Raw genomic sequence first — 144179 nt, 5'->3', positions numbered from 1 at the left:
GATAATAATTCAAAGTTGAATTGGAGTTTTTCCATTTTAAGGTTAGCTTCAAAAGAAAACATAAACTTTGGTTTAAAAAGGATTGGTTTTAAACTAACTAAAAATAAAGTAACGGAAATTACTTATAAAGAAAAGTGTTTCTTGGAGTTTTAGGATCACTGAGGTCAGGCTCCTAATACAAAAACAGAGTTCCGATCACTTGAATTTTTCCTCGCATTAGAGGATTAACATATAGTTATTTCTCTAACCGGTGTAGTATAGATGCTTCCCTTTTATGGATTCCAACACTAAATCCCTCTCGTTGATTCATCTTGCAAAGGCTCGTGCCTCTCACATAGCATTTACCATTCAAGGTGATCATTAACCTTGGATTTCCCTTCTCAAGCTCGCAAGAGATAACTAATGGATGTCTCCTTAGAGTCCAAAAGCTTACCAAGTGTTGGCAATTCTAGAAAATCCTACCTTCAAATCACCTCCCAAAGGCTCGCAAGAGATAAACTAGTGCATCTCAATGGACGGAGATCACTTGCCTTACCAAGTGTTAGCTCAGGTGATTTAAAGGTGTTTTAAGTTAACTAAAAAGATAGAAACCATTAACGGATCACACTTTCTCTTCATTAAAGGCTGAAACAACAAAACTTTCAATTCTTGCATTTGGCACCTTACCCAGCTACCTTAGCTCCAAGAGACAAAAAGCTTAGCCACTCATTCTCTGAGGAAACATCCTCAGAGCTTGTTTGGCTACTAAGAAAAATACAATCAAAGTGAGTAGGTAAGGCAGAGCAAAGCTCTGTATATTACTTCCTTCAAAACTATACAAAAGGTTGTCTTTGAGAACAAGCTCCCGAGATATCTCTGTAAAGAAAATTACAAACTATATATATGAGGTTATTCACCCTTTGTTCTTACTTATTAACTAAGGAATCCTATGATTGGTGGATTACAAGGAGAAAATGGGGATTTAAACAACAAATATCTAAAGAAAAAAATCTAAAAGAGTCGGTCACAAATATCTGGAAGCACTCAGGTGGATTTCGCAAGCATGCAAGATGGGCTGCGAAATTTCGCAAGCTAAAAGTCTCCATTTCGCAGCCAAAGGCTGATTTCGCAGCTGCGAAATTGGCATTCAACTTGGTGTGATTGGCTTCCAATGGCTATAACTTCTTCATTTCAACTCTGATTCGTGCACCGTTTGAAGCGTTGCATTAATGACTTCTCGAGCTTCGAAACAACATATAGTATGCATGAAATGGACTCTAGTAAGTGCTCTAAATGTATCCAACAATTTCTATCCTCTTGAATTCTTCATGTTAGATTTCTCTCTTTGCTTTACCTCCTTGCATTCATGATTTGCTTATGGCAAAGGACTATAAAGCTTTAAAGCTTAGGTTCTTCATGTAAATGAGCTTCCAATTGCTTTGCCATGGATTCTATAGAACTCTCCTCAATCTTGGATTGCTTTGGTGATCAAAATACTATCAAAAACACCAAAACTTAACATAATTTGATTAGAAACAATTGCAAAGGTACTTAATATGCTAATTGAGTTAAAAGGTAATAAATAATACTCAAAAGTGTTTAAAAGAGTTAATTACAAGCTATAAAATAGCACTTTCTGAGTAGTAATCAATTATAAACACCAATTCATGAGAAATCTACATGCAATGAATAGTAAGTCACAGACTCAAGCTTTATCTCGTAGTAATTTCGTAGGATACTAGAGTGAAATTGACTCTGTTTATTAAGGTGTCGAGTTAACTTTAGAATTTGATTATGAGAGAGCCAATATTTTCCTATGGGTCTAAGTGTTACTTGAGCTCCTAGTTCATGGTGACATGTTTTGAGGGTATTTTAGGTATGTAATTCATAAGTGTATAAGAGCATTTTGGTAAAAATGCAAGATTGCATTAGATTTTATGAATTGAATTTTTAGAATGGGCTAATTAATTAATTAGAGGTCATTAGGCTAATTAGGACTCAAGTGGACTGGATTACGTGACCCAAACCCAATTTAGGCTTAAATCACTTAAGCTTATAAGGAAAAGTATACAAACCTCCTTAGGGACTAAGACTTTAGTCTTCTTATTTTTTCAATTTTTTGAAATTCCAAATAAAGGAACCCTAACCACTCTCCAAGAAGGGGGAAGTGAGAAAGAGAGAGAAAAAAAAAAAAAAAAAAAAGCTCATAATTTTCTTGTGCCAAAAATCCTTGGAGGGAGAAATTAAGTAGAAGAGCACGGGATAGATGAGTTCTACAATGCCCATAACATCTTCATTAGATGGGATTTGATTTAGGAACATCCATATTACAAGGATTGAGATAATATGTCATCTAGGATGATCCAAATGACATGTGATCAAGATGACTATGTTCATAACAATTCTTTTAATAGAATTTGATGTTCTTTGTGAGCTAGAATAAGTCAGTTGATCACATTACAGGAGTATCTATAACTGAAGGATTTGAAAGGTAATTTTGATAAGTTGATAACACTAGGTTATTAGATTACGAACACCACCTTATAGGGTCTATATGCAATGGATAGTAGGCCATCGACTTGATCAACTTTGCTTGATTGTAATTATATAAGATATTGGAGTGCAATTGATTCTCTTTAGTAGAATGTTGAGTTAACTTTAAAATTGGATTATGAGGGAGTTAGTTTTTTCCTATGGGTCCTAATAATCCCTGCTTTTCATGGTGGCACATTTTGTTTGAGAGATTCTAGGTTTGTAATTCACAAGTGTATGAGGACATTTCGGTAAAAACACAAGTTGCACTAAATCTTGTGAATGAACTTTTTGGATTGGGCTAATTAATTAATTAAAGCCAATAAAACTAATTCATTAATTAAGATCTAAGTAGGATGGATTAGGTGACCAAACCCAATTTGGGCTTAAGTTACTTAAGTTCACATGGAAGCCTATAAATACCCCTTAAGGATTAAGATTTTAGACTTTTATCACTCGTTTTCCAAAAAGATATAGCAAACCTAGCCATCCTTAAGAGAAAGGGGGAGAAACCCACATTTCTCAAGTGCTTCAATTATTATTTAATTCGAATATTTAAAAAATAATAATAATCAACCTATGCACCCCAACTCTTGGGTGTTTTCCTTAATCAAGTTAATTTTGTTTCACATGATTATCACCTTGTAAAGAACCCATGACTTGGATTTTCTATACAACTTCTAATGCACCCAAGTCATATACAAATTCAAGTGATATAGTCATGAATACTTAAATAACCAATTAATGCATAAGGGATAATAAAAGGAACCAAAAACATAAATAAATAAGTTTATTAATGAATCTAAATTCTATTACATCATTTTGTGTTTTTTAGGGCTTTATCGTAATAAACAAAAATCTCAGCATCACTGTAAGTCCCATCCAATGTGTAACTATACACATTAATACACTTACTACTAAAAACCTATCCTGATGACTAAGACAAGCCATCCATCCAATTAGGAGGTAATGCGTTATAATCTCATATAAATTGCCTAAGTCCATGAATCGACTATGAGCAACTCATCAACTTACAAAGGAACCCATGACTTAGATTTTCCGTATTACTCCTAATGAACCTAAGTCATCTATAATGTAAGTGATGTATGCCTAAGTGAAAATAAGGACAAAGTAGTTAAAATTAACTTTTTTTACATTATGCCTTGCTTTTAAATGTTTTATTCCAACATTTGCCTGGTTTAGGAAGTTCCTCATGGGACTAGGGGTAGTTACCTTGGTTGTATTGCCAACGATCTTGTTTTGTGATAACAGTGAGATGGTGGTACAATCCAAAGAACTAAGAAACCATTGGAAAAGAAAACACATAGAGAGAAAATACTACTTGACTTGTGATTTAAATAGATGATATGACTGTGGGATAGGTTCTTTATATGGTGCCCAATATGCTTTTAGGGCTATTGAGAGATTGCTAGGATATAACCCTTAAAAGCATGACATGATATAACAACAAATGAATTTTAGTAATATTTATATTATAATTCTGGTTCTTCTTTCACTATTCCATTTATGCATTATCTCTGTTGAGCATTTAGGTTTGTATCACTTGCATTACACATAACTTGGTTGAAACATAAAGATTATAGTATTTTTTTTTTCAATCACATGAACATTACACAAATTTTCACTATTTGTTTTTATTAAACAACCAATACTCTAGAAAAATAATTAGAGATTGATTCCAATTTTTTTATATTCAAACTTCAAATTATCCTTTAAGAGTTTGTGGATGAATTTTTCTTGTTTTATCAACTCTTTTATGTATGTTTTATAATATCTCCTAGGCTTTCTTGACAATAGTTGCACTTGAAATATTTTGAAAAGTATTTTCATTCATTGCTTGATAGATGATGACAAGAGTTTATTGTCTTTTTTTCTCATATGTTTTTTTTTTTTAAAAAAAAAAATCCTTTTGATTTAGGATACAGTGGTTTCATCTTGTGGCTTTGTAACTTTCCTCTATAACCTTTCATGCATCTTGTGAACCAAGTCAAGTCTTCATCTTGATACTCCAACTATCATAATTGTCTTTATTGAGTTGGGGGTGCTTGAAACAAATACATCCTACTTGTTATCTTTTTCATGTGGCTTTGATACTAATTTGCTAGAGTAACAAGCTTGATTAAATATACAAATAATTATATAAATGTAGATAAGTAATTGAGTAGAATTAAAAATTTATTATCTTCTACCGCTCTTATTCAAATATTACATTATACTTAACAAAACAAAAACTCCTAAAAAACATATTGAAATTTGTAGGACTAAATTAAAATTAAATCAATAACTCAAAATAAAATATTTTCTTTGAATTTTAGAAACAAAATCTAATTCTAATTTTTAGAAACTTATTGAAGTTTAAGGGTGATAATTTTGACACGAAATGTTAACATGACTTAAAAACAATACAAATTTTAGTGGTTTGGATTAAGTATATTCACATCGTAATTGTCTTAACCCCTATAACTTGTTTAATAAACGAGATGTGTTCGGGTTTAACTATTCAACCCATTTAACCTAAATATTTAATCATGTTACAATAACCTATTTATTTAATCATGTCAAATTTACATATTTATGTAAATGGGATGTGTTTTGATTTAACTACTCAACCCGTTTAACCCGAATATTCCAAATGACATTTATGAGTAAACCCATTTATGGTCAACTCATATAAATTTATTAGTTTCATGTATTTAAAAATTATAAATATTAAAAAAAAATTAATTATAAGTAACATAGAATTAAAAAGTTTAAATAATTAACTAAATAAAATTTTATATATTTGATTATAAAAATTAAAAATATTTTATAATTAAAAGACTTAACAAGTGTAGAATTAAAATTATAATTTTTTTATAATATAAATAAATTAGAATTAAACTTATATAATTAAATTAATTAAGATTTATAAAAATTAAAGCAACTAAAAAGTATTATAAAATAATACATTTATAAATTTTAAATTTTAAATCAGTTAAAAAACGTGTTAATAGGTTTAACGAGTTAAAACCGTGTTAATGAGTTTTCCGTATTAATTCTTACTCAGATCAACTTAAATAATTTATCAAACAGGTTGTATTACTTGTGTAATAAATGGGTCGGCTTGTTAAGAGTAATAAACAAGCATGTGAGCCTATTATTATTGGGAGAATTGTGTTGAGAGATGAGATGAGCCTAAAAATTGACTAAAGATCCATATATTATGCACATTTAAGCTCAAGACTCAAATAAAGTGTAAAAATTAAGTCAATGAATATTATCCTTTATTAATCCCTCAAATACCCTTAACCCCTACTGTAAACCCCAAAATTTGTCTCATACCCATTCTCACTTATTTTATTTTATTTTTATTTACTATTATTTATTTATTTATAGAGCTTATTTTGATTGTGTTTATTTAAGCTCATTCCATTTTAATGTTGGCCCAACCTAGGCCCAACTTTCTATACCCATATGTGAGAACTAATCCTAGCCATTATTTTTCCTTTTTAATCTCCACCATCCATTCCAAAAGTCAAACCCTAAAGGCCATTTTTTTCTCCATTCTTCCGCCTACTCACAACCTTCATCCCTTCCCACTCTTCTTATCTTTCATTTTTCTTCTATTTTCTTTCTTTCTTTACATTTTCTTTTCTCTTCCTTCCCATTTTCATACACACGACGCTACCCCTCTCACTACCGGCGACACCACTATCGGTGGCATCAGTGCTAGTGGCGCCACTGCCAATTGGCAATCTCTTCTGGCCACACTTCTTTCTTTCTTTCTCTCTCTCTCTCTCTCTCTCTCTCTCTCTCTCTCTATATATATATATATATATATATATATATATATATATATATATTTCTGTACATCTTTTCGCTTTCATTCTCTCAGATTTTCTTATATGAAATATTGCATCCATGGTTGCCGTAAAGAGCATTCATCATTTTCTGCTTCCAGCCAAGTGACTCATGGCCGCCATGCCGCTCAACTCTATCATCATCATTTCTACCATCGTTGTTTGGTTTCAAGGTGGGATTAATGGTAAAAAGGAAATTTCCAACTTGATTTACATAGTAATTGTTTTGGGCTTGAATTCGGGTTCAGGCCTACTTTCAATATTATTTGGGCTTTGGTTTTGTTGATATTTAGATTGCATTTTAGGTTGGACCTATTTTCTTAATTGGACTTGATTTTTTTATTTGAGATGTTGGGTTTGCATATTTATTGATTTAGGTTGCTAACTTATGTGATTTGGACTTGTATATTTTGGATATTAAATTGGCCTTGATTAAAATATTTTTAATGGGTTGTGACATTTCTTGTATTTCTTTATGTTTTAGTACTGTGTTGAGAGCGGGAAGAGCAAAATGAGAGAAGTTGGGGTGGTTGAAGTAGGGTATGGGCATGGGTCGAAAGTTGGTGAAACCTAATTTGGGATAAAAAGATCACTGGCAGCTTGAAAGGAGGTGGGGGGAGATGGCTTTGAATTCTCTCGATCTCTTGGTATTTTTTTGAGTTTTTGTGTGTAGTGAGGTTGAAAGATTTTGGTTTGTATTTTTTGAGCTTTGTTTGGGGAGTTATGGAGAGTCAATGCTAATGGGATTGCACTGCACTATAAAGTTGTATGTTTATCCATATCCTCCTATTTATTTATTAATTTTTGTATATATTAGTTTTATTCTTCTTTTTAGATAAGGTTATGTTTTTTTTAAATAAAAATAAAAAAATAAAAAATAAATAAAATAAACACATTTTGGTAAATAAAACATGAAAAATTAGTTTTCTTTAAATAAAATCGGATAAACTCTTATTTATTTATTTATAAAATCTAAATCTTTAAAGACAAATAGAATCAAAGTTTTATTTATTCATTTATTTATTTTTATTTATTTATTTATTATTATTATTGTTTTTAAGTTCTAATAAAATTGAAAAACTTTCCTTTAAATCAAATAAAGATAAAATATTTTCTTCAATCAATCTATTTTTTTTTTTAATAAAACCAAATAATAATTTTGATAAATAAAAAAGGGATTAAGACATTTTTCTAAATAATTTTGTAAAAATTCTCTTTTCTATTAAATAATTTTTTATTATTAAAAAAGTTGGATTGAATTTTAACATTTTTGTAAATAAAGCTATAAAAGTATTTTTTTTTAATTAAAAATTCTTTTGCAAATAAAGTTATATATATATATATATATATATATATATATATATATATATATATATATATATATATATATATTAATAATTTGTATAAGTTACTTTTCTTACATGAAAATAAATCAAAATAATTTTTTAAATAAAATTGTAAAAATTCATTCCTTTATGGTAAAATCAAGTAAAAATAATTTTTGTTGCCAAATTGAAATTTTGTAATAAATTCTTTTGATACAATAAGTGTAAATAACTTTTTTTGAAAATTAAATACAAATGAAATTGAATCAAATTACTTGAAGAAAAATATTTTGTAAATAAATAAATTGAAATCCCTCATTCAAAATTGTTTTTAATAAAATCCTTTGAAAATTTCAAAAAACTAAATTTTTTAAAATATTTTTTTTTATTAATTCAATAAATCAATTTGCATAATTCTATTGTCATTTATTTTGTACATTCTTGTAATTTTGTTTTGTCATCATCTTTGTGTATATTGTTTCGTTTCTTCAATCTTGGTATTTATGATCAATTAATTAATTACCATAATTTCCTTAATTTGTTTAGTAGAGTTCATATGTATATGAGCTTAGAGAGGTGCTACGGCTCACTACCGTACCTTCCCAATAGGTAACCTGATCTCTAGACCCGACTTTGGTTTTTCACAGACTGTCTTTCCGATTAAGGAGTCACAACTAGGGTTTTCTTTCTTATTTTGTTTTCCCTTAAAAAAATAAAACAAAAATAAGTGGTGACTCCAAGCCTTTTTCAAAAAAATCAAATTTTTACCAAATGAATGAAAAATAAGTTGCGCCATTAAGTGGGAAATGCATGCGTGCAAAAATACGGGGTCCACAAAATGGCGACTCCACTAAGGAATGTTTAGAGGGTCAAAATTGAACTCAAGTTGAGGAAAATGTGGCGTTTGATTGGTCTATCAATTGATACCCCTCTCTATGTGTTTTTGTATGATTGGGTGTTGATTACATGTTAAGAGTTTTGATATGTTTATCCGTGATGCATGTTTAGTTATTATTGTTCATTGGAGATGTTCACATGTTGATTATATCGATTGATTCTCTTACCTGCTTTTGTATAGTGGCTCTTCTTGTTGTATGATTATCTTGCTTTCCTTGACATGTATATTATCATTTTTGTATATCTCATTCATTTTGGCATGATTGATTCTATTTGTTGTATATTATCTTGTTTGTCTCAACATATTGTCCATTCTGCTATATATCTATCTTGTTTATCCTATCTCTACCTAACTTGTGTATAGATATGAGTGATATACCTATTCTTTGCATGACTGCTCTTCTTTTGTGTGATGCATGTATTGTTTGTCTATGTGGGTCGCATTTCTATCCCCTTACCTCCAACCCTCTGGTTTCGGTCATTTCCTTCATTTCGGTTCTTACATTTGCAAGTGTGAGGCCCTGTGTGTACTTATTCCTTTGACTGAGTTAGCAGTTAGGAGTAGGGTTTAGCGACGGGCTATATCGACGTTTGAGAGCATTCTGGAGGAGTTGGACACATTAATGCCAATTGGAGTCCGATCTTCGAAGACCTATATAGCCTAAAGCTAGGTTTTATGGATATTTATGTGACCAGTGTGTTTTTTTTTTTTCTATTTTAGCTTCATAGGATTTTCGAATGTTCCCACACCACTCACTGTGCACTTTAGTTGACTACTGAGTGTTGAGAGTTTCGAGAGCTTTCACCATAGGAAGCCCCTTGGGATGTCGAGGTAGTGCATGTGTGGAGGTGATGACCACCTTGCATGGAAGCGTCCTTCTTTTTGAAGGCATGCAGAGGGTTGCGTACTGCTGGAGGGTATGATCGCTTCTGTTAAGGATCCTTTAAAGTCCACCCTTATTCTTTTTAGAGCCATCTTGACCTTATAGGTTGAGCCTTAGATCATCCGATTAGGATTTTCTCTCTTACACATGGGTGCATCTGAGGGCCTTCAGAGCCTCTTTAGTTATAGTTCGAATTCAGTACTCCCTCTTTTGATCTCTAGTAGAGAGTCCTCAAAGATCAGTGCGAGCTTGAGTTTCAATTGGACCACTCTTCTGCATTGTGTTGACTTGTTTCTTCTAGTTTAGTCTAGCATATCTCCTGTACTTTTTTCGCCTCGTGCCTTATCTCGTTTCCCCATGCTTTATAGGATTTGCTCTTTGTCTCAATTTCAGTTTTCCATCTTGAGTTACAGTTGATGATAGGCTGTTTTGCATCATTGATCAGACATATGGATCCGCAGGCCGTCATAGTTGATCAGTTCACAGCCACTATGGTTTTTGTTCAGGAGGTCATAGATAGTCTCAGTCAGAAGCCTGACAGTCAGCAGGGTATACACCTATCCCCACCTCCCAGACCATCAGTGCCACAGGCCTCGTCTTTTATGCTACATGGTCATTCTGAGGTTGCTCTACCCGTTATAACACAGACCATAGTCTCTGAGGATGTACATGCTCGCATGGATCGTCTTGAGCAGCAGATCAAACAGATCAAGGTGTTAGATAGTTCAGTCTCTTGGGACGATTATGATGGGATACCAGTGGCCAATTTACCTGCCGAGTTCAGGATACTGGATATAAACAGATATACCAGCATCGGTTGTCCTCGCATTCATCTCAGACTATATAGCAACATTATAAGGGCCTATAGAGTGGACGAGACCTAGTTGATTGTTCTATTCCCATTATCTTTGAGTGGCGCAGCTTAATATTGGTATGCATCATTAGATTCCTCTCACCGCAGGACTTGGGAAGACTTAGCTCAAGAGTTTATACCACAGTTCGCTTTTAATACTGGTGTAGATGTATCGAAGAGGGAGTTAGACACACTAAAACAGGGGTCTGATGAGTCAGTTTCTTATTTCATCTCTCATTAGAGGGAGAAGTTTGTTCAGGTTATTGATCGACCTACTGAGAGAGAGCATATATAGATAGTTGTGAGGAGATTACAACCCAAGATTGTCAAACATGTGATTGGAGTACCTTTTACAGATTTTGGATATTTGGTCATGGTCGTTTTGTAGTGTAGAGGAAGGTCTTGCGAGAGGATTATGGCCAGATTTTTTTCCCTATTGACTCTAAGGGGAAGAAGCCATCAGGAGAGCAGAGGCCAGATGTCAGTACTATTTCTCCTACCAGACAGAAGACCTTCAGACGTCACTAGTCACCCTCACATCCTGCTTGGGAAATATTATCCTTACTCCCGATATCAATATAGACAGTCGATTCCACCCCGACCTTTTGATTGGACATACTTGTATTTTACTCTCCCATGGACAGGCTATGCTACTCAATTCATAGGGAGACCTTCTACTTCCATTCTCAGAGCCAAACCTCCATAGTCTCGCACTTCTTTTGCTCCGAGGATATCACGATGCTTCTCTTAGTTAGGGATGCTGTTGGGATAGGCTCTTCAGAAGCTCATGAATGTTAGATTATTGACCCTGTTGGAGCCTAAGCCTCTCCTTCAGCCAATCCCACCACAGTTTAGGATGGACCTATATTGTTCCTACCACTAAAGACAGGGACATGACACAAATCGGTGCACTGTTCTTCGACATGCCATTCAAGATGTTATTGATTGGGATTCGATCAACTTGGATCAGTTAGGTGTGACTTCCGATCCTATGATTGCTCATTCTACTCATGTGGTTCCCCCCTCTATAGTTAGTATTCCTTTCATTGATCATGTTGATGATGACAATGTACAGATGATGAGATCAAAGGATACTGAGTCAGAGCCTACCATACTGGATGAGAGATCTCATGGAGGATACTATTGTTTTCTTTTAGACTAGAGACATGGTAGATCGGGCAGTTCTTTATGATGAGTTTGAGGTGGATGCATTAGATGTTAGTTAGATGGTTAGCATTGATTAGCTAGAGACAATCCATTTTTTTTATATATCTTTGGGGTCTTCGTCATCAGGAGTTCAGAAGAGATTCAACTTCACCTAATTCAGAGCTGATATAGTTTTCTTGCTTATTTTGATGATGTATTTGAGGGCATTGCTAGCCCGGTTATGGTAGAGTCCGACCTTATGGGCCCACCATTTTCATTAGACGTATTACTATAGTTTGTCTTTTGTTTTGACAATGTTCCTAGTTTTTTTTTACATATAGATTTGAGTATTTTTTTTTAGTATTTGTGTGGCTCTTATGATGACTTTCTTCTTGCACATCCTATTCATCTTACCTCACAGGTCATTAAGATTCATCTATTCCAGGAGATCCTCGATGGACATTCAAACCCAATTGGGATGAACCTTATTTCATTAGGGAGTTGGCCTCAGAGGGTGCTGCATGGTTAATGGATCTAGATAGAAACCGATTCTCGGAGCCAACTAATGTAGATCAGTTGAAGAAGTATTATGTTTGAGACCATGGTCGCAAGATGGGTGGTCATCATTTTGGTTAGCCATATACTTGTCATTCCTTTTTAACAAATAGACCGTTGCTAGCCCATTGAGCTTCACATGTGCATCAGAGTCTTTCTATCTTATTGCCTTGCTTACATTTCTACACCGGGATAGGAGCCTTTTGGTGTATGCATGCTTCATATAGGAGTTTCATGAGCCTTGGGCCTACAAGTGCATCTTTCTCTCATTATTTTTCCTACCATCACACTACTGCATTCCATCATATCTCATTGGTTGTGTTCTTAATCTCTTCTTCTTTATTCTATCTACTACTTGTTTTGCTTAATATTCTCTCCACCCTGAGTGGTGATCCTCCTCAGTTCATTACATAGAGGATAGTCACATTATTTCCACTACCTATCCTATGGACATTGATTCAGAGATCCTTAGTTTGAGAAAGTTATCTCGTCAGAGAGAGTTTATGGTACATTTAGCACTTGAGAGTTTGTCTATCCATTATTGATTTTATCATATTTGGAGCTTATTTTGTTCATGTTCAGGGTATTTGCGTTTGTACATATGTAAAAAAAAAAAATTAAAAAAAAAAATGAAAAAATGAAAAGGAAAATAAGCATATGTGTGTATGTCCATAGTATTCTCCATCGCTGGGTGTGTATATTGATATCTGAGGGTTACTTTATCGAGTATGTTTGTTGTTGAGAGTTCATATGTGAGCTTTCTGAGATCCTCTTTTCTTTATATTCACTTTGTCATATCCCTTTGAGAGTGAAATGAGTGACTTTCTCCTAAGGGCTCTAGGTCATTGTCATTTCCATCATTACATTTATTATTGATGTGACTTCACTCCATGATTGATTTGAGTTGTTCATCACTTTTCTTCGTATATTCATTGTTTCGCTATCATCCTCGTCATTCCTTGTGATTCATCCTATTCGCTTCACACCCTTGTTCTTTTCTTACATTAACTTATGCCAGTTTGACATTTCCTTTGCATCATCTTCACACATCTCATTAATCGGTTTAATTTGTTTCATTATCTCATTATTGATATTATATTCACATTGGGCACCCTCAGGTCCATGGCTCATGAGCTTTTCTATACATGTTTCATTTTATACATGAGGGCATGGGTTTTTTATCATTGGCTATTTGGACCTAGTTTTCATTCATTTCTGTTACCTTATCACCCTAGCCTACATTACGTCTCGTGTCTTAAGACCATTTTGAGGTCATGGGATCAGATGTCATCTTCGACAACCCCTACTTAGACAAGTGTTTGAGATTTGGTTGATATTTAGATATCATCATGCTTCTTCTTCTGGGAGACATCTCTTTGATATTTGAACCCGATTTAGTTATGGATATAAATGATTGGAATTACACATTTGATGATAGATGATCCGATGTTGTCTGATTTTTCGATCTACCATACATTTGATGCTATACTGGGACATATTTCCCTTTCGGTTGAGATTTGTAGATCTTCATGGAGTCACATGATCCTCATCACTCACAAGATGCATGTTAAGTTGATAGTCTATTGTTATCTTATCATGATACCCTAGTGGAGTCTCTCTTGGGCCATTCAGTCAAGCTCACACTTTTTTGCATTTAGATGTCATCACGCTTCTTCTTCAGGGATACGCTCCTTTGATCTATGGATATGATTTAGCTGTCGACATGGATGACTAGGATTACACACTTGGTGATGGATGATTTGGTGTCATTCGATTTTCTGATCTACCATACATTTGATGCCATACTGAGGCATATTTCCCTTTTGACTGAGATTTATAGATCTTCATGGAGTTGCATGATCATATCCACTTACGAGATACACACCGAGACGATGACCTGTTTGTTATCTTATCAGGATCCCCTAGTGAAGCCTTTCTTGGGCCATTTAGGCAGGCCCACACCTTTTGATATTTAGATGTCCTCATGCTTCTCCTTTTGAGAGACGCCTTTTGATATGTGGATTCGATTCAGTTGTGGATTTGGATGAATGGGATCACGCATTTGATGATGGATGATTTGAGGTTGTCCAATTTTCTGATCTACCACACGTTAAATGTTACACTGGTGCATACCTCCTCTTTGTTGAGATAGTCGATCTTTCATTGATTTGACAGCCTGATTTTATCCTCATTCCCTAGTAGAGCCTATCTTGAGCTAGTGAGTCATGCCTATACTTTCTTGATATCACCATGATTCCTAATGGAGTTGTGTTGATAAGATGAAGATAGTCCTCAGCGGAGTATTGTTGGGTTTATTGATAGTTTTCATCATTCCGAGTTCTTCATGTAGAGCACTTTTGAGATGGATCATCCATTTGGATTGTTGTTGAGTTGGAGATAGTTCTTAGAGCGGGCAGATCCTATATACTAGGGCATATTTCTCCCACTTCGAGGTTATCATATCCACATTAGATTTAGTTGGGCTCTATCAGAGACATATTTCTATTCTTGAGATTATCAGGCCTCTTATCATTTTGGTTGTCCTTTTGAGATTCGATTTGGAGTATTTTCCTTGGGACATTGATAGATTTATCATTTTGATTTCTTAGTGGATTATCGTTGAGTCAGAGTCATCTCTAATTACCACAGTACATCGAGGAGTATTTTGAGCCAATTAGTTGCGCGATGATGTTTATGTTTTTCAATAGAATTGATCAGTTTAGTTTTTCTCATCAGCAGATCTTCTTGGACAATATATCGATATTTCATCAGAGTGTTTAGTTCGATGTCATCTTTATCAAAGTATTTGATCAGTATCCTATTTTTCTCAGTTGGCCATCTCATATGTCATGTTGGCAGTTGCAGTTTGAGTATTGGATAGAGTTTTGGTACAGTTCATGCTTTTATGACCAAGTTCTGAGTGACAGTGATTTTTTTTAGTATTGGGCCATATTTTGGATTCATTATCAGATACATCTTTGAGACATGCAGACTTTAGACTCGTTGATGATTGACCTTTTCAAATGATAGCAAACATGGGCTCATAGCCATTGTTCAGTTGGGTATTTGTGATATAGAGATCTTTTAGTGACATTTGTGTGACATTCCATTAGCCCTACGCGCTTGCACATTTATATCACGGTCTTGTGTCAGACAGACCCGAAAACATGATTGATCCTTATGACACTAGGGCATACCCCCTTCATCGAGATCATCAGGTCTTTTGTTGACTTCATAGATGCTCGATCTGTCTATTGATCCTTATGAGTCATCACACTAGGGCATACCCTATTCATTGAGATTGTCAAATATTTGTTGACTTCATGTCTGCTCATTCCATTTGCTAATCTTTACAAGTTATCATCTTGGGTGTGTACCATTTCTCATTGAGTTCATTATCCTAGTCATTCCTTCCTTCTGATACCATTTTAGTTGAGCATCATCTGAGGCATACCCCCATCCTTGAGTCGTTTAGATCCTCATTTTTAGTGAGTTGATCACCCTTATATTGGTCATCCTATAGGGCCTGTTTGTTTAGTGTTTTCAAGAACTGTTTTCTGTTCTTGAAAACAAAAAACACCAAAAACTCGTTTGGTTGAGAGAGTCGTTTTTGTTTTTGTTATTCCCCGTGTTCTCAAAATGGCACTGTTTAGAGAACAACAAAATGTTGTTTTCCCAATTTTTTTACTGTTTACAGAACAAAATTAAACAAAAAAAAAAACCATCTGTTCTCCGTGTTTTTTTTTTCTTCCCGTTCTCATCTCTTCTCCAGCACAGTCGCGTCACCTCTTTCTTGATTTTTCCCGTTTCTCAGTTTTGATTCAAGGTTCGTGAAATTTAAATCCAATGGCACAATAGCAAAGAGACCCCTAAAACGGATCCAGAAAACACAGGGAGCAAAAGAAAAGCAATTTTTTTTGTTTTCCTTGGGGTTTTGCATGGATTTTCTTGGAAATCAAACGAGGATGAATTTTCCCAGAAATTGAATGGGCATGGATTTTCTTGGGAATCAAACGGAGGCATGGATTTTCTTGGGAATCAAACGGGGTTGCAGAAAAATAAAACTAAATAACAAGATTAGATTAGTACCTGGGAGGATTGAGAGTGGCAGAGGAAAATAGGGCCTTTTTAGGGATTCTCTTGTCTGGAGGGCAACTTCAGAAAAGGGCTTCTTGATGCCCGAGTGAGAAAAGGTCATTTCATTATTTTGAGAGAAGAGATAAAAAAAAAAACTTAACAAATCATGAGAACAATTTTATCTCAACTTAAGAATATGCTATAATTTTTAATAAAGTTAAAGATTAAATAAAAAAAATATTAATAAAAATAATTTTATTATGTTTGATTTATTTTAAAAAAATATAAAAAATATTTTTATTTTAAAATTAATAAAATAAATAATTTTTTTTAATTTAAATGAACTATATATCTAAAAAATATTTATAAATTTACAATATAAAATTACTTGAAGAAAATAATTTATTAATTAGAAAAGAAAAAAAAAACATCTTTCAAACGTGTTTTTTGTTTTATTTGTTCTAAATTTTTTTTTTATTAACTCAACCAAACATGTTTTTTTTGTTTTTGAAAACAAAAACTATTTTTCAAAATTCAGTTCCCAAACACAATTTTTAAAAAAAAAACACCAAAAATTGTTCTTAAAAACTATTCTCAAAAACTGTTTTCCAGAACAGTTTTCAAAAACAGCAACCAAACAGGCCCATAGTGATTTGACTTGGAGTTGTAGATCGCGATCTCCCCTTTTAGGTGTATAGTGTCCCTCTTCTTGAGTCGTTCATGACATCCACAACCTTGAGTTGTTCATTGCATCTAGAGCCCAGAGCTGTTCATTTTATCTTAGTTCTGAGTTTGTTATCGCTTCAGTTTCATTTGTGGCATCCTCTCGTTTTAGTTTCACTTGTGTCATATTTTTATTGTTGAGTTTCATTTGGGGCATACCCTCATCATTTAGTCATTTCGATCTTTCTTGTTAGTGAGTTGATATTTCCTTCATCTTGGTCATCCTTTAGTGACTTGAAGTCACAGACCGCGATCTTCTTTTTTGGGCATACAATGCCCGTCTTCTTGAGTCATTCATGACATCCACATCCTTGAGTTGTTCATTGCATTCATAGCCCAAAGTTGTTCATTTTATCTTAGTTCTGAGTTCGTTATCGCTTCAGTTTCATTTATGGCATCCTCTCGTTTTAGTTTCATTTGTGTCATCCTTTTATTATTGAGTTTCATTTGGGGCATACCCCCATCCTTTAGTCATTTCGATCCTTCTTGTTAGTGAGTTGATATTTTCCTCATCTTGGTCACCCATTGGTGATTTGACTTGGAGTCGTAGACCGTGATTTCCCTCTTTAGGCGTACAGTGCCCACATCTTAGAGTTGTTCATTTCATTATATCCCAGTGTTGTTCATTGCATCCATAGCCCAGAGCTGTTCATTGCACATTAGTTATGAGTTTGTTATCATTTCAGTTTTATTTAAGGCATTTTCTTGTTTTAGTTTCATTTGTGTCATCCTTTTATCGTTGAGTTTCATTTGGGGCATACCCCCATCCTTTAGTCATTTCAATCCTTCTTGTTAGTGAGTTGATATTTCCCTCATCTTGGTCACCCATTGGTGATTTGACTTGGAGCCATAGACCGCGATCTCCCCCTTTAGGGCATATAGTGCCCACATCTTAGAGTTGTTCATTTCATTATAGCCCGGTGCCGTTCATTGCATCCACAGCCCAGAGCTGTTCATTCCAGTTTAGTTCTGAGTTTGTTATCTTTTCAATTTCAATTATGGCATCTTTTCAATTTTTTAGTTTCATTAATGCTACTCGTTTCCTTTAAGTTTCATCTAGGGCATCCCCCTCCCTTGAGGCATTTAGATCCTCCCTTTTAGTGAGTTGATCACCCTCATCTTGGTCATCCTTTAGTGATTTGACTTAGAGTCGCAGACCATGATCTCCATTTTTTAGGTGTATAGTGCCTCTCTTCTTGAGTTGTTCATGACATCCATAGCCCTGAGTCGTTCATTGCATCCACAACCCCGAGTTGTTCATTTCATTATAGCCTGATGTTGTTCATTACATCCACAACCCAGAGCTGTTAATTGCAGTTTTAGTTCTGAGTTTGTTATCTTTTCAATTTAGTTGTGGCATCTTTTCATATATATTTTTTTAGTTTCATTAGCGCTACTCGTTTCCTTTGAGTTTCATTTGGGGCATCCTTCTCTCTTGAGGCATTTAGATCATCCCTTGTAGTGAGTTGATCACCCTCATCTTGGTCATCCTTTATTGATTTGACTTAGAGTCACAAACCGCAATCTCCTATTTTTGGCGTACAATGTCCTTCTTCTTGAGTTGTTCATTGCATCCACAACCTCGAGTTGTTCATTGCATCATAGGCCGGTGTTGTTCATTTCATATTCATTAGCAATGCACACCTTGTCCTCATAGCTTTGCACTCGTTGCTCTTTTCCTCACTTTGTTACATTGTGCTTATTACTTCTTTATCATGCTATTATAAGGTTTCCCCTCTTCCATGGCACATGACATAGTCTTTTCAGCTCGTAACACGTGTTTCAGTTATATTGTTGGATACTATATGCATTGTGTCCTCGTATGGTACACGTATGGTTTTTCCCTTTGTACTCATTCCTATGCTCCTTGGTGGTTCAACTGCTACTCGACTTCGACATCTATTTTTGAGTCACTTTTGGAGACTTTTATGAGGGAGTCTGGATTCATAGTGTAACTTTAAGGGCACCTTAAGAGTTTTTCGTTCTTGCCATTTCATTTTTGTAGGGTTTTAGAGCCTCTTTGTTCATTGAAAACTTCTATGAATTTCTCAATGCTTGAGGTGGGAATCCATCACCCCAAATAACAATGAATATAAATAAATCAAGGAGAAAACATACCACAGAAATTCCCCAAAAAGGTTGATCAAGAAGCTTGTAACTTTACCCTTCAACCCTATAATACTGCCCAAAAAAACAACCTTGATTTTCTTTCCTTTTTCAATCAAATCCCCTACTCTCATAATACTAAAGACCTAATGCTACTCATATATCTATATTTGGGCTTAGCAAATACCCAAATATAAAATAGCCTAATACATGGGCTCATGGGCCAGACAAACTTAGCCCAATAGTTCATTTAAGATTAAGCTTCTTGAAATTCTTGATTTTCAACGAAGAAAGAATAGAGGACATAATAGAAATTGTACCTGGATCATTCTTTAAATTAATAACATTTCATTTTGATAAAAATATGTTTCTCGAAGAGAAGTTGGAACTTTTTTGCTTTCCATTTCCTTTTTTTGTATTTCAGAGTTGAGAAGGTGATGGTGGCATAGGACAAAAGAACTGCGATTATGAGTCAATTGAATAGAATTACATTCACAAGGAATTGACATTTTTGTGCTGCTTCTACCCACTTGGACATTTGCTGAACATTCTTTTTTTTTTTTTTATACGCTCTTTGGAAACTATTTCTATAGCCTAATCATCTTTGTCATCATCCTCATCATGGTTGAAGGGTAATGGTACTGACTTGAATGCGCGGTATGCACCCACATTGTTCAAATGTTCGTTCTCCAACCTGATCATTCAACAGAAGGAATAATTATTAGAAATTGGTGACTATCTTGCAGGGTAAATATCACTCACAGTATGCATCACAAATGAATTTTCTCATATCCTGACAAGTACCTGAAGAAATTCCATATGCCACGACGGATGATCTCCAAGCTAGCAAAAATTGCAATCATGGCTTCCCTATGTAGGAAAGAGACCTGGAAATTCAACACTGTCTGTAACCAGGCAAATCTCAACAAAACATTCAGCACCTGCGTATTTCATGAGATTCGTCTCAGATTGTTAGGGTTGGATTTTAACTGAAATACTTTTTCTAAGTGCTGAGAATTTCATAATTGCCAGTACTTGCTCACCATAGCTCCAAAATATACGCTTTTGTAGGGGATGAGGAGTTTGTCTCTCAACCAGCGGTTCTTGGATTGCCTTTGCAGAAGCCCCCAGTCAACTACCAAGTCCCAGTATGTACCACAGATTGCTGCAATGACAGAGAAAATCCAGGCCATAATATTCCAGTTTATTTTCCCCCTGTCAAGGCTGTAAGCTGTCCTCACACTAATGGCAACCAGGGTCGAGAAATATTTCAGCCCATTGTATCCTTGCATCGGATCCTTCTCCTCAAACAGCCTTCGCAGGCACTGAAAAATTGAAGTATCATTCTTTCAGTAACTATTGCTAATATGAAGAGACTGATGAAGGTTTCAGAGAACCTTTTTTTTATTTTCTTTTTCTTTTTGTAAGCTACATGGCAGGGTTGATATAAATCAATGTTTTTTCATGTTCAATTTTCAATTGAAATGGCAATCTAAAGAATGCGACCAAGTTCAGTTTACAATTACTTCATTTGATAGAGCTCGTACCTGAAAGAGGCGACACCAGTATGGAATTGCAACAACAATGAAAGAGAACGCTTTGAAGACATCATTTGTGCTGCAAGTGTTCTGTCTGAGTTTGTAGTCTCCCCAACCATAGTAGCAAACATAGAACTCCAGGCTCCTAAAGGCTTGCAACTGCAACACAGACATTATTATTATTATTTTTATTATTTCAGGCAACAGAAAAGGTGTTGTATGGTCAACCCTATGGCACAAGGCATTGTATGTACCTGGCTAGTGAGTTGATCTGCCAAGAAGAAATCTGGGAGTGTGACCTGCAGAAACACATCACAGGTAAACAAACCCATGTCCTTTCAAGTTTTTTTCAACCTTTTTATGAGTACATCATAATTTTTCATTTTACCTTGTAAAGAGGAGCACAGAGACTGTGAAATAAGCATGTGAGGAAGAAGAATCGGCTTGAGCGAAGGATGATGTTAAATGGGCAGAGGAGTATGATAAGTACAAGCTACATAGAGAATGAAAGGAATCGGTATAACAGGTGTATCTGCAGAAATCAAAGGGAGCTAAAGGAATTGGGGGGGTTCAATTTAATATCTTACCACAACTAGTACCAGAGGGATAAGTTCAGTGAATGCTTTATAGTCCTTCGTTTTGGGGTCCATTTCCATGTCGAGGTTTGAGACCACACTAGCCAGGGCTAGCGTTGCCAGACAAAAGCTGAGGAGGAGAACTTCTCGGTAGCCCATCTCTGTTCCTTGCTTGAAACCAAATATGAAGGAATAATTGACTCGGTACTTCCTCCAGAAGTAAATATTAGCAGCATACATAAGCATGTGTAGGACAAAAAATCCAAACAGGCTGCACAAAATTTAAAATGACTTGTCAAACAATTGCAGATTTTATTGGGCTTTGAGAGGTTAAAAAACGAGGCTTAAGATTTAAAGATTCGTTTTTACTGGACAAGCACTGGGCCAAATGACTCGGTACCCAGCAAGCATTGGGCCGGATTTGTTTAACTAGGATTCTAGGCTGACAGCAACCTAGCCTTATATATATATATATATATATATATGATACCGTCCAACAAATTGAAAGGGACAAGATTTTTCTTTGGGTTGAGATGACCGGAGTGCAGAAGTGCCAATACAATATAATAAGCTGAAGAGTGAGCGTCCGTACCTGTAAAGGGGAAACATGGTTTCCATGTACTGGGTTGCCCCTGGTTGATCTATGAGGTTGCGAGCCCGTGCAATCAAAACAAGAGCCACTATCAGAGCTGCTGTGCATCCAGCAAAGAAACCTGAAAATTTTCCAACGAACAAAGCGAATTCAAGATGGGCTATGTAGGTGTAATCCTTTCATAAGACGTTTACAACATGTTGAAGGTTGTAAAAATTACCCATGAAAAATGTTACTCTGTGGCTTTCTCTCTTTGCTTTTGGTCTCAATATGCTCATGCCTTTACTGCGGTTTGCATTTGAGAAATGTTTGATGAATGTGGCTTCCACTCTTTCCATGAGTTTGGTTACCTGTAATACCACACGCCTAATCAACTTAACCATCACTGGAAACATTTGCGGTTCATAAGCAACTCTACTTTTTTCAAGAGAAGTGTAAAGCAAATTCTTCCTAGTGTAAATTATTAATATTTATGATCTGCACCTCATCAGAGCTACCAAGGTAGGAGCTATCCACCATTTTCAAGTAAGCTTTTGATGCATTTCTTGACGTGATCTGCAACAATGAGGCAAGAAATTAATATAAAAGTCTAATAGCCAACCCTATGCAACAAGAGAACGAAAGGAATTGGAACCGCTCTCAAATTGATTTGCACTTCTTACACACAGCCCATTGGATGACATACAAAGATCTAGAGAAACTTAAATGCTTCTATTGACATTTGAACCATTGGGAGGGAAGACATACCTTGTCGTATTTCTTCATGATCTTTGACAATGCCATGGTATTCAAGAAGCTGTTTTATTCATCGGTAAAGAGAAATATTAGACAGAAATTGATGGAAATAAGGGAGGCCTACCAAATTTAGTGATTAACACAGTTAGCATTCATTACCTGTAGCTCTTTAGAAGCCGCAGCTTGTTATAAAATACAACCAAAGCCTGCTTAAGCCGTTGTTCAACTTTCTTCAGACACTCTGTATTGAAGTTTGGCTCTGTCCACTTGGGAATATTGAGGAAGCCTTTAATGGTTGATCGAGGAGTCTCAAGAGTGTTGTTGATTTTCAAACGTTCGAGTATTTGTAACGGAGCAGGTCTAGCTGCCCTGAAGTTATTTGGCTTCTGTTTCTCAATGTTTTGGTGGATAGCATTGTCCTCCTTGGTTTGATCCTTTCCATCGCTCGATTCATCTGGTTGCCTCCTGCTGGTGGGTTCGACATCTAGTAGAAAGTCCTTGAAAACTCTTCCTGCACATTAAGCATATATATAAGGCATCCATCCCAACATCTCATTTGCATGGCCAACGAAGTTGTTTGTCGGCTATATATCAATTAGCCAAAGAGCACTACACACACAACACTTGTGGGGATTTCACATTGTTATTAGCTTCGTTAGAAATGCTTACTGCTTGCTGCTCTGGCCCCGGATGGAGCGGAGGCTGACAATGCAGCCGATGAAGCTGCAACATCAGAAGAAAGGCGAGTAATCTCATTTGACCTATCAGCCCAACCAGTTGGATTCTCCACTTTTATCCGAAAAGCAATCAAGGCATTCATTTGCTTGGTCAGCACGTCAGCCTCCTTCAAGACCTCCTCCACCTTAGACCTGTAAAACTTATTAACTTTATTGAACTCATCATCTAGCCTTCTGAAAAACACCAGCTCGTATTCTCCTCCTTCTTCCCCCGACATCAAAAACCTAGTCTCGTAGCCCTGTGAGCCATCTTGGGCCACAGAATTCACCACAATGACTTGGCTCTCCGCGTCTGGCGAGGTTAAGTTTGTGGGTTGGTTTTGTGACTTCTGTCTCTGTATTAAACCACTGAAAGCTCTGTAAAGCGATGACGTCCGCTTCACCAAGCGAGCCGGTGCCCTATCCCTTGCATGAAAACGCTGGATTTCTTTCAGCTGTGTCTTGAGATAATTGTAATCCATATATGCTGCCTGCCATTCCGGCACCATCTGTGCCGTGAACTCCTTCCCGAACTTCATCTTCTTGCTGCCCGAATAAAAGCACAGTATGAAATGCTAGCGCATCAATGTCAAGCAGCCCGTTATATAATGAAGAGTGGTTCTCTCTGAAAAGTTAATGAATGAGACAGCAGTGGGAGGGAAGGCGGATTGGAATGGCAGGCGGCAGGTTGTCGTTGAATGTGCATGGTAATTGAAAAACATTATTTTGACCCAAAAAAAGGGTAGCAGTCACAGTTGACAAGCTCAACACTCTCGGGGACTCAACCACACTCCTTTCGCTTTTTCAGATCCTTTGAATTCTAGTGCGTGAACTGATGTCTCCTCGTGAATTTATTCGTTTGTCTGCTTCTCCTCTATTAGTGCCACCAGCTACAAGCTTAGCTTCCAATCTCTTTCTTCTCATTGTTATGGCTAACATTCTTTTCCTCTGCCACAGTGGTTGGCCCCTTTATATTATTATTTTGTTCAGTGGTTGAATTATTACACATGATAGGCTCCTTATTTGGCGTGAACCGAGACAAAAAGCTATAATAATATTCATTATAATAAAAATTATGTGACCACCCACAATGATTATTATAATATATACTCCTTGCTTCATGACTTTTCTGGTTTCGAAGAGTTTTCGGGCGATTCAAATTTATTGAACCTCATGGCTTGATGCTCAATCCATTGTTTATTTATAATTTTATACACACCATAAAGTTCAAATGACATGTTTAATCTTCATGATTATAAAAATAATAATAATAATAAAAAATTGTGAAGGGTACGTGGAAAGAAAATCCATGGGTCCTAGTTCGTTTTTGTCATTTCTCTAGTGGTTAATATCTTTCAAGGAATAAGTGAAGCTTAATTAAATTTATAAAAAAATATTAATGAATTTGGCATGATAGAAAAATGGCATACTTTTTCCTCTAGGTGAACCATAAGTTTATGGATTCATACTCACCAAATAAAGGTCATTGAATACCTATATTAGAAGTAGCCTCCACGTCCATTTTGAAGAAAAGTATGCAAAATTCTATATTTCTTATATTAAGCATTTGTTTGGAATTATTTAAAAAACAATATACCATAAAAAACACATTTGATAATAAAAAAATATTTTTTATCTTTTATTATTAAGAATAAAAAACATGATGTTTTAAAAGAATATTTTTAAAATTTTTTTTATTATTTTCATTTATTTTTTAAGAGTTATTTTAAGAAATGATTTTACAAACATTCTAAATAATTAAAAATAAAAAATTAGATATAAAAATTACTTTTAAAATATATTAAAAATATTTTAGGTTTTTAAGTAGAATTTTATTTTATAAAAATTTTAAAAATATTTTAAAAACTTTTGTTCATAATTGTTTTGGAAAACATTATCAAACACCTAATATTTTCCTCATATTTTTTGAAAAAATGGATTTTGGAACGGGTGTTGATGTTGAATATGGATGGTTGACTCTCCTCTGTTTACAAAACCTGACATTACCACTGAGGTGGACTTGGTTGACAAGGACCGTTGATGGAAAGGTTATTTCAACAGCAGGGAAGGGAAAAGACTCTTTTAACCTCCACACCCATGAATAGGATGGGGGATATGAATTGCTTTATGCATTTATCATGATTTCTCCGACTTACCACTGGTAATTATCTAGCATATACACATGGGGTTTTTTTTAACTTCTACATCAACTTTAAATTTTTTTATTTAGAAAATGGTTTTGCCAAAAATATTGATAAATTTACGGTATTTTTGTTATATCGGAAACGTTGGAAAGTATCCCAAATTTCAAATTAGTAAATATTTCTTTTTGTAAAAAATATTATATAATTTTTTTTAAGTTGATATATTATTATAATGTTATATTTTCTCGTAGAATAAGAAAAATTGTTAAAATATTTGTATAAATATTCTAGGTCGAAAGGAAAAAGTTATAAGATGAAGATAGACTACATAGATTGTAGAAACTATGTGAGGTGAATAAAGATGTGAGAAAGAATATAAGATTTCTAATAAATTAAAAGAGCTCATGATTCAAGGAATAGGGAAATATGAGATGTTTCAATAACCCAAATAGTGGATTGATTTTCTCTTATCATGACTATGAGCATGGTTGGTTGAACCACGTTAAAATCTTATGTACTGTGTGTGATTATTTTATCTTTGTGTTCTCGATCTAACAATATTTGCATGAAAGTTTCCGCTTGCATAATAAGGTGTCTTTTGAAGAAACAGTTTTCATAATTTTCATATCGTCAAAAAAAAAAAATGAATTTAAAATAAAGGTGTGTTTTCAAAACATATTTTTCATAATTTTCATATCAATGATACACATTATTAAAAAATTAAATTTAAACTAAGGGTATCTCTTTAAGAGACACCTTCCACAATTCCAAAAAATTGAATTTATAGTAAATGTGTCTTTTTAAGAGACATTGAAAAAAAAATATTAGTCTAAGCTTGTTAAAAAATTGAATTTATGTTAAAAATGTGTAGACATCTTTTAGAATGACGTAAAATCAAATTTATACTAAAATTATATCTTCAAAAGTTACCTTCTACAATTTTCATATTCATTACATAATAAAAAAAAAATTAAATTTATACTAAAGGTGTCTTTTACTAGATACATTTAATATAAATTTGATTTGGTTGAATTATAGAAAGGTTTCTCTCGAAGAAACACTTTTAGTGTAAATTTAATTTTTTGGAATTATGGAATGTGACTCTTGAAAAGATACTTTTTATTTAAATTTAATTTTTTAGTGTGTATTATTGATATGAAAATTATGGAAGGTGTCTTTTGAAAAGTACTTTAATTTAAATTTAATTTTTTTTAACTTGAATTATTGATATTAAAATTGTGGAAGGTGTTTTTTTAAGAGACACTTTTCATATGGTAAAAAGTGTTATAGATTTGGAAATATTTTATAATTTGCTACATTTTAAAATTAACGCTAATACCTATATGTTTCACGAAGTTGATAACAATTTGACATGTATAATCAGTAATGGTTTATTTATTTATTTTACTATTATTATTATTTTTAAACAAAGGTTTAGTAGGTAGGTGTTAATTGAACATGAAACAAAAAAGTTCCCATTTAATATATGTTTTGCATCTTAACTCATTCAATCAACACATAACAATTAAATAATAAAATAATGTAATAAAAGTTTGGAGAGGAATAATATTATTTATATTTTAAACTATTTGTTCAAATTTTAAAGTTTTTGGTCCAATGTTAATTAATTACTTTGATATTGAAATATTGAAAAAAAAAAATTAAGAGCATGTTTGATAGTAATTTTAAGAAGCGTTTTTAATTTTTTTTTAATATTTTAAAGATATAAATTTTTAAGTTTTAGGAAAGTTAAAAATCTTTCATAAAATCATTATCAAACGAATTCTAAATTTCAGCTGTCATCGGTATTAATAAAATATACAATATGATTGTAGTGATGATATATGTTAAATATCCAAAATGAAACCTTGAATAGAAAATGAAACTAAAGTATCGCAGCTGTAATATTGAAATTTCCTTTAATTTTGTGGCTTTTTTTTATATATTAGCATTGCCTGTATTATGCTGTATATGAAGTATTACTCATCCTTCTCTTGGTTTTCATGGTAGTTGAAAGGAATTGACGAAGTGAAATGTGTGGTAGTTGCCAATATTGTTTAAGTGCTCATTCTTAAGTCTGATTGTCAATGACAAAAATTTACAAATTGTTAAAAATAAAATAAATTAGAATTTTTTTTTATTATAATCTCCTATTCATGTGTTCATGTAGGAAAATATCTCAAATTTGTATTGATATATATTTCTTTAATAGATAATATTATATAAATTATTTTATATGAAGTTTGATAAACGCAATCTAGTTGTCACCTGGATGGATCGTAAATTAGTTATTGGTTAATTTTTATATAAAATAAGGTAATATGATAATTGAAATTTAATATGAATGTAATACAATGATTTAAACAAATACAAAGTGAAGGAGTAAAAAGAAAGAGGAAAAAAGAGAGTGCAAATAGGGTTTTATAGTGGTTTAGCAATTGCCTATATTCAATATTCCTCCTAATTTCTTTGTAAACTTAGAGGTCTTCTACTAATCTAATAGTTTCTTCAACCAAAGCTCTTCAATGCTTTTATATACTTAGATTTTGAGGTTTCAAAAAACCTTTAAAATTCTCAAAGTATTCTCTTAATACTTGAAATCACTCTCTCATGCACGAAGATGTAGGGAAAGGTTTTGGGATGGTTAGATTCAAAAGCTAGTAATACTTAATGAGGTACAAGGATGGAAAGTCCTAAGCTTTGATGTTGCAATCAATGAAGTAATGCATGCAAGTGGTGAAAAAACGATTAACCACTCGATCAACCTTGTAATTAGTTGTTAGCATTTAATGCACTTTTCAAGTAACTATTGCAAGCTAATTGATAGCTTCGAGTAGTCGACCGTCTGGTCAACCACTTGATCATCTAGTCATGTGACTACTACACTACATAATGCTAAATGCACATTATGGAGCCTAGTAAAAAATATCTGTTAATCACCTCATTGACTACGTAGTTGTTCAAATAGCCACCTTCAATATAGCATTCTTGAGGGTCCCAAACAGTTTTCATTTTATGCTTTAATTCCCAAGGGTTTTAGATTCCTTTAAAGTCTAAAAGTGCTTCAAGTTCAGACAAAAAACTAATGAGTTAGGCTTGGAAAATATAGTTTTCCATTATTAAAATGAGGCCTATCTTTGAGGTGAAATTTTGCCTGATGGTGCATTTGTGAAAATTAAATGCTTGAAACTACTTTGATTAGACAAACGTCTAGCTTACAATCAAAGATACTCTTATTTACTTCTTAATTTGCACTTTCATTATTAAAGCTCTTCCTTTATCTTTGATAGGTTCAAATTCCTTCGGGTTTTTAAAGTCATTTTAAGTCTAAAAGTTCTTTAAGCAAGGCTGGGCAAAAAATAATGATTAGGCTTAGAAAATGTACGTTTTCATGATTTAAATTAAGGCGCCTATCTTTGAGAAGAAATTTTGTTGAGGGTACAATTTTTGGAAATAACATACATGAAACTACTTTGATTACTAGTAAATCTAGCTTGCAATCAAATGATATACTCTCATTTAATCATTCGTTTCTACTTTCCTTATTAAAATTCTTCCTTTATCTTTGATAGTTATTAGTTGTTCATTATGCTCCATATTCCCTACATTTGCTTAGTAAAAACCATCAAATTCCAATATTTTCTATTTTGTTATCATCAAAATTCTATTGATTGCTTTTAAAAAAACCTTAGGTTAGCAATTTCCTCCTTTTATACAATGATAAAATTAACCTAGGATTTAAATATCATATGCTTCCCCTAAGTGCATGCAATCTGAAGCAGACATAAAATAACAATTAAGAATGACAAAATGAAATTCTTCCATAAATGTATCCAAAACATATATATCATTAACAACATAAATATATCTAAATATCCATAAATAAAAAAATAAGCATACTTGAAAAGATATCCATAATAGATAATCAAGTTCAAAAGTAACTAATAGTTAACCAACATGTTAGGTGATTTGATATTCGTTTGGACTTTGGGGTGTATGCATCTAAGATCTTAGGCATAACAAAAGTAATAATAATAAAATAAAATAAAAACAAAAAACAAAACAAAACAAAATTTTGGCCCCTATAAGGTATGTTGGAAATTATACTTATGGTTTTGAATGTTCCCAAACCCAAATCATTTCATAGAAGAGATTGCAAAATCTCGTGATCTTTCACTTGATGACTTTCTCTTGTATCTTGGTACATGAGCACAATGGAATCCTTTTGTAGGGATGAAGACTAGAGCTATCTCTCTTGGAAAAACAGAATGACTAAAATTAAAAGCCCTAAACCTTAATGAGTTATTGGGATAGGACTCTTAAAAGCATGACATGATATAATAATAAAATAAGATTGATTGATATTTATATTATAATTCAAATTCGTCTTTTATTATGTTACATTTATGCATTATGTTGAGCATTTAGATCTGACATCTTTTGTATTGTATATGACTTGGGTACATTATGTTAGGATTAAACCCTTAAAAACAAGACATGATATAACAAAGTTATACTTAACTATTCCTTTGTTATACATTTGGTGTATTAACATTGATTTAGCATTCAACCCATGTTTCTTAAATTGTAACTTATGTGCATTAGAAGTTGCACAAAAAATACAAGTCATGGGTTCCTTAAAATTAGATAAGTTATCCATAATCGGTTCATGGATTTGGACAATCTCGTAGAAATTATAGTGCATTACCTCCTAATTGGAGGGATGATTTGTCTTGGCCGTTGAGATGGGTTTCCCATGGTGAATGCACTAGTGTATGTCATGCATACTAGATAGGACCTACGGTGAATCATGACGCAAGACTATCAATTGTCATGATTTACCAAGCTACTATATTGCATGAACTCTCAATATTAAAAAGATATTGAATTTGTGCCAAAATCAATATGAGACTTTAACTTATAAATAAGACCCTAAAGTAGTCATATATCCCTATAGATTAGATTACTGTTGATGATGGTTGGTGGCAATAGGTATTCTTAATAGAGGCACCATGATATCTCATGGAAGTTGAGATAGTGTGTCCCCTTGGGTGATTTAAAGAATATGTGATCATGAAATTTGTGACCACATTAATTCTTTTAGTGGAATTTGACATATGCTTCTTAGAGTTAGAGTATATCATTTGATCACATAATAAGTGAAATCTATAACTCAATGATTTGGAAGGTAATCTTGATAGTTGATAACACTACTTTGTTAAATTACGAACACTAGTTCATAGGGAGTTTGCATGCAGTGGATAATAAGTCACGGACTTGAACACGTAATGTCTTGTTGTTATTTACATAGGATACTAGAGTTTAATTGATTCGCTATAGTTGGATGTTGAATCAACTTCAAAATTGGATTTTGAGAGAACTAGTACTCCTATGGGTCCTAGTGGTCCCCACTCTGAGCTCATATACCTTGTTGGCATGAATTATGAGAGATGGATTGGCTCTACGTTCACTTTTATGCATAAGGACGTTTCGATAATTACGTAAGGTTACACATGGGCAAGTGAAAGGTCTTTATATTAGGCTAATTGATTAATGAGTAAGTCCTATTGTGTTAATTAATCAATTAGGGCCCATTTTGGGCTAGATTAAGTGACCTAAGCCCATGTAGGCTCAAGTCACTCAAGCCTAGTTAGAAACCCTATAAATACCCCATAGGGGTTAGGATTTCTATAACTTTTTGTTTTCCACCATTTAGAGAAAAAGAGAGTCATAGCCTCCACCCTCATTTCTTCCGCACTAAAAGTGTGTTAAGAACAAGATTGAGTCATCAAGTGAAAGATCATGGGTTTATGAGACTTCCAACAACTTTAGGGTTGTCTTCAATAATTGGAATTTAAGGTTTGGGAACATCCAAACCGAAAGGTTAGTACTTTAACCCTAAAATATCAATTTTTTAAAAAATTGGTATTACTTTCGTTGCTTAGGTCTAAGATGCCAATAACTGATATTAGAGCATAATGTTATAAGCATGCTTAGATATTTATTTAAGGTATGTTAACATTTTTTTTTGCAGCTTTGATATTATCTTATGGCCAAGGGACGCATGAATGTTCTTTTTTATTATTGTTTGTGATGATTGAATGTGATTTTTCTTTCTTTCTTTGTTTCTTCATAGATTGGTTGTAAAGTCCATTATAGGGACATAAGATTTCTTTTATGATTTAAAGTTTTGTTTTTTTATCTATGGAGGACTACAAGAGAAAAATTCCTCAATAGTGTCAATAAAGATTGGATCTTTATTGGAGCATCATATATGAAGATTCAAGGGTGTTAATGGCTGCGGATTCTTTCTCAACAACAAAAGTGCTTATCAAAGAAACTGACTACAAAAGTACAACAATGCAAAGGATTTACACAAAAAATATGGCCTATAAAGAAGTTTGAGCTCCCTATAGGTATTGAAACTATGGATGTGTTAACTTTGCACTTTACAATTTTTTACAATGACATTTCTAATATATTTATCACATTATTCTATTCTTATTTTGCTAACTTTCCAATTTTGATTATTTTTTCCTTTTTTTAATGTAGTTTTCAATGATGAACCAGATAATAGAGGTTTTTATCCCTGTAAGCACACTTCAACCTTTCAAAAAGGATTGGACTATTAAGGCATGTGTACTTCGACGTGGATCCATACAGGGCTACAAAAATTCTAAATGCTTGAGGAAAATATGAAAGATAATACTCATGGATGATCAGGTTAGCTAAGCTATGTATCAAACCACTTTATTATTTTAATTTTTTTTTAATGATTTTAAGCTTAAAATCAAATTAGTACAACTTTTTAAAATTAAATCTAAGTAAACTACACAAAGCTTTAAAATGACTAACCTAATGCTATAATAAAAATATTATGTGATTATTTTTACATTTTGTTAACAATTAGTGATTGGTTAATATAGTTGAAAAAAATTTATTCCCATAAACATGTCTAAATAATGTATTATTATATTATGATATGATATCATGTGGCACCATGTTATGTTGTAAAATCACATAGGTTATTATTAATTTTTTTTACTATATCGATACTTTAACTAAGAACTTAATGTAATAAATAAATAATACTTATAAATAAATATATAAAAAATATGTCCTATCATATTAATAGACCATGTATAATAATAAACTAAGATTTTCCTTTTATGTTTATTTTATATTTATATAATTATAATTATAATGAAATTGGCATTTGTCCATAAAAATACTTGGTCACTATCATTAGTCGTGATTAGTACTATTATTTATTATTGGAATATAGAGAACATAAATGAGTATGGTGAATATGATTATATCATTTTAGATTAAATATTATGGATGGGAAAGTGAATCAAAAAAGGTGAATGAATATTTACCTCACAAAAGCTTTACTTATGCTTGTCCATTAAATATGGATAAGGAACAGAAAAATTCATAGGTTACAAAAATTACAAGCTAGTTTTAATTTAAAACAAGATGGTTATTGGTCTGATAATATAACCTTCAAATTTAAACGATATAACCATGATCTTATTTGGTAAATCTTTAAAAAATAATTACAAATACATATTTTTTTCAAATAGGTCATTAATATTTTATGAGGTTTATACTGCAATATTTCCATCATTTGATTTATTTATACATTATTCGCAATATCCTTAAAGAACCAAAATTGTTTTTATTTTTACGTTTGGATACTCTTACATTCAATAACTACCATTATTATTTGTAGTACAATATAGGAAATTGATCAACCATGATTGTGGACTGAAAATTTTTGTGAGCTAATATAAATTAACCGCAAATAAGTAACATTTATATAACTATTAATTTTATTATTAAGCATGTTAACACAAATATTTTGGTTACTATTTTCCATGGTACAAGAATTCAAGCTATGTTATTTAATGATGCAATTGATATATTTGACAAAGAATTTGTCAAAGAGAAGACATACTTTGTTTCAAATGGGTTAGTTAAACAAGTTAATACTAATTTTTGGAATGTACATGACAAGCTAGAATTGATGTTACCTACCCATTCTAGAATTGAGGAGGCTTAGATTGATATCGATATATCAAAGGCTATTTATAACTTCCTCCAATTTAGTGAAATAAGAAATTACAACAACACAAATACTCTCATTGGTATGCATATTTATACTATTAAAAACTATCATTGTTTAGATTTTTTTATTATGAATTTAAACATCATACTAAATTTATTATAATATAAATACTTTCCTTATTTATCTTACAAATACATTGGGTGTTGTTATTAATGTTGATTCTCATGTTCTTATAAGGACATTGCTAATAATCCAGTACAATATGATCGTACAAAGCATGTCGAGGTGGATAGATTCTTCATTAAGGAAAAGTTGGATGATAAGATTGTGGAATTGCCTAAGATTCGATCAGAAAATCAATTGGCCGATACCCTCACCAAAGCTGTCTCAAGTCAAGTGTTCTCAAATTTTTTAGACAAGTTGGGCATGTGTGACATCTATGCACCAACTTGAGGGGGAGTGTTAAAATATTAGGAATGCTTTCCTTATATCATTCTTTCCTTGTATCATTTAGTGTTGAGATATTAGGAATGTTTAGATATTAGGAAAGTTGAGATATTATGAATATTGAGATATTAGGAATATTGAGATATTAGGAAAGTTGAGATATTAGGATATTAGTTGTTATTTCCTTATATCATTCTTTCCCATTCTTAGAATGGTGATTACCCTCTATATATACTCTGTACATGAACGAATGAAAGAATGAATGAAAAAACTACCATTTATCAATTTGAAGAAAAAGATGATAAAAAGAATTATTAGTCTTATTACCATCAAATATGTTTAATATTTTTTAACATTAAAATAAATTGAATATTTATTTATATTTTTAAAAGTCTAGGAATATGGCATTAAAATGTTCTCAAATTTTAAAAACCAAATCAAAGAAGTAACTCATATCACATGTGGCATTGTCTTGCAACAACTCAAATCATATCTAATCAAATCGCTAACTGCTATTGAAAACTCAATTTGCAATATCAGATACTAGGCTATAATGATTCTTATTCACACAAATTTGGACCAACTTCTCTGCTACCGTTGTTATCTTTTGCTCTCCTTTTTTTATTATGTTTTCACTCAATTCTTTTGTTTTTCTTCTTACATCTTCTCTTGTTCTCTGAACAACCAAGTCTTCAATCACTTTTGTTATCTCCTCCCTTTCAAGTTTTCCACTCCCATCCTTTTTTATCTTAATACCCACACCAAATGATTCCACAAGTTTAGCATTCACTAGCTGATCAAGATGCATTGGCATGGCTAAAATTGGAACCCCAGACTTCATGTTTTCCACTACAAAACTCCATCCACAATGACTCACAAATTAAACCACCGATGCTTGAATGTCCCATAATTTTCTTTTGAGGAACTCATCCATCCACCACCATTCTTCGCTCTCCTACCTAAGAAACCCTTTTTGGCAATGCCTTTTCAACCCTAGTTTTGTATTCATGAGAAGAAATCATTGCCCATAGGAATTTAACCTTGCTTAGCTTTAGCTTCAACTACCAAAAGTCTTGAAGAAAAATCTCTGGGAAAAAGATACACAACTTTGAGACTCTTAGTTATATGAAATATGAAAAACATAATTGCAGCTCCAAATATTGAAAAGAAAATAGCAGGAATATTATGTGAGGAAGCTATAGTCGGTGCCCATGGCTGGAAGCCATCATATATAACCAGATCCGGGTTTAAAGTCTTTAGGACATCGATAAAAATGGGGCTTGTTGTAATGACCGAGTATTTTAGACCACCTTAGAATTTCAAGTTTGAAAAGTCTTCTATTAGACGGTAGTTGAAAAGTCAAAAAAGTGATTGGAGAACATGTGTCAATTTTGGATTGATAGAATTCGAAATATTTTGTTGGTCAATTAAGTGAGTTGAATTTTTTTTGTGCCATGTTAGCTTTATGGTAGAAATTTTCTAAAGATCATAGAAATTAAAATTTTCTAAAAATGAAAAGCGAAAAAAAAAAACGAAAACGAAAAATGAAAAAAATGAATTAATTAAAATTAATTAGAACTAATTAAGTAAAAATTAAATTAAATTGCTTAATAATAAATTTGAGAAAATTAAAATTTTTGAGATTGTGTTTGATAATTTATTTTGTGTGTTGCTTAAAAAAAATGAAATGAAAAATAAATTAAGAAAATAAAATAAATTGAATTGGAAAAAGAAAATAGTGTAAAAACTATATTAATATAATATAATATAATATAATATATATATATATATATATATATATATGTAGATAGATAGATAGATAGTGTATGTGTTGTGGTCTTTTAAAAGAGCAAAAGAAATCAAAATAATCATAAGGCTTTTTTGAATGGTGTTTGGGTTGTGGGCCATTTGGTGGCTGGGGGGTTTAAAAACAAAAAGACGAAGAAATAAAAAAGAGAAGGAAGAAAGGAAAGAGGAAGAAAAAGTGGAGTGAAAGTGGCAGTGGCTCTCAAGTGTATGGGAGAGTGGTAGCACAGTCCACCTTTTGTCGACTGTTTCGACAACCAAACGAGCTCATTTTCTCATGAAATTTTGAAGGAAAGTTCTACTTGACACGAAAAACATTCCTATGGCAGTGGATTTAGTTTTCAATGGTTGGGATTGCTAGATCTATGGTAGAGAGGCTTAACCCTAAAACTTTTATTTAATGCTTCTTTCTTTAAAAAAAAAAAACTTATAAATCTCATTGTTGGAAGGTAAATAGATAATATTTATGATGTGAGAAAGTTTATTGGGTGATTTAGGAATTTTTCTTGGGATTTTTGTGTGATAATGGAAGTGTTTAATTGTGGAAAATAATTGTGTTTGATTGTTGGAATTATTGGGATTGTTGAAAAATAATGAAAGGTTGGTGGAAATTATGCTTAATTGATATTTGAATTATTGGAAATTTATTTGGTTGTTTTTTGGTAATTTTGTTGTGGAGAAAATAATTATATTTGATTACTGGAATTATAGGGGTTGTGGAAAAATTATGGAATTTTGGTATAGATTATGTTTAATTGAGATTTGAATTATTGGAAATTTATTTGGTTGTTTTTTGGTAATTTAATTGTGGAGAAATAATTATATTTGATTATTGAAATAATTGGGATTGTTGAAAAATTATGGAATTTTGGTATAAATTGTAATTTTAATGATATTTGGACTAGTGGGAATTTTATTTGATATTTGTGATATTTGTGAAGGAGGATAATTAACCTCATTGCATTTCATTTGCATCATGGTTGTGTGAAGGAAAATAAAAACTGTGAAAAGTGCATGAAATGAAAAAAGAAAGAAAAATAAAATAGTAATGAAAAGTAAAGGTCCGTGTGAGGCGAATTAAGAAAGGAATGATATCCCTAGGGTGAAAGACCAAAAAATCTACCCTAGGAAAACTACGAATGGGGACTGTGTTCGGGTACGGACGCATATTCTTGGGTGAAAGCCCGAGAAAGATAGTGTATTATTTGACTATGTGCCACATATTCACATGCATTTTATTTAATTATGGAAAATAGTTAAATTGTTACAATTATAGAAATTAAAATGCTTGAGTTGATCAATTATGGTGGAATGTTTATTTTGTGTGCACTTGAACCTTAGTAATTCCAATTAACCCCTTGGGTGTAAGGCACCCTACTAAGCAAAGTGGAATGCTCACCCCTTCTTTTTTAAATCTTTTTAGATGCAGATGTAGCTCCCGATGATCAACAGATGGGATAGGGAGGGTATGAGGATGTCCTAGGAGATTTTGGAGTGGCTTAGAGGATTTTGTTATTCTTGATTATGTTGGGTTATTGGAACATGTTCTAATAGATTTTTAAATTATGTAATCGTTTATAGATTGTACTTGGAATTAAACTTGCTCTATTGTGGACACTATTTTTAGACTTTTTTTAAAGGTCTTATTGACATTAAATTGCTTGTTATTCTTAAGTAGTTGTTATACCTCTTTAAGCCAGAATGTTAGTTGAAGGAAGCTTTACTGTGAATTGTGTTTTAAAAAAAAAATCAAAGCATTTAGTTGATTGCTAGCATGGATTAGGAGGAACCCTTAGGGTCAAACCTTTGACCTGGGGTTATGGGCCAAATTTTGGGTCACCTAGAATTTGGGTCGTGACACTTGTCGTGTCAAAGGATTTTATGAGGAGTGCAATGAGATGAGAAGGGAGGCCTTTGGTTGTGTGGTAGTGAGGAGGAAGGTCAAACAAGGAGAGAAGATGGAGTTCAACTAGTTTTATTGAAGTATTTTTTAGTAATTGTACCTTTGATGGAACTAAGGACAATAGGTGTAGAACAGAAATATATGTAGAAATTTCTCCTTGAAAGCTTCTTTGCCAACTCCAGGAAGGGAGATGCATGACCACGAGCCAACCATGGAAACATTAGAACACAAACACGAACACTCTCATTTCTACCATCCATGAGTTTTTTTCACTTGTGTTATGTTTGGTTCCGAAGAGTTTGAAAGAAAATGTGAGGGAAAGAAAATTGAGAAGAAAAGTAAAATAAAAAATAAATTTAAAGTTAATGAATTATTTTTATATATTACTTGAAATTTTTTTTACCGGATTTAACTCTTTTATTTATACATTAAATAATTTTAAATTTGACAATTTTTTTAATAATTTTAATTATATTTAACTCTCTTTTACATTTTTCATAGTAAAACTAACAAATATGAAAAAAAAAATCATTTTTCTTTAATATTCTTTTTCTTTCCCAACAAATAAAGAGAGATATAAAAGAGATAATAAATAAAAAATTAGTTGAAAAATTAAATTATACATATATATAGGCAATAATTTTTAGTGATTTTTCCTATATATGAAAGGTTATAGGAAAGATTTGGAACACGCAACACAGATTTTAAATACGGATGAGTTGATTTTGATTGTGGCTTGACCAACTATAGAGGAAAAAGATCCATCAAGAATCTTTATTTTTGTTTTCCAAAACATGTGGAGTAAGTGGAAATTAATTTTGAAAAATTAGTCATATGATATGATGCACCAAAATTAGTGATCCATATGTTAGAAAAATAGTCCTTAAAGACATTCATAGCATGGATATTACCTAATCAGCCATATGCCAAAGACTTGAAGTTGGTATAGAACTTGGATTTTGATTTTCAAGTTGATTCAATATCCTTTTAGTTTCTCTACATCACCCTTATTGAGTAAAACCTACTTATTGCAATTCTTCTGCCACAATATAATGATGTACTTGTTTAATTTTCAACTCTTAATTTTCTCTTCTTGTATTGGTTCCCTTGTTCCCATAGTCCAACACATAGTTTAAGAGATTCCTAACATTCTTGGGAATTTCTAGGATTGACAAAGATAATATGGCAGATTTAAATTGGATGAAAATGAAACTAATAAAAGGTTTAATAATGAAGGCTAAGCATAATAGTTAGCAAAAAAGGCTAAACAAAAGGTGTTAATGAAGGCCTAGAAGAAGATGACACAAGTAGTAGAATTGTTACTTGCTCTAATTCCATAAATGAATGAATAATTTCTCATTCTTGCTCCTCAAATGGATGAGTACAACTTATACATATACAAGATTAACTAGGTTATAACTAATTTGGGACTAAATAAACCTAATTGTTGGCAAATTTCTAGGGAAGAAATAAGAAAATAAATAAAATATATAACTATACAAATAAATTACAATATTTACAAACAAATTATAACCATTCAAATTTGGACATAATTTGTCAAATGTTTTAATAGTGTGTCATGTAGAGAAGTAATTAAGTAGAACGTAGAAAAGTATAGTAGAAGTAGGAGAGAAATGTGAGGAATAAATAGAAACAACTCAATCTTCCTCTAATATCATTATAGTCTTGCATTTTTGTTTCTATTTTCAGTATCAATCTTTAATTTTCATTTTAGTCTTCTTATCTTGGTATCATGAGTAGTTGATTCGTTGGTCTAATGTATAGGTTAGTTTGGGCTATCTAATTCAATTCATCAAAGTCGAGTTTAGACAAGTTGGGGAAACACCACCATTGTTGTCACTACATGCTTCCACCACTTGAAAATGTCTTGTAAATAGTGGATTGGTGATCAAGCGTAGAGTCTCCATGTGGCTTGATTCAAATCAGCTTTAGTGTTGTAGGATTAACTAATTAAAGGAGTGCAAACTTGTCCAATGGTAGCGATCACATATTTTGCATTCATGTTCTTGCCTTGAATTTGTTTTGGTTTCATGAGGTGAAAATGGAGCAAAAGAGTGAAAATTTTATGTGTAGTGCTTATCCAAGATATAGGTCACAAAGGAAAATGCCTTAAGCTAACTAAAAAAACATACCACTTTTTGTTTGGTTGATTTCTTGATTTTTTAGTTTCATCAACTTAAAAATTAAATATGCAAAATACAAGAAAAAAAAACTTCCTTTTCATATACTTATTGAACTAGTTTTTCATTCATTTCCTTGGATTCAACTACCTATATACTCATTGGATACTAAAAATTTAAAGTTCTTGTGTTTGGAGACTTGACAACAACAAAAGCATAATTTAAGTTGAAAACATGAGCTAAATACTTGCTTTTATAAAATTTTCATACTTTATACAAGTTAAATTTTAATGATTTGATTTAATACGAAAATGAGAATTGATGAGGTTTCATAACACTTATGGATGAAAGAAGACTATTTTGATGTCGACAATATTGGTACCATGGCATGTAGTGTACATAATATTGATTGTAAGTATGAACATGCCAAACACAGGTCTCTTGGATCCTTTCTATTACCCTATCCATAGGTTGTAAACTTTAGGTTTAGCCATATGGTTGTTTTAAATCCTTATTGCATATGATTTGGAAATATTTTTTAAAAAGGATAGTGAAATATAGGCCTTCATAATTAAGTTAAACTCATTTAATAATATGAAGAAGACTATCTAGAATTGTTATTGTTGATACCTTGTCAATAGAGGATGGATTCTTCATTCGAGGTGATAGTGAAAGCTCCCATTCAGACTTTGGAATATGGGCTTCTTGCTTCCTTGCACATAGATGTTTGGACGGGGTGTCCGGACACACCCTCCGAAGCTTAAATTATATTAGAAACCCTTAGAGAAAGAGAGAAAGAGAGAGAGAATTGGTGAGAGAACTCATCGTCTCCCCCTCGTGTTCTATTACAGTAGGGTTTTAATAATGTTCCACAGTGAAGGAAAACTCAACAGTGCTAAGTTGGCCCTTGTAATGAAGATTTCACAATAGTGACAGGACAATCATCACATATTCAGGGTAGCTGAGGGTTGTGTAAGGTTGCGTGTCATGATACAATTTGTCGCTCCTCCAACATTGCACCTACTGAAGCAAACGTAAGGATGGGAAGAGTCCCATCAGTTAATCTGGTGTCAGTTGGGCAAGGTCTCGCATATCAAAAAAGATTTGAGGCTATCAAGGAGGTGAGAGCTGCTTGACAGCGTAAATAATTCAGACAAGATGCTCTCGGGTACCTTGAAGGGCGTCCAAACAGTGATGAAAGATGTGACACATGGCCTAATCAGAAGGATGCCACGTGGACAAACAGGTGGAAGTATTCATGGGTAGACAAGTGGGATAAGGCCCTTACAATGCCCCCTTCAACACGTGCACTTGTGTTTGGACAATAGTGGACGGACTGAAAGTGTGCTCTGGAGTCCCCCAGTGTGAGTAAGACACGAGTCAACCGCTTATCAACGGGACATTTCCTCAGAGGTGTTTTGCCAAGCAGCATGGCGCTTTGGGTTATGTATTATGACGGCTGTCTTTTATGATCCCTAGGGTTTTGGTCCCTTATAAATAGGAAAACCTTAAGCCTTTTGGGATTTTACTTGGACGTTTCTTGTTCTGAAGGCTTTTTCTCACACCGTTACCTTCCTGCATTTTGTGATCTCTAGTCACCGTCATCCCGTCGCCCTACTGTCCATAATCTCCGATTTCTCTTGCATTCTTTATTGTTGTGACTCCAATGGCCTTTCATCTTCTCAGTAGCCCCGCCATTTTCGCCAGTTTTGGTCCAGGAAGGCTTAGCTTCTTCCAACAATGGTTTTTCTGACTTTTGGTAAGCCTTCTCTCTCCCATACTGGTACTCTATCATTTCTGTTTGATTGGTTGTTGTTGGGGATTTGTTGGAGTTTGGACCGTTTCTTTGGTTGTGGTGTATAGAATGTGAAATATGCGTAGTCTTTTTCTAGATAGAGGGACCGCTGCTGGAGATTGGTGAGGTCTTAATAGGACTAGGAATTTTGTAGTTGGGTCATGACCCTTGTGGGGGATATTCAAGGAGGGAGACCCTTAGATGGGGTCCACTCTGCAAGTTGAGCTAAGGCTCTGTCCAGGTACGGGCTTTGAGCCAGTGTAGGATGGTCTTTGCATAGTTGAGGCATTGTCTGAGAGTAGGAGGGTCGGGTGACTACTTTCTAATTTTTGGTCGTTGTGTCGTGTAGGTCCTACTCGACCCACCACTTTAGAATGGCATCTCGAGGGGGTGATGCTTCTACCAACGCGATTGGTAAGGACAAGAAGAATGTCCAAACAGGAGAGGATGCCAGACGCGCAGATGTAGGGAAGTCCATTGAACAACTAAATGTACGGGAGTTTAGAGAGCGCTTCCATGTTCAGTATGGGATTCCAATCCGCTTGTTAAGTGGTGACCCAATGTCAACCGAGCAAGAGCCCGATGGTGTCATTGTTTTTAGCAAGAAGCAATTCAATGTCAGGTTTCGCTTTCCTCTTTCTCTTCTATTCAAACAGTTTCTCCACTTTACAAAGATTCCTCATGTCTTCCTTCATCCGAATGTAATTAGGATACTAATGAGGTGTAGCATGTTGAACATGCTATACCATTTGGATATTTCCTTGTTGGAGGTCCTATTTATTTACACCATTAAGATGAGCAAAAAAGAGATTTTTAGTTTATCCGCTCATATTCCGTCCCTTCAATTGGTGACCGGACTTCTAGACTCCACCAAGGGAGCAAAAAAATGATATGTTGTTGTTTCGGGCCCTTGTGATGGCCTATATGAACATCCAGATCACCCATTTGAACCTCGTCATTCGTTGGGGATTCCGGGTAGAGCAAATTGTCATACTCTTACTTTGTCATTTATAATTATAGGATTGTTGCTAACGTACATTATCTGGTGTACTGCAGAAAAGAGAATGAAAGGTCGGTCGGTAAAATGGGTGGACAAGACTTCTTTCGACCGGTTGAATAAATTATTTGTGATTTTTACTAGAGAGCGAAATCATGAGACCTTGTTGACTAAAGAAAATATGTTGAAACTGGTCTGGGATCCCAAGTCGTACGTCGTCCTTTTCTCCCTTCCACATTTTGTGCCCAGAGTGCTGGTGCCTGGTGAACATTATGTGGTGAAGGATCTCCCCTTCTACGAAAAGGCCCGGGTAACAGTCACGAAGAAAATGGTAGACTGGCTTGCTCAGAGAGAGAAGAAATGCTAAGAGGGGACTCTAAGACAAGCTCCGGGTGGGAGTAGTCTGACCACCAGCTCTACTACTCGTCCTCCTTCCAAGAAGTTTGTTCCCCGACCTACTGAGAAGGCTTTGGACTTGTCTCTCCCCTTTCGTCTCTTCGTCTCCTTCAACCTCTACAGAGGTTGGCATCGATCAGGGCTCATCCAACTCACCTTCTGTGGGGGACAACTTAGATTAGGAGCCTAAGCCTGTCGTGCCCTTCATTAACCTTGATCCAAAAGAAGAAGAAGCGGCAGAAGAGATGACTCCAAACCTGAGGGCCAGCTTTAAGGAAAGGCAGTGTAAGCGCCTCTCCGAAGCACTCCCCGCTACACCTCCGCCTACCAAAAAGAGTAGTCCGGAGGCCCCTCATGAGGAACTGGATCCGGATGTTCCAATGGTGCAAGTGCCCCCTTCTGATACTGTCCAACCTTGCTTAGAGTTAGTAGTGAGGCCTCCTTCAAAGAGCACTTGTCCGGCGGAAGATGAGGTCTCTACAGCCACCCCGGGTGGCAAGGCCAAGGAAAAAAATGCTTCGGCTATTCCCTCAAGCTGGGAGGAAATAGCAGCGTTGCTAAAAGCAATTCCTTGTTTTACTGCGCCCTAGCCTCCAGCATTCGGAGTAGAAGAATTCTTCATGTTCTCCCATCGTCACTTCGTCAACCTGAGCGGCATCCCTTGCATGGCTGGCATGGTTTGACCCTCCCATGTCGCTCAGGACTCTGCACTTTGATGCACTTATCCACTGCTAAATATACTGCTGAGGAGACGGCGGAAGTGGTAGGCCTTATTCTTCTTCTACCCAAGTTTGCTTAATCATCAGGTTTTGACATCTGTTTTACTGTTGTTTCAGGGGGTGGCTGCTATTCATAAACTGATGCGACAATGAAGCTCTTTTCTCAAACTGCTAGAGGTCATGGAGAATATGCGGGTATTTCTTACCCGGTAGATAGATAACAATGAAGAACTCTGTACTCAGCTTGGTCAGGTAGAGAGCGAGCTAGTTGCGGTCCGGATAGTAGCCATGGATGCAAAGAAGGCTATGAGGGAGTTGCAGGAAAGGGTGCAAGCGACGAAGGCTGAGGCTCGCCGGATGGAGAGGAAAAAGAAGTTGTAGAGGCCAAATGCAAGGACGCTCAACAGGAGAGGGATTAGTTGAACAAGGAGTTCGAGGATCTCCGGGCAACATCTGAGGCTTAAAAGTAATAGCTTGAGGAGCTCCATGCCAAGTTCACTACTGAGAAGAAGGCACTGACTGAAGATTATCAGAAACAGGTGGACTAGATGTTCTTCTACAGCTATTAGTGCTGCATAAGGAAGAATGGTATCAAGCATGATATCCCTAACTATCCTTCTAATGGTGAAGAAGACGCAATAGTGAGCGGCCCCACCTAGGGAGACAAAGATCCATACGCTTCTGGTCCCTTTACCGGGCAGTGATTTTTTTATTTTTCCTTTCTTCCATCTGGACTTGTCTAGATTTGTAGTGAACTTTTCATTTGTAAATATACATACCTTTATTCTACTTGTGCTTTCTAAATGAAACTTTCTTCTATTTGCACATTGTATTAATAATACTACTTTAAGTTAGACACATTCCATGGGCGGAGCATGGTTGTTCCATCTAGCATTTTCATATGGTAAGCCCCTGAATCTCCAGTTTTAGATACAATGTAAGGTCCTTCCCAATTATCTTGGAGCTTCCCAACTCCCTGTTTAGTCATATTCTCAAATGTTTTGTTTTAGAACTAAAGTCCCAACTTTGAAGGCACGTGGTCGAACTTTTCGATTGTAGTGGACAACAACTCGTTGCTGGTAGGACACCATTCGGATGGCTGTGTTCCCTCTTGCTTCATCTGCCTAATCCAAGTGTCTTTTAAATTCCATATATTCATCTCTTTGGCCTTGAATGGTAGTCCAGGTTGTGGGCATGCCTATCTCTGTTGGGATAACCGCATCCATCCCATAGGCGAGGACAAAGAGAGTAGTTCCCGTTGGTCGTTCGAGCATTGTGCGATAGGCCCACAAGACGCCGGGCAATTCATCAATCCACCTTCCTTTGGATTTTTCCAATATTTTCTTTAGTGTAGAGAGCAGGGTCTTGTTTGTCGCTTCTGCTTGCTCGTTGCTTTGAGGGTACCGAGGAGTGGAATACAAATTTTTTATCTTCAACTCTGAGCAAAAGGTTCTTAAGGCAATGCTATCAAACTGTGGCCCATTATAAGCTATAATTGCCTGCGGGATTCCAAATCGGCAGATGATGTTCTTCCAAATAAACGGAAACATCTTTGTCTTTGATGTTGACATTTGCTTCTACCTCTACACATTTGTTGAAGTAGTTAGTGGTTATAAGCAAGAACTTTTTCTGTACGGTAGCGACAGGTAGGGGGCCAGCTATGTTCAATTTCCATTGCGTAAATGGCTAAGGGCTTGTGACCGGATTCAGGACCTCAGAGGGCATGTGGGGAATGGGGGCGTGCCTTTGGCACCAATCACACCGCTCGACGTAGTTCGCAACATCTTGTTTCATGGTGGACCAATAGTATCCTTGTGAATGAGCGCAATGTCCTAAGGTTCATCCCCTCATGTGGTTTCCACATACACCTTCATGTAGCTCTGCTAACACATACTATGCATCTGTGTCGTTTAAGCATCTAAGGTACGGACCTCCAAAGGATCTCCTATAGAGGCTATCCCCAATCAAGGTGAAACGGGTTGTTTGCACCAGATCTTATGAGTCTGCTTATTTTCTTTAGGAAGATCTCTGGTCCGGATATATGTCTCAATTTCGTTCATCCAACCAATGTTTGCTTCATTGGTGGTGCACACAGGTGCAACGACTATGGATGACATATCCTAGATGTATACGAGCAATAACACTGCTTCATTCACAAGAAGAGTAACTGTTATTCTGGCTAAGGCATCAGCTTGGGTATTTTCTGAGCGGTGGATTCTCTTAATGGCCCACTTGCTTAATTTGTTCAGGCTAGTTTGTTCATTTGAAAGGTACCGAACCATGCACTCATTCTTGGCTTCATATTCTTCTTGAATTTGCCTAACAACTAGATGGGAGTCACTGCGTATTTCAAGCTTGGACGCTGACAAAGTTAGAGCAATGCTAAGTCCAGCGAGGATTGCCTCATACTCAGCTTCATTATTAGAGGTTAGAAATCCGAGCCGAATAGCCTGTTCCAATTGCTCTCCTGTCGGGGATTGCAAGAGGAGGCCTATTTAGGATCCTGAGGCCTGGGATGCCCCTTCGACGTGTAGTATCCACCACCTCTTTTTGGGAGAGCTTACACCCTGATAAGGTTTTTAGGGTGTTTCGGCTATGAAGTCAGCCATGACCTACCCTTTCATTGCCAACTTGGGTTGATACTTGATTTCATACTCACTTAGTTCAATGGCCTATCTTGCCAGTCTATCAGATAGGTCTAGTTTGTGCAGAATGTTTCTGAGTGGTTGATTCGTGAGTACAATCACTTGATGAGCTTGAAAATAGGGGCAGAGCTTTCATGCAACACTTCTCAAGGCCAAAGTTGTCTGTTCCATCCTCGAATATTGGGTTTCTGCGTCAACCATTGCTTTACTTACTTAGTAGACGGACCTTTGCTCCTTGTCATTTACATAGCGGAACAAAACGACACTAATAGCACAATCAGACACTGCTAAGTACATGTATAATTGCTCACCAGGTTGAGGACTACTTAGAATGGGTGATTGAGTGAGGTAGCGTTTAATCTTCTCGAATACTGTCTCACAGTCACTTGTCCACCCTGTCGCACTAGCTCATTTCAGTGTGAGGAAGAAGGGTTTTAACTTGTCTGTAAATCGGGTTATAAAGCGTCCCAATGAAGCTAGTCGGCTCATGAGGCATTGCATCTCTTTCTTACAATTTGGGACAGACGTCTCCATGACGGACTTGATTTGGTCCGGATTGACTTCTATCTCTCTTTGTGTAACCATGAACCCTAAGAACTTGCCTGCGCTGACTCCAAAGGCACATTTGGCTGGATTCAGCTTCATTTTGTACACTTTCATCAAACAAAAGGTTTCTTCTAAATGCCGAGCGTGCTCACTCCTAGTTTTTCTTTTTACCACAATGTCATCGATATATACGTCCACAGTCTGGTCGATTAATGGCTTGAAATTTTTTTTCATTAGCCTTTGGTAGGTGGCTCCAGCGTTTTTAAGTCCAAACGGCATGACCTTGTAGCAATATATCCAGTGTGGTGTCACAAAGGAGGTCTTCTCTTCATCTAGTTGGAACATGGGAATCTGATGGTAACCGGGGAAAATATCTATGAAAGAGAGCATGCCATGCCCGATAATGGAGTTGACTATCTGGTTTATTCATGGTAGCAGGAAGCTTCTCTTCCACTTAGAGTTGTATTCCTTGTAAACGAGCCCTCCATGGATGTAGTTGATCACGACTCTAGGAGTTGCTGAAGTTATAGGGGTTTAGGCGTCTGGGTCTTGGTCTATCCGTGTTCATCTCCTCTCTGAGCAGACGTACTGCTTTAAGTGTCTGACTCTTACCAGCTTCTCCACTAGGTAATGGAGACTTCTGCATTGCTCCTTGGTGTGGTCATGTTCCTTGTGGTAAACACACTTTCTGTTCCGATCCCGCTTAGCTAGATCTGTCTTGATTGGTTCTGGCCATCTGTGGACCCGCATTTTTCACGTGCGTCCCCACTCGATCGGCGAGACTCGCTTTTTATTTGTGAAAAAAATTATTTAGTTTTGGAAAAGTTGGAGCCGCCACTTATTTTATTTTTATTTTAAAGGGAAAATAAAACAAGAAAGAAAAACCCTAAAATGTGACTCCATAATTTTTGGAAAAAAACATGTCTTTGAAAAACCCGAGTCTAGGTCCGGGGATCAGGTTACTTATTGGGAAGGTACCTCTAGGAGGTAGCACCCCTCTAAGCCCTAAAGAGGTCTTTACTGACTAAATTGGGAAATGGGGCAATTAATTGATTAATTGTAGATACCTAAGTAAGCTAAGTGATTTCAAAAAGTAGCATGCTAAATAAGGAGATCAATCACAATAAAGAAAAGTTAAGGTGCGTACCTGAACCACTTCTTAAGCGCTATCATAAAACATCAATGGTTAATTCAGAAATATGACACACGACATGCATTTTATCAAGGATGATCAAACAAGCATTGAGGCAATCAAGTATGGCATCAAACAAGGGCAATGACGTGCATATTCATGAAATTTTGGGAACGTACCTGGATAGCATATATAACTCCTAATGTGCTTCCTCAGGACATGGGGGTTAGATAATAAATAATAAATAATGAATAATAAATCCTAGCATGCTTATCTAATTAATTAGCAAAAATTATAAAATTCGGAATAATTAATTATCATACATATCTTGTATACAATTCCTAAAAAGAAAAATGTAAATATAATTACAATAAATAGTAGGGTAGTAGCAAAAATAAATTTTTAAAAAAAGATTTTCTTATGTAGGGGTTTCACCAATTCCCCAAATTAATATACACGAATTTAGCCTATAATTGTCCCATTTATTTGGGACCACAAGCTGTGATTCGCGTCTTGTTTAAAACCAAAATTTTTGTTGAAAATTGAGAGGGATGCAAACCGATTAAGATATGGTTGCATGTTATTTTTTAAATAGAAAAGAGATTTTGATTCTAGAGGCTTTAAATGAATTTAAAAAAAAAAATCTCTTAAAAGTGTTTTTTTTTTTTAGAAAAAAAGTTTTGTTTTAAAATAAAGGAAATTAATTTTTAAAATAACAAAAATAGAAAACAAAATATCAATCAAAACAAAAGGAAACAAAGATCACGAAATAAAGATTTTAGGAAAACTTGTCAATTAAAGTGGTGAGAGTGAAGACCAACCTTCATGGGTTTCCAGTGGCCCTCAAAGAAAAATTTTACCAACAATCACTAAGGCAACAAATTTATAACTTCCTAATAAAATAAACTAACAAAATTATCATCCAAAAAACTAACATTTAGATTTTAAGAAACACATGAATAACTAGAATTAAACTAATTGGAATTAAAAAATGTAAACTTTACCTCACATTATCAATTAAACTAAAGAATCAAGATTGATAACACGTTCAAATTAAAAATAAACTAGGATTAAATTAATTGAAATTAAAAATACGAATTTTACCTCACAAAATCAATTAAATTAAAGAATTAAGATCAATAACGTATTCAAATTAAAAATAAACTAGGATTAAACTAATTGAAATTAAAAATACGAATTTTACTTCACAAGATCAATTAAATTAAAGAATTAAGATCATTAACATATTCAAATTTAAAATAAACTAGAATTAAACTAATTGTAATTAAAAATATAAATTTTTCTTCACAAGACCAATTGAATTAAAGAATTAAAATCATTAACATATTCAAATTTAAAATAAACTAGAATTAAACTAATTGGAATTAAAAATATAAATTTTTCTTCACAAGATCAATTGAACTAAAGAGTTAAAATCAATAACATATTCAAATTAAAAATAAATTAGGATTAAACTAATTGAAATTAAAAATATAAATTTTATTTAAACTTTCGTGTAAATTAAAATAAACTAGCATAGAACTAATGAATTGCAATCATAAAAGAGAGACATTTAATCTAAGAAAAATAAAAGATTGTTCAAACTCGAGATTTAAAAGAATTTATCACAAACAATTAATCAAACCAATCAACTAAAACCCAAACTAAAAAAAAAAAAAATACTATATCAAAAATCGAAAACTAACCTGTATTGCATCGGAAAAAATACCCTCTTGATGTGTCATCTCCACCCTTGTATGTGAATTTCCGCTCCAAAAGAAAAAAGTCCCCTCGCCAAAGAAAAAGTCTCTCCGTCTAGATCTCTCTGCTCCAGCCAAAATAATATCTCCCCATGTGGATCCTCTTTCCCCTTCAAATCCCCCTTGCCATATTTTATATGATAGCCCGCCTTTGTATGGAATCTTTTTGTTTCTTTTTGGGAAATGTATTCCGGAAACCCCACTTTCTAAATTTCTCAGGGCACTTACCATTTCAATTGACTTAATAAAAGAAACCTGTTAACCCAATGAGTTGTCTGGTGGGTCCCATGGTTATAACATCTTCTCTCCTCCAATTAGACACAGCCCGCCTATGCCATTTCTTCATGTTCCTGGTATGAGACCCACAACTACACCATATCAAGTGCTAAAATGCGCCATAAGTGACTCGCCCTCATACCCAATGCGCGTCTAGAGGACTGTTGAATCGGACGACCATGGTTGGATGGATATCATCAAAGCTCAAAGTTGTAGGAACCTTTCTTCAACAAATCGACCAGCAAGCGGCAGTCTCTACGGAAGAATGAGACACCACAATCAGATGAGCATGGTGAAAGGATTCCCGTGAAATCTGGAGGGGTCATGCCTTTGAGAGATCCGAGACTCTGCTTCTTCGTCTAACTCAGAAAGTGAATGCATCAGAGAAGAAAGGAGATGAGGAGTGAACGTCGGTGGCAGGGGCAGCGGTCGGAGAGATGGCGCCGGTGAGGGCATTCGCGATTCTGTTCTTTGATGGATTCAAGCTTTTCCTCCCACTTGCGATCACGGTTTCTCTACTCTAATCGCGATCCCGGTCTCGGTTTCTGGAAGAGCAGTGGTGGCGGCTGTCCAGAGAGAGGTCTAAGGGTTTGTTGGTGGAGGCAGCGCGTGAGGAATGGTCGGCGGAGGAGGAGCCACTTTTAGGTGCCGACATAGGCGATAACTCTGGCAGATCTGTTGAATCAAAAAATGCAATTCTGAAGTCGTGATTGCAGGCAACTCTGGGAGGGCCTTGACAGAGCAGACAACACGCTTGAGAAGGGAAAACTTTGAGCCAGCCATGCTGCCACTAACATCCAACACGACAACAAGATCTATGGGAGCACGATCAAGAAGGTGGGCATCATTAAGAAGAGTTGGTGCCTTAATGCCCACAAGAACTGCAAATGATGGTGGTTATGGTGGTGATGGCGGTGGAAGCCATTGGAGGCGTCTTCGTCCATGTTAGATTCAGCTGGCGACGGTGAGAAGTGCAGCAGTGTTGTGACGTGGAGATGGCGGAAAGAAAACCAGAGAAAGAATCGTGATGAAGGTGTGATCTCCTATTCTCTAAGAAAATGGGTGTCCAAGGGAAGATGGTGATTCCATCCTTGAGTATGAAGGTTATGGAGCTCCGAAAATGGGTGTTTGATGACCCTTTCTCACTTTTTCATGAAGAATTCAAGAAAACGCCCCCTAGTCTTGTTGTCGGTGTTGTGGCTTCTTTTTATACCGACATTAGAAGTCATTGGAACTCCAACTGTCATTTATTCTCAAGCGTGGTGTGCATGCTTCCATGTTCACGTGTTCTTCACGAGGGATCATCATCTCTAGAGACTTCCAGAGAGCCTCTAAAAATGCCTAACCTCTAATGCCACCTCTCTGTGACGACTCTCACCAACTTCATCCTCTTGCCTTCACAGGAACCTCCCACTCCCAAACATGCAATTCGTCTCCTCATGCAAAACAAAACCAAAATAAAATTAAAAAATTAAAAGAAAAGAAAATAAACCCATGGAAATAATAGAATAAAACACGATTTTAAAATAAAAGGGAGAGAACTAGGAGAGACTAGATTATATAATTTCGTCTTTCAACAAAGGGGGTCGTATGCATATTTTAAATCTAAACAATTCAAACAATTTTCTATTAAGTAAATAAATAAAATAAAGATAAAAATAAAAATAGTAATGATAATAATATTGACAATAATAATAATAAAGAAATAAAGAGTAAAAATGAAAATGAATAATCAAAATATATATAATTATCGAATGCATGCAATAATAATAATAATAATGATAATAATAAAAGTTATTTATATATATATAAAAGTTAAGCCCGATGAAGTATTTAAACGGACCTAAGTGGGTGCCTAACGAACTAAGTGTCCTAAAGTGATCGGGACATTGTCTAAATGGCCTAAACATGCCTAAGAACTATCCTAGAAAAATAAAGAAAAGTTTAAGTCTAAATCAAAACTGCCAAGGGTCACAATAAGGGGCTAGGCAATCCCTCAACCAGAGTCTCCGAGGTGGCTCAAGAAAGGTAAGTAATGTGAGTAGCTATGGGCCACCAAGGAACTACTATAAAGTATCGAACTAGTGTCTAATAGGACATGCGCTAAGAGGACAAAATTGAGAGTCTACACCATCTAAAATCAACTAAATCTCGGATCATGGGGAGGAGCTTGTCATATGAAATATTGAAGGGGTGAGGCTGCTTGGCTTGATTGATGTCGTCCGTCTTACCCCCTACCTGCCTGCCTTCGTTGGCTTGTAGTCTTAGAGTTCTTGGCTGAGTCATTCGTAGCAGGTTTACTGGTGACCAAAACCTGCTGGGTAGCTGCACGGACATCATTATCGAGCATGAAGTACTTGTTTGCTTGTCTGAACAGATCGTCCTTAGTCATAGAAGGCTTTTTGGCAAAGGATCCAAAGAAGGGTGTACCCGGGCAAATATTCCTTTTAAAGATTTGCAGGACGACGTCCATGCTGTAAGATTCTACTTAGAGTACAGCCTGCCCGAACCACTTTACAAACTCCCTCAACGATTCATTTGCTTGCATTTTTATGTTTTGTAGGGTACTGATGTTTTGTTTATGTTATGTTGAGCACATATATTGTCCCACGAAGGCCTCCGAAAGATCCCGAAAGTTATCGACAGAATTCATTGGGAGGCGGTGGAACCATGAAAGAGTCTAGCCTTAAAGGCTGACTGGAAAAACCTTGCATAGTAGTGCATCATTCCCTATGTCAAGGATCATGAGCTGCCTATGGTCGAATGGATCACTAGATTCATCGTACATAGAGAATTTTGAACTATGAACCCTCTTGGGGGTTCGCAGTTGATGATGTCAGGGGTGAAAGGTGTGGAAAACATGTCATCTAGTCACCTACTGACAGAGCCTAGGGGCCTATGTTGGCCAAACTCCCTACTTGTTGTTATGATGGTGGATGGGGGAGCTAATCCGTAATGACAGGTGCAACTGAGGGGCCAGGATATGCCCTTTGGGCCGTTGCTTCATGTGGTCCCCCCCCCCCCTTTCCCATGTTGGGTATCTACGGCCCTAGCCTTGCACGCATCGCATCTGATAACTGGGACTTCCTATCGCGTTTTCTCTTTGATGAGACACGAGTGGAGTCTGAGCTTTCATCCTGTTGCGTGTGACAGGTTGGTGGAGATCTTTGTTCAAGCATCCTTTCCAATTCATTAAAGGGGAACTCTGCGTTCCCGGGGTATGTTGCTTCCTCGTTTTGCCTGGAGTTCGCTCGTTGACTTCTTGGTTGTCGGCTACAAGGAGGGCTTGATGAGGACACCTGAATATGCAATACGTCGTTTTCTTCCTTGAGTCTTCTCGTCTCTTGGAGCAGGGACTGTACTTGTTGTTCACTCTCTCGTTGGCGTATCTCCACACTTGCATGCCAGTCAAAGTAACCCTCGTCACCCATGGCTAACGATCGACTTCTAGAGGGTGTTGACATTTTTGTTATGTTTCCTATAGATGGCACCAATGTTGATACCTTGTCAACAAAGGATGGATTCCTCCTTCGAGGTGACAGTGAAAGCTCTTGTTCAGACGCTGGAACCTGGGCTTCTTGCTTTCCTACACATAGATGTCCGGATGGGTTGTCCGGATATGCCCTCCGAAGCTTAAGTTAGATTAGAAACCCTTAGAGAGAAAGAGATAATTGGTAAGAGAACTCACCGTCTCCCTCCCGTGTTCTATTACAGTAGGGTTTTTATAATGTTCTGCAATGAAGGAAAGCTCAGAAGTGCTAAGTTGGCCCTTGTGATGAAGATTGTGCAGTAGTGATAGGGCAATCATCACATCTGCAGGGTTGTTGGGGGTCGTGTCAGGCTGCGTGTCATGATACAGCTTGCCGCTCTTCCAACCTTGCACCTACTGAAGTAGACATAAGGATGGGAAGAGTCCCATCAGTTAATCTGGTGTCAGTTGGGCAGGGCTTCGCATATCAGAAAAAATTTGAGGCTATTAAGGAGGTGAGGGCTGCTCGGCAGCGCAAATAATCTGGACAGGATGCTCTCAGGTACCTTGAAGGTCGTTCAAGCAATGATGAAAGATGTGACACGTGGCCTAGTTGGAAGGATGCCACGTGGACAGATACATAGAAGTATTCGTGGGTGGACACGTGGGATAAGGCCCCTACAGTTATTATAAGGGTAATAAGTGTTATTATGCATAAATGTAATTATAAGGATGATAACTGTTTACCTCATTTGATGAATCACTATGTTAAACATGCATCTACAATCCTACAAGAACGTATTGAATTTAATTTTGACATCAAATCAGCACTATTGTGGTATCGATTTTGAACAACTGAGACCTTATTCTTTTAAAGTGGTATCAAATTAAACGGAAATTCGGTAGCATATGGTATCACTATGGTATCAAAATTCATTGTTGATTAAGATTATTGGTTTTTCAATTTAAATCAATAAGCAAAATGATATGGTAGAGGTATCAAGGTTATCAAAGTTGTACTGAAATAAACAAATTCTAAGAATTTTTGGTATTGAAATGAAATTGATACAAGGGATTGCATCGTCACTACTACAAAAATAATTTATGGTGTCACTATTTATGGTGTCACTTTTAAAATAATGACACTATATGGTTTATAATTAATAAAGGTGACACATCATATAAAAAATCTTCAATTGAGGTAGTTAGATGATGTTAGTTTTATATTTATAGTCTCATTTTTTGGGAAGTAGCATCATATAAAATAAAAAATTTTAAGTATTATAACTTAATGAGCCCACTTTTAGAATTAATAATGAGGGATAATATATAAAAAGACCATTGTTTCCATATGTCATCCACAATCCAAAAAATCTCAGTATACAAACCCTATATATAAAACCATAATCTTCTTCTACCTTTTCTCTCACCCATAGTCAACACGCTCACAACCGACATTCTTCACTTTGTGGACTCCCAGGTAACCCAAAATCTCTTAGATCTATCATCTTTTTTCTTTTATTAATGTCATTATATTGATTGTTTCAACATCTTTGTATTATGGTTTTTGTGAACTGCGTTTTCTTGAGTTGTGGGAAAGAAAAACTTAGGTTTAAACTTCTATCATAGAAGAAAAAACTTGTAGATTACTTGATTTTTTTAATCTGAACCAAACACATGTTCGTGTCCTTAAAAACAAGTGAAAAACAGGAAAAAAAAAAGAATGATTTTTAATATGTAATTGTGTGAGAATGATAGGTATAGAATCCCCCGTATGGTGAACATGTCCCTTATCTGAACTGTCCTCTTGTATTTCTCCATGTAAACCTTTCCATCCAATATCACTAGCCTGAAGAATAGTGGGTTCCTCGCTGCTTCCATCATGTCTTTGGTGATTCCGGTCTCCACCCATGGACGGAGATCCTCGTAGATCCACCGGAAGTAGTCCAGACATGCATTACTGGAGAGTGGGTGTTGTTTGGTTGAGAATATAAATTTGTGCTCGACAAGATCGAAACCCTCTCAGATCTGTCGGATCCAAATTCGAACTCGCCGGTGTTCGGATTATCGATTTTTGATGCGGAATTCGTTTTGCAGCCTCTTCTGCTGGCTCTTGATTCGGCCTCTGCGAAGGTCATGGAGCCGGCGTTGGAGTGGTTGTTCAAGTTGTATTCGCTGGGGCTGATCCGCGGCGTGATTGATGGGAAGGGGGTGATAGAGGCGGTGTGTAAATCGGCCATCAATGGCGAGGACGCGGTCGACCTCGTCGTGCTTAAGGTTCTTCTCTTTTGCCCCTGACCAAACCCATTGTCCTTTTTTTTTACCTGCTTTGACCGTATTTATATTCTTTGCTAACGAACTAGAGATGAAGAGATGGAGAGATGAAAAGATGGAGATATATAGAGATATAGAGATGGAGAGAGAATGTGTGTTTATATCTCTCTCTCTCTCTCTCTCTCTCTCTGTGGTCTTCTATTTTGCATGAGATTCCCTACCCACCTATAATCGTAATCCTTTGCTCCACTCACATTACTTTCTCCACAATCCATATACTTCTCAAGAAGCCCCCGTCCACTAGAAAGATTAAAAAAATAAACAAATAAAGGAAAAAGGAGTTTCTTCTTGACTAATTAAAACCCTTTATGTATTTAATTCATAAAGCATTTCATTGCAGACTCACATGACTCAAGAAAAAAACCCTACAAATACTGAAGAAGAAGAAGAGAGACTTACATATTTACTTGCATATGACCACTAGCGTATGCTTAACCTCATGTTTTTTGTTTTTTTTTTTTGTTTTTTTTTTAATGGGAAGTACATCTGGTGGGTTTAAATAACATTTCTAGTACCTATTTGATTAAAGAAGTCCTTTAAACAAATGGGATTTTGTTTTTGAAAGCAATTTGAAGTATTTTATCAGACACAAAAAAACTTCTCAAGACTATAAAAAAAATTGATATATATTGTCTGATGGGAGATAGTTGATTCATGCCTAAATGGTGTCTCAGCTGATTCGTGTCCAGCTGGTCCTCTTTGATTGAGGGATTAATCAACAAAATTTATAACCTATTACACCATATACTAGGGTAGCAAAGACAAAGCTACTATAGCATAGTGGCTCTAGGATCGTTCACTGGGATGGGTTTTCACTTCACAAATGATATTAATTCAAAGCTGAATTGGTGCCTTTTCATTTCAAGGTTAGCTTTAAAAGAAAACATAAAGACGTTTGAATGAAAAAGGTTTGGTTTTAAGCTAACCAAAAGTAGTAACTGATTTTACTTATAAAGAAAAGTGTTTCTTGGAGTTTCAGATCACTAGGCTTAGATTCCTCATACAAAAAGGAAAGTTCCGGTCACTTGTTTCTTTTCCTCGCATTGGAGAATTAACATATAGTTTCTTCTCCAACCGGTGTTGTACAGATGCTTCCCATTAATGGGTTCAAGCACTAAATCCCTCTCACTGATGCAACTTGCAATGGCTCATACCTCTCACCTAGCACTTGCCATTCAAGGTGATCCTTAACCTTGGATTACCCGTCAAAAGCTCGCAAGAGATAACTAATGGATGTCTCCTTGGAGTCCAAAAGCTTACCAAGTGTTGGCAATTCTAGAAAATCCTACCTTCAAGTCACCTCCCAGAGGCTCGCAAGGGGTAAACTAGTGAATCTCCATGGATGGAGATCACTTGCCTTACCAAGTGTTGGCCCAGGTGATTTAAAGGTGTTTTAAGTTAACTAAAAAGATAAAAACCATCAACGGGTCACACTTTCTCTTCATTAAAAACTAAAACAACAAAACTTCCAATTTATGCATGAGGAAACTCACCCGGCTTTCTTCACTCCAAGAGACAAAGAGCTTAGCCTCTCATCCTCTGAGGAAAAATCCTCAGAGTTTGATTGGCTAGAAAGACAAAGAACAAGAAAACAAAAAAATATAGAAGAAACAGAGCAAGTGCTCTGTTCGTTGCTTACATATATTATGATGGATCTCCTGGAACCAGCTCCCCCGGCTCCCTTTTAAACCAAAAATTACACTTACAGCTATTACATGATATTTTGCCAAATTCCTAACTTAAAAGCTAAGGAAATCTATCATTGGTGACTTACAAGGAGAATTTGGGCATTTAGGCAACAAAAATCTAATGAAAAATATCTCCAAGTGTCGGTTACAAATATCGGGAAGCACTCAGGACCACTTCGCAGGTGTAAGGTGAGGTCTGCGAAATTTCGCAGGTGCACAAGAAGGGCTGCGAAATTTCTTCATAGCAACCAGCTGCTTCAACACCTTCACAAAGTTGACTTCCATCTTGTGGTGCTTGGCTTCCATCGCGGCATGAAGCTTCAGGGGAACTCCATAGCACTGTGCAAAAAGGCTGCGAAATCACTTTGCAACAAAAATGGTGATTCCGCAGCACTTTTCTGAAGCCTTCCTTCAGCTTGGAGCAGTTATCTTCCAAAGGCTGTAACTTCCTCATTTCAGCTCCAAATTGCACACGGTTTGAAGCGTTGGATTTTTGACTTCCTGAGCTTTGAAATGGTATATAGCATGTAGAAAATGGACTTCGGGAAGTGCTCCAAAAGCGTGAAAGAAGACTGCAGCTACTGTCCTCTGTTTTCTTCACTCTGTTTTTCTCCTCTTTGCTTCTCTCCTTGCATTCCGGATTTTGCTTATGGCAAAAATGCTTCAAAGCTTTGATTCTTCATGCCTCTAAGCTTCCCATTCTTTTCCAAGGATTCCAAATAACTCTCCTCAATCTTGGATTGCTTTGGTGATCAAATTACTAACAAAAACACCAAAACTTACACAATTTGATTAGAATTGATTGCAAGGAGCCTTAACATGCTAATTGGGTTAAAAGGCACTAACTACTACTCAAAAGTGTTTAAAAGGATTAATTAGAAGCTATCAAATAGCACTTTTTGAGTAGTAATCAATAGTAACAAAGATTAAGACATATATACTCTTTGATTTATCAAAACACACATGAATTCATGAGATCAATAATCTTAACCTAATGTCTTTTATTCTATTTGATGATAAAAGAAATTTTTTTGAAACAGTTGAAAGCATTATATCAAGTATACTGCTACCCATTACACACACATGATTAGAAAGAGCTTGGATGGATTTGAAGATTAAACCCAAACCCATGTCAGAAATCAACTAAAGTCATAGGTGTTTCAGTGATTTAAATCAAATGGGTTTTGCTCTACTTGGTGAAAAATATGGAAGCTAGAAGTACTTAGAAAGTATTGAAGATATATTCAATACTCACATCTAAGAAAATAGAAAATAATAATAGTATAGTAAGGATAATTAAATTAAAGAAAACAGCGAGAAATGTGTAATTGTAGAAGAATGAAGAGTGATAGACTGACCAAAGGTAAGATGAAATATCCAAGAAAGTAGCATGCAAGATCTAGGAAGGTGGTTGGGCAAGGTGTGAGTTGTGATTTTTATGGTGTCTGATTCATTGGAGTTTGGGGCATGATTGCTGAGCTGCCTCATCACACATAGTCACTTGATTATGGTTTGATGGAAAATACATGAGATAGGTTTTCATACAACACCAGTTTCCTAGAAATTAGCCACTGCATATTATATTCTCTCTACAACCAAGAGAAACATCATATCACCAAAATCCGTATGCCCCCTTAACTCTCGAGGGCACTCTGCCACTCTCCATAAATTTATTTATTTATTTATTTATTTTAACAAAAAGCTTCTTTTATTTGTGATGTGATGAGAAGTTGTATATGTTTATAATTAATTAAAAAATTGATGACCTGTAAATACTGAAATAAAATAATTCCATCACAACTGAGAGTATGAATATGTTGCATTGGTGAGATGATCGAGACATGATATCCTTAATTTAAATGGGTATTAATATAGATTCTGTGATTAATCTAATTTGAATATAAATCCAAGCAGATGATTTCTGTTCTTCATAGTCACTTGCATTTAATTGCAACTTTTTTTTACCGTTATCACTAATAATTTTAAATTATTTGTTTGACCAATTTAGTTAAGCCACCTTGAATATGATGCACTCGCCTTTGAAATATCTCCTTTAAATCCTCATTCCATTTCATATGATCCATTTCAGTCTCTCTCTTTTATTATTGACAGTTCCCAAAATTGTAAACATAGAAGTAGAGAAAAAAAAATGTCACTTTGAGGTATATCTTAGTAACCAACAAGAAGCTCAGTGGTTATTGCCTCTGTTCTTTCTTGACTTGCAAAGTAAATAGTTTGTATTAGAAGCAAATTTGTCTTTGAAACCAAGTTTTTATTTTTTTGGACCTAGGTAGTTACATCTGTTCAGTTTTGTCATAAAAGATTCTCTTTGTAGTAGGATATTAAGTTTCTGTGGCCTTTTCTCAACACTTCCAAGTGAGGAATTTCCAAATCTGTTCGATGTCATCAATTAAATCACTATATATCCTAATGATTTTGTCAGGGACCCTTCCTCTTCTTTTGAGATCTTTGCATAGGTCTATGGATTACACTAGATGGTATGGTAAATATCTAAATGATGCAACGAAATTGACTATGACGAATGCAAATTATTGCTTCTTGCTAATTTTATCGGTTCCAGATGTTGAGCCTGATTCTGTTGCAGTAGAGGACCTCAATAGATATTGTTGGTTTTATTGATCCTCAAGATTGGTCTTGCCCTAGTAGTCAAATTCCCATGTGGACAACTTTAGAATTCACTCTGTATAAACATATCTGGTATTTCCAATTAGTTAATACACTATTAGTAGATAAGCAATATATATAAACATACACTCTGTTTCTTGGAATGATATGATAGATAGATAAATGAATTTAAAAAAAAATTATAAATCATATTATAATTAAAAAATGAAAAATAGCAATAGAGAAAGGGAGATAGAAGGGAATGGCAATGTTTCTATTAACATTCAATCAAAATTAAAATTCTACATTAGCAGGAAAAAAAAAAGGAAAATCAATTTAGTGACAATTATTATCTAGGGAGGTTTATCATCTTTTACTAAATAGTAAATACACCTACCATGTCCCTGATATCCATATCAGCTATCCAGGGTACCCCTTAATGAACAATTCCTAAGATCATCTTGTAGTCTTCTCTTTACAAGAGCGAAACCCAACTTCGACTTGATTCGAAAAGACCAAAGCTGCACCGTTTCATCTTCCTTCATGCTATTCCTTTCCGTAACCGATTTCCAATTAGTCACCAACACATACATTGAGGTAGAATTTCCAGAAGCTTTCTTCATGTTCCACTTCCTCAGACTGATGGTTTCCCGATGAAGGGAGGGCTCAATCAACATCACTTCCATATCTACACATTTTTTTCCGTTTCCTCCTGAGTTCAACCTCTCGTTCTCTTCAAGTGTGAGGAAACTTTGTCGTATCTGGTTCAAGGGTATGGACAGTCAATTGTGACCGGGACTCACATCAGTCTTGAAGAGAGGCTTCTAGATTACAAAAGTGACATTAGAACCCCCCCAGAGCCTTGATCCGATTCCTGAGGATGACAGGGAGCTCTGGCGTTGCATGGGGAGACGGACACCTTGCCCTATCCATCATCTTCTTCATCCTCGGCTTCTTTTTCTCCTGAACACACCCCCCATCATCATCTTCATCGTCGTTGTCATCATGGCATCGTGGTGGCCGTTTTTTAATCTTGATCGTTTTTTTAAGACACCGATCACCTCCATCTTCGAATATCTTCATCGTTTCTTCAAGACACTGATCGTGTTTCTTCTCATCATCATGGCACCGTGGTGGCTGCTTCTTGATCTTGATCGTTTTTTGAAGACACCGATCACCTCCTTATTCAAATATCTTCATCGTTTCTTTAAGACGTTGATAGTGTTTCTTCTCATCTTCTACCACATAATCCATTGAAGCGAATGCGCAAACTATATAACTACGAGGGTTTCTTGATCTTGGTAAAGAAGGAAGTGGTTTCTTAGTCTTCTTGGTATGGCAAGATGATGAGCCAGAGAGAAGTCTTTCAATTTGGAAAGTTACAAGTGGGTTCTTGTTCTTGTTGGTATGGCCAAGAGAGAGCTTATATATAGATGACGACCTGAGAAACAAGTCTTTCAATTTGGAAAGTTACTAAATCCTAATCAAATCCTACAACCGCCCCATATATTCGGAAACTTGGACCGTTGGCCTCCAAATTCTATTTCTTTTATTGTTTTAAAATTTAAACAAGTCCAATTATCCCCATCTGTTTTTTTTTTTTTTTTTTTTTGGTTAAGAGAAACCAAAATTACAAGTTACCAAACATGTTGAATTGTTTATTATTTTGAAATTACTATATATAGAAGAGCATCCAACGTCATCAAATTCTTTTTTGAAATGTATTAAAAAATTATTTTTCCCTCAAATTTTAAAAATAATAACAAAATATTAATTAATATCATTATTAAAATATAAAAATAACAAAACTTATCTGATGAAATCTCTCTTCCAAATTCTATTTCTTTTCCTTCTTCAAAAGTGGTGGTGCATTTCTTTCCCTTCTAATGTGAGCTTAGCTTATCATTAGGATATTTTTTCAAACAATATTATGAGATGAGTTTGAGTCATTCTTTAAAGAAATGCTTCTGCATTATACTTTAATGCTTTGATACAACTCTCAAACATAATAAGCACTTCTTATGGTGGGTGGGCACAAGAAGAAATATCTATTGCAATCTTGTTTAACATTTTCATCTTTTGCATCTTCTTGCTATTGAATTCCCTTCAAGATGGAAGTGTTGTTTGAGTATTGAATTCTAATTTAGTATGTGAAAATGTGGAGTGGGAATGAACATCTCATTCCTTTCCTCAGTCATTCTTATGTTTAGATAACTAAAATACTTATGGGAATAAAATTAAGAATGATTCCAAAGGAAATGAAATCCTTTGTAAGAGGTATTTTGATTCTCTAGTGTAAGTTATTTCAAATTAAAATAACTTGCACTAGAGAATGATATTTTGTTTCCATTTTAATGTTAAGTAAAAATGGGAATGAAAATGAAAAAAAAAAGAAATAAATTGAGAATAATATCTATATATATATATATATATATATATATATATTAAAAAAAACTCTCACATTCCACATAGTTTAAAATAATTTTTTTTATTTAAAAAATTCCTCTTTTTTTTTTGCTAAAAAATAAAAACCTATTTGGGTGTGTGATTTAAAAATAAAATTGCTTTTAAAAAATTTATACCGCTATTTGGTTGTTATTTTTTAGAAATAATTTTTAAAAATAGTAAAACAGAGAACTATACTCCCGAATTTTTTTTTTCACTAAAGAAAATGAATTTCAAATTAAGTGAGCCTTTGTTTTGAATTTATTAATAAGTTTAATAATTTAAAAAAATAATTTAAAACTCAATATATATAATGACTATAAAAAATAATAGACATAACTAATACTTTAAATCCTTTAATAAATCTTGAAGTTTTTAAGAATAATTTGAAATTTTAAAAATTGATTAATTAATTATAGATTAATAAAATAATTCAAAATATCATCTCTAATTGAGTAATAAATGTATACATGTAATGAAAAATTTAACCTTAAAAATTTAAATTTGATTTTTTAAATTGATTTAAAATATAATAGTATTAGCCATTATTAATTTTAAATAACTATTCTTCATTAATTTTAACAAAATAAATTAATTATGTTTTTATAAGATGTTAATATCCATATTTTTATAATATTTATAAAATATATAAAATCATATAAAATAGTATTAGAATTTATTAATTTTGGATTATTATTATTATTATTATTAACAAAATAAATCAATTAATGTTAATATCCATATTTTTAAATATTTATTAAAAATATTATTTATTATTTTATTATATTATTAATATTCATATTTTATAATAAAAACTATTTATTTTTAAATTTAAGAGGTGGTGCACTACAATCTCTACTAGATTGACTAAATGCATGAATCGACTATGGACAAACCTATGACTTGTATCTTCTATGCAACTCTTAATGCACACAAGTCATGTACAATGTAAGAGACATGAGTTGAATGTTCAAATCAATGTCAATACACCAAAATGATAGGAAATAGATAGTTAAGTCTTACTTTATTACAGCATATCTTGCTTTTAGGGGTTCAATCCCAACATAAATGGTATCAGAATCCCCTATTTTGTATCAATATGCTTCTTCCTTCCTTCTTTCATCTCCTCTTATGCATCTAGGCTTCTCCATTTTGTTTCCATCATTTTTGTTTCGTTAAGTTGCCATGCACTCACATTTGCACCCATTTTATTGTCTCTTTGCTGCATTCTCCACTATATGTAAACATTAGTCCAACAATAAAGGCTAATGTATATTTAAGTTAAAATGGTAGGGTTGAGGTCGTCAACGGCTTTGAACCTACAAATAAGACCCTAAGGTATCATATATTTCCTTTCAATTAGGTCACTTATGACTGAGGCATGTAACAATAGGTATTCTTAAGATAGACACTCTACTATTGTTGGAAATTATGGATTGCTTTGTTTCCTGGCCTTAGATCGGATAAAAAGCATGCATCTATCCTTAGGTTTCTCTTGATCCAATCAAAGTGGTTATGAAAACCAATAAGATTAATTGATCTAGAGAAAAATAGATCATACCTATGATCTAGATGTTCTTAAATCAATTCTAGCGAAGTTGTCTAAGAAGTCGTAAGTCTTGTTTACCTAGTGTCCTTCTACCTAATCTCTCATCACATGGATCCAAACATGAAAGAGAAGTGTGGGCTTCTCTTCCTTCTTGAGGGTGGTTAGGGTTTTCCTGTAGAAAATCTTTTTTGAAAGAAAAAGTGTCAAAAGTCTTAACCCTAAACCTCTAAGGGGATTTATATAGGGTTCCTTATAAGTTTAAGTGATTGAGCCTAAATTGGGTTGGGGTCAATTAATCCATCCCACTTGGGTCCTAATTAATTAATTAGTGATATTAGGTTTCAATTAATTAATTAATTAGCTCAGTCTAAAAAAATAATTCATAAGATCTAATGCAACCTTCACTTTTACTAAAACACTCATATACACACTTATAAATCAAAAACCCAAATCTCTCCAAATTTACATGTTATATATCTCAAACCCATGAGATATCATAGTGTCTATCTTAAGTATACTTGTTGCCACCAACTTCTACCAATAGTGATCAAATCCATAGAGAATATATGATCACCTTAGGGTCTTATTCGTATGTCAAAGTCATTGAAGACTTTAGCACTAATTCAGTATCCTTTCATGGTTGAGAGCCCATATATTATAACAACTTAGTGATATCATAATTACCGATAGTTAATGTTATGACCTACTGTAGATCCTGTCCAATATGTAATCATACACATTAGTACAACTCACCATAAGAATCATATCCTGATGACCAAAACTCTTCATCCCTTCAATTAGAAGGTAGTGCACTACAATCTCAAATGAATTGCCTAAGTCCATGAGCAAGTTGTGAACCAATCATTTATTTGCAAGAAACTCATTACTTGGATCTGTCATACATCTCCTAATGTACCTAACTCATGTACAATGTAGAAGGTGTCAAGCTTAAATGCTAAGAGAGTATAATACTTGAATAGGATAGAAGAAACTAGGAAATTGGAATCATATCATTAAATAATAAATACGTTTATTATTACATCATGTCATACTTTTAAATGTTCTATCCTAACAGTGTAATCATATACACTAATGCAATCATCATGAAAAACTTATTTTAATGACCATAACAAGTCATCCCTCTAATTAGAAGGTAGTAAAATACAATTTCAAATAGATTACCTAAATCCATGAACCGGTGATTAACAACTCATCAACTTGCAAGAAATCTATAATTTTGATATTTTGTATAGCTCCTAATGCACCTAAGTCATGTGCAATGCAATTGATGTAGACCCAAATGCTTAAATAAATATTAATGCAAATATAGATGAAATAGTGAAAATAAAAATCATAGTATATATATTAATGAAATCTTATTTAGTTACATTATATCATGTTTTTAAGGGTTATATCCCAACACTTTGCATTATTTAATTGCTTAAACCTTTGGTTTTGTCCCTCAAAGGCACTAAGATGGTTCTTATATGTCTTTTTAGTTTCAATAAGCTCCAAAACATTCCACATGGAAATAAAAGTCTCCTACCTTCCCTTTAACTTAAAAGTATTTCTTACATTTTGTAAGAATATTTTGTAATATAAGTCACCTACATAAAAAAATGTGAGGAGGTTGGAAACACATTCTATAGTTCATTCATAAGAGCAGGTTCCCTCTCCCCATCAATGACAAGTACTCTTGGAAAGAAGTCTTCATGCATCAAATTTCTCAAATTTTGTAGACTCATATGTACTTATCCTCTTTTTCACCCCCAAGATATGTAAATGCAATATCAAATATCTTATCCATTGATGTTATACCAACTATCTCATGCAAAAGCATTCAATACCTATTCATCTTGTAGGCAAAATCCATGATCAACAGCATCGGAAAGGTTAACAACAAATAAATGGATATTGACTAACATTAAGTTTATAATATAGTCATTTTGTTCATCCCTTCTATGTCATTCGATGTAGCTCAACTCCATTAATTTATGCATCAATTGTTACATTTATGACCTCTCACCATATTCATTTACTTTATGTTTATAATTTGCATTATATATTATCCCAATGTGCTACAATTGAGTTCATTCCTCTCCTTTAAAATATTAATTATCTTCTTTGGCTTAATGTCACTCTTTAGTATTTTTATTAAGATACTCATTTCTTCTTAATTTAAATGATTAGCACAAGAATATCCTTTAAGATATTGTGCTTTAGCGTAATTATGTCTTCCACATTTAACAACCAATATCTAATCATCATTAGTTAGTAGTTTTATACCCTTAAGAGTGAATGGACACCCACATTTCTTTGTTTCTATCAATCTCATTTTCTTTCTTTTTACTCTCATATTCAAAATTAGCCTTTCTTGAATCCCTATATACTCCATTTCATTCTCAAGTAAAAGTAATCCTAGGCTTTTGTCCATGAAGTTCCCAAATATATCCTTTACTAATTATAATAACCATTTAATTTCTTTTACCGATCTTTGATATTCATTTGATTAATGCTTTCCTAGTACAATTAATTATATATGTTGTGAAGACAATCGAGTAGTTTATCATTGTCAAAGCTTATAAATGCTCTATCCTATATTAAAATTTTAATAAAATTCAATTTTCTTTTAGATAAGAAATAAAGAAAAGGTTGTTGGAATGTATGGTGTTGGAAGTATTTATGAGTGTCTCTTAGGAATTCCTTAAGATTGTTTAGAACTATACTTCTGGATGCACATTAGGGTGTCCAGAGGTATAGTTCTAAACATTTTAAGGATGTTTGAAATTATAGGATTAAACAATTGTAAGTCATCAAACCTTTGCAACTTCGAACACCTTTAGCAATACCTCATTCTTCTAGTTCCAAGAAATCCAAAAAATATTGCAAAAGGCTTACCTCTACCCTTGTACGATCATCAATGATGATCATTTTGCTTATTCATTGGTAAAACCCATAACTTTCTTTCAAAAAATTTGTTAAGATTATGGAGAGATTAGAAAATAAAGAATGGAGGAAAAACGTGATGAATGTGTATTTCTCCTTAAGAATAATGTAGTTATTTCATTAAGGATTAAGGACAATTTTTTATCCTAAAAAAGTTCATTATTTATATGGATGCGAAAAGAAATCCGGTGGGTGGAAATATATGTTTTGTTTGGAAAGTGTTTTTGAAAATAGTTTTTGAAGACTATTCATGTTTTATAGAACAAAAGTTAGAAACTCAAAATGTTTTAAATATATTTTTGATGTTTCCAGACATTTTAAAAATAATTTTTATTTGTATATTTGTATACCATAAAAAACAAGTGAATACAATGTAAACTGTTTTTAAATGTTATCTAAAGATACATTATGCTATTTTTCTATCTTGAAGAATAAAAAGCTGGTATTAATATGTTTATTTATTTATTTATGTTTTGAAGAATTGTTTTAAAAAAACACTTGAGAAGTGTGATATAAGACCTATTGGAGAATTGTTTTTTAGAACAATTTTATGTTCTCCATAATAAAAAAACACTTTTGATAATAAAAAAATTGTTTTTATTTTTAGTTTTTAAAAACAAAAAACATGTCTTTAAACAAAACATCTTTTAGTTATTTTTTATTGTTTTATCTTATTTTTCGAGGATTGTTTATTAGAAATAATAGACCTATAGAATGATTAAAAATAAAATAAAAATTTAAAAATTATTTTTAAAAATATTAAAAATAGGTTAAAAACATTTTATATTTTTAAACAAACTTTTATTTTATGAATAGCAGAAAATAGTTTTAAAAAAATTATTGTTTAAAACTATTTTTCAAAATTATTTTCGAAAATTAGCATCCAAAACCGTAATTTCTCATTTGTTGTTTCCAAACACGCCCTCGCACTCCATAAACCTCAAGTATACTTCGAACCCTCCACTCCCAATAAGAAAGTACCGCCATTTTCCACGGCCCTCACGCCCTCACGGCCAACAGCCGCCTTAGATCCTAGGAGTCTTCTCTTTCTCGCAAACGCTTTTCTTCTCTTGGTTGTGGTTCTGATGGCGAAGGGTGACGATGCAATACAAAGAAAGAAGAACAAATCAAATCGGAAGAAACTCCACAAGGACTCATCCTCCTCTGCTGTCTCTGCTCGTGTTGCCGCCATTATCGCCTCCAAGAAGCGTCGCAAATCCGGAAAACGCCGCATCTGCGAGGTAGTCTTCCGTTAATGCTTGATGCGGTTTCTGGGTCTTTTAGGACAAATTGACTCTTTTTATGCGCCGTTTGTTTTCTGAGAAAAAAAAGTGAAAAGAGAGCAAAAAAAGGGAAATTTAAGTGTATGTCTTTCTTTTGGGTTATTTACTTGCGATAATGGAAAAAATTAAAATAAAAAATAAAAAATCATAGGAGTAGTCTGAAGAAAGGCTAGTTGATCGATTAAATCCTAATTAAGTACTGGACAAATATTTTACATTGGAGCAATTTCTACGAGAACAAGCAACGTAATGGATTGTAATGTGACCCATGGGCCATATCTGGTGCTTTGAAGATAATCATTCATAATCAGTTGTGCAAAATATCATGTTCTTTAAATGAGAATTTTAATTGAGATTGAGCCTAATGGAAGTTTGGATTGATTTCAGTGAACATAACCCCTCGAAGTAATATGGAGTCAGGGGGATTTGCTCACTGAATCGCTTAATCTTATACAAGGATGAGTATTTGTTTTGACTTAATTGGCTTTACAAAAGTGTCCTATTTTCTGAAATTATTTTTCAGAATATTTTATATCTTAGAAAATCCTTTTTAAAATAATAATATTTTTATGTTATGGAAGATTTGCCTCCAGGTTTGTTTGCCTATAAATAAGAGACATGTGAACTTGTTTTGTGCAACTATTCCGTCTGCATTAAGAGTTGATAATTATTGGAGGTTTTTTTTTTTTTTTTTTTTTTTTTCTTTTAAGAATTACTATGTTCATGCATGCTATGTGTTGATTTCTGAAAGTTTTGAAAATTCTTATTGTTTTATAATTATTTCATTGTTTGATTTGCTTCTGGTGGATTATGTGAAACATGCTCTTGGTGGATCCCATGAATGATTGATAGTCTGAAGGGAGATTGCTTGTCCATGGTGGTTTGTGAACTTGTTGCTTGGATGTAGGATCAAATTTGAAGAATAATGTGCGGTTATGAACTTATTTAATGTTGAAACCTTAAGATAATTACTACCAAATCATTTAGTAATTGGACAGTCCTGTGGATTTTGACTCGAATAGTGGTTGGTGATTGGTATTTGGGGTTTTCAAGTAAAAAGGGAAAACAATTAGGTGCTTTTTTTTTATTATTATTATTATTATTTATGTCTCCACATTATATATTTTTTTGCTGGTCTGGAAGCCAATGAATAGTATTGCTTTGTTTTGGATGGTTAATTAAATTAAAATAAAATTGAAAAAAGCTGGAAAAAATATAGATGAGTCCATTTCAACCCTCTCTAGATCTATTTTTAATGTCGTTCTTTTATAGGATTGCTAAGTTTGAGACAATCAAGGAAGAATGAGGTATTTTGGAAATAACTCATGAGTTTTGTATTGCTATTAAAATTTTTAAGTTTCAAAATTTTACCGTTAAATTTGAAATAATAGGAATATACCACACTGAAACTTGAAAGGAGTTCTAAGCAAAGTTGAGTCAGTTGTGGTATTTTAAACTCGTTTTATGACCTAGGAGAGAGAAAATCCATGAGTCCATAATCGTTAGAAAATTTTCTTATATCTTGAATTGGGAGGTTCTCAAGTGATTGATATTAAGAAGAAATAGAACATTCATTTTCTAAAACTTGAGGAATTAGTAGGTTCCCCCTAACTTTTGAAACGACCTTTCCACCATCTATGAGTTGTAAAGTAGCTGCATCTTTTTAATACATTATGCTTATTCACCTACCAAAAATCACAAAGAAAAAGAAAAAGAAAAAGAAGAAAGAAAAAAGGAGTTCAAGGGAACTCTAATAAACAAAATAATAAAAACTACAAAAATATGGGTGATCTCAAATAGAAGAAAACTCATCCTAGAGGAACAAAGAAAGAAACGTCACTCAAAAGATATACTTGGTTTGGGTGTTAAAATTGTCACAAGTAGGAGATTATCTTTGGATCGTCTTTTTTTTTTATAAATATATATCTTTGGATTGTCTTAATAAGTGAGTGAAAAGGAAAAAGATTATAATTGTGACTTTCTTTCAGTTTTTTCCCGTTTGACCTTTTAACTATGCTTTGGGTTTCTTAGGTGATGACATGGTCATTTCAAAAGTTTGGAGTGAATCAACCAACTTCTTTATTATTTGGAAGTCAATATTCTTAGTTACTTCAATGGCATTCAGTTTAGGTGTGGACCTCCTTGTTATTGTTCTAAGGTGTTCTCTAACAATTCTAGATTCATGAATTCTCTCTTAAGTTGTGGCATAAATTGATAAGTATCACATGATTATGCCCTTAAATAAATGTGATTTAAGTTGTTTAAAGGTCATCCTTTCTTTGTGAATCCATTCTTCCAACCGTATGTTCAAGCATCACTCAGATTTTTAAGCCTTTGTATGAATCTACTAATGCTTTGGTAGGAATAGAAAAACACATTCGGTGGTTTATTTAACTTTTTTTAGGTTCTTTTTCAGTTTAATTTAATTTAATTAATTGCCCAAAATAAGTAATTTGTATCCAATTCAATCCAACCAAACAAAAAATATGAAGTGCAGAAACATAAATAACAAAGAGAGACACAAGATCCTTCTTTATGAGAAAACAACTATTCATGGAGAAAACCATAGGACTATCTAGTCCACTAAATAGTCTATTAGAAGTTATTTGAAGTGCCAGGAATGTTGAACAAGTTCTTCTCCGCATGCAATCTATACGCACAACCTTACTCTTCAATAATCCTCCTACCTGCAAACATTGAATCCATAAAGTGTCAGAAATGAATTAGAAATTGCCTTTCAGCATTTGCTCAATACTTCAAAATCCACCTGAAGCGTTATTCATGGAATCCATTTTTTTTTTGGATAAGTAAAAAGGAAGTATATTAATCAAAAAGCGGAAACACCAAAAACGAATGCCCTCAAAGTATATAGGGAGTATACACACCGTCTTTCCTTACTAAGAGCCTATCCAGTCTACAAAAATTACAAGAGAAGAATGGCTCAAAACTAAGAAAACCCTGACAAGATCAAAGATTACATACAAAAGAATATTTCAATCTTTGAAGCAAAAGCTCCTCATTCCCGAAAGTTAATCTATTCCTCTCCTTTCAGACTAACCATAATATACATAAAGAAGCCATTTGCCAAGCATTATTCATGGAATCCATTAGATTCAGAGAATGGATTAATTCTGAACATGATTAATTTTGAAAGAAAAAATTTGCCTAGAATTTTCAATTCTTAATGCAGGAGAGAATCATTGCAGAAAAACAACTCGTCTTTTATTTATATGCAAACAGAACTTCAGGGTCAGGTTTTCGCCAGGTAGAAATTTTCTTACTTACCAAAGAAAATCTGGTCACAACCCTCTATGGTTTATTTGATCTCAGTGCAAATCCTTAGATTTATTGAACTCGCACTTTAGATTGATCTAAGGGTTAATTTTACTGGTACCAATCCAGAATTCACTTGTGATAAGTCTTAGGTCAAATTTTTTGTCAAAAATAATTTTAATGTTTTGTAAAACTAAAATTAAAATTTTGGAAAACCCATTTTAATGTCCAGTGTTCATATTTCGTCCATGGATTTTATTACCCTGTATAGTTTTCCTCTGAAGAAATTTCTCTGAAACTGATTTTTTCTAATTCAATGGAGAATTGATCTCAAAGACTACAATTACTTTGCATTGAATTGCCAACTACTATTGTGGACACAAAATCTTTCACATTCAAATTGTTTGAAATAAAAAATATAAAAATAAAATCTTAAGTTGGTTTATCTGTTCAACATTTGGTTATTTGTGTTGTTAAGCATGCATCTTTAATTAGGATATATTCCTTGGAAACAAGGAGTTAGGGGTTGTAAATTTAATTCTTAAAAAGGGGAATTTGACCCAATATAGAGTTAGTTTGTCTAATTCTTATAAATTGTTGGATTGTTGTTGGTGGTACTCATAACTAGGAGTTATATTTGTGAATTTATTGTAAAAAGAAGTGTTGCTGGTGGGGCCCATATCTTTACCTATCATAGTTAAGGTATTTTTCTGCTCTCTTGGTCTGTGTGTGTTGACTCTTTCATGCACGTGTTTTCTTCGTTTTTACATTGTTTTTCAAGTTTTAGTAATATGTAAATTGAGATCATTGTTAAATCAACCAGAGTATGAAGTTGCAAACTGAGAAACAATGTTGCTCTTCATTTCTTTATCTTTTCAGTTGGAATTAGTGATTTTATTTTTGCCCCTGGTTTGTTCACTTATACAACATTGTTATTGCAATAACAGCTTGATGTTGATCTCTTTCTAGTTTCATGATTTTATTTCAAGTGTTTTTGTTAATGTGCACAATTTCATTTCTTTGGTTTCCTGAACTTGTTGGCACCCTCTAGTGCTATAGTGTGCTTTGAACTGTGTGCTTTTTGCCAAGGAATTTGTTATATGTGAATCTATCTTGACTTGTACAGGGAATGTGTTTTAGCCTTCCTACTCCTGAGGATCCATTCAATGAGAGACATGAGAAAAAGGATAGTAAAAGACAAAAAACAAAGAAGCTTGTGCCTTCACAGCAAGATGGTGGACTTTCCTCCAATGGGACCAATACAGCTCTGAAGAATGGAACTCTGGATGGGAATCATGTAAATGTAGATCATCAAGAACTGAAAAGGCATGTCAAAAATATAAAGAATGAGCAGAAAGAGGTTCGTCCATCCATTGATAATGTGGGAGGGAAATCAGAAAAAGGTAAGATTCCTCTGCCAGGGAAGGGTAGGATTGTCCATGGTCAACAACAACAGTCCTGTGAAAACTCAGATTGTCCATCAAAGTTTCTCATTCTGTGCTTGAAGTCAATCCAGAGTGCATTGCAGCAGGATGTTATCTTCAATTTCAAAGAAGACAAGCCTTTATTTGTTAATGAATGGGGAGTTGAGTTCTGGAAGTGTTATTCATCCGGTATTGATATATTGGAGACAAGCGGAGCTTGTTCTACCTTGGAGCAAATTGCTTGGATGATTTCTACTGCTGCTGATACTATTGCAAGAAAGGAGAAAGAAGGTCTATTCCTCACTAGCCCCTTTCTTCTATTCCTTGTACCATCCCAAGAGAAAGCTGCCAAGGTTTGTAAGACTTGTACTTTCTTTTTATATGCTGCTTCATTATTGTTATCTTGTTTTGACTCTTCAGACTCATTTACTTAGAATTACTTTTATATTATGCCTGCCCAAATACTTTTGAAGCTTAATTCAGTTTAGAGGGCACTCAATATCTGTGTGAATGGAATAATTCCATCATGCTTTTCATAGTATTTGAAAGCATAGTATGTGTCCTTAAGAATTGAGTCACTGCACATAACAAATGTGGTTTATCGCAGAAAATTTAAAACTATCCTCACTTGATCCTACTCATATTTTGGAATATCCTTCGTTTTAATAATATGAAGAAAGGGCAACTCACCTGCCTCCCTTCGTTTAATAAATATTTGCATTTTAATTAAAAAAATTCAAAGTGGACTCATTTTAAATGCAAATAGAGACAAAATGATGAGACATCATTTCCATGGAAGGAAAAATGCCATTTCTTTGAATTCTTATTCATTTTTTTGAGCAACAAAGAGAATACTTTTAACTTATCTTCCTTTGAGTGCTATTAGATTTTCTCAGGCCAGTAAGTTAGCTGTTGACGGTCATCTTTTATTATGCTCAGGTCCGTGCAGTGTGCAAGCCTTTGAAGGCTCTGGGAATACATACAGTGAGTTTACATCCTGGTGCCTCCTTGGATCACCAGATTCATGGGTAAATATAGACTTTTAATATTTGTATATTTTATTTGTTATTTTAAATCTTGACCTCTATATCTCTCACACACATGTGCGCATGCACACATGCTAATGCTAACACTACTAGATGTGTTTGGTGAAGGTAGAAAAATCTAATGTATGGTCAAGTTTGCCCATGCATCGGTACCCCTGCAAAAAAAAAAAAAAAAAAAAAAAGGTACTAATATAAAATAAAATCATGTGTAAAGATCATAATTTTTGTTCTTGGGTCAGAAGGACACCATTGCTCTTGCATTATAAAGTTAGCCTTTACCAACTTGATGTTTTCTTAGCCCTTTGTGGTAGTCTTTTGGGGGATTTTTCCCTTTATTATTTCTTCAGATATTTTCTTCTCTTTAAAAGAACTTCTTACGTGCTCTTGCATCCATTCCTTTTCCCCTTTACTGAAGCAGCTTTTAGGTTTCCATCTGATAATAATAGTTGTATTTTGTTCCTGGACTTCTTTAGCAGTGTTTGGAGTGCATACTGTACTTTACTGTACCACTTCATTGATTTTGTTATGAAGTATCTATTCCAACGTCTATGATGAATGTGTCAGGTTGGCTTTTGGTTTTGTGTCATGTGCATTGTGTTAGAGAGACTAAAAACTGGAATACTTTTTCTTATCATTTTAACAATTGCATTTGGCATTATGTACACTCAATTATAATGAAGAAAGAAGAGAGTAGAATATCAAGGTTAATTTCTTCCTAAGTAGCTTAATCGGATGCGTTCCTAAGCAAATCATTCAACTGTTGCCATACATAAATGGAGAGAAGAAATACAAGCAAATAAATCAGTATACATGGAAACAAATCAACAACTAATTTAGGAATATTTTGACACTCCCCCTCAAGTTGGTTCAAAGATATTTTCCATTCCTAGCTTGCTCACCATAAACTTGAATGTAGACTTGAAGTACCCTTTGTTTCTTTGTTAGAATAAAGGGTGTGCATATTTGTCCACTCTCAAATTTTTCCTTACTAAAATGTTGTTCTAGTTTAACATGCTTAGTTCTATCAAGTTGTACTGAATTTTGTGCAATGCTAATTGTTGTCCTATTATCATCATGTATCCTCATAGGTTACTTGAGAAGAATCTTGGGCACACAATAACTCATATATTCCAAGAGCCATTGCATGAAATTCAGATTTTGTACTCAATCTTGCCACTGCAAGATAGTTTTTGTTTCTCCAAGTGACTAAATTTCCTTGTATAAATGTGCAATATCCTGTCATTGACCTATTGTTTGTAGTGGACCTTGTGTGATCTGCATCCATGTAAGCTTTAACCTACAAATTATTGTTCTGTAAGACTAAATAATATTTATAGATATGGACTTAAGGTGTCTTAGGATCCTTTGAACAACCTCTATGTGACACTCTAAGGGTGAATGCATTAACTGACTTATCAAGTTCATATCATAGACTATTTTAGGTATTGTGTGTGAAAGGTGGATTAACTTTCCAACAAGTCTTTGGTATCTCCCTTTTCCGCTGACACTCCATCTATGATAGCTCCTAATTAATGATTTGGGTCAATAGGAGTATCTTCTAGTTTACAACTCTTCATTTTGGTCTCATTGAGCAAATCCAAAACATACTTCATTTATGAAATAAATATTCCTTTATTAAACCTTGGCACTTCCATCCCAAAAAAGTATCTTAAAGTCTCAAGTCTTTTATTTTCAAATTCCTTTACCAGAAGATTCTTTAGATCCTTCATTTCTTCCACATCATCGCCTTTCACAATTATATCATACACATAGACAAAAAGTGTTGTAATTTTGTGTGATTCCATTGGCTTTGACAATACCCAAATTTAAGAATGGACTTGGTGAACCTATCGAACCTTGCTCTAGGAGACTATTTCAAACCATACAAAGATTTTCTCAACTTATAAACCTTCCCATAATTTAAGTTGTCTTCATAACTAGGTGGTAAATCCATGTGAACTTCCTCTTCTAGGGAGCCATGCAAAAAAACATTCTTTACATCAAATTGTTGTAGTGGTCAATTTAAATTTCCTACCAAAGATAAGAGAATCCTAATGAAATTAATTTTTGCATCATTTGCAAAGGTTTCTTGATAGTCAATTCCGTTGGTTTGTTTGTACCCCTTGGCTAGTAATCTAGCCTTGTGCCTCTCTATTGAACTACCAGCTTTGTAGTTAATGGTGAAGCCCCGTTTACATTCAACTATTCTTTTCCCTTTAGGTAAATCCACAATTTCCTATGTATCATTCTTATAGAAAGCTCTCATTTCTTCAAATAGCCTCTTTCCACTTAGGATTTTTTTTCAAGCATTTGATACGTTTTGTGGGACAAAATCAGAGGGAAAATTAGTTTTAAAACCTTTATAATTGAGACTAAGTCTATGGAAAGACAACAAATTTGAGAGAGGACATTTAGTACAGGTTCTCATTCCTTTTCTAATGACAATAGGAATATGCAAATCTATATCACACATTGGGTTAGAAAAAGGAGAGGGAAGAGAGTCAGAATTAACTAATTCCGGGATTGATGACTGGTTGTGCTTGAGAGAGATGGGACCTTTTAACTTCTGCTGCTTCTTCCCTGAGTAAGCCAACAGATCTGGTCTATGACCAGCTGCTGGCAGATTTGCAACCATTTTCCTTGGCCTTGACTTGATTTTCTGACTCAATTCCTTGCAACAAACTTGTGTCCCCAGCCTGGCTATTGCTTTGGTCATAACGCTTGCTGGTATCATTTAGGATTGGAAGAGGGAGTGGGCTATTTGTCTCCCATAACTGATCTTTGTTATAACTCTTCTAACCTTGAAGATCAGCCATTGGAAAGTTTTCTTCATCTTCAGAGACTAACATCCATAGAGACAAGCACTTTTGAGGAAAGTATTCCAAGACAATGCACTTTAGAGCTTTAGGAACAAGTTTGTCCTCTTTTTACGGTGGATATGAAAAAAGCCAACTCACTCAAATATTCTTGGTGAAAGGGATCCAATGATATGTAAATGAGGGAAATAATGTTTCAAGGTGTTAATAGGGATTTGGAAATTCAAAATCTTTAAAGGCATTCGATTTATTAGGTATGCAGCCGTAAGAATTGTATTCCCCCTAATAGTGTTTAGGGACATTTCTAGAAAATATCAATGCCTAACAAGGGCTTTTTTATGTTTTATTTTTTTTTTCTTCCTATTATCCCATTTTGTTGGGGTGTATCAATATAAGAAGTTTAATGCACGATTCCATTTGTAAGGAAATATGAACCAAGGGTGTTGCTAGGATATTTCCATCCATTATCAAATCTCAACACTTAAAATTTTTGCATGAAATTGGTTTTCAATCATTTTATGAAAATGTTTGAAGGTGGTGGTAGGATCGGGTTTATCCTTGAGGAGATAGATCCAAGTATCATGAGTACAATCATCAATGAAATTAATGAACCACTTAAACCCTAAAAGACATATAACTCTTAAGGGCCCCAAAAGTCATTGGGCACCATAAAGGAAGGAGTTTCAGAATTGCTTGGAGAAATCTCTTATCACTTGGAGAAAAGGACACCTGGTGATTTTTGGACACAAGCTTCACATTTAAACATAGACGGACTAGGCTTGAGAACATTTTGGGATACAATGCTTTTGATGACATAAAATTGGGATGACCAAGTCTTTGATGTAAGTAACCAAACCTCTCCCTCTTAATCCCTACAATTCCTTGTTTGATAAACTTGCATATGATTATTCACCTTTGGCTCTAAGTAGTAAAGTCCCTCTCTCTCTTTATCATTGCCAATCATCTTCCATATAACTAGGTCCTCAAAAATACAACAATTGAAAAAAGACTGTTATTAAGCAATTTTGAGACTTTGTTAATTTATTGATGGACAACAAGTTACATGAGATATTAGGCATATGAATAATAGAAGGAAGAGTTAAAAAAGGTGAAACAACAACCAAACCTTTGCCACTAATAGGGGTTATACACCCATTAGCAACTTTAACTTTTTCTTTTTCTGAACAAATGGTATAAGTTGTGAACAAATTTGACTCCTTCGTCATGTGATCAGTGGCCCTTGAATCAATGATCCAAGGACTTCAAGATGATAAAACATTAAAGGCTACATGAGTTTTACTTGATTGTGTTAAGATACAAGAAGAGGAGGAAGGAACCTCAGATTTCCCTATCAATTTGTACAAGAGGTCTAGCTGTTCCTTGGTGAAAATAGGCCTTTCTGAAATGGAGGCAAGGACTGGTTTTTCCTCAAACGCAGTTTCCATGGAAGCCCCTTGGTAGGCCTTGCTATTTCTATTAGCTAGTTTGTTTCCCTTTCCTCCATATTATGGTTTTCCATGCAACTTCTATCAAGTCTCCTTAGTGTGTCTTGGTTTGTTACAATTACCATACCAAAGAGTCTTTTTTTCTTCATTCTTTATTGATCCAAACTTTTGTGATCTAATAATGGAGCTTCCTTGAATGGTGTTTAGGGTTGAATTCTCTTGTGAAGGAGGCCCTAACATCTACTTTCTTCGCGATGAACACGTGCATGCACTTTTTGTAGAGATGGAAGGGATCTAAACAAAGGATTTGAGCCCTAACCTGGTCCAGCTCTGAATGAAGATTATCTATAAACTCAAATATCCTTTCTTGCTCCATCCGCCTGCTTAGCTTTAAAGTGTCTTCATCATATTCCATTTCAGAGTGTTGATAATGGCCAAGCTCCTGTCATAGACTTTGAATTTTGTTGTAGTAAGCTGTCATTGAAGATTCCCTTTGCTTTGTGTAATGGATCATATTTTGCAAACCATAAATCTGGGTAATATTCCGCAGATTTGAATCATTTAAATCACCTCATCTCAAACCTCCTTGGCTGTTGAGAGAAACAAGCAAGTCCTGCTGGTTTCTGATTGCATAGAATTCAGCAACCAAGACATGATCTTGGAGTTTGCTACATACCATCATTTGAAATCTGGATCCACAGATTTTGGTTCCTTCACAGTAGTGAGAAATCACCCCATTTTCCCTCTACTTTTGCTGAACAAATTTATGGATTGAGATCACTCTAGGAAGTTTTGTCCATTGAGTTTCTCTGGTAATTTGAGGAGTAGAGTTGTCACCATGAGCTAAAGTTCATGATTGGCCCATGGCCTTCACTAATTGACTATTTTGAGACACTTCCTGACATTGTTTCAAGTGAAAGAAGGCTCAACAAAGGGCAAAAACAAGAAAAAGATCTGTGAGACTTGGCAATGAAGGCCAATGAGAACTTTATACCAATTTAGGTTTCAACAATGAATGCTGAAAGAAGTTAGTGCCCTGATACCATGTTGGAGAAATTAAAAATTGGAGTACTTTTTCTTACCAATTTCAACAATCACATTTGTATTTATATAAACTCAGTCATAAACAAGAAAAAAGAAAGTAGTCTATTGAAGTTAAATCTCCTGATGTTGGATAATTGGTATGTGGAAGGTAGTTGTGACCATTGGAATGGAAGGCTCATTAGGGGATTATATCATTAGGAGTTAGAAATGGTAGAATCCTTTTTCACTTGTCTCCAAAATGTGATTGTGCATGTATGTAATGAGGATAATTTAACTTGAAAATATGCTAATGATGGAAGATTATAGGGTATTGAGTGCATATTGTAATCTCCCTTTCTCATATAGAAAGGTCTGGGGTTCACCAGCCTGCATATTCTTTTGTTTGGGAAATGATTCTTACTTAATGCAAAAGAGAAGGGCTTTAGTCCAGTAGTGTTGTTAGGGTAAACAGGAAGAAGAATGGGCCAAGCACTTAATCAATTTATGAAGGTATAGAGTTCATGGTCTTTTATCATTCTCAACCTAGTGTGTTGTGGGAGATTGTTCTGAGTCTGTTTGGAGCCCAGTGGGTCTTTCCAGAAACTGTAAAGGAGGCGGTCATCAGCTGGAAGGGTTCTTTTGTGGGTAAAAAGAGGGAGAAAATTTGGAGATCCATTCCGTTATTTATTTTTTGGACGGTTTGGAAGGAGAGGAATAGATTAGCATTTGGGGGGGGGGGGGGGAGTTAGCTATACAGAAAGTCAAGAATTCTTTTGTTTGTAATTTGTGGGGGTGGGCAAAGTTGTATAATGGTGCGGAGCCTCGTTCCCTTATAGGTTTCCTAGAGTGGATAGCCTCCAGTTGAGGGCTGGTGGGTTTTTTTGTTTCTTTTGGTTGTCGTTGTGAGGCCTTCGTCGCCTCGTATACTTCCTGTATGCTATGCGGCGCTTTGCCTTTTGCTAATATATGTGTTTACTTATCGAAAAAAAAAACTTTAGGTATTATTTGGGTGCTTCTTGATACAATTAAGAATACCTTAACTAGTTGGCATGCAGGGATTGTGAGGAAGGAGAAAAATGAAATTATGGCCTTACAGCTCCATTATGTTTATTTTGGTGTATGTGGAAAAAATGAAATAGAAGGTCTTTAATGGCATAGACTGGTTAGAATTGTAGCTGAAAAATGTTTGTATGGATTCTTTAGTTGAATGGACTGGAAGATCATTAGGAGATGAAAGACTTCCTTTTATAGACTTCATTGATGTTCTGGGCAGTAAAGGAGTGAATGATATCTTTCATTCTGTTTTCGTTTGTCTTCTTGGTCTGTGTATATAACATGTGTCCAAGGGTTGACCCACTCCTTAAGTGCTTATTGTTTAAAATTTTACATATCAAAACGAAAAAAAAGAAAGGAATTTGGGCTAGATTTTTGTCTTTGCCTGCTTTTTCTTGCTCTTATAAACAACTGTTTATTGTTCTACAGCCTAAAAAGTTGTGAGCCTGAATTCCTTGTGGCCACACCTGAGAGACTTTTGGAGCTTATTTCCTTGAAGGCCATTGACATATCTGGTGTCTCCTTATTGGTAAGCATTTTACCCTTTTCATAACTACAAGTTTCTTATCTTGATTGCTTTTAATTCTCATAAATGTATTTGACTTATTTCTTTTACGATTTACATTTTCAGTTGTGCCTATTATTTTGGAGTCTTGACATTTAAAAGGGCAGACTTAAATAATGTATAGGCCAAAATATTTCACTTGTTTAATGGACATTTTGATTTAAGAGGAAACTATAATAAAGTGCATATCAAAATATTTCACTTTTGTGTTACAGATTCTGAATTTGTTATCTACCCTTAGTTCTCATAAAAATAACAAGAGGAATACAGGACTTACCGTTTATGAAGGTCCTCTGATGCTTTCTTGCAAATTTGTCCTTGGTTGTTGATTATCTGTTTATTCTATTCTACTGGTACTGACCATTAATGTCTGATCATGCTTTTGAATATCGTAAATATACAATTTACTCTATGAACATCATTGACATATATTTAGGTCTATCTGCTTCTTAAGATGTTATGAAGAATTTTATAGATCTTTATCCGGGAAGCTCCTGTTATTTACTATATCAAGTTTTCGTCATGGATGGACATGCTTCACGTCACTACATTTCCTAGGCTCACCTAGATAACTACTTCTCATTTTAATGTGTGCTGATGTAGGACAACCCTAGGATGGTTGCCTACACTCAAGGGTAGGTGGAATAGGGTTTTATTTTTTAGGGTGTAAGGAGAGGAACAAAGAATAAATTTTATGGTAGAAAAAATTATAAGATAAAAAATAGAGAGAAAGAAGAAACAATGAAGAAAAGATGGAAAACCTTAGAGTCTTACTAAGGCCTTCTAGGAGTCTCACCATTGAGAGTTGCAACCTTGCAATGAAAGAAAATATAATATTATTCATATCAATTCATCCCTCTGATTTACATTGATTAGCCTATTTATAGGCTTCTCTAAGAAATCCAAAGTCTACTACGACTCTAATAACCTATTATGATTCTAATTTTAATTATAATATTCAAAGTCTACTAGAACTCTAATAACCTATCATGACTCAAATTCTAATTGTATTATAACTTAACTAGCTAATCCTAATTAGACTCCAACAAATATTAATCCTAATTTAATTTCAAGTAATATTAATCCTAATTTAATTAGAACTAATACTAATTCCCTTTCTTGATATATATCTTGAAGATTCATCCTCATCATGTGCATTAGTCCTTTTTCAGTGATTTGTCTGAAATATGAGCTATTAGATAGCTGTTAGTTGGCATCTTTTATATTAGTGCTCACATTTTTCATAGGTTTGTTACTTTTGGCATCATTTCTTTCTGATTCATTTTTGACATTTAAATAGGTTGTTGATGGACTGGACACTCTCTGTAAAGGAGGCTACCTTGATATGGTTAAATCTATTAGGCAGTCTTCTGGAAATCCCCATGCGGTTGTTTTCAGTGAACGCTCAAGCTGTACCTCTGTTCCAGGTGTAGAAGATCTCCTTAGAGGATCATACTGTAGATTACCTCTTAAAGGTTCAATTAATAATCAAAGTGCTTGCATTGCTCAGTCTATACATCTGTGAAGAAAAACTACTAAAGGTATGCTTATCACTTGGTTTTTATGCAAAAATTGTATGATCAATCATTGGGAAAACATCTCATGAAGCAAACCCTACCATCTGAAACCAAATCCTTTCCACTTGTGATAATGTTCATCCCTTTCCCACCACTGAAACTATTGCATATACCCCTGTTCTTCCAATGCCGGTTGAACTGATTTGCTCTAAAGTCATATTCTAAAATTATATAGTATTAAAGAGGCAATTGTGATAGGCTTGTTGATGGGCTGAGCCCAAAGTAACGAGAGAGCGCTTGTTTTTGTTTTCTCTTCTTTTCTGTTTGCCTGTTGGTGCCTATCATATACAATGTATGTATTTTGGTGTCATTTCTTAGGTGTTATTAATATATTTTCTAATATTGCCCGTAAAATAGTAATAATAATAATGGAATCATGCAAGTTTGAGATACTAGAAGCCATCCTATGTCTTTACTTAACCCGTCTCTGATCCAAGGGCCGAGATTTTTCTTCATGTCCATATTGCTCCCTTTGGCTGGATATATTCTGGAATGTCAACCTATGAATTATGGCGCAGTTAATAGGTCATATCTTCTAGTAATACGGTTATGAGTCCCAATATTTGTCCATCATCTTCCTGCTGCTGGTCTCCGTAAACTTACTGAGGTTGAGAGTGAACCTTTTCCTACAATTCTTAGGCAAGTGACTGAAGATTCAATATAATTCTTAGAAAGATATGAATTAGTGCTGTTTGATTTTTGTTGGTGGTGGTCTATGGCTACAGCCATTTTACTGTTGATTCTGTTGATATTCATATTGCAGCTCTCCCCGTCCATAACCATTTATTATACAAGAATCCCAGTGCTTGTCTTAATCTTGAAGGCCAAAAGTTGACTACTTAACCTTTGAACCCAAAATCGCGGGCAGTGTCATATAATTGTTCATACTTTAGGTTTGACCTAATGATTTCTACCCATCAGATTCAAGTTCTCTTTTCTTGTGTTTTCCTTTCTGTGCAGTTAAGTTATTTTGTCTTTGCCATTTCTTCGCTATTTCTTCTCATTTTCTTTGGGCAGTTTGCTTTGCTTGATCATAAACAAAAAGCTGAACTCATCTGGATGCTCAGAAGATGGGAAAGGATGAAATTTTCGATGAATTTCCCATCTTCTCAGAAAACCAGAGGACAATTTTTTCACTTACAAAAGGAAAAGTAGAAGTATCAGCATGGGTTTTGTTTCCCTTCTGCTGTTTAACACTGGCATGCTGCTCATTTGAGGTCAAATTTTGACAGCAAAACAACTCAGCCGTTGGTGATTGATTCAGAGCACATGCGCACCACCTAGAATAGTTCGTGATCTTGACTTCAAATTGGCCATATCCAATTCTCGCAGAGATGGGCGGCTGCACTTTCAATTGTTTGTTGCACCACTTGCAGGACCATGGATTGATATTGTGAATGAGTGCAGGAAGCTCTATCTGACTGAAGCCCCCGGGATATTTATGACACTCCACATCATGGCTTTTGAGATGCTGGAGTTACAATTCTCTTTAAGAATGTTGTATCATTCGCATTTTTGCCTGAAAATACAATTAGATCAAATATCATGAACCCTTATATTTTGTTTTTCTGCATCGTGACCCTTCCTAACGTCACTGACCGGGCTAAATTTTGTTTACAATTTTGGCATTGTACGACTTCAGGAATGTCTCCTGTAACACACAATCTCAGCATCCACATGAATGATAGTGAGTATTAGTGCAGTTGTGTAATTTATAATGTTTTAAGAACCAAGAATTGAAAAAGTTCATGATTCATTATTCGGATCCATGATTGAATTACGGTTGAATCGGTGTTGTCATAATTATATAATTTTTATATTTGATATATTAAATTAACTTATATAGATAAACAGAAATATATTAATATTTTAAAATTTATTAAATAGAAAATGTATAATATTTAAGTATGAAGATATGTTTAAGATAAGAAGAAATCATAGTATTTGATTTGATTTTTTTGTATTTGTATTTGTATTTTATTATTTTAATTATTGATATTATTTTCATAATTATTATTATAAAAATAAACATGAATGTAAATATTTATATTTGTTCAAAAGTCTTATACGGAAAGTTTAAGGGCATATGATGAAACCCATTAAACTACGAAATCAGATACCAAACGCTCATATTTGTACCAAAATGACGTCGTTTCAACATTTCTGAAGCATTTTTATTTTCTTTTTCAAGCTTGGGACAATTTCTCCGTTTGGTTGCTGAGAAAAATGGACCCATTTCCATCCAGTGTTTTGTTCGGTTCCATTCTTTTCCTGAGAACCAAACGGAGAAAAGACGATAGGTTTATCGGGTCCGACGAACCCGATAACGGAAGATGACGGGGGGCGAGCATAAACGATGACGAGTTTGAAAGGCTTGGTTTTGGGGGGTGAGAAGAAATGATCGACAGTCCATTCGAGAGCATAGAAGCTGTGAGAGCTGTCGTCAATGCCGATCACTAGCACAGGTCTCTCTGTGGTCTCCATGGAAGAAAGCAAAAATGCTTGAAAAGGACCCGTTCCCAAAGACGATGGTGTTTTAAGAATCGCTGAACGCTGACCGTCTCCAGGAGACTGGTTTCCGTATTTTAAGCTGCGCCCCACGTGATGTTTGGTAAGTTTCCGAATATATGGGGAGGTTGTAGGATTTAGTAACTTTGCAAATTGAAAGACTCGTCTCCCAAGGACCTCATCTATATATAAGCTCTCTCCTGCCATACCAAGAACAAGAAACCATTCGTAACTTTTCCAAATTGAAAGACTTCTCTCTGGGTCATCATCTTGCCATACCAAGAAGAGCAAGAAACCACCTCCTTCCTAACCAAGATTGCATTCGCTTCCCGAAGCTATATAGTTTGCGCATTAGCTTCAATGGATTCTGTGGTAGAAGATGAGAAGAAACACGATCAGCGTCTTGAAGAAGCGATGAAGATTGAAGATGGAGGTGATCACTGTCTTCAAAAAACGATCAAGATCAAGAAGCGGCTACCACGATGCCATGATGATGACGACGACGACGACGATGATGAGGGGGCTGCGTTCAGGAGAAAAAGAAGCAGAGGTGATCGGTGTCTTCAAAAAACGATCAAGATCAAGAAGCGGCCACCACGGTGCCATGACGATGACGACGACGATGATGATGAGGGAGGGTGTGTTCAGGAGAAAAAGAAGTTGAGGATGAATAAAATAATGGATAAGGCAAGGTGCCCGTCTCCCCATGCAACGTCAGAGCTCCCTGTTGTCCTCAGAAATCGGATCAGGGCTCTAGGGGGTTCTGATGTCACTTTTGTAATCCAGAAGCCTCTCTTCAAGACTGATGTGAGTTCCGGTCACAACCGTCTATCCATACCGTTGAACCAGATACAACAAACCTTCCTCACACCTGAAGAGAGCGAGAGGTTGAACTCGGGAGGAAACGGAAAAAAAAATGTGCAAATATGGAAGTGATGTTGATTGAGCCCTCCCTTCATCGGGAAACCATCAGTCTGAGGAAGTGGAACATGAAGAAAGCTTCCGAAAATTCTACCTCAATGTATGTGTTGGTGACTAATTGGAAATCAGTTACGGAAAGGAATAGCATGAAGGAAGATGAAACGGTGCAACTCTGGTCTTTTCGAATCAAGTCCAAGTTGGGTTTCGCTCTTGTAAAGAGAAGATTACAAGATGATCCTAGGAATCGTTCGTTAAGGGGCATCCTGGATAGCTGAAATAGATATCAGGGACAGGTAGGGTAGGTGTATTTAGTATTTAGTAGAAGATGATAAACCTGGATAATAATTGTCACTAAATTGATTTTTTTTTTTTTTTTTTTACCGCTAATGTAGATATTTGGCATTCACCACGTTTTTCATTGTTGCCATATCCGGGTATTGGGCGTTTGGCAATCAGGCCAAGGGAACTGTTCTTGCTTACCTTAATTTCTTCTAAAAATAATTTAGATGTCTATTATTTTTTAGATGTTGTCTTGGACTTGAATTTTATTTTGGGCTTTACATATTGACGTTGCTTTAGGCTTCAATTATTGTTTTGGTGTGGGCTTGGTGTATTTGGCTATGGGCTATGCTTGTGGGCCTCAGGCCATCAAATTTATTTCCTTGTTTGGGCTTAGCTTTTGATATATCACTTGGGCCTAATTAAATTTATTTGACATTGGATTGATCTTGGGTTGCAGGATTTTTGTTGGGCCAAATTGAATTCATTTGACTTGGATTTTACTTGGGCCTTTTTACTTATTCTTATTTGGGCTTGTCTTACTTTTATAGATGGGTCAATTCTACTACACTAACTTTTTTTTCTCGAAACTTTGGATAATCACCACGTGGAGGACTAGATTAGACTCGAAATCTCTTTAATAATCTTTTAAAAAAAATTTTAAAAAAAACTGTAAGGCCTTTTTTCTAATAAAATTGTAATTTTTTTTTAATAAAAACTATAAAATGTTTTTTAAATAAAAAAATACAAAAATAATTTTTAAATTAAAACTGCAAAATATTTCTTTAAATAAAAACAATAAAATCACTTTTCAAACAAAAAATGTATATAACATCCTTTTTTTCAATAAATACTATAAAAACTTTTTTTTTCAAATAAAAATATTAAATTACTTTTAAAATTATTTTTTTAATGAAAATTGAAAAATTACATTTCAAATAAAAATTTCAAAACTCTTTTTTTGAATAAAAACTGAAAAAAAATCACTTTTCAAATAAAAACTGCAAACTTTTTTAATAAAAAAAAACTGCAAAATCACTTTTTTAAATAAAATTGCAAAATTACTTTTTAGATAAAAATTTCAAAAATATTTCCTTTTAATAAAAATTGCAATTTTTTAAAAAATAAAAGTTTCAAAAATCTTTAAATTGACTTGCAACATTACTTTTGTAAAAACCCATTTTTTATTTATTATTATTTAAAAAAAAAATCACATTTTCTAAATAAAAGTTATGTGGAAACATTCTTTTATAAATAAAATAATAAACTTGACATCCATCCTCCAACTTAAGAGAGTGTATTAAAAAATTATTACAACGCTTATGTGGCTTTATTGTATATCATATTTCGTCAAAAATTTAAAATTATTGCAATAAGTAAAAAATGTTTCAACTCTCTAAAAGTTAGTTTACATCATCATTTTACTTTTATTTTATTAGGTAGATGATAAAATTTATAGTGGGGTTTTTATCTACTCATGTCTTAATTTATTACTTAAATTTTCTTAAGTGATATTAATCTTAAAATATAATCAAATATCAAATAATTTTTTATTAATATTTTTCATTAAAAAATTGAAAAAAAATCAACTATATTATATAAAAATTCATGTTAATGTTGATATATTTGTCGCATGGGTTTCTCTATCCATTTTCAAAAAACCTCTAATAGAATGTCTTATTTGTTATCGATAATTTAGTTTTAATATTGTTGAAAAAATTAGCGTCTAAATTTAACATGGTGTGGAAGTATGAATTGATGTATAAGTTATTTTATTTATTTATTAAATAGAAAAGGAGTGGAGTTTGGAAAGTCGGATGTTTTAGTATTTGAATGGGCAAATATTGGGTTGGTTAAGAAGAAATAAAATTTTAGAGAATATATTTAGAAATAGGGTATGTAAGTATATATAAAACTCATATAAAATATGAATTTTTAAAATTAAAAATAAAAATAACCTCCATAAAGGTTTATTTATTTATTTATTTTTATGCCCATATCACGGGATGTTAATGTGTAATTGAGGTTTAATTTTTAAAAAATGAATTATTTTTATGAATAGTCTTAGTCTTTTTGTTTAAATATTTTAATAAAAAAATTTAATTTAATAAAATATATTGACACATTTCTTCATTATTCTTATATATATATATATATATATTATAAAATGAAGAATTTAAAAATGTATTAATTTTTAAATCAATTTTATACTATATTTGATTTTTTTTCTCCATTTTTCAAATTAATTCAAAAAAAAAAAAAGATTTTAAACTTTTTCTTACTTATTCTTTTGTTTCCTCTTATTTTTAGAGCATGAGACTAAAAATAGTTACCTATTAAAATAAGTCTAGATGTCACATACACTTCAATTTAAAGCTACTTTAAATATTTTTTTTGGTCCTTGAATTAAAAGTGAAGAAAATAAAAAGGAAATATAGAATGGAATAATTAATTATTTATAAAAAGAAAATCCAGAAAAAAAGTCAATGCCTAAGGGGGCATTGGGAAAAAAAATTATTTTTTGAAATCTCTCATCAAGGATTTGGATTTGGCTTAACTCTATTCAAATATTTTCTATTTCTATTTTTAAAAAATAAAAAATAATTACAATTTTCATATAAAAATAATAAACCCTTTTACAAAAATTGTAACCGAGCTTATATCCTTAAAATATTGAAACAATGATAAATCACATTAGCACAAAAAACAATACTCTATTTACAAAAATAAAAAATAAAAAATAAAATAAAATATGGGATAATTGAATTTGTTTAAATTTTAAAAGAAATAGAATTTGGAGTGCAAGGGTCCAAGTTTCCGAATATTTGGGGAGGTTGTAGGATTTGATTAGGATTTAGTAACCTTCCAAATTGAAAGACTCGTCCCCCAAGTTCCCGAATCCGAATATTTGGGGAGGTTGTAGGATTTAATCAGGACTTAGTAACTTTCCAAATCGAAAGACTCGTCTCCCAGGCAACTCATCTATATATAAGCTCTCTCCTGCCAACGAGAACAACAAACCATTCGTAATTTTTCGAAATTGAAAGACTTCTCTCTGGGTGCTATATAGTTTGCGCATTCTGTGATCGAAGAGCTACAATGGATTCTGTTGTAGAAGATGAGAAGAAACACGATCAGGTTCTCGAAGAAACGACCAACAAATTTGAAGATGAAGGTGATCAGGCTCTTCAAGAAACGATCGACAAATTTGAAGATGACGGTGATCAGTATCCTCAAGAATCGATCAGGATCAAGAAGCGACCACCACGGTGCCATGATGATGATGAGGGCGGGTGTGTTCAGGAGAAAAAGAAGCGAATGATGAAGAAGATGATGGAGAAGGCAAGGTGCCCATCTCCCCATGCAACGCCAGAGCTCCCTGTCATCCTCAGGAATCGGATCAGGGCTCTGGGGGGTTCTGATGTCACTTTTGTAATCCAGAAGCCTCTCTTCAAGACTGATGTGAGTTCCGGTCACAACCGTCTGTCCATACCGTTGAACCAGGTACAACAAAGTTTCCTCACACCTGAAGAGAGCGAGAGGTTGAACTCGGGAGGAAACGGAAAAAAATGTGCAGCTATGGAAGTGATGTTGATTGAGCCCTCCCTTCATCGGGAAACCATCAGTCTGAGGAAGTGGAACATGAGGAAAGCTTCCGGAAATTCTACCTCAATGTATGTGTTGGTGACTAATTGGAAATCGGTTACGGAAAGGAATAGCATGAAGGAAGATGAAACGGTGCAGCTCTGGTCTTTTCGAATCAAGTCCAAGTTGGGTTTCGCTCTTGTAAAGAGAAGACTACAAGATGATCCTAGGAATAGTTCATTAAGGGGCATCCTGGATAGCTGATATGGATATCATGACAGATAGGGTAGGTGTATTTACTATTTAGTAGAAGATGATAAACCTCCCTAGATAATGATTGTCACTAAATTGATTTTCCATTTTTTTTTGTATTTGTTTTTTTAATTTTGATTGAATTTTAATTGTGAAAATAATTAATTCAAATTCAGTCATTCTGTTTTTTTTTTCCTTTATTTGTTTTCCCCATAGTTTCTATAAACCAAAGGGTTAGGATGTTGTCCTTTTGAGTTTCTTTTACTTGAGATAGTCTAATACATATGAAGCACATGCACTAAAAAGTAGGGATCTAACACTATTTGAAACTGGTATGAGAGAAAGGCAGAAAGATGAAATCAAAATTATGAGTTTCATATTTGGACATCAGTTGCATTTCTTTTGATGTCAATGAGTCAGGTAGCAACTGGTAGTCACGGACCTTGTTAATTTTGTTTTGAGCATCGAAGGCATTACCTTGAATAGTGTTACATAAAGGCACTGAGAAGTAGGGACTTGTCACTATTTAAAACAGGAGAGGAAGGTAGAATGATGACTGAAACTAAAATTCATTAACTTGTAGAAAGCTGAAAAACTATGGCTTTTGATGGGTGACACAATATGATTGAATAATGTTAGCACACTGAAAAGTATAAATTCCATCTAGATCATCTTTTGTGCAAAAGCTATGGTATGGTAAGAAAACCTTGAAGGGTCCAAGGAATGAGGACACATTAGCCAGTGTGTCTCACATAGCCTCAAATTCCCAAAAAGACTCAAATAAGATGTGGTTGATAGCTGGGCACCTCTGGTACTTGAGTTTTGCATGCAATGGTATCATAAGTTGTGGTTATCAGCAAACTAACAAAGATAATTGATGGTAATCCGTCTGAACTTTAGGCTGATATCTTTCAGATACTGATGGTTGGGAATAAGCTTCTGATCTTTGGTTTTCCAATCCCCAGTTGTCTGAAAGATGATAAATGACGAATCTCCATATGCATCAATCTCCTTAATTCTCAATTCTCAGTGTGCTTTTTTTTTAAGGCTTATCCGGGGGCTGCTACTCTGGGCCATCCAATTCCTCTTCTTTCTTTTGCTGCTGATCTCACATTGGGAGCAGTTCCTTCTCGTTAGGGTCATCAAATGAAAGATGGTCCTCCGACTCCAAGAAGAAATAGATATTAACTACCAAATCCACATTATTGAAACCTGCTTAGTGTGGCTGCAACGTAAGGACTGCAATTAGTGTGCAGAAAAAGGAGAGTGCTAAGTTTGATTATAAGGACTTGAAGGACACAACAAAGTGTGTGGAATTTGAGCTGTTCTAGCTGAAACTTTCTCCAGATGGTTTGAGTGTCTTTTCTGAAGTCTTGAGATTTTTCACCCTTGCTGTAACTAATGATACACAGCCTGCCAGTTTCTGCAATAATGCTATCTTCAGTTCATTCCTCTTAGAATAGTAGGGCTAGATTTGCTTGAGACCCCCCTTGGGAATTTGGTACTAGGTCAGGACCAATTTTGAGAATGAATAAAACCAACAATTTCTATCCAGGTACTCTGCAACAAAATCAGGCTCAATATGAACCAATAAGATTAGCAAGAAGCTGTGGTGGACAGAGTGTTCTGCTCCAGCATGTGAGCACAATTAAACTTTCTTTACTATTTTTATTGTTTTTGACATTTCTCTGGCTATTCTTGCATGACTGAACTGATTCTATTGCTCCTAATTTACTCATGGAGCTTATCAATCAACTTTTGTACTTCTGTGTCATTGCTTCTTGTTACTAAAATATCATCAACATAGACTACGATAAAGGTAGAATGTTGTAGAGTGATGCTGACAAAGAGAGATTGATCTGACTTTGTTGACTTGAATCCAAGCATGAGTAGAGCTTTATACAATTTTTCAAACTAAGCCCTTAGAGTTTGTCTGAGACCATAAAGGAATTTGTGCAAATGACAAACCATTGTAGGTTGATTGGGATCTTGAAAATCATATGGCTGCTGCATATGCACTTCTTGCAAATCTCCATTGAGAAATGCATTATTAACATCCAATTGTTTAACCACCCAATTTCTTGCTGGTGTAATTGATAGAATTACTCTGATGGTAGTTGGTTTCATTACAGGACTAAACGTTTCATTAAAGTCAAAGCCTGCAACTTGATGCAAGCCTTTAGCTACCAACCTAGCTTTGTACTTGTTAACAGTGTTATTAGGATTCTCTTTAATTTTTAAAACCCACTTGCATCCTATTTCTTTTCTGCCTTGTGGTAATGAAACTAATGACTGAGTTCCATTCCTCATTAGTGCAAGATGCTCATCTCTCATTGTTGCAGCCTAATTTTCATTCTATAGAGCTTCATCAACAAATTCAAGTTGTACAACAGCAATATAGACTTTACGCTTGTAAATGCCAACCTTGGATCTTGTAATCATGTTGTGTGAATTGGTGATATGCAACCTGTCCTTATTAGGTAAAACTGAATCAAACAAGTCAGCAGCACCAACACAAGGGGCTGAATTAGAATTAGGAACACCAATAGGTATAGCAGAGTCTAGAGATTCAGCTTGATGACCAAGAGTTTCTTGAAAATTTGGTTGAAAGCTGGAAGATGAAGAAGTGAACTTGGATGGTTTTATGGAAGAAGATGTAAAAATTGGAAGTTGGGTTGGTGTGCTATGTTGAGTAAAAGCAGAGGTAGCATAGGGTTCAAAATAATTCTTTTTGGCGAAAGGGAGGACTTCTCATTAAAGATGACATCCTTGAAGATAAAAATTCTGCCAGGAGCATCTAAACACTTGTAACCCTTGTGATTGATGTTATAGTTAAGAAAGGTACATTTAGTAGAACAAAGGGCAAGTTTATGATGATTATAGGGTTGAGTATTAGGATAGCATGCACATCCAATTACCTTGAGAGACTTATAATCTGGCACAATATGAAACAATTTTTCTAGGGGAGATTTATTGTTAAGAAGAGGTGTGGGCAGTCTATTGAGTGGGAAAGCAGAGGCTCTAAATGGCTCGTCCCAATATTTTAAAGGCTTGGATGATTAAGCTAAAAGAGTTAAGCCATTTTCAATAATGTGCATATGTTTTCTCTCGGCTACACCATTATGTTGGTGTGTGTGTGAGGGCAAGAAGTGTGATGAACAATTCTACAACATAGAAGATAATCGGTAAATGCTCTATACTTCCCCCACCCCAATCAATTTGGATTGCCTTGATCTTATAACCAAGTTGCAATTCAACTTAAGTTTTAAAATGAACGAAGGTTTGCAAGGCATCAGATTTGTTCCGTAGCATATAGATCCAAGTGAATCTAGAGAATCCGTCAATGAAGTGAATGTAGTATTTATAACCACTAGATGACTGATGTGGTGTAGGACCCCATAGATCAGAATGTACAAGTTCTAGTGGTTTAGTATAGATTATTTCAGAAGATGAAAAAGGAAATTTATGCATCTTCCCAAAACAGCAAGCTGAACAGAAAGAAGCATCAGTTTTATGTATATGACAGAGGTTACATTTGGAGAAAACAAACCATACAATATTATCGTAAGTGTGGCCTATTATGCCATACACTGCAATCAGAAACTGAAGAATAGACTGTAGGTTGTACAAAAGAAGAACAAGCTGTAAGTTGTGGCATAGAAGAAAGAAGGTCTGAATGACTAGTAGAAATATTGGAAGAAGGATGAGATTGTCGCTTGTTCTGAAGATTCAGTTGTGTCTCTTTGCAGGTTAATTGATCTATTTTCTAGTCTTACATTTCAAGGATTTTGTTAGAGTAGGGTGGTGTTTGTCTTTTTAGGTTTTTTAAGCCATTTGAATTTATAGATTGTTTTTTTATTTTTATTTTATAATTTATTATAAATTTTTTAATAGAAAAAACTAAAACAATTAGCTTTTTCTAAATAAATAAATAATGTATTGATTTTTTTTAATAGTTAATAAAAATAAAATACTTAAAAAATAAATCATTTAATATTTGATATTATTAAAAGTCTATTTAAAATTAAGTAAAAAAATAAACACGAGTGGATATTTAAATAAAAAACACAATATAATTTGTATTAAAGCCAAGATGAGAGAAGCTTATGGAAACAAGCGAGTTGTGATTATTTTATTCATTAAAGCATTGTTCAATTAGCTTGATTGAAATTGAAATTGAAATAGATGCTATTGACTAGAATTGTTTTTATAAGCTGTGATTGTTTTGGGGTTGTTGGATTGAATTTAATAAGTTCAAATTTACTTCAAAATTGTATTTCCTCCTTCTCTGTTTTTCTTTACGCGAAATGAATTTACAATTTATAATTCAATAAGTATTTTTTATTTTTTTATCTATAAACTCAAATATCCTTTCTTGCTCCATCCGCCTGCTTAGCTTTAAATTGTCTTCATCATATTCCATTTCAAAGTGTTGATAATGGCCAAGCCCCTGTCATAGACTTCGAATTTTGTTGTAGTAAGCTGTCATTGAAGATTCCCTTTGCTTTGTGTAATGGATCATCTTTTGCAAACCATAAATCTGGGTAATATTCCACAGATTTGAATACATTTAAATCACCTCATCTCAAACCTCCTTGGCTGTTGAGAGAAACAAGCAAGACATGATCTTGGAGTTTGCTACATACCATCATTTGAAATCTGGATCCACAGATTTTGGTTCCTTCACAGTAGTGAGAAATCACCCCATTTTCCCTCTACATTTGCTGAACAAATTTATGGATTGAGATCACTCTAGGAAGTTTTGTCCATTGAGTTTCTGTGGTAATTTGAAGAGTAGAGTTGTCACCATGAGCTAAAGTTCATGATTGGCCCATGGCCTTCACTAATTGACTATTTTGAGACACTTCCTGACATTGTTTCAAGTGAAAGAAGGCTCAACCAAGGGAAAAAACAAGAAAAAGATCTGTGAGACTTGGCAATGAAGGCCAATGAGAACTTTATACCAATTTAGGTTTCAACAATGAATGCTGAAAGAAGTTAGTGCCCTGATACCATGTTGGAGAAATTAAAAATTGGAGTACTTTTTCTTACCAATTTCAACAATCACATTTGTATTTATATAAAGTCAGTCATAAACAAGAAAAAAAAAAGTAGTCTATTGAAGTTAATCTCCTGATGTTGGATAATTGGTATGTGGAAGGTAGTTGTGACCATTGGAATGGAAGAAGGCTCATTAGGGGATTATATCATTAGGAGTTAGAAATGGTAGAATCCTTTTTCACTCGTCTCCAAAATGTGATTGTGCATGTATGTAATGAGGATAATTTAACTTGAAAATATGCTAATGATGAAAGATTACAGGGTATTGAGTGCATATTGTAATCTCCCTTTCTCGTATAGAAAGGTCTGGGGTTCACCTGCCTGCATATTCTTTTGTTTGGGAAATGATTCTTACTTAATGCAAAAGAGAAGGGCTTTAGTCTAGTAGTGTTGTTAGGGTAAACAGGAAGAAGAATGGGCCAAGCACTTATCCATTTTATGAAGGTATAGAGTTCATGGTCTTTTATCATTCTCAACTTTAGGTATTATTTGGGTGCTTCTTGATACAATTAAGAATACCTTAACTAGTTGGCATGCAGGGATTGTGAGGAAGGAGAAAAATGAAAGTATGGCCTTACAGCTCCATTATGTTTATTTTGGTGTATGTGGAAAAAATGAAATAGAAGGTCTTTAATGGCATAGATTGGTTAGAATTGTAGCTGAAAAATGTTTGTATGGATTCTTTAGTTGAATGGACTGGAAGATCATTAGGAGATGAAAGACTTCCTTTTATAGACTTCATTGATGTTTTGGGTAGTAAAGGAGTGAATGATATCTTTCATTCTGTTTTCGTTTGTCTTCTTGGTCTGTGTATATAACATGTGTCCAAGGGTTGACCCACTCCTTAAGTGCTTATTGTTTAAAATTTTACATATCAAAAAGAAAAAAAAAAAAGCAATTTGGGTTAGATTTTTGTCTTTGCCTGCTTTTTCCTGCTCTTATAAACAACTGTTTATTGTTCTACAGCCTAAAAAGTTGTGAGCCTGAATTCCTTGTGGCCACACCTGAGAGACTTTTGGAGCTTATTTCCTTGAACGCCATTGACATATCTGGTGTCTCCTTATTGGTAAGCATTTTACCCTTTTCATAACTATAAGTTTCTTATCTTGCTTGCTTTTAATTCTCATAAATATATTTGACTTATTTCTTTTACGATTTACATTTCCAGTTGTGCCTATTATTTTGGAGTCTTGACATTTAAAAGGGCAGACTTAAATAATGTATAGGCCAAAATATTTCACTTGTTTAATGGACATTTTGATTTAAGAGGAAACTATAATAAAGTGCATATCAAAATATTTCACTTTCTTGTTACAGATTCTGAATTTGTTATCTACCCTTAGTTCTCATAAAAATAACAAGAGGAATACAGGACTTACCGTTTATGAAGGTCCTCTGATGCTTTCTTGCAAATTTGTCCTTGGTTGTTGATTATCTGTTTATTCTATTCTACTGGTACTGACCATTAATGTTTGATCATGCTTTTGAATATCATAGATATACAATTTACTCTCTAAACATCATTGACATATATTTAGGTCTATCTGCTTCTTAAGATGTTATGAAGAATTTTATAGATCTTTATCGGGGAAGCTCCTGTCATTTACTATATCAAGTTTTCGTTATGGATGGACATGATTCACGTCACTACATTTCCTAGGCTCACCTAGATAACTACTTCTCATTTTAATATATTCTGATGTAGGACAACCCTAGGATGGTTGCCTACACTCAAGGGTAGGTGGACTAGGGCTTTATTTTTTAGGGTATAAGGAGAGGAACAAAGAATAAATTTTATGGTAGAGAAAATTATAAGATAAGAAATAGAGAGAAAGAAGAAACAATGAAGAAAATATGGAAAACCTTAGAGTTTCACTAAGGCCTTCTAGGAGTCTCACTTAGAAGAAAATCAATGGAGTCTCACCATTGGGAGTTGCAACCTTACAATGAAAGAAAATATAATATTATTCATATCAATTCATCCCTTTGATTTACATTGATTAGCCTATTTATAGGCTTCTCTAAGAAATCCAAAGTCTACTACGACTCTAATAACCTATTATGATTCTAATTTTAATTATAACATCCGAAATCTACTAAGACTCTAATAACCTATCATGACTCAAATTCTAATTATATTATAACTTAACTAGCTAATCCTAATTAGACTCCAACAGATATTAATCCTACTTTAATTACAACTAATACTAATTCCCTTTCTTGATATATATCTTGAAGATTCATCCTCATCATGTGCATTAGTCCTTTTTCAGTGATTTGTCTGAAATATGAGCTATTAGATGGCTGTTAGTTGGCATCTTTAATATTAGTGCTCACATTTTTCATAGGTTTGTACTTTTGGCATCATTACTTTCTGATTCATTTTTGACATTTAAATAGGTTGTTGATGGACTGGACACTCTCTGTAAAGGAGGCTACCTTGATATGATTAAATCTATTAGGCAGTCAATTTCTGGAAATCCCCATGCGGTTGTTTTCAGTGAACGCTCAAGCTGTACCTCTGTTCCAGGTGTAGAAGATCTCCTTAGAGGATCATACTGAAGATTACCTCTTAAGGGTTCAATTAATAATCAAAGTGCTTGCATTGCTCAGTCTATACATGCGTGAAGAAAAACTACTAAAGGTATGCTTATCACTTGGTTTTTATGCAAAAATTGTATGATCAATCATTGGGAAAACATCTCATGAAACAAACCCTACCATCTGAAACCAAATCCTTTCCACTTGTGATAATGTTCATCTCTTTCCCACCACTGAAACTATTGCATATACCCCTGTTCTTCCAATGCCGGTTGAAATGATTTGCTCTAAAGTCATATTCTAAAATTATATAGTATTAAAGAGGCAATTGTGATAGTCTTGTTGATGGGCTGAGCCCAAAGTAACGAGAGAGCGCTTGTTTTTTGTTTTCTCTTCTTTTCTGTTTACCCGTTGGTGCTTATCATATACAATGTATGTATTTTGGTGTGTCATTTCTTAGGTGTTATTAATATATTTTCTAATATTGCCCGTAAAATAGTAATAATAATAATGGAATCATGCAAGTTTGAGATACTAGAAGCCATCCTATGTCTTTACTTAACCCGTCTCTGATCCAAGGGCCGAGATTTTTCTTCATGTCCATATTGCTCCCTTTGGCTGGATATATTCTGGAATGTCGACCTATGAATTATGGCGCAGTTAATAGGTCATATCTTCTAGTAACACGGTTATGAGTCCCAATATTTGTCCATCATCTTCCTGCTGCTGGTCTCCGTAAACCCTGCAATGAAGCATACAAACGCTCATAATTGTACCAAAACGACGTCGTTTCAATATTTCTGAAGCATTTTTATTTTCTTTTTCAAGTTGGGGACATTTTCTCCGTTTGGTTGCTGAGAAAAATGGACCCATTTCCATCCAATGTTTTGTTCGGTTCCATTCTTTTCCTGAGAACCAAACAGAGAAAAGACGATAGCTTTACCGGGTCCGATAAGGGAAGACGGCGAGGGGCGAGCGTAAACGATGACGAGTTTGAAAGGCTTGGTTTTGGGGGGTGAGAAGAAATGATCGAGAGTCCATTCGAGAGCGTAGATGCTGTGAGAGCTGTCGTCGATGCCGATCACTAGCACAGGTCTCTCCGTGGTCTCCATGGAAGAAAGCAAAAATGCTTGAAAAGGACCCATTCCCAAAAACGACGGCGTTTTAAGAATCGCTGAACACTGACCGTCTCCAGGAGACTGGTTTCCGTATTTTAAGCTGCGCCCCACGTGATGTTTGGTAAGTTTCCGAATATATGGGGAGGTTGTAGGATTTGATTAGGATTTAGTAACTTTGCAAATTGAAAGACTCGTCCCCCAAGTTTCCAAATATATTGGGGAGGTTGTAGGATTTGATTAGGATTTAGTAACTTTCCAAATTGAAAGACTCGTCTCCCAAGGGCCTCATCTATATATAAGCTCTCTCCTGTCATACCAATGAGAACAAGAAACCATTCGTAACTTTTCCAAATTGAAAGACTTCTCTCTGGGTCATCATCTTGACATACCAAGAAGAGCAAGAAACCACCTCCTTCCTAACCAAGATCGCATTCGCTTCCCAAAGCTATATAGTTTGCGCATTCGCTTCAATGGATTCTGTGGTAGAAGATGAGAAGAAACACGATCAGCGTCTTGAAGAAGCGATGAAGATTGAAGATGGAAGTGATCACTGTCTTCAAAAAACGATCAAGATCAAGAAGCGGCTACCATGATGCCATGATGATGACGACGACGATGATGATGAGGGGGCTGCGTTCAGGAGAAAAAGAAGCAGAGGTGATCAGTGTCTTCAAAAAACGATCAAGATCAAGAAGCGGCCACCACGGTGCCATGACGACGACGACGATGATGAGGGGGGGTGTGTTCAGGAGAAAAAGAAGCTGAGGATGAATAAGATAATGGATAAGGCAAGGTGCCCGTTTCCCCATGCAATGCCAGAGCTCCCTGTTGTCCCCAGAAATCAGATCAGGGCTCTAGGGGGTTTTGATGTCACTTTTGTAATCCAGAAGCCTCTCTTCAAGACTGATGTGAGTTCTGGTCACAACCGTTTGTCCATACCGTTGAACCAGATACAACAAAGCTTCCTCACACCTGAAGAGAGCGAGAGGTTGAACTCGGGAGGAAACGGAAAAAAATGTGCAAATATGGAAGTGATATTGATTGAGCCCTCCCTTCATCGGGAAACCATCAGTCTGAGGAAGTGGAACATGAAGAAAGCTTCCGGAAATTCTACCTCAACGTATGTGTTGGTGACTAATTGGAAATCAGTTACGGAAAGGAATAGCATGAAGGAAGATGAAACGGTGCAACTCTGGTCTTTTCGAATCAAGTCCAAGTTGGGTTTCGCTCTTGTAAAGAGAAGACTACAAGATGATCCTAGGAATCATTCATTAAGGGGCATCTTGGATAGCTGATATGGATATCAGGGACAAGTAGGGTAGGTGTATTTAGTATTTAGTAGAAGATGATAAACCTCCCTGGATAATAATTGTCACTAAGTTGATTTTCCATTTTTTTTTTTTTTTTTTGCCGCTAATGTAGATATTTGGCAATCACCACGTTTTTCATTGTTGCCATATCTGGGTATTGGGCGTTTGGCAATCAGGCCAAGGGAACTGTTCTTGCTTACCTTAATTTCTTCTAAAAATAATTTAGATGTCTATTATTTTTTAGATGTTGTCTTGGACTTGAATTTTATTTTGGGCTTTACATATTGACGTTGCTTTAGGCTTCAATTATTGTTTTGGTGTGGGCTTGGTGTATTTGGCTATGGGCTATGCTTGTGGGCCTCAGGCCATCAAATTTATTTCCTTGTTTGGGCTTAGCTTTTGATATATCACTTGGGTCTAATTAAATTTATTTGACATTGGATTGGTCTTGGGTTGCAGGATTTTTGTTGGGCCAAATTGAATTCATTTGATTTGGATTTTACTTGGGCCTTTTTACTTATTCTTATTTGGGCTTGTCTTACTTTTATAGATGGGTCAATTCTACTACAACAACTTTTTTTCTCGGAGCTTTGGATAATCACCGAGGACTAGATTAGACACGAAATCTCTTTAATAATCTTTTAAAAAAAAAACTGTAAGGCATTTTTTCTAATAAAATTGTAATTTTTTTTAATAAAAACTATAAAATATTTTTTAAATAAAAAAATACAAAAATACTTTTTAAATTAAAACTGCAAAATATTTCTTGAAATAAAAACAATAAAATCACTTTTCAAACAAAAAATGTATATAAAATCCCTTTTTTTCAGTAAATACTATAAAAAACTTTTTTTTTTCAAATAAAAATATTAAATTACTTTTAAAATTATTTTTTTTAATGAAAATTGAAAAATTACATTTCAAATAAAAATTTCAAAACTCTTTTTTTGAATAAAAACTGAAAAAAAATCACTTTTCAAATAAAAACTGCAAACTTTTTTAATTAAAAAAAAACTGTGAAATCACTTTTTTAAATAAAATTGAAAAATTACTTTTTAGATAAAAATTTCAAAAATATTTCCTTTTAATAAAAATTGCAATTTTTTAAAAAATAAAAGTTTTAAAAATCTTTAAATTGACTTGCAACATTACTTTTGTAAAAACCCATTTTTTTTATTATTTTAAAAAAATCACATTTTTTAAATAAAGGTTATGTGGAAACATTCTTTTACAAATAAAATAATAAACTTGACATCCATCCTCCAACTTAAGAGAGTGTATTAAAAAATTATTGCAACGCTTATGTGGCGTAAAGCCTTGTATATCATATTTCGTAAAAAATTAAAAATTATTGCAATAAGTAAAAATGTTTCAACTCTCTAAAAGCTAGTTCACATCATCATTTTACTTTTATTTTATTAGGTAGATGATAAAATTTATAGTGAGGTTTTTATCTACTCATGCCTTAATTTATTACTTAAATTTTCTCAAGTGATATTAATCTTAAAATATAATCAAATATCAAATAATTTTTTATTAATATTTTTCATTAAAAAAATTGAAAAAAAATCAACTATATTATATAAAAATTCATATATTTGTCGCATGGGTTTTTCTATCCATTTTCAAAAAACTTCTAATAGAATGTCTTATTTGTTATTGATAATTTAGTTTTAACATTGTTGAAAAAATTATGGTCTAAATTTAACATGATGGAAGTATGAATTGATGTATAAGTTATTCTATTTATTTATTAAATAGAAAAAAAGTGGAGTTTGGAAAGTGGATGTTTTAGTACTTGAATGGGCAAATATTGGGTTGGTTAAGAAGGAAATAAAATTTTGGAGAATATATTTAGAAATAGGGTATATAAGTATATATAAAACTCCTCATATAAAATATGAATTTTTAAAAATAAAAATAAAAATAAAAATAACCTCCATAAAGGTTTTTTTATTTATTTATTTTTATGCCCGTATCACTGTAGAGAACCTTACGAAAAATGGGGGAAGGACAAATAAAAACAAGGGACGCTAATGTGTAATTGAGGTTTAATTTTCAAAAAGTGAATTATTTTTATGAATAGTCTTAGTCTTTTTGTCTAAATATTTTAATAAAAAAATTTAAATTTAATAAAACAAATTGACACATGTCTTCATTATTCTTATATATATATATATTATAAAATGAAGAATTTAAAAATTTAGTAATTTTTAAATCAATTTTATACTATATATGATTTTTTTCCCCCATTTTTCAAATTAATTAAAAAAAAAAAGATTTTAAACTTTTTCTTACTTATTATTTTGTTTCCTCTTATTTTATAGACCATGAGACTAAAAATAGTTACCAATTAAAATAAGTCTAGATGTCACCTACACTTCAATTTAAAGTTACTTTAAATCTTTTTTTCAGTCCTTGAATTAAAAGTGAAGAAAATAAAAAGGAAATATAGAATGGAATAATTATTTATTTATAAAAAAAAATGGAGAAAAAAAAGTTAATGGCTAAGGGGGCATTGGGAAAAAAAATTATTTTTTGAAATCTCTTATTGAGGATTTGGATTTGGCTTAATTCTATTCAAATATTTTCTATTTTTATTTTTTAAAAATAAAAAATAATTACAATTTTCATATAAAAATAATAAACCTTTTTACAAAAATTGTAACCGAGCTTATATCCTTAAAATATTGAAACAATGATAAATCACATTAGCACAAAAAACAATACTCTATTTACAAAAATAAAAAATAAAATAAAATATGGGATAATTGAACTTGTTTAAATTTAAAAAAAAATAGAATTTGGAGGCCAAGGTCCAAGTTTCCGAATATTTGGGGAGGTTGTAGTATTTGATTAGGATTTAGTAACCTTCTAAATTGAAAGACTCGTCCCCCAAGTTTCCGAATATTTGGGGAGGTTGTAGGATTTAATCAGGACTTAACTTTCCAAATTGAAAGACTCGTCTGCCAGGTAACTCATCTATATATAAGCTCTCTCCTGCCATACCAACGAAAACAACAAACCATTCGTGATCGAAGAGCTACAATGGAAACGACCAACAAATTTGAAGATGAAGGTGCTCAGGCTCTTCAAGAAACGATCGACAAATTTGAAGATGACGGTGATCAGTATCCTCAAGAATCGATCAGGATCAAGAAGCGACCACCACGGTGCCATGATGATGATGAGGGCGGGTGTGTTCAGGAGAAAAAGAAGCGAATGATGAAGAAGATGATGGAGAAGGCAAGTTGCCCATCTCCCCATGCAACACCAGAGCTCCCTGTCATCCTCAGGAATCGGATCAGGGCTCTGGGGGGTTCTGATGTCACTTTTGTAATCCAGAAGCCTCTCTTCAAGACTGATGTGAGTTCCGGTCACAACCGTCTCTCCATACCGTTGAACCAGGTACAACAAAGTTTCCTCACACTTGAAGAGAGCGAGAGGTTGAACTCGGGAGGAAACGGAAAAAAATGTGCAGCTATGGAAGTGATGTTGATTGAGCCCTCCCTTCATCGGGAAACCATCAGTCTGAGGAAGTGGAACATGAAGAAAGCTTCCGGAAATTCTACCTCAATGTATGTGTTGGTGACTAATTGGAAATCGGTTACGGAAAGGAATAGCATGAAGGAAGATGAAACGGTGCAGCTCTGGTCTTTTCGAATCAAGTCCAAGTTGGGTTTCGCTCTTGTAAAGAGAAGACTACAAGATGATCCTAGGAATCGTTCATTAAGGGGCATCCTGGATAGCTGATATGGATATCAGGGACAGATAGGGTAGGTGTATTTACTATTTAGTAGAAGATGATAAACCTCCCTAGATAATGATTGTCACTAAATTGATTTTCCCCCTTTTTTTTTTGTATTTGTTTTTTTCTGATTGTGTAGAATTTTAATTTTGATTGAATTTTAATTGTGAAAATAATTAATTCAAATTCAGTCATTCTGTTTTTTTTTTCATTTATTTGTTTTCCCCATAGTTTCTATAAACCAAAGGGTTAGGATGTTGTCCTTTTGAGTTTCTTTTACTTGAGATAGTCTAATACATATGAAGCACATGCACTAAAAAGTAGGGATCTAACACTATTTGAAACTGGTATGAGAGAAAGGCAGAAAGATGAAATCAAAATTATGAGTTTCATATTTGGACATCAGTTGCATTTCTTTTGATGTCAATGAGTCAGGTAGCAACTGATAGTCACGGACCTTGTTAATTTCGTTTTGAGCATCGAAGGCATAACCTTGAATAGTGTTACATAAAGGCACTGAGAAGTAGGGACTTTAGGCTTGTAAATGCCTATTGCATATCACCAGTTCAGACGGATTACCATCAATTATCTTTGTTAGTTTGCTGATAACCACAACTTATGATACCATTGCATGCAAAACTCAAGTACCAGAGGTACCCAGCTATCAACCACATCTTATTTGAGTCTTTTTGGGAATTTGAGGCTATGTGAGACAACCTTGGATCTTGTAATCATGTTGTGTGAATTGGTGATATGCAACCTGTCCTTATTAGGTAAAACTGAATCAAACAAGTCAGCAGCACCAACACAAGGGGCTGAATTAGAATTAGGAACACCAATAGGTATAGCAGAGTCTAGAGATTCAGCTTGATGACCAAGAGTTTCTTGAAAATTTGGTTGAAAGCTGGAAGATGAAGAAGTGAACTTGGATGGTTTTATGGAAGAAGATGTAAAAATTGGAAGTTGGGTTGGTGTGCTATGTTGAGTAAAAGCAGAGGTAGCATAGGGTTCAATATAATTCTTTTTGGCGAAAGGGAGGACTTCTCATTAAAGATGACATCCTTGAAGATAAAAATTCTGCCAGGAGCATCTAAACACTTGTAACCCTTGTGATTGATGTTATAGTTAAGAAAGGTACATTTAGTGGAACAAAGGGCAAGTTTATGATGATTATAGGGTTGAGTATTAGGATAGCATGCACATCCAATTACCTTGAGAGACTTATAATCTGGCACAATATGAAACAATTTTTCTAGGGGAGATTTATTGTTAAGAAGAGGTGTGGGCAGTCTATTGAGTGGGAAAGCAGAGGCTCTAAATGGCTCGTCCCAATATTTTAAAGGCTTGGATGATTAAGCTAAAAGAGTTAAGCCATTTTCAATAATGTGCATATGTTTTCTCTCGGCTACACCATTATGTTGGTGTGTGTGTGAGGGCAAGAAGTGTGATGAACAATTCTACAACATAGAAGATAATCGGTAAATGCTCTATACTTCCCCCCACCCCAATCAATTTGGATTGCCTTGATCTTATAACCAAGTTGCAATTCAACTTAAGTTTTAAAATGAACGAAGGTTTGCAAGGCATCAGATTTGTTCCGTAGCATATAGATCCAAGTGAATCTAGAGAATTCGTCAATGAAGTGAATGTAGTATTTATAACCACTAGATGACTGATGTGGTGTAGGACCCCATAGATCAGAATGTACAAGTTCTAGTGGTTTAGTATAGATTATTTCAGAAGATGAAAAAGGAAATTTATGCATCTTCCCAAAACAGCAAGCTGAACAGAAAGAAGCATCAGTTTTATGTATATGACAGAGGTTACATTTGGAGAAAACAAACCATACAATATTATCGTAAGTGTGGCCTATTATGCCATACACTGCAATCAGAAACTGAAGAATAGGCTGTAGGTTGTACAAAAAAAGAACAAGCTGTAAGTTGTGGCATAGAAGAAAGAAGGTCTGAATGACTAGTAGAAATATTGGAAGAAGGATGAGATTGTCACTTGTTCTGAAGATTCAGTTGTGTCTGATCAAAAGCATGTAGGCCATCTTTAAATCTTCCTTTTTTGGTATCCTAATCCTTCACAAAGCAAAAATGAGGATGAAATTCAAAGAAGACATGATTATCTAAAGCAAATTTTGAGACACTAAACAAGTTCTTGGTAATTGCAGGAACATGTAAAAGATGTTGAAGGGACAACAGTTTGGAATTGTAAGGAGAAAAGAAACTGGATTGACCATCATGTTTAATAGCTAGACCCTTACCATCACCCATGTGAACCTTATTGTTACCAAGAAAATCAGTTTTTGTTATCAAGTTCCTTGCATCTGTTGTAACATGATTGGAAGCTTCAGAATCAGGATACCAATTGGTATCACAAACTGTTCCAGGTGTGGCAAGAATGACTGTCATAGGAGAGTGTGAATTTGATGTGTTCTAAAAATGGCCTTAAAACTGAGATGAACCAATGAACGTTTGATCAAACCTATAAAAGCATTGTCGCACTATATGACTAAACCTCCCACATAGCTGACATTGAGGTTTGTTGTTATTCTAAGAGCCACGACCACCATATTGACTACCATGTCTTCCTCGACCACCAAATTGACCATTACCTCTTCCTCTATTACAGTTGTGACTATTCTTATTGAAAGTGAAGTTGAGATTTCCACGAAAACTGCTAGGATTAGAAAAGAAACCTTGGCCTTGGCCATATTGAGAGTCAAAACCTCCAAATGGATTATTGCTGAAATCACCAAACTTCTTCTTTCCAGTGTTCCAAGACTACCAGAATTAGTATTCATATGTACAACATTAACAATCACTGAGTCCGACCTCTGTTAATTCTTTTTAATCCGAGCTTCTTGTGAAAGAAGAAAAGATTCAACCTCATCTATTGTATATGAATCTATGTGTGAATTAATTGATGTAATGAATGTGTCATATTGTGAGGGTAAAGCCCCAAATATAGCATCAATGTAATATAGGATACAAGAAGTTGATCTTGTTGTTTCCAATCCAGAAAATCTGGATTTATCTTATCATGAGTTTGATCTTCTTGAATAAGATACCTGGATGGCTGTGAGTTCGTGTCTGAAATGAAGCCTTGTAATTTGTAGTCCTTGATTGCAACCATAACTTGTTTCCTTCAAAGAAGACGTTATTGTTATCAAGCTTAACGGAGATTGAATGATTGAAGGTTATAGGAATGAACTTTGAAGAGGATGGTGAAGCATCCGTGGTGGAGATTGATGATGAATCTATTACTGGAGAAGAGAAGTTCTGATACCATGTCAGAGAAATCCGTAGAATGAAAGAACTTTCTGAAGAATGGTTTGTTGTTACTACTCTACCAGGATTATTACATACAGTTTCGGTAGTCAAGATCTAGCACTAACTACTCAGTTGTAACAAGAAGCTAACTTCTCTCAACAGGATCTATCACTGCGCCTACCATCTAACCACATCAATAGTCTCCGGCGATTCTGAGTCTTCCCTTTGCCCTGTCCTTGCTGGGCTGGGTGGCTGGAGTTTTCTTCCTCACCATGACAGTTCCTACGACCTTCTCTCGCTGGTCTTGGACCACCACGCTCAGCGGGGCAATCACCAGCTTCGTTTCCAGGACATGGCTACAGATATTTTAGGTGGGTGATAGCTTCTCTCTTATGGCCATATAATGTTGAATCAAATGGACTCTTTATCCATCATCTATTGTATTAAATATTATTGAAATACTCCTTGAAATTGATATTATGGTTCATGTAAGTATGTAACTGGAAAAAGCATTACTGAAATTTGATTAATTGATGGTAATTTGATAGGTTCAGGACGGGGAAGGTATTTAGTGGGTCCAATTCAATTTTGGTCTATGTTATGCTACAGTCATCCCCTGTATTCTCGTTCTGAGGTTGGGCATGTTCTTTCATTGAACATTTTCATCACAACTCAAATTATCTGGAATGATTTCCTTCTTGCGTTTTGGGGGCAGTTTATTTACTTGCTGTCAAGACCAAATGGGAGCATGCAGCTTTGCGAATTTGTGATTATTTCAGGGTGCAAATTCCGTCCTTCCACTCCTTAAGGCACATGAACCTTGTCTCTCAAATCCTCTGCCTCTCCTACACTGCTTCCCACTGCTGGTTCCATATACATCGGTAAGCAATCACAGCACGATTACATGTGATGAGTTATGCTAGATACTTGTTTCACCCATTTCCCTTAAAAATAAACACAAGCGGATATTTAAATAAAAAACACAATATAATTTGTATTAAAGCCAAGATGAGAGAAGCTTATGGAAACAAGTGAGTTGTGATTATTCTATTCATTAAAGCATTGTTCAATTAGCTTGATTGAAATAGAAATTGAAATAGATGCTATTGACTGGAATTGTTTTTATAAGCTGTGATTGTTTTGGGGTTGTTGGATTGAATTTAATAAGTTCAAATTTACTTCAAAATTGTATTTCCTCCTTCTCGGTTTTTCTTTACGTGAAATGAATTTACAATTTATAATTCAATAAGTAATTTTTATTTTTTATCTATAAACTCAAATATCCTTTCTTGCTCCATCCGCCTGCTTAGCTTTAAATTGTCTTCATCATATTCCATTTCAGAGTGTTGATAATGGCCAAGCCCCTGTCATAGACTTCGAATTTTGTTGTAGTAAGCTGTCATTGAAGATTCCCTTTGCTTTGTGTAATGGATCATATTTTGCAAACCGTAAGTCTGGGTAATATTCCGCAGATTTGAATACATTTAAATCACCTCATCTCAAACCTCCTTGGCTGTTGAGAGAAACAAGCAAGTCCTGCTGGTTTCTGATTGCATAGAATTCAGCAACCAAGACATGATCTTGGAGTTTGCTACATACCATCATTTGAAATCTGGATCCATAGATTTTGGTTCCTTCACAGTAGTGAGAAATCACCTCATTTTCCCTCTACTTTTGCTGAACAAATTTATGGATTGAGATCACTCTAGGAAGTTTTGTCCATTGAGTTTCTCTGGTAATTTGAAGAGTAGAGTTGTCACCATGAGCTAAAGTTCATGATTGGCCCATGGCCTTCACTAATTGACTATTTTGAGACACTTCCTGACATTGTTTCAAGTGAAAGAAGGCTCAACAAAGGGCAAAAACAAGAAAAAGATCTAAGACTTGGCAATGAAGGCCAATGAGAACTTTATACCAATTTAGGTTTCAACAATGAATGCTGAAAGAAGTTAGTGCCCTAATTCCATGTTGAAGAAATTAAAAATTGGAGTACTTTTTCTTACCAATTTCAACAATCACATTTGTATTTATATAAAGTCAGTCATAAACAAGAAAAAAAGAAAGTAGTCTATTGAAGTTAATCTCCTGATGTTGGATAATTGGTATGTGGAAGGTAGTTGTGACTATTGGAATGGAAGAAGGCTCATTAGGGGATTATATCATTAGGAGTTAGAAATGGTAGAATCCTTTTTCACTTGTCTCCAAAATATGGTTGTGCATGTATGTAATGAGGATAATTTATCTTGAAAATATGCTAATGATGGAAGATTACAGGGTATTGAGTGCATATTGTAATCTCCCTTTCTCGTATAGAAAGGTCTGGGGTTCACCTGCCTGCATATTCTTTTGTTTGGGAAATGATTCTTACTTAATGCAAAAGAGAAGGGCTTTAGTCCAGTAGTGTTGTTAGGGTAAACAGGAAGAAGAATGGGCCAAGCACTTATCCATTTTATGAAGGTATAGAGTTCATGGTCTTTTATCATTCTCAACTTTAGGTATTATTTGGGTGCTTCTTGATACAATTAAGAATACCTTAACTAGTTGGCATGCAGGGATTGTGAGGAAGGAGAAAAATGAAAGTATGGCCTTACAGCTCCATTATGTTTATTTTGGTGTATGTGGAAAAAATGAAATAGAAGGTCTTTAATGGCATAGATTGGTTAGAATTGTAGTTGAAAAATATTTGTATGGATTCTTTAGTTGAATGGACTGGAAGATGATTAGGAGATGAAAGACTTCCTTTTATAGACTTCATTGATGTTCTGGGTAGTAAAGGAGTGAATGATATCTTTCATTCTGTTTTCGTTTGTCTTCTTGGTCTGTGTATATAACATGTGTCCAAGGGTTGACCCACTCCCTAAGTGCTTATTGTTTAAAATTTTACATATCAAAAAGAAAAAAAAAAAAGAATTTGGGCTAGATTTTTGTCTTTGCTTGCTTTTTCTTGCTCTTATAAACAACTGTTTATTGTTCTACAGCCTAAAAAGTTGTGAGCCTGAATTCCTTGTGGCCACACCTGAGAGACTTTTGGAGCTTATTTCCTTGAAGGCCATTGACATATCTGGTGTCTCCTTATTGGTAGGCATTTTACCCTTTTCATAACTACAAGTTTCTTATCTTGATTGCTTTTAATTCTCATAAATGTATTTGACTTATTTCTTTTACGATTTACATTTTCAGTTGTGCCTATTATTTTGGAGTCTTGACATTTAAAAGGGCAGACTTAAATAATGTATAGGCCAAAATATTTCACTTGTTTAATGGACATTTTGATTTAAGAGGAAACTATAATAAAGTGCATATCAAAATATTTCACTTTTGTGTGACAGATTCTGAATTTGTTATCTACCCTTAGTTCTCATAAAAATAACAAGAGGAATACAGGACTTACCGTTTATGAAGGTCCTCTGATGCTTTCTTGCAAATTTGTCATTGGTTGTTGATTATCTGTTTATTCTATTCTACTGGTACGGACCATTAATGTCTGATCATGCTTTTGAATATCATAAATATACAATTTACTCTTTGAACATCATTGACATATATTTAGGTCTTTCTGCTTCTTAAGATGTTATGAAGAATTTTATAGATCTTTATCTGGGAAGCTCCTGTTATTTATTATATCAAGTTTTCGTTATGGATGGACATGATTCACGTCACTACATTTCCTAGGCTCACCTAGATAACTACTTCTCATTTTAATATGTTCTGATGTAGGACAACCCTAGGATGGTTGCCTACACTCAAGGGTAGGTGGAATAGGGTTTTATTTTTTAGGGTATAAGGAGAGGAACAAAGAATAAATTTTATGGTAGAGAAAATTATAAGATAAGAAATAGAGAGAAAGAAGAAACAATGAAGAAAAGATGGAAAACCTTAGAGTTTCACTAAGGCCTTCTAGGAGTCTCACCTAGAAGAAAATCAATGGAGTCTCACCATTGAGAGTTGCAACCTTGCAATGAAAGAAAATATAATATTATTCATATCAATTCATCCCTTTGATTTACATTGATTAGCCTATTTATAGGTTTTTCTAAGAAATCCAAAGTCTACTACGACTCTAATAACCTATTATGATTCTAATTCTAATTATATCTTCCAAAATAACCTATCATGACTCAAATTCTAATTATATTATAACTTAACTAGCTAATCCTAATTAGACTCCAACAAATATTAATCCTACTTTAATTACAACTAATACTAATTCCCTTTCTTTATATATATCTTGAAGATTCATCCTCATCATGTGCATTAGTCCTTTTTCAGTGATTTGTCTGAAATATGAGCTATTAGATGGCTGTTAGTTGGCATCTTTTATATTAGTGCTCACATTTTTCATAGGTTTGTTACTTTTGGCATCGTTACTTTCTGATTCATTTTTGACATTTAAATAGGTTGTTGATGGACTGGACACTCTCTGTAAAGGAGGCTACCTTGATATGATTAAATCTATTAGGCAGTCAATTTCTGGAAATCCCCATGCGGTTGTTTTCAGTGAACGCTCAAGCTGTACCTCTGTTCCAGGTGTAGAAGATCTCCTTAGAGGATCATACTGTAGATTACCTCTTAAAGGTTCAATTAATAATCAAAGTGCTTGCATTGCTCAGTCTATACATGCGTGAAGAAAAACTACTAAAGGTATGCTTATCACTTGGTTTTTATGTAAAAATTGTATGATCAATCATTGGGAAAACATCTGAAACCAAATCCTTTCCACTTGTGATAATGTTCATCTCTTTCCCACCACTGAAACTATTGCATATACCCCTGTTCTTCCAATGCCGGTTGAAATGATTTGCTCTAAAGTCATATTCTAAAATTATATAGTATTAAAGAGGCAATTGTGATAGGCTTGTTGATGGGCTGAGCCCAAAGTAAAGAGAGAGCGTTTTTTTTTTTGTTCTCTTCTTTTCTGTTTGCCCGTTGGTGCCTACCATATACAATTTATGTATTTTGGTGTGTCATTTCTTAGGTGTTATTAATATATTTTCTAATATTGCCCGTAAAATAGTAATAATAATAATGGAATCATGCAAGTTTGAGATACTAGAAGCCATCCTATGTCTTTACTTAACCCGTCTCTGATCCAAGGGCCGAGATTTTTCTTCATGTTCATATTGCTCCCTTTGGCTGGATATATTATGTCGACCTATGAATTATGGCGCAGTTAATAGGTCATATCTTCTAGTAATACGGAGATGACATCCTTGAAGATAAAAATTCTGCCAGAAGCATCTAAACACTTGTAACCCTTGTGATTGATGTTATAGTTAAGAAAGGTACATTTAGTGGAACAAAGGGCAAGTTTATGATGATTATAGGGTTGAGTATTAGGATAGCATGCACATCCAATTACCTTGAGAGACTTATAATCTGGCACAATATGAAACAATTTTTCTAGGGGAGATTTATTGTTAAGAAGAGGTGTGGGCAGTCTATTGAGTAGGAAAGCAGAGGCTCTAAATGCCTCATCCCAATATTTTAAAGGCTTGGATGATTAAGCTAAAAGAGTTAAGCCATTTTCAATAATGTGCATATGTTTTCTCTCAGCTACACCATTATGTTGGTGTGTGTGTGAGGGCAAGAAGTGTGATGAACAATTCTACAACATAGAAGATAATCGGTAAATGCTCTATACTTCCCCCCACCCCAATCAATTTGGATTGCCTTGATCTTATAACCAAGTTGCAATTCAACTTAAGTTTTAAAATGAACGAAGGTTTGCAAGGCATCAGATTTGTTTCTTAGCATATAGATCCAAGTGAATCTAGAGAATTCATCAATGAAGTGAATGTAGTATTTATAACCACTAGATGACTGATGTGGTGTAGGACCCCATAGATCAGAATGTACAAGTTTTAGTGGTTTAGTATAGATTATTTCAGAAGATGAAAAAGGAAATTTATGAATCTTCCCAAAACAGCAAGCTGAACAGAAAGAAGTATCAGTTTTATGTATATGACAGAGGTTGCATTTGGACAAAACAAACCATACAATATTATCATAAGTGCGGCCTATTATGCCATACACTGCAATCAGAAACTGAAGAATAGGCTTTGGATTGTACAAAAAAAGAACAAGCTGTAAGTTGTAGCATAGAAGAAAGAAGGTCTGAATGACTAGTAGAAATATTGGAAGAAGGATGAGATTGTCACTTGTTCTGAAGATTCAGTTGTGTCTGATCAAAAGCATGTAGGCCATCTTTAAATCTTCCTTTGAGTAGAATGGATTTGGTATCCTAATCCTTCACAAAGCAAAAATGAGGATGAAATTCAAAGATGACATGATTATCAAAAGCAAATTTTGTGACACTAAGCAAGTTCCTGGTAATTGCAGGAACATGTAAAAGATGTTGAAGGGACAATAGTTTGGAATTGTAAGGAGAAAAGAAACTGGATTAATGACCAACATGTTTAATAGCTAGACCCTTACCATCACCCATGTGAACCTTATTGTTACCAAGAAAATCAGTTTTTGTTATCAAGTTCCTTGCATCTGTTGTAACATGATTGGAAGCTTCAGAATCAGGATACCAATTGGTATCACAAACTGTTCCAGGTGTGGCAAGAATGGTTGTCATAGGAGAGTGTGAATTTGATGTGTTCTAAAAATGGCCTTAAAACTGAGATGAACCAATGAACGTTTGATCAAACCTATAAAAGCATTGTCACACTATATGACTAAACCTACCACATAGCTGACATTGAGGTTTGTTGTTATTCTAAGAGCCACGACCACCATATTGACTACCATGTCTTCCTCAACCACTAAATTGACCATTACCTCTTCCTCTATTACAGTTGTGACTATTCTTATTGAAAGTGAAGTTGAGATTTCCACGAAAATTGCTAGGACTAGAAAAGAAACCTTGGCCTTGGCCATATTGAGAGTCAAAACCTCCAAATGGATTATTGCTGAATCACCAAACTTCTTCTTTCCAGTGTTCCAAGACTTCCAGAATTAGTATTCATATGTGCAACATTAACCATCACTGAGTCTGACCTCAGTTAATTCTTTTTAATCCGAGCTTCTTGTGAAAGAAGAAAAGATTCAACCTCATCTATTGTATATGAATCTATGTGTGAATTAATTGATGTAATGAATGTGTCATATTCTGAGGGTAAAGCCTCAAATATAGCATCAATGTAATCTTTTGGTGAGAGTTCATGACCAACAAGAGCTGGATGATCTACTAAGCTACGAATCTTTAACAGAAAATCATTCATTCCTAAAGACTCTTTCTTAATTTTCTGAAGTTGATTCTTGTATTGATTTACCTTGGCCTGATTTTGTGCCACTAAGTATTTTTGTAGAGTTTTCCAAATCTGAGTTATTGTATCACAATTAACCATTCTAGAAAGAATTGTGTCAGTCATTGATGACAAAATCCAGGATACAAGAAGTTGATCTTGTTGTTTCCAATCCAGAAAATCTGGATTTATCTTATCATGAGTTTGATCTTCTTGAATAAGATACCTGGATGGCTGTGAGTTTGTGTCTGAAATGAAGCCTTGTAATTTGTAGTCCTTGATTGCAGCCATAACTTGTTTTCTTCAAAGAATGACATTATTGTTATCAAGCTTAACTAAGATTGAATGATTGAAGGTTATAGGAATGAACTTTGAAGAGGATGGTGAAGCATCCATGGTGGAGATTGATGATGAATCCATTACTGGAGAAGAGAAGCTCTGATACCATGTCAGAGAAATCCGTAGAATGAAAGAACTTTCTGAAGAATGTTTTGTTGTTACTACTCTACCAGGATTATTGCCTACAGTTTCGGTAGTCAAGATCTAGCACTAACTACTCAGTTGTAACAAGAAGCTAACTTCTTTCAACAGGATCATGGTGGCACTGCGCCTACCATCTAACCACATCAATAGTCTCCGGCGATTCTGAGTCTTCCCTTTGCCCTGTCCTTGCTGGGCTGGGTGGCTGGAGTTTTCTTCCTCACCATGACAGCACTAGTGATGTTGTATTCCTACGACCTTCTCTCGCTGGTCTTGGACCACCACGCTCAGTGGGGCAATCACCAGCTTTGTTTCCAGGACATGGCTACAGATATTTTAGGTGGGTGATAGCTTGTCTCTTATGGCCATATAATGTTGAATCAAATGGACTCTTTATCCATCATCTATTGTATTAAAGGATAATACTCCTTGAAATTGATATTATGGTTCATGTAACTGGAAAAAGCTTTACTGAAATTTGATTAATTGATGGTAATTTGATAGGTCCAGGACGGGGAAGGTATTTAGTGGGTCCAATTCAATTTGGTCTATGTTATGCTACAGTCATCCCCTGTATTCTCGTTCTGAGGTTGGGCATGTTCTTTCATTGAACATTTTCATCACAACTCAAATTATCTGAAATGATTTCCCTGTTGTGTTTTGGGGGCAGTTTATTTACTTGCTGTCAAGACCAAATGGGAGCATGCAGCATTGCGAATTTGTGATTATTTCAGGGTGCAAATTCCGTCCTTCCACTCCTTAAGGCACATTAACCTTGTCTCTCAAATCCTCTGCCTCTCCTGCACTGCTTCCCACTGCTGGTTCCATATACATCGGTAAGCAATCACAGCACGATTAAATGTGATGAGTTATGCTAGATACTTGTTTCACCCATTTCCCTTAAAGGCTTATTCTCCCACAGGACATTCCAAGACTGTGTCCATAAGGACTACTCTGTACATGGAAGCGGAGAACATCGTCTATTCGGTGCCATGAATGCTATTTCAATCATTCCTACAACATTTGCAAAGGTTTCTTGATAGTCAATTCCGTTGGTTTGTTTGTACCCCTTGGCTAGTAATCTAGCCTTGTGTCTCTCTATTGAACTACCAGCTTTGTAGTTAATGGTGAAACCCCGTTTACATTCAACTATTCTTTTCCCTTTAGGTAAATCCACAATTTCCTATGTATCATTCTTATACAAAGCTCTCATTTCTTTAAAATAGCCTCTTTCCACTTAGGATTTTTTTTCAAGCATTTGATACGTTTTGTGGGACAAAATCAGAGGGAAAATTAGTTGTAAAACCTTTATAATTGAGACTAAGTCTATGGAAAGACAACAAATTTGAGAGAGGACATTTAGTACAGGTTCTCATTCCTTTTCTAATGACAATAGGAATATGCAAATCTATATCGCACATTGGGTTAGAAAAAGGAGAGGGATGAGAGTCAGAATTAACTAATTCCGGGATTGATGACTGGTTGTGCTTGAGAGAGATGGGACCTTTTAACTTCTGCTGCTTCTTCCCTGAGTAAGCCAACAGATCTGGTCTATTACCAGCTGCTGGCAGATTTGCAACCGTTTTCCTTGGCCTTGACTTGATTTTTTGACTCAATTCCTTGCAGCAAACTTGTGTCCCCAGCCTGGCTATTGCTTTGGTCATAACGCTTGCTGGTATCATTTAGGATTGGAAGAGGGAGTGGGCTATTTGTTTCCCATAACTGATCTTTGTTATAACTCTTCTAACCTTGAAGATCAGCCATTGGAAAGTTTTCTTCATCTTCAGAGACTAACATCCATAGAGACAAGCACTTTTGAGGAAAGTATTCCAAGAAAATGCACTTTAGAGCTTTAGGAACAAGTTTGTCCTCTTTTTACGGTGCATATGAAAAAAGCCAACTCACTCAAATATTCTTGGTGAAAGGGATCCAATGATATGTAAATGAGGGAAATAATGTTTCAAGGTGTTAATAGGGATCTGGAAATTCAAAATTTTCAAAGGCATTCGATTTATTAGGTATGCAGTCTTAAGAATTGTATTCCCCCTAATAGTGTTTAGGTACATTTCTAGACAATATCAATGCCTAACAAGGGCTTTTTTATTTTTTATTTTTTTTTCTTCCTATTATCCCCTTTTTTTGGGGTGTATCAATATAAGAAGTTTAATGCACGATCCCATTTGCAAGGAAATATGAACCAAGGGTGTTGCTAGGATATTCCCATCCATTATCAAATCTCAACACTTACAATTTTTGCATGAAATTGGTTTTCAATCATTTTATGAAAATGTTTGAAGGTGATGGTAGGATCAGGTTTATCCTTGAGGAGATAGATCCAAGTATGATGAGTACAATCATCAATGAAATTAATGAACCACTTAAACCCTAAAAGACATATAACTCTTAAGGGCCCCAAAAGTCATTGGGCACCATAAAGGAAGGAGTTTCAGAATTGCTTGGAGAAATCTCTTATCACTTGGAGAAAAGGACACCTGGTGATTTTTGGACACAAGCTTCACATTTAAACATAGACGGACTAGGCTTGAGAACATTTTGGGATACAATGCTTTTGATGACATAAAATTGGGATGACCAAGTCTTTGATGTAAGTAACCAAACCTCTCCCTCTTAATCCTTACAATTCCTTGTTTGATAAACTTGCATATGATTATTCGCCTTTGGCTCTAAGTAGTAAAGTCCCTCTCTCTCTTTAGCATTGCCAATCATCTTCCATATAACTAGGTCCTCAAAAATACAACAATTGAAAAAAGACTGTTATTAAGCAATTTTGAGACTTTGTTAATTTATTGACGGACAACAAGTTACATGAGATATTAGGCATATGAATAATAGAAGGAAGAGTTAAAAAAGGTGAAACAACAACCAAACCTTTGCCACTAATAGGGGTTATACACCCATTAGCAACTTTAACTTTTTCTTTTTCTGAACAAATGGTATAAGTTGTGAACAAATTTGACTCCTTCGTCATGTGATCAGTGGTCCTTGAATCAATGATCCAAGGACTTCAAGATGATAAAACATTAAAGGCTACATGAGTTTTACTTGATTGTGTTAAGATACAAGAAGAGGAGGAAGGAACCTCAGATTTCCCTATCAATTTGTACAAGAGGTCTAGCTGTTCCTTGGTGAAAATAGGCCTTTCTGAAATGGAGGCAAGGACTGGTTTTTCCTCAAACACAGTTTCCATGGAAGCTCCTTGGTAGGCCTTGCTATTTCTATTAGCTAGTTTGTTTCCCTTGCCTCCATATTATGGTTTTCCATGCAACTTCTATCAAGTCTCCTTAGCGTGTCTTGGTTTGTTACAATTACCATACAAAAGAGTCTTTTTTTCTTCATTCTTTATTGATCCAAACTTTTGTGATCTAATAATGGAGTTTCCTTGAATGGTGTTTAGGGTTGAATTCTCTTGTGAAGGAGGCCCTAACATCTACTTTCTTCACGATGAACACGTGCATGCACTTTTTGTAGAGATGGAAGGGATCTAAACAAAGGATTTGAGCCCTAACCTGGTCCAGCTCTGAATGAAGATTATCTATAAACTCAAATATCCTTTCTTGCTCCATCCGCCTGCTTAGCTTTAAAGTGTCTTCATCATATTCCATTTCAGAGTGTTGATAATGGCCAAGCTCCTGTCATAGACTTTGAATTTTGTTGTAGTCAGCTGTCATTGAAGATTCCCTTTGCTTTGTGTAATGGATCATATTTTGCAAACCATAAATCTGGGTAATATTCCGCAGATTTGAATACATTTAAATCACCTCATCTCAAACCTCCTTGGCTGTTGAGAGAAACAAGCAAGTCCTGCTGGTTTCTGATTGCATAGAATTCAGCAACCAAGACATGATCTTGGAGTTTGCTACATACCATCATTTGAAATCTGGATCCACAGATTTTGGTTCCTTCACAGTAGTGAGAAATCACCTCATTTTCCCTCTACTTTTGCTGAACAAATTTATGGATTGAGATCACTCTAGGAAGTTTTGTCCATTGAGTTTCTCTGGTAATTTGAAGAGTAGAGTTGTCACCATGAGCTAAAGTTCATGATTGGCCCATGGCCTTCACTAATTGACTATTTTGAGACACTTCCTGACATTGTTTCAAGTGAAAGAAGGCTCAACAAAGGGCAAAAACAAGAAAAAGATCTAAGACTTGGCAATGAAGGCCAATGAGAACTTTATACCAATTTAGGTTTCAACAATGAATGCTGAAAGAAGTTAGTGCCCTGATTCCATGTTGAAGAAATTAAAAATTGGAGTACTTTTTCTTACCAATTTCAACAATCACATTTGTATTTATATAAAGTCAGTCATAAACAAGAAAAAAGAAAGTAGTCTATTGAAGTTAATCTCCTGATGTTGGATAATTGGTATGTGGAAGGTAGTTGTGACCATTGGAATGGAAGAAGGCTCATTAGGGGATTATATCATTAGGAGTTAGAAATGGTAGTATCCTTTTTCACTTGTCTCCAAAATGTGGTTGTGCATGTATGTAATGAGGATAATTTAACTTGAAAATATGCTAATGATGGAAGATTACAGGGTATTGAGTGCATATTGTAATCTCCCTTTCTCGTATAGAAAGGTCTGGGGTTCACCTGCCTGCATATTCTTTTGTTTGGGAAATGATTCTTACTTAATGCAAAAGAGAAGGGCTTTAGTCCAGTAGTGTTGTTAGGGTAAACAGGAAGAAGAATGGGCCAAGCACTTATCCATTTTATGAAGGTATAGAGTTCATGGTCTTTTATCATTCTCAACTTTAGGTATTATTTGGGTGCTTCTTGATACAATTAAGAATACCTTAACTAGTTGGCATGCAGGGATTGTGAGGAAGGAGAAAAATGAAAGTATGGCCTTACAGCTCCATTATGTTTATTTTGGTGTATGTGGAAAAAATGAAATAGAAGATCTTTAATGGCATAGATTGGTTAGAATTGTAGCTGAAAAATGTTTGTATGGATTCTTTAGTTGAATGGACTGGAAGATGATTAGGAGATGAAAGACTTCCTTTTATAGACTTCATTGATGTTCTGGGTAGTAAAGGAGTGAATGATATCTTTCATTCTGTTTTCGTTTGTCTTCTTGGTCTGTGTATATAACATGTGTCCAAGGGTTGACCCACTCCCTAAGTGCTTATTGTTTAAAATTTTACATATCAAAAAGAAAAAAAAAAAGAATTTGGGCTAGATTTTTGTCTTTGCCTGCTTTTTCCTGCTCTTATAAACAACTGTTTATTGTTCTACAGCCTAAAAAGTTGTGAGCCTGAATTCCTTGTGGCCACACCTGAGAGACTTTTGGAGCTTATTTCCTTGAAGGCCATTGACATATCTGGTGTCTCCTTATTGGTAGGCATTTTACCCTTTTCATAACTACAAGTTTCTTATCTTGCTTGCTTTTAATTCTCATAAATGTATTTGACTTATTTCTTTTACGATTTACATTTTCAGTTGTGCCTATTATTTTGGAGTCTTGACATTTAAAAGGGCAGACTTAAATAATGTATAGGCCAAAATATTTCACTTGTTTAATGGACATTTTGATTTAAGAGGAAACTATAATAAAGTGCATATCAAAATATTTCACTTTTGTGTTACAGATTCTGAATTTGTTATCTACCCTTAGTTCTCATAAAAATAACAAAAGGAATATAGGACTTACCGTTTATGAAGGTCCTCTGATGCTTTCTTGCAAATTTGTCCTTGGTTGTTGATTATCTGTTTATTCTATTCTACTGGTACTGACCATTAATGTCTAATCATGCTTTTGAATATCATAAATATACAATTTACTCTCTGAACATCATTGACATATATTTAGGTCTATCTGCTTCTTAAGATGTTATGAAGAATTTTATAGATCTTTATCTGGGAAGCTCCTGTTATTTACTATATCAAGTTTTCGTCATGGATGGACATGCTTCACGTCACTACATTTCCTAGGCTCACCTAGATAACCACTTCTCATTTTAATAGAGAGAAAGAAGAAACAATGAAGAAAAGATGGAAAACCTTAGAGTCTCACTAAGGCCTTCTAGGAGTCTCACCTAGAAGAAAATCAATGGAGTCTCACCATTGAGAGTTGCAACCTTACAATGAAATAAAATATAATATTATTCATATCAATTCATCCCTTTGATTTACATTGATTAGCCTATTTATAGGCTTCTCTAAGAAATCCAAAGTCTACTACAACTCTAATAACCTATTATGATTCTAATTCTAATTATAACATCCAAAATCTACTAGGACTCTAATAACCTATCATGACTCAAATTCTAATTATATTATAACTTAACTAGCTAATCCTAATTAGACTCCAACAAATATTAATCCTACTTTAATTATAACTAATACTAATTCCCTTTCTTGATATATATCTTGAAGATTCATCCTCATCATGTGCATTAGTCCTTGTTCAGTGATTTGTCTGAAATATGAGCTATTAGATGGCTGTTAGTTGGCATCTTTTATATTAGTGCTCACATTTTTCATAGGTTTGTTACTTTTGGCATCATTACTTTCTGATTCATTTTTGACATTTAAATAGGTTGTTGATGGACTGGACACTCTCTGTAAAGGAGGCTACCTTGATATGATTAAATCTATTAGGCAGTCAATTTCTGGAAATCCCCATGCGGTTGTTTTCAGTGAATGCTCAAGCTGTACCTCTGTTCCAGGTGTAGAAGATCTCCTTAGAGGATCATACTGTAGATTACCTCTTAAGGGTTCAATTAATAATCAAAGTGCTTGCATTGCTCAGTCTATACATGCGTGAAGAAAAACTACTAAAGGTATGCTTATCACTTGGTTTTTATGCAAAAATTGTATGATCAATCATTTGGAAAACATCTCATGAAGCAAACCCTACCATCTGAAACCAAATCCTTTCCACTTGTGATAATGTTCATCTCTTTCCCACCACTGAAACTATTGCATATACCCCTGTTCTTCCAATGCCGGTTGAAATGATTTGCTCTAAAGTCATATTCTAAAATTATATAGTATTAAAGAGGCAATTGTGATAGGCTTGTTGATGGGCTGAGCCCAAAGTAACGAGAGAGTGCTTGTTTTTTGTTTTCTCTTCTTTTCTGTTTGCCTGTTGGTGCCTATCATATACAATGTATGTATTTTGGTGTGTCATTTCTTAGGTGTTATTAATATATTTTCTAATATTGCCCGTAAAATAGTAATAATAATAATGGAATCATGCAAGTTTGAGATACTAGAAGCCATCCTATGTCTTTACTTAACCCGTCTCTGATCCAAGGGCCGAGATTTTTCTTCATGTCCATATTGCTCCCTTTGGCTGGATATATTCTGGAATGTCGACCTATGAATTATGGTGCAGTTAATAGGTCATATCTTTTAGTAATACGGTTATGAGTCCTAATATTTGTCCATCATCTTCCTGCTGCTGGTCTCCGTAAACTTACTGAGGTTGAGAGTGAACCTTTTCCTACAATTCTTAGGCAAGTGACTGAAGATTCAATATAATTCTTAGAAGGATATGAATTAGTGCTGTTTGATTTTTGTTGGTGGTGGTCTATGGCTACAGCCATTTTACTGTTGATTCTGTTGATATTCATATTGCAGCTCTCCCCATCCATAACCATATATTATACAAGAATTCCAGTGCTTGTCTTAATCTTGAAGGCCAAAAGTTGACTACTTAACCTTTGAACCCAAAATCACGGGCAGTGTCGTATAATTGTTCATACTTTAGGTTTGACCTAATGATTTCTACCCATCAGATTCAAGTTCTCTTTTCTTGTGTTTTGCTTTTTGTGCAGTTCAGTTATTTTGTCTTTGCCATTTCTTCGCCATTTCTTCTCATTTTCTTTGGGCAGTTTGCTTTGCTTGATCATAAACAAAAAGCTGGAACTCATCTGGATGCTCAGAAGATGGGAAAGGATGAAATTTTCGATGAATTTCCCATCTTCTCAGAAAACCAGAGGACAATTTTTTCACTCACAAAAGGAAAAGTAGAAGTATCAGCATGGGTTTTGTTTCCCTTCTGCTGTTTAACACTGGCATGCTGCTCATTTGAGGTCAAATTTTGACAGCAGAACAACTCAGCCGTTGGTGATTGATTCAGAGCACATAAGCACCACCTAGAACAGTTCGTGATCTTGACTTCAAATTGGCCATATCCAATTCTCGCAGAGATGGGCGGCTGCACTTTCAATTGTTTGTTACATAGCTGTTTTTATAGCAAGAGAAGATGTTGCACCACTTGCAGGACCATGGATTGATATTGTGAATGAGTGCAGGAAGCTCTATCTGACTGAAGCCCCCGGGATATTTATGACACTCCACATCATGGCTTTTGAGATGCTGGAGTTACAATTCTCTTTAAGAATGTTGTATCATTCGCCTTTTTGCCTGAAAATACAATTAGATCAAATATCATGAACCCTTATATTTTGTTTTTCTGCATCATGACCCTTCCTAAATTTTGTTTACAATTTTGGCTTTGTACGACTTCAGGTGTGTCTCCTGTAACACACAATCTGAGCGTCCACATGAATGATTCTTCTTCTGGGCAGGCAACAATTGCACCTCCAGTGAAGGGGAAGATGTTGCCATATCCGGGTATTGGGCGTTTGGCAATCAGGCCAAGGGAACTGTTCTTGCTTACCTTAATTTCTTCTAAAAATAATTTAGATGTCTATTATAGCAACATTAAGTTCACACTTACTCCTAGATCAAGTAAGACTTTCCTAGTACATTTTTGTCCAATGGAAACTATTATGGTGGGGTAACCAGGATCTTTGTATTTAATGAGGCTTTTACTTTGGAGGATTATACTCACTTGCTTTGCTATAAATCCCTCTTTTAACAATGTAAAGATTTTTCAAGAATTTAGCATAAGAGGGGATTTGTTTAATGGCATCAAGCAAGGGAATGTTAAGCTTCACTTGCTTGAAAATTTCTAAAATTTCCTTATTAACATCCTTTTTCTTTGAATGTAAAGCCATTGGGGATAGGAGTACCTCTGGTGAATTTTATCAGAGTCCCCTGTTTTCCCACGTTGCCTGTGTCTTTACATTTTTCCTCTTCAAATTGGTCTTTCATTGAGTAAGATATTTCAATCATAGGGTCGACAATCCTTGTTTCTTTGGTTCTAAAACCGATTTCTGCATCTCATGTCCCTCTTTTAGCTTTTTCCCACTCTTAGAGTGACCACTTTGTCCTCCTCTATTCTCAGAGGCTCTTCCATAGAGCACTATCCCTTTGGGTTTGGTTCAGGCTGAGTGGCAATCAGGCCAAGGGAACTGTTCTTTTTTTGAATAAAAACTGAAAAAAAATCACTTTTCAAATAAAAACTGCAAACTTTTTTAATAAAAAAAACTGTGAAATCACTTTTTTAAATAAAATTGCAAAATTGCTTTTTAGATAAAAATTTCAAAAATATTTCCTTTTAATAAAAATTGCATTTAAAAATAAATAAAAGTTTTAAAAACCTTTAAATTGACTTGCAACATTACTTTTGTAAAAACCCATTTTTTAATAATTTTTTTAAAAAAATTCAAATTTTCTAAATAAAAGTTAAGTGAAAATATTCTTTTACAAATAAAATAATAAACTCTACATCCATTTCCCAACTTAAGGGAGTGTATTAAAAAATTATTGCAACGCCAATGAGGCGTAAAGCTTTGTATATCATATTCTAAAAGCTAGTTCACATCATCATTTTACTTTTATTTTATTAGGCAGATGATAAAATTTATAGTGGAGTTTTTATCTACTCATGCTTTAATTTATTACTTAAATTTTCTTAAGTGATATTAATCTTAAAATATAATCAAATATCAAATAATTTTTTATTAATATTTTTCATTAAAAAAAATTGAAAAAAAATCAACTATATTATATAAAAATTCATATATTTGTTGCATGGGTTTCTCTATCCATTTTCAAAAAACTTCTAATAGAATGTCTTATTTGTTATTGATAATTTAGTTTTAAAATTGTTGAAAAAATTAGGGTCTAAATTTAACATGGTGGAAGTATGAACTAATGTATAAGTTATTTTATTTATTTATTAAATAGAAAAGGAGTGGAGTTTGGAAAGTGGATGTTTTAGTACTTGTATGGGCAAATATTGGGTTGGTTAAGAAGGAAATAAAATTTTGGAGAATATATTTAGAAATAGGGTATATAAGTATATATAAAACTCCTCATATAAAATATGGATTTTTAAAATTAAAAATAAAAATAACCTTCATAAAAGTTTTTTTATGCCCGTATCATTGTAGAGAACCTTATGAAAAATGGGGCGAAGGACAAATAAAAACAAGGACGCTAATGTGTAATTGAGGTTTAATTTTCAAAAAGTAAATTATTTTTATGAATAGTCTTAGTCTTTTTGTCTAAATATTTTAATAAAAAAATTTAAATTTAATAAAACAAATTGACACATTTCTTCATTAAAAAAAAAAAAAAAGATTTTAAAGCTACTTTATACTTATTCTTTTGTTTCCTCTTATTTTATAGAGCATGAGACTAAAAATAGTTACCAATTAAAATAAGTCTAGATGTCACCTACACTTCAATTTAAAGCTACTTTAAATCTTTTTTTCAGTCCTTGAATTAAAAGTGAAGAAAATAAAAAGCAAATATAGAATGGAATAATTAATTATTTATAAAAAAAAATCAAGAAAAAAAGTCAATGCCTAAGGGGGCATTGGGAAAAAAAAAATTTTTTTGAAATCTCCCATTGAGGATTTGGATTTGGCTTAACTCTATTCAAATATTTTTTTTTTTATTTTTTAAAAATAAAAAATAATTACAGTTTTCATATAAAAATAATAAACCCTTTTACAAAAATTATAACCTAGCTTATATCCTTAAAATATTGAAACAATGATAAATCACATTAGCACAAAAAATAATACTCTATTTATAAAAATAAAAAATAAAATAAAATATGGGATAATTAAACTTGTTTAAATTTTAAAAGAAATAGAATTTGGAGGCCAAGGTCAAGTTTTCGAATATTTGGGGGGTTGTAAAATTTGAATAGGATTTAGTAACCTTCCAAATGGAAAGACTCGTCCCCCAAGTTTCCGAATATTTGGGGAGGTTGTAGGATTTGATCAGGACTTAGTAACTTTCCAAATTGAAAGACTCGTCTCCCCGTAACTCATCTATATATAAGCTCTCTCCTGCCATACCAACGAGAACGACAAACCATTCGTAACTTTTCCAAATTGAAAGACTTCTCTCTGGCTCATCATCTTGCCATCCCAAGAAACCACTTCCTTACTTACCAAGAACAAGAAACCACCGAAGCTATATAGTTTGCGCATTCTGTGATCGAAGAGCTACAATGGATTCTGTTGTAGACGATGAGAAGAAACACGATCAGGTTCTCGAAGAAACGACCAACAAATTTGAAGATGAAGGTGATCAGGCTCTTCAAGAAACGATCGACAAATTTGAAGATGACGGTGATCAGTATCCTCAAGAATCGATCAGGATCAAGAAGCGACCACCACGGTGCCATGATGATGATGAGGGCGGGTGTGTTCAGGAGAAAAAGAAGCGAATGATGAAGAAGATGATGGAGAAGGCAAGGTGCCCATCTCCCCATGCAACGCCAGAGCTCCCTGTCATCCTTAGGAATCGGATCAGGGCTCTGGGGGGTTCTGATGTCACTTTTGTAATCCAGAAGCCTCTCTTCAAGACTGATGTGAGTTCCGGTCACAACCGTCTCTCCATACCGTTGAACCAGGTACAACAAAGTTTCCTCACACCTGAAGAGAGCGAGAGGTTGAACTTGGGAGGAAACGGAAAAAAATGTGCAGCTATGGAAGTGATGTTGATTGAGCCCTCCCTTCATCGGGAAACCATCAGTCTGAGGAAGTGGAACATGAAGAAAGCTTCCGGAAATTCTACCTCAATGTACGTGTTGGTGACTAATTGGAAATCGGTTACGGAAAGGAATAGCATGAAGGAAGATGAAACGGTGCAGCTCTGGTCTTTTCGAATCAAGTCCAAGTTGGGTTTCGCTCTTGTAAAGAGAAGACTACAAGATGATCCTAGGAATCGTTCATTAAGGGGCATCCTGGATAGCTGATATGGATATCAGGACAGATAGGGTAGGTGTATTTACTATTTAGTAGAAGATGATAAACCTCCCTAGATAATGATTGTCACTAAATTGATTTTCCCTTTTTTTTTTGTATTTGTTTTTTTCTGATTGTGTAGAATTTTAATTTTGATTGAATTTTAATTGTGAAAATAATTAATTCAAATTCAGTCATTCTGTTTTTTTTTTCATTTATTTGTTTTCCCCATAGTTTCTATAAACCAAAGGGTTAGGATGTTGTCCTTTTGAGTTTCTTTTACTTGAGATAGTCTAATACATATGAAGCACATGCACTAAAAAGTAGGGATCTAACACTATTTGAAACTGGTATGAGAGAAAGGCAGAAAGATGAAATCAAAATTATGAGTTTCATATTTGGACATCAGTTGCATTTCTTTTGATGTCAATGAGTCAGGTAGCAACTGATAGTCACGGACCTTGTTAATTTCGTTTTGAGCATCGAAGGCATAACCTTGAATAGTGTTACATAAAGGCACTGAGAAGTAGGGATTTGTCACTATTTAAAACAGGAGAGGAAGGTAGAATTATGACTGAAACTAAAATTCATTAACTTGTAGAAAGCTGAAAAACTATGGCTTTTGATGGGTGACACAATATGATTGAATAATGTTAGCACACTGAAAAGTATAAATTGCATCTAGATCATCTTTTGTGCAAAAGCTATGGTATGGTAAGAAAACCTTGAAGGGTCCAAGGAATGAGGACACATTAGCCAGTGTGTCTCACATAGCCTCAAATTCCCAAAAAGACTCAAATAAGATGTGGTTGATAGCTGGGTACCTCTGGTACTTGAGTTTTGCATGCAATGGTATCATAAGTTGTGGTTATCAGCAAGCTAACAAAGATAATTAATGGTAATCCGTCTGAACTTTAGGCTGATATCTTTCAGATACTGATGGTTGGGAATAAGCTTCTGATCTTTGGTTTTCCAATCCCGAGTTGTCTGAAAGATGATAAATGACGAATCTCCATGTACATCAATCTCCTTAATTCTAAATTCTCAGTGTGTTTTTTTTTAAGGCTTATCTGGGAGCTGCTACTCTGGGCCATCGAATTCCTCTTCTTTCTTTTGCTGCTGATCTCACTTTGGGAGCAGTTCCTTCTCGTTAGGGTCATCAAATGAGAGATCGTCCTCCGACTCCAAGAAGAAATAGATATTAAACTACCAAATCCACATTATTGAAACCTGCTTAGTGAGGCTGCAACATAAGGACTGCAATTAGTGTGCAGAAAAAGGAGAGTGCTAAGTTTGATTATAAGGACTTGAAGGACACAAGAAAGTGTGTGGAGTTTGAGCTGTTCTTGCTGAAACTTTCTCCAGATGGTTTGAGTGTCTTTTCTGTAGTCTTGAGATTTTTCACCCTTGCTGTAACTAATGATACACAGCCTGCCAGTTTCTGCAATAATGTTATCTTCAGTTCATTCATCTTAGAATAGTAGAGCTAGATTTGCTTGAGACCCCCCTTGGGAATTTGGTACTAGGTCAGGACCAATTTTGAGAATGAATAAAACCAACAATTTCTATCCACGTACTCTGCAACAAAATCAGGCTCAATATGAACCAATAAGATTAGCAAGAAGTTGTGGTGGGCAGAGTGTTCTGCTCCAGCATGTGAGCACAATTAAACTTTCTTTACTATTTTTATTGTTTTTGACATTTCTCTGGCTATTCTTGCATGACTGATCTGATTCTATTGCTCCTAATTTACTCATGGAGCTTATCAATCAACTTTTGTACTTCTATGTCATTGCTTCTTGTTACTAAAATATCATCAACATAGACTAAGATAAAGGTAGAATGTTGTAGAGTGATGCTTACAAAGAGAGATTGATCTGACTTTGTTGACTTGAATCCAAGCATGAGTAGAGCTTTATACAATTTTTCAAACTAAGCCCTTAGAGTTTGTCTGAGACCATAAAGGAATTTGTGCAAATGACAAACCATTGTAGGTTGATTGGGATCTTGAAAACCATATGGCTGCTGCATATGCACTTCTTGCAAATCTCCATTGAGAAATGCATTATTAACATCCAATTGTTTAACCACCCAATTTCTTGCTGGTGTAATTGAGAGAATTACTCTGATGGTAGTTGGTTTCATTACAGGACTAAACGTTTCATTAAAGTCAAAGCCTGCAACTTGATGCAAGCCTCTAGCTACCAACCTAGCTTTGTACTTGTTAACAGTGTTATTAGGATCCTCTTTAATTATGAAAACCCACTTGCATCCTATTTCTTTTCTGCCTTGTGGTAATGAAACTAATGACCAAGTTCCATTCCTCATTAGTGCAAGATGCTCATCTCTCATTGTTGCAGCCTAATTTTCATTCTATAGAGCTTCATCAACAAATTCAAGTTGTACAACAGCAATATAGACTTTAGGCTTGTAAATGCCAACCTTGGATCTTGTAATCATGTTGTGTGGATTGCTGATATGCAACCTGTCCTTATTAGGTAAAACTGAATCAAACAAGTCAGCAGCACCAACACAAGGGGCTGAATTAGAATTAGGAACACCAATAGGTATAGCAGAGTCTAGAGATTCAGCTTGATGACCAAGAGTTTCTTGAAAATTTGGTTGAAAGCTGGAAGATGAAGAAGTGAACTTGGATGGTTTTATGGAGGAAGATGTAAAAATTGGAAGTTGGGTTGGTGTGCTATGTTGAGTAAAAGCAGAGGTAGCATAGGGTTCCATATAATTCTTTTTGGCGAAAGGGAGGACTTCTCATTAAAGATGACATCCTTGAAGATAAAAATTCTGCCAGGAGCATCTAAACACTTGTAACCCTTGTGATTGATGTTATAGTTAAGAAAGGTACATTTAGTGGAACAAAGGGCAAGTTTATGATGATATAGGGTTGAGTATTAGGATAGCATGCACATCCAATTACCTTGAGAGACTTATAGTCTGGCACAATATGAAACAATTTTTCTAGGGGAGATTTATTGTTAAGAAGAGGTGTGGGCAGTCTATTGAGTAGGAAAGCAGTGGCTCTAAATGCCTCGTCCCAATATTTTAAAGGCTTGGATGATTAAGCTAAAAGAGTTAAGCCATTTTCAATAATGTGCATATGTTTTCTCTCAGCTACACCATTATGTTGGTGTGTGTGTGAGGGCAAGAAGTGTGATGAACAATTTTACAACATAGAAGATAATCGGTAAATGCTCTATACTTCCCCCACCCCAATCAATTTGGATTGCCTTGATCTTATAACCAAGTTGCAATTCAACTTAAGTTTTAAAATGAACGAAAGTTTGCAAGGCATCAGATTTGTTCCTTAGCATATAGATCCAAGTGAATCTAGAGAATTCATCAATGAAGTGAATGTAGTATTTATAACCACTAGATGACTGATGTGGTGTAGGACCGCATATATCAGAATGTACAAGTTCTAGTGGTTTAGTATAGATTATTTCAGAAGATGAAAAAGGAAATTTATGCATCTTCCCAAAACAGCAAGCTGAACAGAAAGAAGCATCAGTTTTATGTATATGACAGAGGTTACATTTGGAGAAAACAAACCATACAATATTGTCATAAGTGTGGCCTATTATGCCATACACTGCAATCAGAAACTGAAGAATAGGCTGTAGGTTGTACAAAAAAAGAACAAGCAGTAAGTTGTGGCATAGAAGAAAGAAGGTCTGAATGACTAGTAGAAATATTGGAAGAAGGATGAGATTGTCACTTGTTCTGAAGATTCAGTTGTGTCTGATCAAAAGCATGTAGGCCATCTTAAATCTTCCTTTTTTGGTATCCTAATCCTTCACAAAGCAAAAATGAGGATGAAATTCAAAGAAGACATGATTATCTAAAGCAAATTTTGTGACACTAAGCAAGTTCTTGGTAATTGCAGGAACATGTAAAAGATGTTGAAGGGACAACAGTTTGGAATTGTAAGGAGAAAAGAAACTGGATTGACCATCATGTTTAATAGCTAGATCCTTACCATCACCCATGTGAACCTTATTGTTACCAAGAAAATCAGTTTTTGTTATCAAGTTCCTTGCATCTGTTGTAACATGATTGGAAGCTTCAGAATCAGGATACCAATTGGTATCACAAACTGTTCCAGGTGTGGCAAGAATGACTGTCATAGGAGAGTGTGAATTTGATGTGTTCTAAAAATGGCCTTAAAACTGAGATGAACCAATGAACGTTTGATCAAACCTATAAAAGCATTGTCGCACTATATGACTAAACCTCCCACATAGCTGACATTGAGGTTTGTTGTTATTCTAAGAGCCACGACCACCATATTGACTACCATGTCTTCCTCGACCACCAAATTGACCATTACCTCTTCCTCTATTACAGTTGTGACTATTCTTATTGAAAGTGAAGTTGAGATTTCCACGAAAACTGCTAGGACTAGAAAAGAAACCTTGGCCTTGGCCATATTGAGAGTCAAAACCTCCAAATGGATTATTGCTGAAATCACCAAACTTCTTCTTTCCAGTGTTCCAAGACTACCAGAATTAGTATTCATATGTGCAACATTAACAATCACTGAGTCCGACCTCTGTTAATTCTTTTTAATCCGAGCTTCTTGTGAAAGAAGAAAAGATTCAACCTCATCTATCGTATATGAATCTATGTGTGAATTAATTGATGTAATGAATGTGTCATATTCTGAGGGTAAAGCCCCAAATATAGCATCAATGTAATCTTTTGGTGAGAGTTCATGACCAACAAGAGCTGGATGATCTACTAAGCTACGAATCTTTAACAGAAAATCATTCATTCCTAAAGACTCTTTCTTAATTTTCTGAAGTTGAGTCTTGCATTGATTTACCTTGGCTTGATTTTGTGCCACAGTTCCTACGACCTTCTCTCGCTGGTCTTGGACCACCACGCTCAGCGGGGCAATCACCAGCTTCGTTTCCAGGACATGGCTACAGATATTTTAGGTGGGTGATAGCTTCTCTCTTATGGCCATATAATGTTGAATCAAATGGACTCTTTATCCATCATCTATTGTATTAAATATTATTGAAATACTCCTTGAAATTGATATTATGGTTCATGTAAGTATGTAACTGGAAAAAGCATTACTCAAATTTGATTAATTGATGGTAATTTGATAGGTTCAGGACGGGGAAGGTATTTAGTGGGTCCAATTCAATTTGGTCTATGTTATGCTACAGTCATCCCCTGTATTCTCGTTCTGAGGTTGGGCATGTTCTTTCATTGAACATTTTCATCACAACTCAAATTATCTGGAATGATTTCCTTCTTGCGTTTTGGGGGCAGGTTATTTACTTGCTGTTAAGACCAAATGGGAGCATGCAGCATTGCGAATTTGTGATTATTTCAGGGTGCAAATTCCGTCCTTCCACTCCTTAAGGCACATTAACCTTGTCTCTCAAATCCTCTGCCTCTCCTACACTGCTTCCCACTGCTGGTTCCATATACATCGGTAAGCAATCACAGCACGATTAAATGTGATGAGTTATGCTAGATACTTGTTTCACCCATTTCCCTTAAAAATAAACACAATATAATTTGTATTAAAGCCAAGATGAGAGAAGCTTATGGAAACAAGTGAGTTGTGATTATTCTATTCATTAAAGCATTGTTCAATTAGCTTGATTGAAATTGAAATTGAAATAGATGCTATTGACTGGAATTGTTTTTATAAGCTGTGATTCTTTTGGGGTTGTTGGATTGAATTTAATAAGTTCAAATTTACTTCAAAATTGTATTTCCTCCTTCCCTGTTTTTCTTTACGTGAAATGAATTTACAATTTATAATTCAATAAGTATTTTTTATTTTTTATCTATAAACTCAAATATCCTTTCTTGCTCCATCCGCCTGCTTAGCTTTAAATTGTCTTCATCATATTCCATTTCAGAGTGTTGATAATGGCCAAGCCCTTGTCATAGACTTCGAATTTTGTTGTAGTAAGCTGTCATTGAAGATTCCCTTTGCTTTGTGTAATGGATCATATTTTGCAAACCATAAATCTGGGTAATATTCCGCAGATTTGAATACATTCAAATCACCTCATCTCAAACTTCCTTGGCTGTTGAGAGAAACAAGCAAGTCCTGCTGGTTTCTGATTGCATAGAATTCAGCAACCAAGACATGATCTTGGAGTTTGCTACATACCATCATTTGAAATCTGGATCCACGGATTTTGGTTCCTTCACAGTAGTGAGAAATCACCCCATTTTCCTTCTACTTTTGCTGAACAAATTTATGGATTGAGATCACTCTAGGAAGTTTTGTCCATTGAGTTTCTCTGGTAATTTGAAGAGTAGAGTTGTCACCATGAGCTAAAGTTCATGATTGGCCCATGGCCTTCACTAATTGACTATTTTGAGACTATTCCTGACATTGTTTCAAGTGAAAGAAGGCTCAACAAAGGGCAAAAACAAGAAAAAGATCTATGACTTGGCAATGAAGGCCAATGAGAACTTTATACCAATTTAGGTTTCAACAATGAATGCTGAAAGAAGTTAGTGCCCTGATACCACGTTGGAGAAATTAAAAATTGGAGTACTTTTTCTTACCAATTTCAACAATCACATTTGTATTTATATAAAGTCAGTCATAAACAAGAAAAAAAAAAGTAGTCTATTGAAGTTAATCTCCTGATGTTGGATAATTGGTATGTGGAAGGTAGTTGTGACCATTGGAATGGAAGAAGGCTCATTAGGGGATTATATCATTAGGACTTAGAAATGGTAGAATCCTTTTTCACTTATCTCCAAAATGTGGTTGTGCATGTATGTAATGATTATAATTTAACTTGAAAATATGCTAATGATGGAAGATTACAGGGTATTGAGTGCATATTGTAATCTCCCTTTCTCATATAGAAAGGTCTGGGGTTCACCTGCCTGCATATTCTTTTATTTGGGAAATGATTCTTACTTAATGCAAATGAGAAGGGCTTTAGTCCAGTAGTGTTGTTAGGGTAAACAGGAAGAAGAATGAGCCAAGCACTTATCCATTTTATGAAGGTATAGAGTTCATGGTCTTTTATCATTCTCAACTTTAGGTATTATTTGGGTGCTTCTTGATACAATTAAGAATACCTTAACTAGTTGGCATGCAGGGATTGTGAGGAAGGAGAAAAATGAAAGTATGGCCTTATAGCTCCATTATGTTTATTTTGGTGTATGTGGAAAAAATGAAATAGAAGGTCTTTAATGTCATAGATTGGTTAGAATTGTAGCTGAAAAATGTTTGTATGGATTCTTTAGTTGAATGGACTGGAAGATGATTAGGAGATGAAAGACTTCCTTATATAGACTTCATTGATGTTCTGGGTAGTAAAGGAGTGAATGATCTCTTTCATTCTGTTTTCGTTTGTCTTCTTGGTCTGTGTATAAAACATGTGTCCAAGGGTTGACCCACTCCTTAAGTGCTTATTGTTTAAAATTTTACATATCAAAAAGAAAAAAAAAAAAAGGAATTTGGCCTAAATTTTTGTCTTTTCCTACTCTTATAAACAATTGTTTATTGTTCTACAACCTAAAAAGTTGTGAGCCTGAATTCCTTGTGGCCACACCTGAGAGACTTTTGGAGCTTATTTCCTTGAAGGCCATTGACATATCTGGTGTCTCCTTATTGGTAAGCATTTTACCCTTTTCATAACTACAAGTTTCTTATCTTGCTTGCTTTTAATTCTCATAAATATATTTGACTTATTTCTTTTACGATTTACATTTCCAGTTGTGCCTATTATTTTGGAGTCTTGACATTTAAAAGGGCAGACTTAAATAATGTATAGGCCAAAATATTTCACTTGTTTAATGGACATTTTGATTTAAGAGGAAACTATAATAAAGTGCATATCAAAATATTTCACTTTTGTGTTACAGATTCTGAATTTGTTATCTACCCTTAGTTCTCATAAAAATAACAAGAGGAATACAGTACTTACCGTTTATGAAGGTCCTATGATTCTTTCTTGCAAATTTGTCCTTGGTTGTTGATTATCTGTTTATTCTATTCTACTGGTATTGACCATTAATGTCTGATCATGCTTTTGAATATCATAAATATACAATTTACTCTCTGAACATCATTGACATATATTTAGGTCTATCTGCTTCTTAAGATGTAATGAAGAATTTTATAGATCTTTATCTGGGAAGCTCCTGTTATTTACTATATCAAGTTTTCGTTATGGATGGACATGATTCACGTCACTACATTTCCTAGGCTCACCTAGATAACTACTTCTCATTTTAATATGTTTTGATGTAGGACAACCCTAGGATGGTTGCCTACACTCAAGGGTAGGTGGACAAGGGTTTTATTTTTTAGGGTATAAGGAGAGGAACAAAGAATAAATTTTATGGTAGAGAAAATTATAAGATAAGAAATAGAGAGAAAGAAGAAACAATGAAGAAAAGATGGAAAACCTTAGAGTTTCACTAAGGCCTTCTAGGAGTCTCACCTAGAAGAAAATCAATGGAGTCTCACCATTGAGAGTTGCAACCTTGCAATGAAAGAAAATATAATATTATTCATATCAATTCATCCCTTTGATTTACATTGATTAGTCTATTTATAGGTTTTTCTAAAAAATCCAAAGTCTACTACGACTCTAATAACCTATTATGATTCTAATTCTAATTATAACATCCAAAATCTACTAGGACTCTAATAACCTATCATGACTCAAATTCTAATTATATTATAACTTAACTAGCTAATCCTAATTAGACTCCAACAAATATTAATCCTACTTTAATTACAACTAATACTAATTCCCTTTCTTGATATATATCTTGAAGATTCATCCTCATCAGGTGCATTAGTCCTTTTTTAGTGATTTGTCTGAAATATGAGCTATTAGATGGCTGTTAGTTGGCATCTTTTATATTAGTGCTCACATTTTTCATAGGTTTGTTACTTTTGGCATCTTTCCTTTCTGATTCATTTTGACATTTAAATGGGTTGTTGATGGACTGGACACTCTCTGTAAAGGAGGCTACCTTGATATGATTAAATCTATTAGGCAGTCAATTTCTGGAAATCCCCATGCGGTTGTTTTCAGTGAATGCTCAAGCTGTACCTCTGTTCCAGGTGTAGAAGATCTCCGAGGATCATACTGTAGATTACCTCTTAAAGGTTCAATTAATAATCAAAGTGCTTGCATTGCTCAGTCTATACATGAGTGAAGAAAAACTACTAAAGGTATGCTTATCACTTGGTTTTATGCAAAAATTGTATGATCAATCATTTGGAAAACATCTCATGAAGCAAACCCTACCATCTGAAACCAAATCCTTTCCACTTGTGATAATGTTCATCTCTTTCCCACCACTGAAACTATTGCATATACCCCTGTTCTTCCAATGCCGGTTGAAATGATTTGCTCTAAAGTCATATTCTAAAATTATATAGTATTAAAGAGGCAATTGTGATAGGCTTGTTGATGGGCTGAGCCAAAGTAACGAGAGAGTGCTTGTTTTTTGTTTCTCTTCTTTTCTGTTTGCCTGTTGGTGCCTATCATATACAATGTATGTATTTTGGTGTGTCATTTCTTAGGTGTTATTAATATATTTTCTAATATTGCCCGTAAAATAGTAATAATAATAATGGAATCATGCAAGTTTGAGATACTAGAAGCCATCCTATGTCTTTACTTAACCCGTCTCTGATCCAAGGGCCGAGATTTTTCTTCATGTCCATATTGCTCCCTTTGGCTGGATATATTCTGGAATGTCGACCTATGAATTATGGTGCAGTTAATAGGTCATATCTTTTAGTAATACGGTTATGAGTCCTAATATTTGTCCATCATCTTCCTGCTGCTGGTCTCCGTAAACTTACTGAAGTTGAGAGTGAACCTTTTCCTACAATTCTTAGGCAAGTGACTCTGAAGATTCAATATAATTCTTAGAAAGATATGAATTAGTGCTGTTTTATTTTTGTTGGTGGTGGTCTATGGCTACAGCCATTTTACTGTTGATTATGTTGATATTCATATTGCAGCTCTCCCTGTCCATAACCATTTATTATACAAGAATCCCAGTGCTTGTCTTAATCTTGAAGGCCAAAAGTTGACTACTTAACCTTTGAACCCAAAATCGCGGGCAGTGTCATATAATTGTTCATACTTTAGGTTTGACCTAATGATTTCTACCCATCAGATTCAAGTTCTCTTTTCTTGTGTTTTCCTTTCTGTGCAGTTAAGTTATTTTGTCTTTGCCATTTCTTCGCCATTTATTCTCATTTTCTTTGGGCAGTTTGCTTTGCTTGATCATAAACAAAAAGCTGGAACTCATCTGGATGCTCAGAAGATGGGAAAGGATGAAATTTTCGATGAATTTCCCATCTTCTCAGAAAACCAGAGGACAATTTTTTCACTTACAAAAGGAAAAGTAGAAGTATCAGCATGGGTTTTGTTTCCCTTCTGCTGTTTAACACTGGCATACTGCTCATTTGAGGTCAAATTTTGACAGCAGAACAACTCAGCCGTTGGTGATTGATTCAGAGCACATGAGCACCACCTAGAACAGTTCGTGATCTTGACTTCAAATTGGCCATATCCAATTCTCGCAGAGAAGGGCTTTTGAGATGCTGGAGTTACAATTCTCATTCGCATTTTTGCCTGAAAATACAATTAGATCAAATATCATGAACCCTTATATTTTGTTTTTCTGCATCATGACCCTTCCTAAATTTTGTTTACAATTTTGGCTTTGTACGACTTCAGGTGTGTCTCCTGTAACACACAATCTGAGCATCCACATGAATGATAGTGACTATTAGTGCAATTGTGTAATTTATAATGTTTTCAGAACCAAGAATTGAAAAAGTTCATGATTCATTATTCGGATCCGGGATTGAATTACGGTTGAATGAGTGTTGTCATAATTATATAATTTTTATATTTGATATATTAAATTAACTTATATAGATAAACATAAATATATTAATATTTTAAAATTTATTAAATAGAAAATGTATAATATTTAAGTATGAAGATATGTTTAAGATAAAAAAAAATCATAGTATTTGATTTTATTTTTTTGTCTTTGTATTTTATTATTTTAATTATTGATATTATTTTCATAATTATTATTATAAAAATAAACATGAATGTAAATATTTATATTTGTTCACAAGTCTTATACGGAAAGCTTAAGGGCATATGAAGAAACCATTAAACTACGAAATGAGACGTTACTGATTTCTGTTACACATCCACATGGGCTATAATATCAGGAATCCCTGCAATGAAGAATACCAAACGCTCATATTTGTACAAAAATGACGTCGTTTCAACATTTCTGAAGCATTTTTATTTTCTTTTTCAAGCTTGGGACATTTTCTCCGTTTGGTTGCTGAGAAAAATGGACCCATTTCCATCCAGTGTTTTGTTTGGTTCCATTCTTTTCTTGAGAACCAAACGGAGAAAAGACGATAGCTTTACCAGGTCTGGCGAACCCGATAACGGAAGACGGGGGGGCGAGCGGAAACGATGACGAGTTTGAAAGGCTTGGTTTTGGGGGGGGGGGGGGGGGGGGCGGGGTGAGAAGAAATGATCGAGAGTCCATTCAAGAGAGTAGAAGCTGTGAGAGCTGTCATCGATGCCGATCACTAGCACAGGTCTCTCCGTGGTCTCCATGGAAGAAAGCAAAAATGCTTGAAAAGGACCCGTTCCCAAAAATGACGGCGTTTTAAGAATCGCTGAACGCTGACCGTCTCCAGGAGACTGGTTTCCGTATTTTAAGCTGCGCCCCACGTGATGTTTGGTAAGTTGTAATTTTGGTAAGTTTACGAATATATGGGGAGGTTGTAGGATTTGATTAGGATTTAGTTAACTTTCCAAATTGAAAGACTCGTCCCAAGTTTCCGAATATATGGGGAGGTTGTAGGATTTGATTAAGATTTAGTAACTTTCCAAATTGAAAGACTCGTCTCCTAGGGACCTCATCTATATATAAGCTCTCTCCTGTCATACCAACGAGAACAAGAAACCATTCGTAACTTTTCCAAATTGAAAGACTTCTCTCCGGGTCATCATCTTGCCATACCAAGAAGAGCAAGAAACCACCTCCTTCCTAACCAAGATTGCATTCGCTTCAATGGATTCTGTGGTAGAAAATGAGAAGAAACACGATTCTTGAAGAAGCGATTAAAATTGAAGATGGAGGTGATCGTTGTCTTCAAAAAATGATCAAGATCAAGAAGCGGCCACCACGATGCCATGAATGCTATTTCAATGATTCCTACAACATTTGGCAATAGAGTCATTCCTAAATTTTCTTTTCTGGTATCCTTGTTTTCCTGCTGCCAAATGAAGGTCTAATAGAATTTGATTAAGGTGCAAAAGGAGGAGTGGAACTGCCTGACATACATGATTCTTCTTCTGGGCAGGCAACAATTGCACCTCCAGTGAAGGGGAACTGTTCTTGCTTACCTTAATTTCTTTTAAAAATAATTTAGATGTCTATTATTTTTTAGATGTTGTCTTGGACTTGAATTTTATTTTGGGCTTTACATATTGACGCTGCTTTAGGCTTCAATTATTGTTTTGGTGTGGGCTTGGTGTATTTGGCTATGGGCTATACTTGTGGGTCTCAGGCCGTCAAATTTGTTTCCTTGTTTGGGCTTAGCTTTTGATATATCATTTGGGCCTAATTAAATTTATTTGACATTGGATTGGTCTTGGGTTGCAGGATTTTTGTTGGGCCAAATTGAATTCATTTGACTTGGATTTTACTTGGGCCTTTTTACTTATTCTCATTTGGGCTTGTCTTATTTTTATAGATGGGTCAATTCTACTACACCAACTTTTTTTCTCGGAGCTTTGGATAATCACCATGTGGAGGACTAGATTAGACTCGAAATCTCTTTAATAATCTTTAAAAAAAAATTAAAAAAAAAATTGTAAGGCCTTTTTTCTAATAAAATTGTATTTTTTTTAATAAAAACTATAAAATGTTTTTTAAATAAAACAATACAAAAATACTTTTTAAATTAAAACTGCAAAATATTTCTTTAAATAAAAACAATAAAATCACTTTTCAAACAAAAAATGTATATAAAATCCTTTTTTTTTCAATAAATACTATAAAAACTTTTTTTTCAAATAAAAATATTAAATTACTTTTAAAATTATTTTTTTTAATGAAAATTGAAAAATTACATTTCAAATAAAAATTTCAAAACTCTTTTTTTTTTTAATAAAAACTGAAAAAAATCACTTTTCAAATAAAAATTGCAAACTTTTTTAATAAAAAAAAAACTGTGAAATCACTTTTTTAAATAAAATTGCAACATTACTTTTTAGATAAAAATTTCAAAAATATTTCCTTTTAATAAAAATTGCAATTTAAAAAAAATAAATGTTTTAAAAATCTTTAAATTGACTTGCAACATTACTTTTGTAAAAACCCATTTTTTAATTATTATTTTTAAATCACATTTTCTAATTAAAAGTTATGTGGAAACATTCTTTTACAAATAAAATAATAAACTTAACATCCATCCTCCAACTTAAGGGAGTGTATTAAAAAATTATTTCAACGCTTATGTGGCATAAAGCGTTGTATATCATATTTCGTAAAAAATTAAAAATTATTGCAATAAGTAAAAAATGTTTCAATTCTCTAAAAGCTAGTTCACATCATCATTTTACTTTTATTTTATTAGGTAGATGACAAAATTTATAGTGGGGTTTTTATCTACTCATGCCTTAATTTATTACTTAAATTTTCTTAAGTGATATTAATCTTAAAATATAATCAAATATCAAATAATTTTTTATTAATATTTTTCATTAAAAAATTGAAAAAAAATCAACTATATTTTATAAAAATTCATATATTTGTCGCATTGGTTTCTCTATCCATTTTCAAAAAACTTCTAATAGAATGTCTTATTTGTTATTGATAATTTAGTTTTAACATTGTTGAAAAAATTATGGTCTAAATTTAACATGGTGGAAGTATGAATTGATATATAAGTTATTCTATTTATTTATTAAATAGAAAAGGAGTGGAGTTTGGAAAGTGGATGTTTTAATACTTGTATGGGCAAATATTGGGTTGGTTAAGAAGGAAATAAAATTTTGGAGAATATATTTAGAAATAGGGTATATAAGTATATATAAAACTCCCCATATAAAATATGAATTTTTAAAATTAAAAATAACCTCCATAAAGGTTTATTTATTTATTTATTTTTATGCCTGTATCACTATAGAAAACCTTATGAAAAATGGGGGGAAGGACAAATAAAAACAAGGGACGCTAATGTGTAATTGAGGTTTAATTTTCAAAAAGTGAATTATTTTTATGAATAGTCTTAGTCTTTTTGTCTAAATATTTTAATAAAAAAATTTAAATTTAATAAAACAAATTGACACATTTCTTCATTATTCTTATATATATATATATATATATATATATATATATATATATATATATATATATAATATATATAATATATATATATATATATAAAATTATAAAATGAAGAATTTAAAAATGTATTAATTTTTAAATCAATTTTATACTATATATGATTTTTTTTCCCCATTTTTCAAATTAATTCAAAAAAAAAAAAAAGATTTTAAACTTTTTCTTACTTATTCTTTTGTTTCCTCTTATTTTATAGAGCATGAGAATAAAAATAGTTATCAATTAAAATAAGTCTAGATGTCATCTACACTTCAATTTAAAGATACTTTAAATCTTTTTTTCAGTCCTTGAATTAAAAGTAAAGAAAATAAAAAGGAAATATATAATGGAATAATTAATTATTTATAAAAAAAAAATCGAGAAAAAAAGTCAATGCCTAAGGGGGCATTGGGAAAAAAATTATTTTTTGAAATCTCTCATTGAGGATTTGGCTTAACTCTATTCAAATATTTTCTATTTTTATTTAAAAAAATAAAAAATAATTACAATTTTCATATAAAAATAATAAACATTTTTACAAAAATTGTAACCGAGCTTATATCCTTAAAATATTGAAACAATGATAAATCACATTAGGACAAAAAACAATACTCTATTTACAAATGCTTCAATTAAAGTCAAATAATAAGAAACTCAATAAATGAAAATAAAAGAAGCGATAATATTCGATTATGAGCTAGCAAAATAAATCCATATAAGTAACACGAAATTTTAAAGTGAAAACTTTCTTTCACCTCCAAAAGTAAGAGAGGAATATAAAGTTTCATTTAGCTACTCTCTTGGAGCTAGTGGAAATATACAACTTAATTTAAAAACAATTGTACCAATCATAGTTTTAAAAATCGAACCAGATCGGCTTGTCCGACCATTGACCGGTCATGGTTCTGGTCCAGTCTGGTCAATTTAGTCGGAAAGAGGTTGAACCGAAATTGGACCAATCCGACAAGTGAACTGGACGGTTTAATTAATTTTTTTCCCCAATATCAAAACAACACCATTTTGATCCCCCCTTACTCAGCAACCCCTTGCGGGACTACCCTAGCTGGAGTCAACTACTGTCGTCGACACTAAGTTACCACTAGTGGGATGTCGCTCCCTCAATGACACCCCCACCCCATCCCCAACAGTGCTCCGCTTGCAATGCTATAAGAGATCGACGCCTTCTCACCTTCAAGGCATCCTTCTTCTTCTTGTTTGTAGGGTGTTGTAAAGCCCCTCAGCACCTGCCCCAACCCAGCAAAGCCCACCCTTCCTGATCGCATGGCTGCCTCAACTCCACCGCCAGTGGTAGTAGCTCCAAAAGCTTTGACTTTTATTTTTTATGTTTTATGTTTTATATTTAATATGTCTTTTTTATTATAATTTTGATATTATGTTTAATATTTAATTTTTATAATTTATTTTTTAATTTTTAAAATTTTAATAGTATATAAAATATATATCTATGACATCACCTGTTCAACTACAATTCGACTGCTGGTCCGACCAATGAACGGTGAACCGATAACTTTTTTGGTTCAATGACCGATTTGGTTATGAAAACATTGTACCAGTAATATCAAATAAGAGGTGAATCAAGGATGAAAATATCAATAATCACGGATGTGTCCGTCCTTAAATTTTACGGATAAATCATAATATATCTAAATATAATGGTGGATATTTTGAAAAAAACAACAATAGGATATTTTATTTCTTATTTTTGAAAGAAAAGACATGTCTACAAAAAAAAATCCCAATAGACAAAAAAAATTTATATTTATAGGATATTTTATTTCTATTTTTGAAATTTTACTAGAATAAATTTCTACCATTTTACAATGCAATCCCAATAGCTTTAACATCTTTCAAAATAAAGCCCAAACGTACGACCAATCTCCATGCTCTTTTATCCTCTAAACCCTACAAAAACTGTCCAAATCTAGAGGTCGGGTTACTCATTAGGAAAGTACCATGAGGTAACACCCCTCTAAGCCCTAAGAAAGATCTCTACTAAGCTAAGTAAAAGAAACTATGATAATCAATTAATTAATTATGAATACCAATGATGGAATGATATAAATAAATATACAAAATGATGAGATGAAAAATAAATCACAATAATGTACGACAATGGTAAAGGAATTGTGGATACCAATGATAGAATGATACAAATAAATATACAAAATGATGAGATGAAAAATAAATCACAATAATGTACAACAATGGTAAAGGAATTGCAAAAATTAATTTATTAGATTAATTGGAAAAATGATTTTTATTAATTCAAATGTTACAATGCAATTTTAAGAAATTTCAAAAGAATTTATTTACATTAAAAATAATTTTGAATTAATGATTTCAATTTATTCATTTAAAAAAAAAAAAGAACATTTCAATTTATTTACAACAAGTGATTTGATTTGCATTTTATTTGTATTCAATTTTTATTTCCAAGAAAGTTATTTACACTTATTATTATTAAAATAATTTATTAAAAATTTTCAAGAACTCATAAAATTTATTTAACTTGTCAAAGTGTAAACTTCTTTTTCAAGCAAATAAATTCCTTTTAAAAGAAAACAAAAATCTAATTAAAAAAAATCAAAATAGGATGCTTTAATGAATAAAATATCAAAATTTGGTTTTCTTTAAATAAAGTTGGATAAACTCTTATTTATTTACTAATTTATTTATAAAATCCAAATCTTTAAAGAAAAATGGAATTAAAGATTTTATTTATTTATTTTTATTCATTTAATGTTATTATTGTTATTATTTAATTTTTATTTTTTAATCTTTTTGTTTTGTTTTATTTATTTATTTATTTAAAGTTCTAATAACCTTTAAATCAAACAAAGAGAAAAATATCTTCTTCAGTAAATCTTTTATATATATATAT

At 34.2% G+C, this 144179-nt stretch overlaps 7 protein-coding genes across 12 annotated transcripts; 5 read left to right on the top strand and 2 right to left on the bottom strand.

Annotated features, from left to right (window-relative positions):
* Window positions 1-19308: 19308 nt before the first annotated feature.
* On the bottom strand, window positions 19309-23694 carry LOC117927748 (phosphate transporter PHO1 homolog 3-like). The gene is made up of 13 exons (XM_034847407.1): window positions 23047-23694; window positions 22537-22888; window positions 22390-22438; window positions 22126-22197; window positions 21863-21992; window positions 21643-21763; window positions 21063-21321; window positions 20864-20968; window positions 20730-20774; window positions 20485-20634; window positions 19981-20262; window positions 19742-19878; window positions 19309-19631 (listed from the first exon to the last, which is right to left on the bottom strand). The coding sequence occupies exons 1-13, from the start codon at window positions 23630-23632 to the stop codon at window positions 19532-19534; spliced, it is 2388 nt and encodes a 795-aa protein (XP_034703298.1). The 5' UTR covers window positions 23633-23694; the 3' UTR covers window positions 19309-19531.
* A 36709-nt stretch (window positions 23695-60403) lies between these two features.
* LOC117928398 (B3 domain-containing protein At3g25182-like) lies at window positions 60404-61070 on the bottom strand. The gene is made up of 2 exons (XM_034848288.1): window positions 60849-61070; window positions 60404-60748 (listed from the first exon to the last, which is right to left on the bottom strand). The coding sequence occupies exons 1-2, from the start codon at window positions 61068-61070 to the stop codon at window positions 60404-60406; spliced, it is 567 nt and encodes a 188-aa protein (XP_034704179.1).
* Window positions 61071-67886: 6816 nt separating this feature from the next.
* Window positions 67887-84188, top strand: LOC117928079 (probable ATP-dependent RNA helicase ddx5). Its single transcript, XM_034847875.1, has 6 exons — window positions 67887-68168; window positions 72610-73260; window positions 73847-73935; window positions 80720-80819; window positions 82156-82396; window positions 83665-84188. The coding sequence occupies exons 1-5, from the start codon at window positions 68013-68015 to the stop codon at window positions 82378-82380; spliced, it is 1221 nt and encodes a 406-aa protein (XP_034703766.1). The 5' UTR covers window positions 67887-68012; the 3' UTR covers window positions 82381-82396; window positions 83665-84188.
* A 1112-nt stretch (window positions 84189-85300) lies between these two features.
* LOC117928397 (B3 domain-containing protein At3g25182-like) lies at window positions 85301-86136 on the top strand. The gene is made up of 2 exons (XM_034848286.1): window positions 85301-85827; window positions 85914-86136. Exons 1-2 carry the CDS (start codon window positions 85301-85303, stop codon window positions 86134-86136), a joined length of 750 nt encoding a protein of 249 aa, XP_034704177.1.
* Window positions 86137-95961: 9825 nt separating this feature from the next.
* LOC117928080 lies at window positions 95962-114872 on the top strand. 2 transcript variants are annotated; one of them, XM_034847876.1, is made up of 7 exons: window positions 95962-96104; window positions 97439-97682; window positions 106963-107096; window positions 107199-107407; window positions 107752-107917; window positions 110015-110114; window positions 111434-111677. In XM_034847876.1, the coding sequence occupies exons 3-7, from the start codon at window positions 107074-107076 to the stop codon at window positions 111659-111661; spliced, it is 726 nt and encodes a 241-aa protein (XP_034703767.1). In that variant the 5' UTR covers window positions 95962-96104; window positions 97439-97682; window positions 106963-107073; the 3' UTR covers window positions 111662-111677. The 2 variants fall into 2 exon arrangements, 1 of the variants encoding a protein (XP_034703767.1); XR_004653476.1 differs by lacking the exons at window positions 95962-96104; window positions 97439-97682 and adding exons at window positions 102977-103783; window positions 114645-114872 and having other exon boundaries at window positions 107585-107917.
* Window positions 114873-114880: 8 nt separating this feature from the next.
* On the top strand, window positions 114881-122975 carry LOC117928083. Of its 5 annotated transcripts, none has more exons than XM_034847881.1 (5): window positions 114881-115109; window positions 115440-115605; window positions 120032-120131; window positions 121333-121576; window positions 122852-122975. In XM_034847881.1, the coding sequence occupies exons 1-4, from the start codon at window positions 114995-114997 to the stop codon at window positions 121558-121560; spliced, it is 609 nt and encodes a 202-aa protein (XP_034703772.1). In that variant the 5' UTR covers window positions 114881-114994; the 3' UTR covers window positions 121561-121576; window positions 122852-122975. The 5 variants fall into 5 exon arrangements, 3 of the variants coding, with proteins under 3 accessions (XP_034703772.1, XP_034703769.1, XP_034703770.1); XM_034847878.1 differs by having other exon boundaries at window positions 122849-122975; XM_034847879.1 differs by having other exon boundaries at window positions 122633-122975.
* A 3070-nt stretch (window positions 122976-126045) lies between these two features.
* Window positions 126046-132314, top strand: LOC117928082 (B3 domain-containing protein At2g32645-like). The gene is made up of 4 exons (XM_034847877.1): window positions 126046-126889; window positions 131720-131811; window positions 131989-132073; window positions 132155-132314. The coding sequence occupies exon 1, from the start codon at window positions 126118-126120 to the stop codon at window positions 126865-126867; it is 750 nt and encodes a 249-aa protein (XP_034703768.1). The 5' UTR covers window positions 126046-126117; the 3' UTR covers window positions 126868-126889; window positions 131720-131811; window positions 131989-132073; window positions 132155-132314.
* The last annotated feature ends 11865 nt before the right edge of the window (window positions 132315-144179 follow it).

Source organism: Vitis riparia, chromosome 13, assembly GCF_004353265.1.
Source record: "Vitis riparia cultivar Riparia Gloire de Montpellier isolate 1030 chromosome 13, EGFV_Vit.rip_1.0, whole genome shotgun sequence".
Classification (NCBI taxonomy): Eukaryota; Viridiplantae; Streptophyta; class Magnoliopsida; order Vitales; family Vitaceae; genus Vitis; species Vitis riparia.
Note: the sequence above shows the minus strand (reverse complement) of the source record. Positions and strands in the feature narration are given on the sequence as shown.

Coding starts and splice junctions, on each gene's coding strand:
- LOC117927748 (XM_034847407.1), bottom strand. CDS start 23,632: ATGAAGTTCGGGAAGGAGTTCACGGCACAGATGGTGCCGGAATGGCAG. Junction 22,198..22,389: donor TCATGAAGAAATACGACAAG/GTATGTCTTCCC, acceptor TCATTGTTGCAG/ATCACGTCAAGAAATGCATC. Junction 20,263..20,484: donor ACTGGTGTCGCCTCTTTCAG/GTACGAGCTCTA, acceptor TCAATTTTTCAG/TGCCTGCGAAGGCTGTTTGA.
- LOC117928398 (XM_034848288.1), bottom strand. CDS start 61,070: ATGAAGATATTCGAAGATGGAGGTGATCGGTGTCTTAAAAAAACGATC. Junction 60,749..60,848: donor TCCTCAGGAATCGGATCAAG/GCTCTGGGGGGG, acceptor CCCTTGAACCAG/ATACGACAAAGTTTCCTCAC.
- LOC117928079 (XM_034847875.1), top strand. CDS start 68,013: ATGGCGAAGGGTGACGATGCAATACAAAGAAAGAAGAACAAATCAAAT. Junction 68,169..72,609: donor GAAAACGCCGCATCTGCGAG/GTAGTCTTCCGT, acceptor TGACTTGTACAG/GGAATGTGTTTTAGCCTTCC. Junction 73,936..80,719: donor TTGGATCACCAGATTCATGG/GTAAATATAGAC, acceptor ATTGTTCTACAG/CCTAAAAAGTTGTGAGCCTG.
- LOC117928397 (XM_034848286.1), top strand. CDS start 85,301: ATGGATTCTGTGGTAGAAGATGAGAAGAAACACGATCAGCGTCTTGAA. Junction 85,828..85,913: donor ACACCTGAAGAGAGCGAGAG/GTTGAACTCGGG, acceptor GGAAACCATCAG/TCTGAGGAAGTGGAACATGA.
- LOC117928080 (XM_034847876.1), top strand. CDS start 107,074: ATGAAAGAACTTTCTGAAGAATG. Junction 107,097..107,198: donor AAAGAACTTTCTGAAGAATG/GTTTGTTGTTAC, acceptor TTCTCTCAACAG/GATCTATCACTGCGCCTACC. Junction 107,918..110,014: donor TGCTGGTTCCATATACATCG/GTAAGCAATCAC, acceptor ATTGTTCTACAG/CCTAAAAAGTTGTGAGCCTG.
- LOC117928083 (XM_034847881.1), top strand. CDS start 114,995: ATGACAGCACTAGTGATGTTGTATTCCTACGACCTTCTCTCGCTGGTC. Junction 115,606..120,031: donor TGCTGGTTCCATATACATCG/GTAAGCAATCAC, acceptor ATTGTTCTACAG/CCTAAAAAGTTGTGAGCCTG. Junction 120,132..121,332: donor TATCTGGTGTCTCCTTATTG/GTAGGCATTTTA, acceptor ACATTTAAATAG/GTTGTTGATGGACTGGACAC.
- LOC117928082 (XM_034847877.1), top strand. CDS start 126,118: ATGGATTCTGTTGTAGACGATGAGAAGAAACACGATCAGGTTCTCGAA.